Genomic DNA, 121,896 nt, shown 5'->3' with positions numbered 1-121,896 from the left:
AAGGCAGGCCTGGGTAACAGTTACCTCCACTAAGGAGGCACTGTCACGCAGAAGTGGCCAGACACGGCGCAGTCCTCCTAAATCACAACACCATTAGATTTTGTCGGAGGAAGTGACGCTCAGCGGTTGTTATCACAACGCACAGGTTTATATGAAGCAAACAAAAGTGTTTCCATGGATTGGCTCGATAAGATCCTGGTCCGAATGTCAGGAAGTTCTCTCAGGCCTCGTTGCTCTGTATCGCTTTAATTCATCACTTACAGGTCAGAGTTGCTTACTCAGCAAACAGACTTTTGATTAATACGTTACAGTTTAAAAAATATTTATCGTTTAGATTATGTTGTGCCCTGGTGTCATACATACGCTACAGCTGATCTGAGAACATTTTAAACTAACACAGACAGCCGATTTTTAGCAATTCTCTTGAGAAAGTTGCCGATCTGAGGTTTGCTTTAAAAATAAAGCACGTCTTGCATATTCATCTGAATGTGCATATATGTGTGGCCTACACAGTGTGATGAATGACGTTCCTCTCCTCAGAGCGGTCCAGGTGTTAACAAGTCTGGTTTGATTCTGACATGTCAACAATGTTGGCCTGTTTGAAATGGACCACATGTGAAATGAGACTGTGTCTGAAGCTCATTTCTGAGACCAAACATTTCTGCAACTTAGATAAAAGCAAAAGCCCATTTCCCATGAATGGGACATAAAACAAAAACATAATTAAAGGTACATGCTTTGGATCAAGGCTGCCGAAGTGCCACTGGCGTAGATGACTCACGGTCATGAAACTTCAGTACAACTTCAAAAATATCCTTTTATTCGTGTGCTGTTCTTTTTTTTGGGGAGAATCCGAATGACAAGCATTTTATTTAAAGGGTACACAAGATATGACCCTTCACCTCCGTTCCATATGATCCTCCCAGACAGATCCCAGTTGTCTATGCTTCAGCAGACACTGAGCAAGGTCTGGGGCCAAAGCTTAAAGTCCGTCTGGGCCAAAGCCTCAGCCCATCCTGGCTTCATGTTTCCCATCAACAGCTGTCCCTTTCAGTGACAAGACAGCACTCTTTCCACTACAAAGACTCACTCCAGCTGCTTCCACATCTGGGGCCACAAAGTGTAACAGTATTTATGTGTAAGAGTGAGTGAGTGGGTGAGTGCACCAACAAAGTCAACTTTAATCCTCTGGTCCGGGTCCTTGGTTTAACGCTGCAGTTATAATTTGGCATTGTTTATTGATAGGTTCTGTCTGTACCAGGGTATTTCTGCTCATCTTTGTGATGCCGTGCAGGTATAAATCATATCTTCTCATCTCTTTGTCTCACTTTCTTCTCCTTGCAACCATGTGCTTCAGCAGATCCCAGCTATGTCCTGCTGCGGCGTCTGGATGCAATACCCAATATTAACTCACGTGATGGAACTGTTTAGACAGTTTACTTCCAAATCCTTTATTGTTAGTGCGTTTACAGGCAGCAAGATTAATGTAGACTGAAAGGTTGCTCTTAGACTGTTGCATGGGTGATTTGTCATTTTTACTGACGAACATACTGAACAAAAACAACTTCTTATTTGTAGGTGTTTATTATCAATGTAAACTTTTTTCTTAGCAAAAAATAATATATAGGCACACTTTACATATCAAAATAGTGCTCTCAAAAAGAAATATGAACATCTCTACATGAATTATAAACACATTCAGAGGACAAATATTTCATTTAATATGTTCAGGAACTGAATCTGCTCCTGCTGATCTTCGGCCATGTTAAGAGTTTAGAGATGGCCAAATCACTTCAACCAATCACTTTTACTTGCTATGTGGATTTAGTCTAGAGAATAGCAAGTCCATCTTTATATAAGATGGTTAAGATATTATGGAATAAAACTAAAATAATTGCAGATGTGAACCATTGGTTATAAATCATATACCATGATAAGGCAATTCCCTTTCTTGTGTCTTAATTTGCATCTGCATAATTCAGTTGCCCTGTTATTCATTGAATGCATTCTTAAAAGTATTTCTGACTTTTCTTAAGAGTTGGGGCATCAGTACCAATAACATAACATGAGTCTTTTATAATAGAAATGTAAAAAACAAAGTATTAAATCATATAAATTAGGTTTATACTTTATGTAAGTAAACATATCAAGCTTAAATCACTTATTCTCATCACTCTTTTATGTACAATACATTATCTAATAATATATGACAGTAAATCTGTACAAAGTTATGTCAAATATATAATGTGTATTTAGTAGAAAAAACCCTAGCAGCATAAGAGGATTATAAAATGTAAGATCACACTGAAGTTAGTGAGATAGCTTCAAATACACCTGAAAAACTGGTATTTTAGAGTTATTTTTCAGATTTTTGTGGATGCAGGCTATGTGAGGACAGATGTTGGGGATGGGTTCACATTGTTCTTGAGCTATACATTGCTGTAAACAGCACCCGCAATACACTTTTGCAGAAGTACTCTGCATTTAAACTGATTAAAAGTTGTGTCAGACAACTGTTTAAAGAAACAGATTATTCCCTTTAAGCCACTTGATATGGCAGGGCAAGAAACTTTCAGAGGCACGTCAGTAAGACTGGACAGACACATCAGTAGCTTTATCAATGATACAGACACACACATACACATACAGACACACACACACACACACAGACACACAGACACACAGACTTGGTTAGTCCAGGCATGACCTTGCACACACCAAAGCATTTTCTCTTTGTGGAAAGGATCAAGTCAAACTGAGGTTGACTTGTGTATGCTTTAGAAATGGTGCCTGTTCAGTTTTCTCTCATACTTTTTTGTCTGTCGGTCAGTGAAAGATTCAAAAGAAGAAAAAAAAAAACAGAACTCTCTCTGCAGACGCTGAGATAAAAAACCCTCGGTCTGACAATCCAAGAGAAGAAATATAGCTTAATCAAGTCAAATAATGTGGACTTTTTAGACATTTTTGTGATTTTGTGATTTGAAAAGTGTTCAGTGCAGCCCTTTTTATGTCTTGGGCAAGTCTTTGTAATTTAGTAGAGTGGTTTGAATGTTACCATTAAACTCAAATAATGGTTATAGAGGCTGCTGTTATACCAGATCATTGTAAGGCATTCAAACCAAGTGTCCACTCCACTGAAGTGACAAAAATCCTAATCAAGTGGTGTTCTGCTCTCCCTGTTTTCCCCATGAGGAGCCACACAGTTTTTGGTTGGTAGACTTCTAATCATCTCTCCTATATCTCAGGGATGAAGGGTCAGTGTTATCTTCGGCAGGCGTATGCATTAATGTTTTTGATGACATAGAAGCCTATGGTCATGGGAGGCATGGCTATTGTCCGTCCAGCCCTCAGTGTCTTAGGCTTCAGCTCCGGGAACGTCTCATTATCCAACATAAGCAGCTTCTCCCCATTCAGCTGAACGTGTCTACAGAAACAAGAAGGCAAGAAATGCACACAGCAAAATGAAACTGGCGGTTGTTGAAAATCCATAGAATAAATTCATGGCAGTTATTGAGGTTTTCCACCGGGACAGGAAATCTGAATCAATATATATCCATCTTCAGTTTTTAAGGGTTATGTTTCTTGTACACTTGGGGGTGCTGTTGTTATAAAATTGCAGTTTCACACTAAGTGTTGTTTCACGACAGCAGCATAAAATGAAATCAAACTAATTTATATGAACAGTTTGCAGTACTATAATGGTATATTTTAAAGACTTAAGAAAATATTCTACTTCAGCAACAATCAATATGATGACTGTTTGCAGTATAAATTATAGAGCTATGACAATGGTCAAAACCAATCATATTTGACATAAGGCCTTCAAAGACATACTGTTTGAAATATAAATTTAATGTGATTTAATTGTTCTTAAAAAAATTACTTTGCCCAAGATACAGGTTGTTAATAATGCATATTCAACACTTAAATTTCACTGTGTAAAAGTAAAATAAGTTGGGTTATGAAAACAACTAAAACTGCTTTCTTTTCCTTTTAATCAGGGGAGGGAGGATTAATTGCAAACGGTGTGAATGAGAAATGCTGCTACCCTAAATATGTTGTGAAATTGCTCGCGTGAAGCCTTTCCCTGTTAGAAAAAACTGAAAACGTTTCATCCGTCTCTACTGTTGTTGAACGGAGGACAAATGGAGTTGCCTCATTTCTGTTTTTACATGTCTCTTTTTAGGTTCAATGTGTTCACCATAAAAAAATTATAATGTATAAAATATAATTAAAGAGAAACTTAAACACTTGGTTAAATGTTAAGATGCACACTTAAATTGAGGGCGAAATGTAAGGATAATTCCAACGTAAAGATTGTACGTTACCTAATGCTAATTCCATCAGGAATATACCATGAAACTGTCGACATGACAGTCGGTTTATTGAGTTCATAAAAAATGCATCATTTCTATTTTTACAAAAACTATAGTTTCTTTAATAAACTCTTGTTTGCAACTTAATAAATCATTCTCTAAAGAGACACTATCCTTCTTTAAAGCACTGCTGTTATTAATAAATACTTTTTACTGTTACACTGTAAAGTTCACAACAATACAGAGATTAAGGTCGGCAGTCTGGATATTTTTACGTGAACCTCAAATTCAATAAAATATCTAATTAAATTATGCTCAATAGTTAGAAGATATGACTGACTAACACAGAACTGCCCAAAGCTTTCTTTCAACATGCAAGGACTTCAATACTTGGCCAGCGTTAAAAAGTCGCACTACTCAGAAAAGTTTATAGACATCTGGTGTTGCTAAATTCTTCATAAAAGTCTCCCTGCGCTGCCGGTGGTTAAAGAAAGCACTTAAGGTCTGAAAAAGGCCCGTTGTTAGCTTGCTCTCCTATTAATTGCCTTGCAATCCTGTTCTAACACCTAAAACATCCTCTGTCATTACGCTGTTATTGAAGGATCATGCCTGAGCCTCAATTAAGGCCGTATGTAGGTATCGTATAACACAAAGACACACACACAAACACACAGTCTGGGTCATTAGGCTGTTATTCCAGGATTTGAGGCTTTAGTCTGAGTCAGAATAACAGGCCAGGGGCTTAAAGGAGAGTGGAAGAGACTGAGAGCATAAATCTTTAATTTTAAGGGACGTTTTAAGGCAACATGAATTATATTACCTCGTTAGGTAACATGTAATATATTATAGTTAGTAAAACCGAATTTAGAGGTAAAATGGCATGAATATAAAAGGATGTAAAAGCCATTGATAAAACATCCGTTGCAGGCTGTAAAAACAGATTCCAAACAAAAAGGAGTAGAACGGGCTCAGTCAATGTTTCTGTTTAAATAAGGCCCTGCAATATATAATGACAATCTGATTTAATACTTTACCTCATTGTTTCTTCATAGACAAAAGCGGGGTTCAAAAAAGGGTTAATTCTTTATTAGCTTTTATTGATTCTAATATTCTTTAAGAGTTCTGTTGTTTTTAGTTGCTACAATCTACTCTAGATAAACACACGCTTTGTGTATATTCACATATTATATCGACTCAGCATGAATTACATAGCTCGAGTCCAACACCCATTGTTGTCTTTTAAGGGCGAGTATTTAACACCCTATTACGGTTGGAAAAAAAATCAAATAATTAAAGACCCATAAAGTTGATCATGAAATTCCCATTATACTTATGCTTCACCACACCATTTGGACCTTCGCAAAAGTAATAATGTTTTGAATACTGCTTCAACAGAGACTTTTATTGATATAAAAAAAATGTTTAATCTTTATTTTTATCAAGCAATGACGTGACTATAAGATTTGTTGGCTGTTTTGCTAGCCTGGGTCTCTCCCCAGTGCATTTGTCTTGTTTGATCAGCGTGACTGATTGGAACATGATACTCTATACGAGGAGTTGTTTGGATAGAAAACAAATATTCAATACTGCCCTGTGCGTGTATATGCATGTGTATGAGTCAGAAAGAGTGATACTAACTTGGCTCTGAGCCCGTCAGTGCCGTAGGGTTGCAGCAGGTACTGATGGACGGTATTGTTCCGTAACGTCCCCGCCAACTTGATTTTCTTCCGTGACCGATGCAGGTTGATGATGTAGATTGTTATGGACCCTCTCACATAGTTATGACTAATAGCAGAGAGAAAATTATGAGTGACATTTTTTCCATAGATAAGGAAAAAAATGGCTCCTCTCCACATCTGTTAATAGAGATTCTTTATATATTACCTTGCCATACTGAATAAAATTCTCTATAATTAAAGATGACTACAAAGAGAAGAAAGTCTTTGATTCTATTTTTTTTTATCACTTATAGCAATAGGATGCAACCACAACTCCTTGATCTGATCTGGATCAAAAGGCTTCCAGAAAAATAATAAAGTGAGATGAAGCCTGCTCAAAAAGAATGGAATTCCGTTACACAGCAAGTTGTCCTTAATCATGGCCTCCGACCTATCATCTATATTTAGGATGAATCATAATAAACCACATTTTATCTCTGAAGCCTTTATTTTATAAGCCTTTAAAGGCTACCCGATCCAAAAATGTGTTTCTCTTGTACAGTATCCAATAACCCAATATTAAAATCTGTCGCTGTATAGTCCAGGCTCTGAAGAAGGGTGTGAACGCAGCGGGTAACGCTTCTTAAGTTACACAGACAACAGAGTTTGAGTCCCTCTCCAGAGAGCAAAGCACTGGGGACACAACTTGATAGGGATACTGGCCAGAGGTAAATAACTAAGCGAGACAGATAAGACAAACATGATAAAATCTAATAAAGGCCCAGATATTAGGAGAAAGACAACACAGCTGTAGTGAATACCACATGTCAGCCTTGGCGTTCTGGGTCAATACTCTGCTAAGTGGTCTGGTAGACAACTCTCCCAGTTACCACCTTCAAAATCTCAAATCTTTAAAGCAAATTTGAAGTTTATCTTTGTTCTCTTGGACACATTTAATATATTTGCTTAGAGAAATAACATTTAAAGCACTGTTAATGGGAACGCTGTGTGTCTGGCTCTGTGATAAACTTGCGGAGGCTTGTTTCTGAGAAACATGGACCATGGCTGCAAGTGATAGATCAGATGGTTAGATGGAAAGAGAGATAATGACCTCTCAGGCCTTTTTCAAATGATGAGGTTCTCAGAGATTCAAACCAGGAACATAAACATGTGTCGATGCTGTTTGATGTTGGAACATCGCCGGGAAGTGAAAAAAATGCCATGCAAACCACTAAAGGGGTAAAAGGGCAGTGAAAGTCAAAAATGTAATCTGCAAAGACTTTTCAAACCACTGACTGCCTGAGCACATTTCGAAGTCTCTTCACAGTCTTACACAGTACAGTCAAACCACTAGGACTACAATGGTTCATCCACTTAAGGGCTTAAGTGGCAGACAATGACAAGATGGGTTGGATTCAAGAGAGTCTGCTCCAATACTTCACTGTCTGAACCAAGGGTAAACCCATCATGACGTCACCCATTGGTTTGTGGTCTACCGTTATGAAACCTTGAGTTTGGCATTACAACTGTAGCCATCTTGTTTTTCTGGAGCCAGAAGTGATCATATTTAAACAAGAGGGTGGCACTGGTGTAGGTATGAATTCCTACGTTTCTTTCTTGATTAGATCTGATTGACAACCCCGAGGACATGCCGTGGTAGCAACTTGTCAATCATAAGATAATCCCATAAAGGATACCCTGCTGTATTGTCTATTTTACTCTAAATGGGAACATAATTTACAAAATGAACATCTTGCTGTATTGAACAGGACTTATAGCGATAAAGACCACAAAGTCATTTCGAAACTTTTGCTGAGATTAAAAAAAAAAAATCACTTGAGAAGCAGGGTAATTTTCTCATGAATGTATGTACAATCTGACTTTTTTCTTAATCCAGTGGAGTCGCCCCCTGCTGGCCATCAGAAATAATGCAGGTTTAAGACACTGGCGTTGCTTTTCAGACCAGGAAGCTCTTACTATATTTTATACAATCAATGGTCTGAACATACAAATCCAGGGCTGATTTGTATGCTGACTGGAGCTGAGTGGCATTTCACCATACATACCAGGTGTATGTATGTCCACCTGCAGAAAACTACTCCAAATATTTGCATGCATGCCATCAGGATGTTATGCAACTCATTGACTGTCTATTTGTGCAGCTCTCCACTATTTTTCTAAGACATGCTCCACCTGTAAATGAGCCCTGTCTAGAGTAAGGCCGTAAGTCTAGCCTAGTGCTGACAGCCACTGGCCTGGGTTAAATGATAACCTTGAACAGGCCATCGTGGCACTCTTTATCTCCTCCCGGCACAGACCGCCTTATTGTCCCTCCCCCTCCCCCTTGAATACCCCCCTCCAGCCAATCCCAGATGGGATAAAGGCCTCACACACCTTTCAGCGGCTCTTTGACGACAGGGAGACAGAATCCACACACCTGATAAGTGATACCCGTTAAGTTTATGGGCTCTGACCTGTGAATGAAGCAGACACCCCCTCTGCTTATTTATGGGAAGCTGAATGGCCAGTAAGGGATTTTGTTCTTCCTCAAAAGACAATGAGCCTCAGGTGTTTGCAGGAGGACATGGAGTGGAAGACGTTAAAACCAGAGCGGTCTGTTTTTCATTTAAATCTTCAAGGACATTCCAAAAGTATTGTTACACTTCACTGAAAGGCTAAGAGGATGTGAGTTCTGTCATCTGTCAGACTCAAATAATGAAAAATAAAATAAATACAAAATAAATCACAGTATTTATTGATAATAGGACAATCTGAGTTTAAATGAATTTTTCAAATTAATCCAAGTTCAGTCAGCTTTAGCACGTACTTGTAGTAGCTGGTACAGTGGGCGTAGATACGTAGCTTGTCTCGTATGACTCGCCCCGGTTGAGGCTTCCTCTGCAGTCCAGCCACCCGCACAGCTAAAACCCTCGGACCAACAAGACGCTTGAAGACCAAAGAGAACCAGTAATCCTGTGAGGGCAGCACCACAACATACAGAGACACATTTGGCATCAATTTTATGACTGTAGGGGCTAGTTTATCATCATAATATTCAGGACAAGATTCCTTACTTGGTTGCCGTTTAAAGATACAAAGCAAAAGCAGGGAGGTGTAGAAAGGGAGTTTTAAATATCTGATATAACTGTCAGCAGGAAAACAGTTTAAAAGCATTGCCAACTCCCATGCATTGAAAAGGAAGGGTACATCTAACATCAAGATTTCTATTAAAAATAGACCCCTTATTATAGAAATGTTGGATTCCTGTCAAATGAAATATTTCTAAAATCTGCCAGCAAAGCAGCTCAACTGTGACAGGATGAAGAGAGATATATTTCACAAAAAGTCCAAATATGTCAGCATTTTGACACTCAACGTTAAGTTGCACCTTATTGTCAGATGTAATATGTCACATTGTATCTAACTACATCTGACATGTTTAGAATTGACAAGTCTTCAAAGTGACATTTTTATAAAATATTTAGCTCCATCCTGAATTGTTGTTTTCTGTTATCATTGTTGAGGGGTCCACTATACTGTGTCTGTAGTCTCAAGACTACACAGACTCAACACCTCTCTGAGAGACCCAGAACAACATGTGTTCCTCAGGAAGTTCCCATGCAATCCTGCATATGGCAACATTTAAGGGCTTCTTTTTTCCATGCAGGCTTTAACTTAATTTGCTGCCAAGGCATCGAAAAAGCAGAGCACAGTATGGAACTGTATAGTGTTGGCCACAGGCACAGGGATGGGTGGATGAATGTATGGACAGAATTGTGATCTTTTATTAATACAAAGTGTACAAGCAAAGACCAGTTACAGGTCTCGGGGTTTTATATGCGCACTATGGCCGGAATGGTGCTATACACTTGCATTGTGTTCAAATTTCAAAACTAAAATAAAATAAATCATTAATAATTTGATATATTTGCATCTACAGCCCTTTTAAAATCACTGACCACAACAAGAATTGGCGCAAATGTATCTCTTTTTTCATCATGTTACAGTCGAGCTGCTTTGCTGGCAACTTCTTTATTCTCAGCTAAATCTATTTCGATAATCACCAGGACATTTCATGGCTGACTAAACTAAACAGAGATTTTAGAACTATTTCCTTTCAGGGGAATCCAACGTTTCTATAACAAAGAGTACATTTCAATAAAAATCCTTATGTTAGATTGGCCCTTACATTTCAATGCATCAGAGGTGATGATGCTTTAAACTGTTTCCCTGCAGTCAGTTAACACCCTTTCTACACCTCCCTGCTTTTGCTTTGTATCTTCAAACCAATAATTTCATATATATGGAACTACAGACAGTCCTATTAAAATCATAGACAGGAAGAGAAACTGTGGTCCTAACTCCTCCGCTTTCTGCCTGTCTGCCTGTTTTCCGTCTGAGTGCCCTTCTGACTTTCTTTTCCTCAACTCTCCGTCTTTGGATAGACAGACAGAAACCCAGTGAAAATACCGTATTGACCAGGACAAAGAGAGCCAAGTAAGCCAGTAACTTGTTAGGACTTCAAAAGTAAAATTGTATACCAGAAGACTAAAAACTTCAGCTGTATAGCTGAGGGAATAAAAGGACAATAACGAGGGGAATAAAAATTAACCTTTAGTATTTAGCTTAATGAAGCAAATGAGAGTCAGACTGTCTGGTTGAGAGCCTGTTAATCCCTGAGAAATTCAAAGATCAAAGTTTGAGGTTATACTATTACAATTCATTCAAACAAGTTTCCTTGTAGTGTTTTTAATTTAACTAGGCCCAAGAAGAAATTAGCAATCATCAACAAGCTCTAATTGGATTTCCCAGAAAATAATAAAAAGATAACAGCCATTAAAAAGGAACAGGAAGCAGAAGTGTACCAACAATATGCAGCACAGGGAGAAAGAGCTGTTAGAGAGTGCAGCTTACTGCATCACCTCCCTACTTTGTATCTGAGACTGATTATTCCCTCTGTAGGGAGACAACAGGCACGTGGTGAGTGTCAACAAAACTGGAAAAGAAAGGATAATTGGGACAATACAGCCAGTAAGAAAAAGGGAGGTGACACATGTGGAAAAGGTGAAGTGGGTGAGTCTTTCAGTAGACGGGAGGCTTTGACAGGATTCTACAAATGGAGGAGTCCTCCTATATAGGGGAAGAGGCCAGGTCATAAATTTTCCATGCAGAGGACAGGTTGGCCCTGCAATGAATTCTCTCAGCAGGTAGGCTGGTGGAGCCTGTAGACATCCAGCCATGTTAAAAGCATTGTGATCCTAGTGGGAGATCATCATTCCCAGAAAAATAATGGAGACGAGGGGGGACTTCGGGTGAGCCTTCTCAATTGTTTAATATATCATAGTTAGAATGAGGCAGAAGAAAATGCATGCCCGCTAGGGAGAACTAATGAGAGATTTAGTGAAAAATTATTGCCAGATCTTTCAAGAGTGATTAGTTCATGAGTCCAATAACATTAGCGGTTAAAATGGTATTTTGGGATTTCCAATACAAAAGAAACCTGAATAATAGCAAATGTTGAATTTTTGTCTTGATTTCATCATCTTTCTACTTTACTGAAGAATACAAATTATTATATTGCTACATTTATTTATCATTTAACAATGCAAAGTTTGCAAAGCTAAATTAAGTTTGAGTCCTTTTTAGCTACGTCACACAAAAATAAACAAAATACAAGACATACTAATTCAAACGGTGGAGTTTGAGGAGTCTCACGTACTGAGAAATGAAGCTGTAGGTCCATACTGTAAGCGTCTGACTCCTGCTGGGCCTCAACTTAATATAAAACCCCTTTTTATGACCTTAATAAATCTTTTTTATGAACTTGGCTCATGGTAGCATTTTATCACTTCATCAAACTTTGAAATTTTCCCGCTGCAAAATGAGTTTAGTTTAATACTAAGATAGGACTTCAAAGCCCACTTTTAAAAAAGAAATATATAACGGAGGAACATGTCAACTTCGAGTAGAATAAAAGGTCATTACGACCTCTGTCCATTTTAAAATTCCATACTATTCCAAACTTCAACTTTCAGACCAGATTTGGTGTGTTTACCTATTGTGGCCGTTCAGTCCACACTCCTATGCAAAAACTGGACAATGTTCCACTGTCAAACATCTCTGCACAAAGAGGAAGTAAACTAACTGGCAATACCTATAAAAGAATGATTTTTCCTGAACATACTGAATAATTAAATTTTATTTTATTTTATAAATACTTGCAATAAATACTATTTCAAAATCAATATAACTTTTTCATGAGTTGAAAAAGTTAAATAATTTGATTTTCACTGCGCCCCCCTCACAGCTGTATTTAGTCACTGTTTCCGTGAAAATGATGGTAAATGTAGCCTTAAATCCAGGAAACAGGGCTATTTTGGTAGAAAAGATAGTATGTTTACTTTTCTCACAACTACATCACTGCATAACTCATACATTTTCATAAAATCTCAATATTTGGTCATTTGTGATGCTATCAATATGAAATTCAAAGATATCGCATACTGTGTGGAATACTGTCTGGATTTCAGGTGATTAATGCTTTGTTGTGGACCCTGCATGAGTCAGACCAAACCAAGGAGGAATTTGGGATTGGGCAGTTCCATTTCACACAGTGTTGCAGGCTATTTTACCAACATGTCTGTGTATCATCATCTCAGGTTGCAGATCTCTCACCGTCCGACTGTCCCGCACAGAGAAGCACACAGTTGCGATGGGGGTTGAGCGGAGCAGTGACACTGTCCTGAGCTACTGACAAAAGGCTAAAGTTACATGGCATTTCGCCCCCGCGTCTAACCACTCATCACCACTAAACGCCTTTCATCTCACCTAATAGCTCCCACGGGAAAGAGCGAGAGGTGCCATCAGAGCACTGGGTGTGCTATAGAGAAGATCCTGAGCCTAACAAGACTGCACAGGTCAGATCCTTATAATGATGACAATGAACTAATGAGCTAATAGCCATTCCAATCTTTGCTTAAGTCAAATTTAGAGACTTACCGGTAAAGGGTTAAAGTGCTGGTCCACAAGGTGCGTGTATCCATAGTCAAAGAAAGAGTGACGTAAGACAACATCAATCCCCTGCATAGCAGCCATTCCCAGCGTGTTCATCCACCTGAAATACACGTACAGAAAGAAAAGTATTGGTGAGGGAATACATAATACTGACAATGGCGGGGTGAAAGTGTTTGAACGCTTGCCTAAATTGTGTAATATGACCTCTAGAACATCAGTCAGTTACTTGATTTTAACCACCTTGATTTTGCAACATCTTCATCTTACACAAGAATGACTTCCATTTGCAAATATGCTGTTATAAGGACAATTAATTCACTGCTAAGTTTAATTATCTTATATTCTTGTGCCCATATCTATCTGTTCATCCATCCATCCATCCATGCATCCATCGATCAGTCCACGGTATCATTATCTCCAGAACACAAGATGCTATAGTGTGATAACAATACTTACAGAAAGCCAGCAGCGTATGTGTCAGAGAGGTTACTGATGCCTCCCGCCCAAGCCGGCCCTAGTCCACCCAGCCACACCTTCTTACCGGGAGTATGTGTGTTCACAACCTGCCATAAGAGATCGAAAATGCATGTCAATAAAATCCACAATGAAATCACCTTGTGAAAGCTCCATTACAGTTTTATTCTAAATCAGTGCTTCATGCCTTTTTTATTCTAATGTATTTTACTATTATTCTGATTTCTATTTATTCTGCAAGCTGCTGAAAGTGCAGCAATCTAAAACAAAATCTCACAGCCAATACATTTCATTAAATATTTTTAACTTTTGTTCTTGTGTAGGATAGCTTTTTTTTCCCTGAGGAACTTTGGCACTGTTTATCTCTTATAAGTCAGCAAGTCTGCTACAGCAGATACTCTTAATTAACTCAGGTTGGACACATTTTACCCCTGCAGCAAACTTTAAAATATGCAAATATATTTCATTTTTCAATTTAGATGTTTTTTTATATCCTCCCTAAATATTAAAAATGTAAGTAACAGACAATACCTGAGATATGAGCTTCAGATATGATTTATATCTATAGTAGATTTAGAACTGGCTTGCATGTACTATACGCTAAAAATCAGCCACTTTTGTACAGTGTACTGTGCATACAGCATAAGCTGTAGTTTAAATTTCACATCTTTGAGGGAAACTTAATTACCTTGGTGACTTTAGTGATCTGCTCTGTCAGTGTGTCCAATAGACGAGTTTTTAGGAAGTCCTCCACTTTGTTCACTCTGCCATCCATGAAGTAACTGGAATGGAAAAGCAAGAAAAATGGTGTGAGAGAAACACTCTGTACTCGATGTGAGCAACAAACATATGAGTTATATCCCAGCGCAGATGTTAAAAAACAAAATGAAATGTATGAGCTTCACTGTGATTCATCCATCCACCCATCCACCTGCCTAACCTTCTCAGAGTTTGAGCTTGTGTAACTTAAATGTAAAATTAATAAATACATTAAAGCAGCATAATGGCATTTGCGTGTTTTGGCTTCCAACACTGTTTTTGAGTGCAACACCACTGTCATAAATACAAACTCGAGGTCTGTAATAATTTGTCAGACATTGTGTAGGTGCTAACTACAAACAAAGCTAATTACATCATAACAATGCTATGTGGTGTGCACTTGTATATGGAAGTGCACATGTATGTAGCATTGTGATCCTCCCCTCTCACAGAAGTCACATAGTGCAGAAACAAGTAATGGGGGTGGAGTGGCTGAGACAGAGACACCATTCGCCCTATCACAAGACACTGTACCATCAACATGTTTATGAAGCTCTTATTTTAAGGAAAAAGTAATATGTAGTGTTGCCTTAAAATGTTAAAACTATATATTATATAATCATTTTATATTGTCCATGTGCCACAACCACAAAAAAGGCTAATTTAAGTTAAGTCAAGCCAAAACAAACTAAATCTACTACATGGTGTCTTCCTAATAGTAAGAGCCCAGTGCCATTGAACTTTCATCACTTTGGTAAATGATATCCTATAATATACTATAATAACATTTAACAATACAACATAGATCAATGAAATTTTAACTGAAAAACAACATGGAAGCTAAACCTCTGGCATTGGGTTCCCCATTAATCAGTCACTGTAGCTCATTATGGACTCCAATTTAAAAAGAAAAACCACAAAGTGTAATTTTCACTGGTCTCAGATATGTAGTACAAAAGGCATCCTTTCAGTACAACAGTTTTGATTAACAGGGACTGACATATTCACTTTTCACTACACTGTGATTGCGTAAGAAAAGAATTAGAAGCATTTAAGACTGAGACTGAACAATACAGACTTCCATCTGTGGTGATTCTGTGTGTGTTTGTGAGAGAGAGACAGAGAGAGAGAGAGAGCGAGAGAGAGAGAGAGCGAGAGAGAGAGCAAGAGAGAGAGAGAGCGAGAGAGAGAGAGAGCAAGAGAGAGAGAGAGAGCAAGAGAGAGAGAGAGAGAGAGAATAAAGATGATAATGAGAGATGATGTTGAGAGAGCATGATGAGAAAAGAATTTATCGGTAGTCAAAGCCAACGTCCCGAGGAAAATCAGCCTGTGGCCAGTCAAAACCTTTCCAAGATCCTCTGTTAGAGTCCAAGAGAGGAAAAGAAGAGAGCAACAACCACACACAGTTCATGCTTCAAGTACCATAAAACACATTTTATTTACACTGCTGCATAAAACAAAACCATTTGCTGCATGAAATTGAATTTATCTATATAAGAAGAATGCACCTACTTCACTAAACAACAGCTAGATTTAAACTTCACAAATTATGGTTTATCAGTAAATCCTGAGAATTAAAAACGGACGTGCCCTTGTGAATATCCAATTAAACCATGACAAATAGTTTGGTGCACATGAAAAGTAGAAAGCATTCCCTCATGATGGGGCATTTTTTGGCACAAATGAAAGTATCTAAAATTATTGCTCCACCCATTTGCATTCATTGGTACAGTTTTAGTACCATGACACAATAAATGAAATAAACGAAACAGACTTAACACCTGTTAATTAGAGATTTTTAAAATCTGTGCTTCATAGCTCAGCAGATATTTATTTTCAATCTTAGAAAGCAACAAATGTTAGCAATAAACTATCAGCTTAATCCAGTCCTGCTCAGAGCTCCAAGTTTTTGTGCCAAACTCAGCTTTTTGTTCTTTTCCAAAACACTCCAGGAAAATGGCAAGTTACAAGTCTTAGTCAGCAGTACATTTCCCAAGCAAAGGTTAAAAAAATTAAATGGATGACAAAGCCAAGAAAGAATGGAATTGCATGTGAAATTCTGTATTGAACCTGTTTTGGGAAAGTGTGTGGAAATGACAGTGACTGTGTTGTTGAGGCAGTGTTGCAATCTGAGCTTAACCTTGTTAAACTTTTGTCACAGACTTGGAAAAGTCCCAAGCTCCTGGCCTCAAACTGTAAACAAGCACCGATTAAGTCATAGCATTGCACATTTATTTAGTTATCCTGTCATCTTTTTCAAGAGCTAACAATAATTCTTCGGTCTGGATTCCAAGGAAAGAAATTCCAGTTCATATATGGAAACAGAATAAAGGACGGCACAAGTTATACAAGTACAAGTGACATCTTGTACTGCATATCAGTGCTACTGCAGATTTTGGCTGCAGTCTTTAAAAGCATCAGGTAACAAGGCAAAATAAGTTGTCTTCACTAGAAAACCATCTGGCAGTTAATTAAAGCTGAAAAAATATAAAGAAAATTTAAGAAGTAAAAGTATTTGGACCAGGATATAGCTTGGTATTTGGAGAATTGCTCAAGCCTAAACTCCTGAAGCAGAACCAAGAACTTTTCCTTTGTTTACGCAAAATTGGGCAAGATACTTCAGCTGCCATTCAGGCAAGAATTCAATAATATACAACATTAAACAACATTGTGTCCTAATGTTTTCAGACAAATATCAGCTTGGCAAGCTCTGCTCCCACTAAGTGCCAGCATGACATGAAAGACAGCTCCCTAACAAAACTATCTTGCCCTCAATTAACAAAAAAGTAATGGTGCAGACTAAAGCAATAAATATGACTATTACAGAATGGCAGATATAGAAGCAGAGGTGGAACAATACCCAACATGCTTAACTGAAAATACATTTTGAATTTGACTTGAGTATATCATAGTATATAATATCAGTATTAAAAATGCAGAAGAAAAATGTTCCCTTTCGCAGGAATGAATTGATTTGGCAAGTAAAACTAGTGAGTATGTCACACAGTAGAAGAATTTATTTGATTTTTTTGAGTATGTTTTTTATAGGTCTGCTGTGTTTTCATGCATATTTACATTTTGGTGTTTATTAGTGCATGCTTTTATATCTGTATTATCTTAGTGTTATGTTGCTGGTTTTTAAATGTACTTCCTACCTTTGAGATTGATAGAGACAAAAGCTAACTGCAGGGATCCAATAAGTGAGTGGCACGAGGCTCAGGAAGAGCCAAGATACAGGACAAAAAGGGACACCAAAAGCATGAGGGGTGAACAGGAAAAGAGAGAAGAAAAGTGTGGAGATGCCAAAGAATGAACGTGCTGGATTGGAAAAGAACAAAATGTGACAGAATGACAGATCCAGGAGCCACAGTCAACAGTAGGAGTCCAAACAGATGAGATACCATACAGCAGTGAGAGAAAGTGTTATGACGTGACATACAGGCAGCGGCTGCACCCTTGGTGATTAGTAATACTCTAACAACAGTCTGTCTTCAGGTGACCCTGTGGTTGTGAGCTTCTCTCCCGTTGCCAGAGAGAATGGGAGACTGTGTTCCATGATCGGTGTGGCCTCTGCCACAGGACGCTATTTGACTATCCCCTCTTTAGTGTTGGACTTTTAGATTCCCTCTTCATTCTCAATTTTTCCATGTTGAACTTTTATTTGTTTTAGACAACACCATCTTACTCGTCAAATTCTGCAGATGGTCAGTGACCTTAGAACTATGAGGCTTTACCTACCCCTCTAGTGTCAAAATACAGTACTTGATTCGAGTTAGAATTAAAAATTTGGTTAAAACTTTGGGTTCAAATAACTAACGTCACTTAACTCACATCATCATCATGTCACAACATCTTTTCTGTCATTGGACACAAACCTTGTTCTGTTCTGAATGCTTGTTACCCATGAGAAAACTGTAATAAATTACTCTTATATGCTCCCAGTAAAACTTGTGTGAACTCCTTGGTCACTCACAGGTGATTAACCAAGAACCTGTATAAACAATAATAATATCCAATAGCTTTTTCATTCACATCGCAACGCAAGTACAATCTAACAGTTTAATAACCGCACATGAAGTGTGTCAAGGAATGGCCATCTGATGTTTGAAGAGATTTGGGGTTAGTGGAAGGGGAGCGAAGTGAGATGTGTGTCTTGATGTGGACCAGCAGGTTACCATCAAATCAATTATTACATAGAGTAGAAAAATATGTAGCTTCCTTTAGGAATGCCAGCAGTAAATCTAACAGTCCTGGTGTGTATTTTGGACTAGAAAGGAGCTAACAAATCTTGAACATTTCTTTATTCTCCACTGAACTATAAATAACACAAACCTTGCTCTCTGGCATGAATGACCACTGCAAAAGAAAGATGTGGCTGTGTTATGGCCAAGTTAAAATGCTGCAAAGAGTAAACTGATGAACATGTATGTTTCTGTTTCATTTTCAGACAACAATGCTTCACACAAGAAGTGCTCATTTTCCAAAGCGGGGTTCATTGAAGGGCAGCTTTCATCACTTTATCAAAACAGCTTTGGCGGGGGGGTTCAAACTCGGATGCTCACTATACCACTAATATCCCACTGGTGGAACAATTAGGGCTCACATTAAATATGTTGCTCAGAGGCATCTAAACAGCAAATCCTAAATCTGTCTCTGCCATTTTTCTTGCTCAGCGTTTCATAACTAGAACTTGCAACCATCTGGTCACACACTTTTGACTGGCTTAATTCTCTCATCATGGCACAACCCCAGTTAGGTAAGGCAGAGCATGGTCACCTAAGGTTAGAGTGTGCAGCTGTTACAGTTAAGTGTAAGAACAAAGAGTCTGTTCAAGTCAACATATTTTTTCACTAACTTCTTGTATCTAATCATGCAGATGGTTCTCATTTATTTGCCAAGGTCTGAGATACCCATTTCTGAGATTTTTGACAACTGCGCAAAACAACACAGGTGAATGGAATGCTATTTGTGTTGTTTACAACTATTGATTGTGTAAAATATTGATGTTCTTCTTCAAATGTTCACTCTTTCTAATGGCTAGCAGGGGGCGACTCCACTGATTTAGAAAATATGTCAGATTGTATGTAAGCTCATGGGAAAATTACCCTACCACTTACTTGAGTAGTGAGCTTATAAAACAGTTTCCTTATGAGTTTATGGTCTCAATTGCAATTTTTAAGTCTTCTCAAATATAGCTCGATGTTCATTCAGCAAATTATGGTCAGACTTAGATTAAAACAGATGATAAAGCAAGGTAAGTTTTTTCATAGGCATGGCTAATTTGTGATTGACAAGTCGCTACCACAGATCGTCTTTGGGTTCTCAACCAAAACCAATCAGGATAAAGACCTGCCAATGTGTATAGTGCCACACTCTCGTCTAAACATGGTCACTTCTGGCTCTAGAAAAACATAATAGCATCAAAATGGTATTCCATAACATTTACATTTACTCGCAAACCTGACACAAGACAGCAAGTCTACAGCCATGCCTGTACTGAGACTGTACTGTATATCAAAACCTTTGTCTGCATGAATACAGGTTATTTCAGGTAAGTCTGAAATATTTTTCATTATTTGGATGAATTAGGATTAATTTACATTTAAATTTTAAACTTTTAAGTTCAAATGTAATCAAATTGGTCTGACTGACCAGCCTGTGGGTGTAAGCCTGCCATTGGTTGACTACTTAAGTCAGCATTCTCCTCCCCTTTCGCTATCGCCGTCTGTCTCAGCAAACCCTGAGCTAGCAACCTGCCAGCTGAAAACGCGAGTTACTGCAACCCAAACCATATCACTAATGTTATGAATTTAAACAAGCTAATGGTTGCTGATGCCACGGCTCACATCTCCATGTGCAAGTGTTCCACCGAAACAAGTTGCCTCCAATACTGTATTGCTGCTGCATCCTGGGCTTTGAAAAAAATAAAAAATAAATTAGATGAAAACCTAATATTGCAGTAAGATGGATAAAGAAAGACAGAAGAGTGAACTTACTGATCATGTTTTCTTGGCTAATCCAAAAATGGAAAGGCAGTAACTCAGACAAGATGACACAAATATGAAACTGCAATGTTGTGGAAAAATGTCATAACATAATGCAAAAAAAGTTTCATTGTTATGTGAACTGAAAGTTTTACTACATAACCAACATGTTTGATCAATTGAATGCCCCTGACCAAAAGCTGCAGACAGACAAACTCTCTAACAAATCCATATGATTCTATAAACCAGTTTATAATGAATACTATGTTCCAACCAACCATGTTTGATTCAAAACAACTGGAACCAGCCAAGTAAAACCTATGTCGTAGACGTGTTAATGACTGGTCTCCATTTTAATAAGTTTGGCTTGTTTTGTAGAGGTCAGAGTTTCTGTCACGCAGCCTGGTTAGACTGGAATCTGGATCACTAGTGTAAAACGGGCTAATTGACAAAGGGAATGAGCCGGAGCATATGGTTTTATTTTAACAGTGTGGGTGGTGTTTTTCTAAGCTTTACTGACAGACCTGCCTCCTTCCGTTTCTTCTAATTTATCCTAATTAGACCTGACCTTCACCTCAATGACCGCTCTCCCAGTCAACCAGGGTTTGTCTTACAGCTTAGAGTAGGTGTGTCTTTTTGTACACACTTGACACATGTGTGTAAAGAGATAAAGATAAAACATGGGGAAAAAGATCAAACCGTTGATATGTCTGTGTGCATTCCTTCAGGACTCGCAATAGACAAATGGCAGGTGTTACTAATTTAACACACACACTCCTTTCCTGTTGTTCCATTTTACAAGATAAACACATTTCTCCACATCATGTGTCAGTTTCTCTCAGTAACAGTAATAGTAGTGGTTATTAACTGGCTGATGCATATGCATAATGTGATGATAATGGTATAAAAACACAACGTGGCCTGTGCCGGTTGATTAGACTGGTTAAGTGAGTAGTCTACTGTTTTACAAGACTGCAGAATGATTGTGGGGTTTTCTATGGAAAAAATAATAAAATAGAAAAAAAGGGTAAAATACCTACTGTTGCCACGTAACTGCATCTACAACAGAGCCGGCATTCTTCATGAACCTGAAAGTCAGAAAAACAGTCATCAGTCATCTTACCTGAGGGCGATATTTTCTTTAAACTAAGGCAAAATCTCTCCTTCTTTTACAATCTCATTCTCACAGTTGTTGCCAGTAGTACACTTTACTCACCAAATTAACTCGAGATGTGGAAACCTTGCAAAAACCTTAGGGCAGGCAGATATGGTGCAATACAAGCTGTCAACAGGAATGGTCATTACGTCACCAAATCTTGCTGTGGTGCCAGACTGTAGAGATAGTTGAATGGAAGTCTATGGGAGATGCATGGAGAAACACTACTCTCTGAATTGTGTCCTTACATTTTCTGGAGGCATTCCTAGATCAGAAGAGGATATGTTGGGTTCTAGTGTGTCTTTCCATTTAACTCACAGCTAAACTTGGCATAAAAGCAAGATTTGGTGATTTAATGATGTAGGCAGTGCAAAATCTCTCTAGTTTATGTGGAGTAAATAACAAGGGGGGGTTTTCCAAGGGGAAAAAGGTGGCTTCATCTTTGAGGAGGTTGTTATGTATGAGAATAATTTAAGTTACTATTAATCAAAATAGCGCTACATGACCAGAGAAGACAAAAAAGCACTATGGCATTCCCCTTTAGTTATAACCTACAAAACCCCCAAAACAATCAGAATGCACTTGTTTTGGCTCAAACAGACACAAAATGGTGGCTTGGTCAAAAACTTTTTCTATAACAGCGAACACTACACTTGGATATGTTTGTAAAAACATTTAAGGTGAGAATTAGTCTTTGCAGAAACAGAATCTTGATTCGTATTTGATTCATATTAGATCATATTTGATCATATTTGATCTTTCTGAGCCAGCTCTCTCTCGATCTTAGAGAGAGAGAGAAAAGTAATGTCAAAGAAAACTAAGAACATTTTTGATAGTACTGGGATTTAATTATCTTACTTACGTAATTATGGGCTATATATATTCATGCATCCTCATCAGCAAAAATGAATGGGCAAACAGGCGGTTGCATGGGCAACTTTATCCCGCCCTTGAGCACGTCCTTGGCTGCACAGCTGACAACTGGTATTCTTCCTCTGGCTATTGAGGTTGGCAGATGAATATTTTTTGCAGCACTCTGAATCTGGCTTACATAAACTTGTGGTGTCATGGTTGTATGCAAGACATAATAATTCCTTAATTTTGAAAGAGTGTGTTTTAGTTAGCATGGTAAATCTAAAAAATACAAAAGTTCTGAGGTAATTTCTGCAGCCTGCAGAGTGGATTCTCAGTTAGTGAAACACAAACTTAAAACATCTCTCAAGGACACAAGAAATCTTGTAAGCCCAGTGCACTTTTTAATGGACTCATCCTGAACACAAACACAAACTCAACATGTACACAGTCTCTCCTGCTGTCTGCCTTCCTCCTCCTGAGATTTTGGATCTATGTGTGTGTGAACGTGCAATTGTGTGTGTTTCCGAGTCTACCTGACCCAAACGCTCCATATTTGGGGGTAGCTGCTTGTCAGACATCCCTGAATGTGTCTCTAAACTTTCACCGCTCTGGCTTGTTTAGTCTGTCCAGCTCTGATATTTGGACTGTTGAGTAGCTCAGTGTCTAATTCATCTTATTTCCTGAGAGCTGCAGAGTAGTATGGCTGTCAAACACAAGAGCCACCCCCTCGTAACAGTGTCAAACACACAAGAATCACAGCGTCATTAAATGTGTCACCCGTGACCTGCTGATACTCCAGCTCTCTCTCCTCTTCATCCTCTCACTCCTCCTCTTTCTCAAAACTCATCTTTTACATCCTCCCTTTCCTCCGAGTCCACTGCTCATCAGTCTCACACACACACACACACTGGTGCACACAAACACACACACATTTTACTTAGAAGTAAATTCAGACTGTCAGTATTCAGTGAGATAAACCACAGTCCCTAATGTAAGTAGCTCAAGTATATAGTGAAGGGAGGCCCAGATTAAATTACTCTCTCCCCTCTGATTTCCAGCTTCCTGTCAAAATGTGTGTGGGACATTCAGACATTAAGCTGTTCCTGTGCATGTATTAGCTCACACACACATATTTTTTACACACAGCATTTTAACTTTATGGACTCTTCAGTAAAATGGAGTGCTTTTCACTGTTTACTTAACAAGCCAAAGCTATATATTCCATTTCTGTCACTTCTAATTGTCTTGTTACCTGCATAAAAAAAGTAATTCCCTAAATCTGTGGTGACAGACTTGTAAAGAGCATCGATTATAGCTTCCATTCAGCCACCCACAATAGAGAATAAATGTTTAGAGGATAGGATCACCCAGAAATGAAAATTTAGTCATTATCTTCTCACCCCCATGCCAATGGAAAGTCGGGTAAAGTTTCATAATCCACAAAACATTTCTTGAGAGTCACAGCAAAAGAGCATTGCAGCATTCTCTAAACAACTGAAGTTGATGGGGACTTCTTTTAAAATCTAAAAAACAAAAAAAATATAGAAAATATCTGCATCTGCGTGTGCTTGCACATGATATTTGAAACTCGACGTACTTCAATGGTAACTCATTTCATGTTGACAGTACGTGCAGATAACTTTTGTCCCAACGACCGAACCATCTGGCCGTGAAAGTGAATTTGCCGTTCATAAGTCCTTTCTCCATTTCCTTTCGCTTTCGCTTTTCAGTCCACCGTGTTTTTCCCGAACGCCAACCCTGCTTCTTCTTCTTCTGATTCCCTTTCTTATTCTTCTGCCACCGTCTGGATCAAGACTACAGGTGCCATTGATGGCTGTAAATCAAACAATGCACGTTTGATTTATATATATATATATATATATATATATATATATATATATATATATATATATATATATATATATATATATATATATATATATACATACATATATATATATATATACATATATACATATATATAGGTGGAGCCTCTATTTAGATATATATATGGAGCCTCTATTTAGATATATATTACAAACTGAAGGTTTTTAATCTTTAACTTAACTTGTGTAGCAACTACATAGTAGGCCTGCATGATATCAGGAAATGTGCAATAACACTCTTAAACCTTGCTATGAAGATATGACCTGCATCATGCTGGCCTAGCTAACCTTGCATCCTGCTGTTGCTTCATCTGATTGGCCAAGTGGTGTGAATGCACGGTCCATACATCTAGGACTCCATTGTATGAATGCACGGTGAATGTAAACACAATTATATTGTCTTATTTATCGAGTTACAAGCAGTTTTTTATTAAATTTATTGGGCACGTTTGTATCGCAATGACAGTAAATATTTGATTTTTTTCACACAGCACTGTTATGTATCATTTAAAAACATTATATAAACTCTTAGTATATTTTAAACATGTTCACACTGTAATGTAGTTGCACGCAGATGTAAGGATATTTTGTGTTTATTAATGCTCAATATTTGTCAAGGTGTAAAAAAAAAAATATTTTGAAGACATTTTAAGCGACATTTTACAATTTTTTATTCATTTTCTGTTTATACACCAGGCTCCACTTATGGGTGTCCACAGGAGGAGCTCATAGTTATTGAAAAACACATTAATAAACATTTACATCTGCTTAAAACTTCTGTGTTATAAACTGTTTGTAAAACGTTTACATATTGCTTATAAATGCCATTAGTAAGGGGAAAACACATCTATATAAAGTCACGCTTTATTTGGGTCATCCAGCACTGACAGAGTTTTGTATATCCATTGCTGTTTGATTTTCAATCCCTGTTTGTTGTACGGAGCCACTGATGAATCCATTATAGTCAAGTTTGTTTCCATTTCAACAGACAGAAAAGCTCAGAGAGGCTTAACATTTTTGAAAGTGATGAAAATGTTTGAGAGATGCCGTCATCTATTTGTTTCATGGAACTGAAAAAAGCATATTTTATTCTAAAAAGAGTTTAAACAAACTAAGACAGGCATATGACATGACATTCAACCGTATGACATTTTGTAAAATCTGTCACAGTCCAAATTAAACATTTGTAGGTTTAATCCCATATCACAATGTTTTTTCCCTGTGTTTGTGGAATTTGGGGAATTTTTTGGGATATCTTGGCTCCACATTTTGGCAGACCACATATTTGTGTCAGAGTAAATTTTGTGGCACTGAACCAGTCTTAAACTTAAAACTGAGCTTCATGGCAGAGGAGCTTAAGTTGTTAATGGAGAAATTTAGTCATTTTAGGTGAGTTTGAAGGCGAAACCAGTGGTACGAAATCAATACCTACTGCACTGATGCTGACCATTTTTCCAAAGGATTTGATTTAAATCAGACAGCCAATGGTCCCAAATCAAGTTTTGAAAATATACTTTTTTACAGATCAGTAAAGTCCTTCAAATTTTTGTCAAAGTTATATTAAGTTGTTAGAAGCTGTTCCAAGAAATATTTCTTGTCTATGTGTTCATAGCTTTGACATAAAACAAGTGGGAATTCTATATAGCTGCAACCAGGTACATGCAGGCATTCACATTTTCATGCATTCAAATGCACACTACCTCACAAAATGGTTTGTGTGTGTGTGTGCTATGTCTTTCTGTGTGAACCCATTTAGAAATTATCCACCATTTTATCAAAGTCCATTTCCACTGCCTTGACCCCTTTAGTCGATTGGCATGATTTAGCAGTCCTTTGGCTCACAACTAACTTTTCCACAAAATCTTTTGCAAGTCTTGGAATTCATTTTCTAGTTCTTATGCAATAAGCCCCTCCAACTGCCACACCCCCATTTATCCAATTGGCGTAAACATAACCGACAGAGTGAACTAAAGAGCTGCTGGCTGAACTGCCGAACAAAAGTTCTACCAAACTCATTTTACGATTTAATGTTGCAAATGTTTAATTTTCTAAAAAAAAAGTTTTTAGGGAAGGCAATTATTGTTAGCAGGGGGTGCAGATCTCAAATGTTTTAAAGCATAAACATTAAAGCACCATGTGGCAAAAATGTAACTTTGTCAAAGCAAAGTTAAAGTTCATTAAGACAACAAGTGGGTTTAATGTCTCTTCAAGCTGGTTTTCATATTGACCTAAATGGAATCATTAGCTGTTGTAAAAGACAGAAAAAATCAACAAGAAAACTTCACAGTAAGGTCTTGATTCTCACAATACAAAACAACCTTTTTTGCAGTAAGGGTATGAAATTAAAATCTCAAGGGGGACAGACTGCAGTTGAGAGAAGGCTGTTAGATAAGCCATCAGAGTCAAACTGAAGCTGGTGGAGCTTTTGGGTAAAACCAGCAGGTGGGATGTAGAGCCATCACGTTATCAATCAGATGACACTTTATTTAGGCTGACAGGGTATGGCTGGAGCTTAGACCCTAAAACCTACAGAATGGAAATCCATAAACACTGAACACTACTAAAATGTGTGTGTATGTGCATGTGCATTAAACACAGAAAAAATATTAAATGGCTGCAGCATACTTTCCGCTACCTTCCCCTCTTTTTTCCAAGCAGGATAGCGCAACAAGGACAGGAATTTTGCCCAATCAGTGTTTTTCTTGCTGACTCACCCATCCAGCAGCAAGATGGCATTCTTTCGAGGTCGTCCTGCATTGGGGCCGTAGAGGTGAGCTCGGTGGTAGTAGCGCACAGACTGCAGCAGGGTCCGCAGCTTGGTGTAGTCCTGAGCTAACTGGGTGCTGTTGACCGCACGACCCACCATGCTGCGGTAGGCATTAGGCTCTGGGAAGAAGAAATGCAGTACAGTGAGCCAGCGAGATAGAGTTTATACAAGCAACAGTGGGGAGGTGGAAGAGAGTATTGTTGTTGTTGTAGTCTGATCTTGCTCTCCTAGAGAGTATCCAACAGCAGTAGAAAAAGGGATAATTGGGCAATTCGCAGTAATACTGACAGATGGACTCAGTGTCAGGGGAATGGTCCAAGCACACAGGGTGGCCTTGCAGAATCAGTAAAACAAAGAGAGCAACGGAAGCTAAACTTCTGCAGGCTCACTGCTGTTTTACCACTCTGCTAAAGAGTATTGTGACTGTACTGTATTAGTACAAGGCTGTGATTGCACTTTAAAATAAAACATTAAATATGTTTGTTTTGTGTGCGTGTGGTTGTGTCAGTCCTGAAAACTATAATGAAAATATTATTTGCCCTGTCTGCACTGTCTGGGTGATTTACTTAAAATTATTTCTTTTGCTATGGTTCAAGTCATCACTAAACTTTTCACATGGTCCAATTAAGGGATTTCGCATGGTACTTTTAAGCTCAGGATGAATAAAAGATTCTATTGTCAGCATTATTACAGATGAAATGAAATGAAAATATGAAGCGATGTGCAGCAGGGAAACATAGGGCTCTGTGTGCACTGAAGCTCCCCAGGAACACAGATGGTTAGGATGACACGAGGACTAGCTGTTCCTTTCATCCCTGAGTGAAACCCCGCCTTAAGCCTTGAACAGCTTGACTCTCACTTAGAGCTAACTCTCTAACTATATCTATAGTTCTATCAAGGTTGTACCCTGTAAATCTTAATTTGAACCAAATACTGTCTCATAACATCATACTTTATTGGACTAATCTTTAAAAGTTCTTCAGTGGTATTCAATTAATGATGTATTAGAGGTTAGAAGCATAAATTGCTTACGTATTCATGCAGTTTTTCTGGGTTTAAAGGTTCCTAGTAAGCTGCATGGACAGAAATCTACAACCTCATCAGTTTCAGCAAAAGCTTCTGAAGAGAAAACTGGTTAAGTTTGGACAGGGTTTAGGAATTCTACTGAAGTTGTTAGTAATTAAAATGCAGTAAGTTTTGTTGGTTGAGGTTAAAGTAACAATTTATCAGAGGTTTCATCTAAAACTGCTGGTCTAATATAGTGGTTTCTCTGCTTGTAGCCTGATTAATTTTTCTTTGAAAGAACCTTTAAAATCAGCTTAAAAAGTATTTCTTGATGTTTTCTAGGACTAACTCTCTGCAAATATTTATGAACTTATGATACTCATAACATGGGATGCTAAGAAAATGGTGTAACATTTCCACCTGTAGTGTATTAAAGAGGAAATGTCACAAAACAATATTGAAATAATGAAATATTGCTGAAAAAGCACACACTTTACTTTTCTCTACTTATTGTCATGTTACTTGTATGAGGCCACATGTGGTGTCTAGCAATACTGACCATTGCCAAGCTCCCATGAGATGTTGTACTTCTTGCCAGCGCCATACTTGAGGAGGCTCAGGGTGGAGGAAGTGTTCCAGGAGTTGTCCGGGTTTCTGTGCAGCGCATTGAGTCCAAGGATCAGGTGCAGACCAGCGCAGTCGGCAAAGTTGTACAGTTTGTCTAAAGACCTGGCTGGGAGAAACCCACAAAGTAGTTGTAACTTTGATTCTTTTAATGAAGCTGAAATCACACATGAAGGAGACCATGTGGTACTCATTGATCTACTCTTACTATATACTGTATACTGTAGAAATGTCTCCATTTTGTTGTAGAACCATTTCTGGAACTCAATTTCTGATGCTCTCTGTACCACAGCCACATTCTGTATGATTGTAACTATTTCTGTTTCTTGTATTATTGAAGAAAGCAGTTATGAGTACATTAAAAAGTAGAAATAAAAGGGTCAAGTCCATCCACAACATGTCTGGATAAAAAACTAAAGTAGATTATGGAGTATATTGTGTTTAAACCTCTCTACAAGTTCTCAGTGCTGAGAAAAAGTAAAAAGAGAAAACATTGTGTTTTTCTATTTAAACAAACAAGCGTTTTCCCATGTTACTTTTTTAAAAAAACAGTGGCTTCTGCTGAAAGCTAAATTCTTCAACCTCAGTAAATTGTAATATATACATGTTGCAAAAGAAGATTCCAGTTCTCAGCAGTAATGTCTATGGAAGTTTTTCGAGTATACACTGCCTTTTCCTAACATCAATTTTTGTGAGCCAGGTACTGAACTTTGTTTCCAGTATGTCCAATTGTACACATGACAACAGAGTCTCATCTTCACCAGCATTCACTGAGAATCCAGACAGGCTGATTTTCCCATCATGGACTCCTGTTGTGATGTGCTCCTCAAAGCACGGAGAACAGAGCTGGTCTGTTCTTATTTAGCCGACAGCTCACTTGGGTTTATGTCTGCTGTCTCCATTAAAACACGTTATTTTCACTGGGCAGTAAAGGATGAGAGATCTTAGCATATGGTGAAGCGCCAAAAGTGTTTGCTTATATTCTAATGTGCGACTGCAGGCTGATCCTGGATACCTCAGGCTCTTGTTTTGAAATGTAATCTGTTTGGAGTCGTTCCATTAACGTAAATATTACCCTGAGCTCCGACCTTTACTTCCTAGGTTCAACAGGAAACAGATGAAGACTATGAGCCGGTCAGGCTCTGGCTAGTACTTGCCCTCAACAGTGGGTTTGGCACCAGCTGAGCTGAGCCAAGTGAATGCTCCATACAGTGTTTAAATGGATTTATGTTGAATTGTTACAAGTATGTGAAAGGTGAGAAATTTTCTGATATTTTAATATTTAATAACTGACAGTGAGAGATACAAACGTCTGGCCTAAAGTCAGAGTCAGACTACAGTCGAGCAGTGAACAATGCTAATGAAGTCATGCTTCAGCTCCTTTGTGTTTTTTTTTCTTCAGCATTTACTGTAAGCCTTTATTTCCAATGGAGCAGTGACTATGTATAATCCACGAAGCAAACAGAGAGAACAGAAAGATTGCTTGTTGCACCTGGCATTGATTCGCTTTCCAGTAACAGCAGAACAAAGCCTGGAAACAAAGAAATGCTAGCAGTAACAAGGGTTTTATTGCACACAGCCCTATTCAGGAGTGTATTCCTCCTGCGTAAACTGCCTGTTCTCTATCTTGTTATTAACCACCAATAATGTTATTATCATACCTGCTATTATCATAACTCCTTCCCTCTGTGGTTAAAGCAGAGTGGTCTCTGCTTTCAGGAGCAGAGTTAAGGGCAACAGGACAGAGAAAGTAGCGCCAGATGTGGCTGTCAGGATGAGTGATTCCAGGCCTTTCCTCACCTGAGAACTGAACAGCAGGCAACCAGCCTTGCTCAGAGACAGCTAGCAGCCCTGCACACACATCATAAAGGCATCATGAGATGCATAAAGCTGCTAGGAAATATTGATTCTCTGCTGCTGGGTCCAAGAGCACATGTACGAACAAAAATGTCTGCATCAGACCTTTTCAATTGATGGTCCGTGGGCTGAATGCAGCCCTTAAGCAACCTCATTTCAGCCCTTTGATCGTTTTGTTAAAAGGGCTAATTGGCCCATTCATAAATTACAGTATTTCTGTTGCTAAGCACAAAATACACTTCTCTAAACCTTGAAAAATATATATTATGGGTGCACTGAATATTTTGTTCATATTAGATGTAAATGGAAGATATAGTGTTTGTTTCTTATGCTGTTTTTTCCAGTCCTACTTATTTTCTGATAGTTTGACTTTGTATTGTTTTCACACCTCTTTCACACTAAGATGCTGTCTTGGGGGCGGGCACTCACAGATGGATCCTATTATCTCTGATTGTTGGCTCCTCATATATTTAGTGTCATGTGTGCTCTGTATTATCACGCTGATGAGGGCTCGATGCTGAAACACAATTTGTGTCCATGATAAAAGATATGATTTTCTCTCTGAGAGCTTTTTTCTGTGTTAAAGTTCAACCTCTTACCCCTTCACTTTTTTAAAAACTTGGCCCTTCTGAAAAAGCAGTCGAACAGGCCTGATCTACATGTTTATGTGTGGGTTTGGTTCCTGGGGAATTTTACAACTGATTCAACTTGACTGGCTTTCTTGTGCCTTTGCAATTTAAAGGTATGTTCAATAATGAGGTCAAAAACAGATTCTACATTGCTGATAGTTTAATGCTTTGCGCTCATAACTTTTACTTTAACAAACAAACATTTCTAAGGTTTGTAAAAAATATCTCAAATTCTCAGAATACTGTTATAGTTGGTTTTCTTTTCTTTACTTTTCTTTTTTCTTTTTCCTGGGAAATGTTGATGTTCCGGTGCAGTTTTAGAAAAGGATTTATTTGTTAATATGGATTGAATTACTAGCTTTAAATCCATCAATAATCTCTATAATCTCTATATGAGGTAGATACTGACAGGAAATTTATCAGTAAATATCTTGACAATCAATTAATTGTCTGAGTCATTTCTAATGATATAATTTGTAAATAAAAAAAGTAATAATAAAAAATAAAATTTAAAAATAAAATATGGCCAGAATTCAAAGGTAGCTCCAAATACATAGGGGGCAGCACATCATCAGAGTGCTATCATCGGCTGTAGCTAGATACCGTTAGCTAATTAGCTCATAGCTCTATGGTATCAGCAGCAGGTTAGAATGGCGTGTAGAGCTGGAATATTTTCACATATTTCTCTGAATTTTAAGGATTGATTTTGACCAAACCAGAGGTGATTGTGGAAAGACAAAGCAAGACTGTTTTGGTGAGTTTTATTCAGTTGTACAGATACATTTTTAATTTTTAGTAAGGAATATCATATTTCGTGAGTATATTTTGTTCACTTATTACACTAACAGATGGCATATATCTGTCAGCTAAAACTACAAGGGGCTACCAGATCGTTTTTTGCCAGTACAAAGTGGTATTATGAGACAGGATGGGCCAGGGCTAGCTGGATAGCCTGGTTGCGTCAAAATTGTTCATTATGTTTTGGAATGTTGCAAACTAATAATTTGGCCATATCTTACATCAGCAGATAAATCAATGAAAAGAAAATAATCATTATTTCAGTATTGCAGCAGCCCATTTTAGTCATGTATTTACCTGTTATTAAGATGAGCTGGTAAGTGTTTTAGCAAAGCTACCCAGCCATTACTTTGTCTTATTCTCTGGGAACAGCCTATCCATTAAATGGTAGTTAATCCTCAGTTAGCCTGCTAGTGAGCAGTTACTCCAGTTTCTGTTTCAGTTACACACACTACCAACAGCTACTTGCCTGAGGGGGAAGTATTGCATTACTGGCCAGAATAGCTGAGCTCTCTTTTATCGCCTGACGAGAGCAGGGCATCATATGCTTTCTTCCAAACAGAAAAGGATGCTGGGTAGATCCACCCTACTGGTGTCAGGAAATCCACAGATCACCAAGGCCAAACATGAAAGATATCCTATACAGACACTTAAAAGCCCTGAAGCTACAAATCTGCGATCTCAGTCAGACAAAAGTAATGAGATGACGAAGAGAATGTGAATCTGTCTGCACATGCACACGTGTGTTTGTGTATGTGAGCTGTTATGGCTCAAGATCAAATCTGTGTAATCCTGAAGAGGAGAAGCAGGAGTTAAAAAATAAAGAGGTGAAAATGGCAAATTTAGGGTACAATAGCGGCATTCACTGTTTTTTGACTGTAACTCTGTTTCACAAACACAGAAAGGCAAGTCAAGTTACGATGAAAGTGCTATTACTTCTGTTAAAAGTATCAAGCCAATGACAAGTGGTGCTCATCCCTAGGACACTGAATAATGGCTGACTCAACATTATCATTCAGTTTGCGGTGAGTTTCTTGTAATATGGTTTAAAATGGGACAAGAGAAATCTCTATTACACACAACACAATGAAAGGCCTGTGCAAGAGGTCAAACTACACTGTACTCACTCAGCTACAAACATCTCTTTTATCTTACAAACAGTCAAGCCAGGAACCAGCGGAACAAACCCAGAAAGCTGTGTGTGCATGTGTGTGTATGTATGTGCCTGTGTGTATAAATGTCTTGGCGTGCCTTTGTGTGTTTGTGTGTAGCGGAAAGAGTGGGGTCTGGATATTGTCAAGCTGTCTATCTGATAGAAAAGCCAGTTCTGTGAAGCAGAGAGGCCGGCAGCATCAGTCAGTGCTATGCCTCATTTCTGCAGTTCGGCATATTCCCTCACACACTGAGGTACACACAGATCTATGTACAGTGGGCCTGTACAAACTCACACAAACAGTGTTTGTTGGTTTATATACCACCCACATGAACCAGACACCGTCCTTAAATTTCCAAAGAAATAACACTTTCCTCTGTTGCTGCACCTCTACTGTCAGCTAACAAGACAGGTGTATTTCAACATGACAGTCCATCCTAGTCTAGCTTTGAATTGGAATTTGTCTTACTATAAACCTGCCAAAATAATTTTAAAAGTATGATATAATCTCACTAATACACCTGTTTTTGGGCCCACTGCAAAGTCTTCAGAATGATAACTACAGTAAATGATGAAAAGCAGTTCAAAAAGAGGAGACATTTTAAAATAGTTACAGACATAAATCTACTAAAGAGGACCCTGTGCCCTCCATGTGTAATGTTATGTTACGAACATTTCAATAATATAAAAGCAATAAAAAGGCATATGGCTTAAAAAAAAAGAATAAGGATGTTATGTCCCTGCATCAGTCAAGTAAAGCATTGTACATTCACCTGATTTCACAATCAGGTAAAAATAATTTAAATGTCAAATTTGAAGCAATATCTTTTTGATTTTTTTGGATCTCGCTAGTTGTTGGTTCACATTGTGACACACGCAAGTTACATTCATAGTTAACTGGCATCCATTAAAGCTTGCTTTGTGAAAGTAATTGCAGCCTTCAGTTATGCAAAGAGAACAAACATCCTGATCTGAAACTGCCTATGTCAAATTCAGATGATTCGTGAAAACAATTAATGGCTTGGACTTGAAATTCTCAGTTGAGAAATACGGATATATTCCCACATGCCTCATTATTTTCAAAAATTAGGGGCACAGAAAAAACTTTTTTTCACTCACTCTTGCTTCATTCAATAGAAAAATATAATGACTCGCTGCCAGACACAGCTTACCAACTCACCAAATGTCAATTTGGAAGTTTAGTCCCACAATGTCAATATGGAACGTACAAGTACACATGCACACACACAAACACACACACACACAAACACACACACGCACACACACACACACACACACACACACACACACACGATGCAACTTGGCTGAGATCTGGCTTGCTTTAAAAGCCAAATCAAAAGGAATCGTCAGGAGACATGTGCAGACAAGGGAGAATGCTGTTTAGAGAAATCAATTCTGAGCCTTTTTTTTTCTCCTGTTTATAGATAAAATATGTTTTTCCATATCTAAAGATGTAATGATGTTATACTGAAGCTTCCATAGCTCTCCACAGCGTCCAAAATCATTAATGAACATGATCACAAACATCCCTCAAAATACAGATTTTTTTATTGACATTTATCTGACATTTGCAGTGTGGTTAAATGTATTTACCACTACTAAGGTATTTTTTTTCTACATTTTCTCCCAGTTTTATGTTTCTTATGTATCTATTTGTCCTCTGTAGTATTGTAGATGGATCAGACAGCTTGTGTACAATGTTATATCTTTATTTATTATCTTAAGGAAATGGAAAGGTATGTTAATGTTTTCATATAGTGGAATTGTTGTTGCTATTGCCTTTTGTCTCTAACTTTTTAAAACGGGCTCTGTGGAACTTCTGTGTGCTGGAAGCGTATAGTTAATTTTCGTTATCAGACTCTAACCCTAACCCTAATGTTTCCAACTTTTGCTCTCTGTTAGTGTAGTAGAGAGAGGCACTGAGACAAGGAACTCGAGAAAGTGCATAAGATCACATCTGTTGGACTGTCACAGAGCAAACCTGATAAAGCAACATGAGAAGTTAATTTCTTTTTGTTTATCATGTACTTGTTAAAATAGAAATTGTGTATGCATGCGTATTGATTTTTTGGTCCATTGTGGATTACCCTGCACCAGCTGGCACTCAAGAGAGAAGCACTGCTGTGCAAAGGGTACTGTTTTTTAACAGAATTTTTTTCTGTCAATCTTATCTGTCAAAAAAGGACTCTGAAGCAGAAAGACATGTGCAGGAAATGTTGGCATGTGCAGTATAATGAACATCTCTGCTCCCATATGTAAGAGCAGAGATGCTTGTATTTTTCTCTGTCAGCTGTAACAGCACACATTACATCAGCTTGAAGTGTGCAGTGAAACACACATCCACACCCATATTAAAGTGGCATTGTGATGTCTCAATGGGGAAAGCATGGTGGAGATGGCTACTCTCTGTGCATTCATCAAATTGTTTGCAACATGAGGACAATGTTGATGACAGTGTTCAAGGTTTTACCAGATGGATTTTAAAGCGAGTTAACATTTACACTTAACACACACCACGTGGTTACAGGCAATTGCAGACAAACGGCCTCAGCAGTCATGAAAGATGAAGATGGAAATATCCTGGAAAACCCAAGGGCAGCACATTTATCATCAGCCTCCTCATTATGGCTTCAGTATCTTTTCTTCACTGATTCATCTGGCAATTTTCACCCTTCTGTTTCTCATTGGACCATTTTCTCCACTAACCAGATCATCTGCGGCTGTCGGAAAAGACTGTGACTGAGGCAAGGTCATCTCAAGTCTCCAATTCGCAATTTTTTTTACAAGATAGTCAAAAGTTTAAGAACAGCTATCAATGTAGTTTGATCATTCATCCATATCGGTCAAAGCCAGACCAGTATACTATTTCGGTCGCTGTATTGAAGGCTATTAAATGCGGTGGTTTGCTATGTTCGCATGGTGTATCTGCGACTTATCCTGACGTTAACTTGACACTGCATGTTAGGGTTGCGCAGAGGGAGAAATGTGGTTTCAATATAGTGCGAGTCTGTGCTGCTCCAGCAGCATGTTGCACAGAACCCAACGCCTCCATGTTTACACACACACACATATCTCCTCATGGACTATTCTTTCATACAGGGTAACTCCACTCCAGCAAAACCATTCAGGTCAAACCACTTTTGTATTCTGGAAGAATGCAAGATATGTGGTGGGCACCTGTTTTCAATTCTGTTAGTAGTGGGGGACTGATGTGTGTGTGCACGCGCGTTTGTGGAAACAAGAGTGTTAGAGAGAGATTACCTCAATCTGTGAATTTGCTGTGACTAGACTTGCGTGTGGCCCTCTTCTATGTACCTAGTGTATGGAGATGGAGAGCAAGTCCACAGAGCTGGTGAGTAACATGAGTGGTATGTTAACATACACTGTTCCCGATGTAAAGCACATCCACTCTCTGCTACTCTGTGTGTGCTTCAGCCTAAGCTGCAGTAGAACACAAATCAAAGACAGAGAAGTGGACAAAAAACATCAACTGTGTTTCACTGGCTTTGAGCCATGTAACTCAAACCACTTGTTAGGGGAACAGGGTGTGAGGGAAATGTGTAAGGGGTGTGAGCAGTTCTCCCATCTGTTTGGCAATGGCCACTGTCTATCACTCTCTAATGGGAAAAGTACGCTAATGATCTCACTTTGTTTGGCTTGCAAAGAAACGAGGTGTGTGGAAGTATTTGTTTCCCAGGGGAGAAATATCACCATGTCTCCTCTCCTTGTTTGCACTTTGGAGCTACCTACAACCCCACAACACAACCCAAGGAGAAGGAATTCACAGCCATTAAAAGGAGCCAAAACAGTTTTATGAAATATCTCTTTATTATAAACTGACAGGCTGTATCGTAACTGATAAATCTAAGGGTTCATCTCTGTCAAATGAAAACAAATTGGTCAGAGTGATTTTTCAATTTACTTGAAACATCGTCTTATAATGGGAAGGGACAAAATAAAAAGCTTGAGTGGGCGGTCCAGTTCAGCTGTTTGATTGACAGCTGAACTGGCTGGGGTGCAGAGACAAAATGTAAACAAACTTGTGTAACTTTAGCTTACAAGCCAAGGACAGAGAACTTTTTGTTAGCAGTGTTGTTGAAGAATAAGGGCTACACCATTAAACCATTTAAACTGAACAATCTTAAAACTGAATTAATATCTAATATTTTACATAAGCAATGGATTACATGACTATGTGTAATTTAAATGGATCACTCATAGTCCCTCATAAGCACAACTCTGCAGTTCCTCTCATCTCTGCAGAGCTTTACAGCAGCTTTGAACACCAAATGACAGACAGACAAAAAGAATGATGAGCTGATGAACATCAGAATAATTTTGGACCTACAGATTTGCCTATTTTTCCTCGGGGATCCACGAAATGATCCCAAATGACTAAAACTGGCTTCATAGCTGTGTATGTTATGGAACTAGAATGGATGAATAATGAGAACAGGATTTAGCATTGGACATGCACATTCTCAGTGGCAAATAAAGCCAAAGAAGCCACTTCCTGCTGCAAATAAATGACCTTGCCCAGGTTGTGACGCATCTTTCCAAATGTAAGCCTTTGGGGAAAATCATTTAGCAAGTGTATGTCACGTGCTGTTGTAATCACACAGTTTGGCTGGGTGCACTTCCTGGGGGCTAGATAGAAAGAAACAACTGTTTATTGACACCTTAGCCATGAAGTTGAAATCAATGTTGTGTTGTCAACTCGTTCCATCATAAAAAAAGAGAAAAAAACCATAAATCATTAATTAGGTAAATAAGCAGGGAAGATTTTAAGCGATTCAGTGTGCTACATGTGAGTCACTGAATGCTCACTTGCCTGCAAAATGACATTAGCACCACAGTTTTCCATGGTGGATATTTGTTTGATAGTTTTGTTAGTGAGCCAAGGTCCAAAAGTGGACCTAATGTTTGTCCACACTTGCAGAAAAGCAGGAGATGTTAGCTTCGACCCTAATGTAGGTTCTTGTTTCTGTTGCACTTTTTGTGTCAACCACTTCTGTCAGGCTGTTAGTGTTTCATCAACCAGTATCTGAATGATGACAACTGGCAACATGCAAAGATTATCTTCTTCTACCTCAAAAGAGAAACAATGACATTCTGAAAAGTACTGTCATGTCTCGTCCTGCAGATTAGATCACGTTTTCTTATTTCCTGTTTTATTTTGTTACTCACCTCTCCTCTCGATTTAAATCCCCATTTCTTGCCCTTGTATGTTTCCCGCTGTTGTGATTATCTGCCCAGCTCAAATGTGCCGCGTCTGTGTCTATCATCTCCGCGTCTGTGTCTTCCCTGTGCCAGTTTGTCTTTGTTCATGGAGTCAAGCGTTCTAATTGGAGCTGAAAAGATTACTCGAGTAACTCGAATAATTCGATTACAAAAAATGGTCGAAGCAAAATCTCTGCCTCGAGGCTTCGTTTAATTCCTATCACCCGCATTATGTGGCCTGCTTAACTCAGGGATAATTTTTCCACAGGGACTGTTATTGCAGACACACACTGCTACGTTCAGAATTGAGTTGGCGCGATGGCGGAGAGCCAAGAAACTGTCCGTAAAAGACAGAGAATGGCCAAAGTTTGGGATCATTTCACACTTTAAAAAGAAGATAACAAAGTGCGGCGTGTCTACTGCAAAGCAGAACTGGCGTTCCCCAACAGCACGTCAACAATTATTCAACATTTGAACCGAAAGCATGCTCTGTTCACACCAGCTCACCAAGCGTCGCCGAAACAAGCTAATGTAAACATTGATGTTAGCTAATATAACGTAGCCTACCATCGCTAGTTAGAACGTATGGTATTTGTAGAGGCTGTAGCCTGATGTCGGTATGACTAGATATCATGTTGAGATGTGGAAACTAATTCGTGTTAAATTGCAAGAGAGTAATAGCCCACACCAAATAACTACTTTCCACACACACTCATCTCATCTATCTCACTCTCCCTCACGCACGCATGCACACATAAACAAACACACACACCCTTACTCCCATTGTTAGGAATAGTTGGAAAAAATCTCTGTATGTGTTTTTCAGGAATAAAAGCCAATTGCTTTGTATATTTAACAGGTCTGTCATTTTTGTTATGCATTATTTGGTAATGTTGTTTAATAATGCAAAATAGTTTTTTATTAGATTACTTGATTAATTGATAGGATAATCGGTAGAATATACGATTATAAAAATATCCGATAGCTGCAGCCCTAGTTCTGATTTTTTTTTTCCTAGTGTTTGATCATTTGCTCACGCTCTCTTCACTCAGCCTTTTTCTGCGTCTTGAGTCCTGCTTTTGAGTCTTCTACCATGTTTAGAGTTCCTGTCATGTACATTTACTTCGAGGTCAGAGGACATGTATGTACATTTAGTCATAAAGCAGATCTGTATACAACAGATTAAAAACATGGATGTTTACAGCTAAACTGGATGTAATGAGAAGGCTTTTAAGCTTGTGAAAATGAAATATGTTGTTGGCTATGTAAAATATAAATTCTAGCAGATGATGTTTGAATGATACATTTTCAGCATTTCTGTGGATGCATCTCTTTGAACACATAAAATGCAATTACTGTGCCATTATTGTCATTTTTTAAGGTAGAGCAGTTAAAAAAGAGAGCCGCACCTGACATTTTTGCTACCAGAGATTAGTAACACTGTCACCTCAAAAGAGGGTTGTTGTAAAGCTTCCACCTCTTATCCAGTTAGCCATCTCATCACACACCTCTGCTGATGCCGTAATTGAGCTCTGATTGCTCTGTAATTGCAGAGAAACAAGACTCCTGCGGGCAGATAGAGTGAAAGAGGGAGACTTGCCCAAGGCTTTACAGCCCCTGAATCATCAAAGAGTTTGGACAATGTCTGCAGCCCTTCCCACGAAACACCTGCTCAGGCTCTAAATACATTGCAGATCAATGATTTACCATCCACAGCAGGAAAGTTTTTAGGTTCTTAACAAATGCCTGTTTTAACACCTTGAAATTCATCACGGTGAAAAATTGTAAGACTGGCAAACTGAGGGAAGACAAAACATTTGTTTTGGGGTATTTAGCACATCTGCTACATTCCCAACTCGAAAGGGGTATCTTTGATCCCAAGCGCGTGATGGATGAGGGTTATGAAGACCAGATCCCGAGCAGGGCAGCAAAGCAAACACACAGTATCCCAGACTCCCTTTCACTGCTAGAATAATCACCATAATCACAGCAATCATCTTCCACTCTCAAACCATATCCACACACATTACTTATGCTTCAGTTAAACTGGTGGTTCACTCTTCAGCCAGATGAGCAGAGCCAGATTAAACAGTTACAGAATCACCATCTTGCATTACAATAGTTTATAATATTAGATGCTGGAAAAAGTTTCAAAATGTTTGTGAGAATGCTACTATGTACTGTACAGACCACACTGACGACATAAGCTATGTGTTATTTTGTAATTTTGATATAATGACTGATAATTTACCTTATTAAATCTAATTGAATGAGTAATGGAATAACATTATATAAATTTATGTCATAATTTCATTATTATTCTTGGATGATACTTGTACACATTTGCCATGACTTTAAGCCAAGGAAATGCTTTATATGCACGGCCCCTTAACGTGTAAAAAAGTCAGATTTTCTCATTTATAGCAGCTACAAGGAACTTTAATTCTTTTGCTGATTCTGGTGGCTTCGGCGGTCAAAAGCAGTATCTGGCTAGCAGAAAGTAGAAATACTCAAGCAAAGTACCTCAAAGTTGTACTTAACCACACTACTTGAGTATACTGTAGTAAGTACATTTAATCACTAGTTATTGTACATTTTGACAAGAAGACTCATTTTTACTACAGAAACACTATATTGGTCATCAGTAGGGATGGGTACTGAAGCCCAGTATTAAATGGGCCCTGAGGCTAAATGATGACATACCTAAGTATTGGTAAGCTGTGATGTTATTAGAACATTTATTGGTTCTTTTTGACATTATGGTGTAATTTGTTATCACATTGTTGCGGCCTCTTCTCTGCTGACCTCCTCCACATACACACACACTTTGCAAAGCCAGCAAACAGCAGAGCAGATCAACAGTGAAGTGAACCGGGTGATGATTACTTAAGTATACTTGAGCTGGCAGCAACAACATTCATTACTGAAAGTGCAATAAAACCTTTGTGAGTAAAATTCCATAAATGCTGATAAATACTTTATCAATACGCCTGTTCAACAAGCATAAACATGTAAACATGTAGAAAGAGATATTTCAATCTGCTTGTCTACATTCTCTCGTCCAGTTCAACTGTTTTACACACGTAAAGCATGCTAGTTCGACTAATAGCGAAATGTTACAAAACGCGTAGAGGTATGCTCAAATGAAAGCAGTCTGTGTGTAGCAATTGTTTAACTTAGTTTGTCATTAACCAGTATCTTAAAATTTGACAAACTCTTGTAAACTTAGATGCTGAAGACAAACCAGCCCCTCCTGCCTCTACCAGCTGTGCCTACCTGCATGCAATGAATCAGATTAGCAGGGAGGACTGACTGATGTGTGTGTTTTCCATTCTTTTGAACTTAGGTTTAGTTTATAGGGATTTTGCTGCTGTAAATATTACTGTTGCAGCTTTGGAAACAATATAGTGATAGTTAAAACATTCAATTGTATTCCTGCTCTGAATGTATTATGTTCTTCAATAATGTATTTATTAAAAAGCATTTATTAGTAATGAAAATGAACCAGTAAGAAAACAGATGTATATATTCATACAGAATACAGAAAGAACCAAACTTCTTCTTGCTGTTGGTCTTGTTTGCTTTGAAGGTCATGATGAGTCATCTCAGCAAAAACTCCTTTTGTAAACTTTAACTTTCTTTATGTATACATTTTTTGATGCATCTTTGTACAATCGATCATCGTAAAAGCTAACATCAATGCAAAGCCGCAAATTTAGCACGCTTTAGCATGATTTAAGATTTTCAAGGTAATGTAGCTCATGTCAGGGAAAAGAATCATCACAGTTCAGTGTGCAAGGATTACAACAGCGGGCACCTGCCTCAGCCAGGCAGAAGGTTTCTCTTCCCATAACTCTTAACTTTTATGTCCCGTTTGAGTTTCTGCAACAACCTGTCAAGACAAAGCTTGGACTTGTCCCAGCACTCTGATGGATTTTCCTGCCAGATGTTCATGGAGAGGGAGTACGGGACTTTTCCCCCACCATTCACCTTAAAACAGATACATATTTCCCAAAGTCTCAAAATTGTCTTATCATCTGGCTCAGTCTGATCTGTCAAGCATCAGATGCTGGATTATAAGAATCTGAGCTCGTTTCCACATCCTGTGTACTTTCCATCTTCACCAAGGCAATTTGACAGATGTTTGCAGGCATCTGAGATTTTGATTCGATTTTTTTAATAATGTTTTGGTGAATCGGCCTTTTTGGATGTTTGATGTTTGGAAAAACTAGGTCCCGCTTCAGCACTTTAACACTTGCAGTGGTTCTTTCAACGGATGCGGAAAACCATATTGTGCGCTGAAAGCTTTGTTTATCAAGAAACAGATCTTTCTTCCAGTTTTACAAATAAATACAAAATATTTTACGCCCAATGTGGGAAACCTCAAAAATACACACATCTGTCAAATCATTACTGTAAGCTCACACATCTGAATAAACACTTTCAGTATTTATTTGTTTCATTGATTTGATTGACACTATTTAGACAGTGTTGTATCCGTGAGAAACCAATCCAGTGAAACCAAGTAAAGAAAAAAATAAGTATTTCTTCAAATTGTGTTTTCATAGATTCTGTTTACTACATATTACACAATATGTAATTTATACTGAGAATGAGAGTTGTTACAAGGAATACTAGATCTGCAATGGTGCATCTACATATTTCAAACCTTTCCTCTTGATGTTTGTGTAGGTAAAATATAAATCATCCCTTGGATTTACTCAAATAAAAACAAAGTTTGTAAAAAAAATGTTTTAATTTGTAACAAAAAAGAAATTAACTGGTGCAGAAAATGGACATTAAGCAAGTCTGTAAAAGGAATAAACAAAAATATTCCAGTTAACAACAAGAAAAGGTATGTATTAACCAGTTTGGTTAATAATTAGATGGATTTTAAAGGCCCATCACCCACGGCCACAACAGATATACACTTTATGCTAATACAGAAAAGTTGTGTTTGTTGGCATTTTGACTCTTTGTTACTTTTTAACATGTAACTAGTAAAATGTCATATAATGTATACCAACCAGACACAACACCACATCACTTCATCAGGTGAAGTAAACAATGTTTATCATCTCATTACAATGCAATTACAATATTCTGCAGGGAATGTAATGGAAACAACTCCAATCCATGGAGGCCCAACCTGGCAACCCAAAGTACTGACTGAATCTACCGCCAACACCCTGAAGCCAGACACAAGAGGACATCACCAAACATCCTGTGTCCCAGCCTCCATGGACCAGAGTCAGGTCCAATCCTGAGTGGGGCCTGCAATGATATTGTTCCAGCACATTCAATGAATGCTCAATCTGATCAGCACCATTTAAAAACAAGGTTGTCACCTTGAGCTCTTTGTCCCGATCATCTGGCCATTTGTAAGCAGTTTTTTGCAGTGTGCTATCAGGGAGTATCTTTGTCATGAGGGGGTGTACTTGGTCTACAAATGTGTTTGGGTAGGTGGTGCTTGTCAAGTGGTACCACATGAATGCCATGGCTCCAGTTTCTCAACAGAACATAGCGTTGTAATGAGATGATCAATGTTATTCACTTCACCTGCTGATCTGATCGGTGTATGTGACAAAGAGCCATATTAGCATTGCCAGTGGGGCAGACTTGTTGCATCAGACCCTGGGTTTCCTACTCTGCCAGGGGAAGGACCAGGCCAAGCTGAGCCAGCCAAACATCTGCTCATGGTTAGAGGTGTTGGCTGCTGCCATTCACAGCAGAGGTTCAAAACCTCAGAGAAAGGTTTCACTTGGCCTCCTCTTGCCTGGGCCACTGCGAGCAGTCTCGTAAGCTCCCTAAGGGAATAAAGGTCTAAGCAAAATACCATCGAAAATTCAATTCCACTTTTTCTTTCTGTGCTTCACTCCCCCGACCGAGGCAAATTTCATTACACAGTTATGGACTCATAAAATTCCTTCAATAACACAGCGCTGTGAGTTCCCTCAGAATCAAACAGCGTCTGAGTAAAAGGGCTTGGAGAGCAACCAGAGATAAAGTGCCTCAACCAATGAGACCCAGTCCAATCCTGGTCTGTCTTTATTTATTCCATCACTTTTCTTTCATTTTTCTTCTTCCCTTATTTCTTTATAGCACATAAACAGCTGTATATTACCGTGAAGACACAGAAAATATGTCTAAAAGTGTTGCACTGCTTAAGTGATGAAAGCCCATAAAATAGTTTACGTTTTTCCCCTGTCATCTTGCAACCATACATCAGCCGGCATCTAATAAAAAGTCCAAATAAAAACCCAAGGCACCAATTACTGGATACTTAAGCCAATTAACAAAAACAGAAACAAAGAGAGATTTTGGCGAATGAGAATGAAAACAATTTGGTCACACATCTAACATTATGCTTCCATTACCCCTCTAATGAGCAATAAACTTTTCTGAGGTGACTGATCTTATGATGTAGCCAAACTGCTATCTATTGTTGGTTTCAGTAAAAGTAGGTTACCCTTCTAACAGCCAAGCCTAAACTGGCTTCCATATGTTTCCCTCCAAGTTTCTAGCATATTTTTTAAGATCTACAAACAAACAAGCATCCAGACTCTGACAGAGATGTGGGTTCTGACTTAAAGACTTTTTCAAGGCTCTGTCTGACCGAAAAACACATCATGCTTCACTCTCGTCAGTTTACAACTAAAAACAAGTGTAAACAAAAAGCCACACTGTAATCCATTACAACCTAAAGCTGTTCAGTAATCAGTTTCTTTGACAACAAACAGAAATGGAGAAGACATTCTGCTTTCTGCTTTGAAGTCCTGGATCTTTGGATTATGTTGTTAGGATACCATGGTTTGTTATTTGGCTGTTTGTGACAAAGTCTGCACTGAATCAATGTTTTGGAAGGTAGCTGGGCACCTGTAGGGTTGAAGTCTCTCAAAGAAAACAGGATATCAGGCCCTTGCCTAAATTTTTGCACACATTTGTTACAGAAGTTAACAGAAATGATGTTGATGTTGGGGAAAAGCCTCTGAAAAAGCAAGAAAGACAATTCATGATCTCAATATGTGCTGTTAAAGCATTTATTCTCCCTTTGTAGAATTTACTTATGCAACTTTTCTCACAGGTGCTTGCTCAACAGCTGTGCATGATGTTGCATTTGACACACTGAATAATGCTTGTTGATCATTAGCTATTTGATTCCAGATGTACATTTTTATGAACAGCAACATTTACTAAATCTAAAACCTCACTAGATGACACAAGGGATTATGATGTGTTTTTTTTTTACAGCTAATACCAATTACCAAAAAGAAAAAGATAGGCAATATGATCACCAACAATATCACATTTTTAATTTTAATAATAACACCTGAGGGTATCAAAGACATGCCTGCAGCGTATTTCTGCCACGGAAGAAAAAGAAAGACTGATCAGTATCACATTATAGTGTGACAAGTTTATTGTTGCAACAAGATGTCTTCCACGTTATAACAAGCTTTTTCCACATCATTGAGGCTTAATGTCTTGTTATGACATCAACCATTTAATGTTGTGACATGATATTTTTTATTGTTATGACAGGAAACACTACATAAAAATATTAAAAACCAGACTGTTATAATAAGACAGGTTTGTTTTTATAATGTGATAAGTTTTGTATTTTGTAATAAGATGAAACATTTGTTATAACATAAAAACGTCCTGTTATAACAAACTTTTCACGTTATAACATGATACTGATGTATTTTTCTTTTCCTTAACTTTGGAGTGGTCAAGTTGTGTTTAAACTCAAAAAGAAAGCATTATCAAGTCTATTTATTTGCTACAATTTCAGCAACTGTTGATTTCATTTTTAGTTATAGTGGAGGAAATAGTTCTTTAATTCTTTCATTTGAGCTAAAATGCAGCTTTGGCAAAGAACAAAAAAGTTCCTAGGAAATCATTCATGCCACTCTTTCCTATCTGTCACCCATCCTCACCTAACTGATATCATGAATGATTTTCTCTTATAAAGTTATATGTGTCCTGTTAACAAATACCATTAAAAAAAATTGACTTTCATTTGTTTTTAACACATAACAGAGGGATGTTTTCAGAGCTCTTCAGACACCATCCTTCACAGAATATAAAGAATATCCCTCTGGGGCACATACATGTTCTCGTTTCAAGTTAGGGTCAGAGGTCATTCACAGCCAGGAGTGAAGCCTCTGGAGCAGGTAGAGCTTTAGTCTCTTTCTCAAACTTTCAACAAGGAAAAACATGTTTTATCAATTATTGTGCTTTTTTCTTTGACAATTTAACAGAGACCCATGTGAAAACTGTTAAATACAGTTTCATGGTCCAAATCGGACAGTAGATTTAATAAAGATGGAACTGAGAATTTTTTTATCTGTTGAAATATAACTGCACCAGAAACAGTTATAGTGAGAAAATCTAGGAAAATGTATTTACAATTTAGAAATATGCATTTGTTTAGGTCACAGACACAATCTGAAACATACAGTGTTCTGTTTTTATCTACTAGTGTCACAGCAAACCATAGATTTACACAAAGAAGTTATAGAAACTTGTGAAAGGTCTTTGGAAACAACCTCTTTATTAAACATGTTTTCTTAAGAGAGCTGTCAAAATGTAATTTGTGCTCTGAGGTTGTTGGAGAGTCTCACAAATGTAAAGATACTAAGCCCTCACGGGTTTGCTCAACCTTGAAGGCACGGTTTTACACCACAGGTGGCGGCCAGGTCCACAGGCCTAAACTGTCAGAGCTTGCTGGGATGGTAAAAAGATTAATTCGGAGACAAACTGGAAACACCCTTTTTGGTCTCATATGAGGAACAATGTTTCATTTATGTTTGTAGTTAGTTTTTCTCTCTTTTTACCCCATCTCCTCTTTTCCCCATCTGTGTGTTGCTGTTATTTAATTGCTCTCTCTCTTTCCATCCCCCTTTCCCCCCCTCTCTCTTCATCAAACTTTGTTCCCTCTCGCTCTTGTTTTCTCATTCTGAGGGGTGAGAGTTGAGAGCTGCACTGTGAATCTCCAACTCAGCAGGACACCATGGAGTGATAGATGGCTCCTGACAAGATCCTATACAACTCCACCAGCCACATGCTCCAAGTGAAAAAAAGAAGAATTAAATAAAATTCACAAGTGGCCTGAAGAGATACGTGCCAAACCCTTATTTTTCCCTCGTGCTTGAGTATGAACGCTGGCTGGCATTTTGTCCGTTAAGTAAGCAAACTTACACATTCAGGGAAATAATTTGGAAAAGGAGAAAGAAAAGAATAACTCTAACTCAAGGGAGGCTACCATATTGGATATAAACTAAATGAAGAACAGATTATGGTGAAGAAAAGAGGCAGGATACAAGCATATTGTCTCAATCATGTTATACTTAGAAGCTGGTTGGTGCTTTTTTATCAAATGCACATTTACTAAAAGTGTAATTTGTGCAACACCTTATTTCTTGTAAAACAGATTTACTGTTGCTGATGAGTATTGAAAATAACTATTATCTAAGAGACCGGGTTATAAGGTTATATATGAGGATATGAAAGATTTTTGTTATTCTATTTATGCTCAAAATGTACTTAACTCCATTGATCTTTAATAATGAGGCAACTGAACTGTATTTTCACACTACAAGGAAAAGGAGTCTCTTTCCTTGAACACACACACACCCACACGCATGCAGTAATGCCACAAACATTTATGTGACGCTAATGAGTGTGTTAAATTCCAGTGCATGTAGTTGAAAGAGGAAACATTCTTCAACACCAGGTCAAATCACCTCTCTAAACAGTGTTTGCAGCTTTCTAGTCTTTCACTAGCCTCAACATGCAGTAGAAACTTTACACACAATGAATACACACATGCACACTAACACACACAAAGGGCAGTCTCATAAATAACGGATGACAGCCTGAGAGTCAAATTAAGGAAATAAAATGTGTCTCGCTGGTAATGAGGGACGCATGTTTCCCCTCAGGATAACAACTTCATCTCGACACAAACTGAGCTGACAGACACACACACACACACACACACACACACACTCGGGAGGTACCAGCATTCCTCTTACAGGTCCATCCCATTGGTACGAGCTGGCGTAGAGCAGTCAAGAACACAGTGCCATGATTTGAAATTTGACACAAAACGTATGTTTTGTAGTGTTCTGGGGAAATATGCAGGGGTTGGATGTCATGCCAAACAATCATTGGAGGGGAAGGACTCCTTTCAAATATTTTCCATGCATCAGGCAATTAAAATGACATTCGTTTGCAGGTTGCTGGCACTTGTCTCAGAGCATATTGCGAACACATGGAATTACATGTTCATCCATGATTTAAACAGTCTAGGTATTCTTTCGATCAAAGAAAAACAGACACTTAGGGATCTGTGCAGGCCATGTGGAAAAAGTAAGGAAAAAAAGCAGGCAATAGGGCAATCAAGACTTTGTCACGCTGAACTTACATCAATGCTGATACTTTAAACTGGCAGTTAATATTGAGAAAAGATTCAATAAATTCAAACAAAAAAACAAATATGAGGCCATGTCATATTCATGTTTTGATAGAGCGTCTTTGTTTGAAAATACTACTCTTTTACAGTTACGATGGTGTGCTGCAGGGATTCATTCTGGGTCCAAACTTTTTTGCAGTGTACATGAACTTGAGTGGTTTAATAATACAAGTTATTTAAATAATGATCTTGTTAAAGACACACTTAAAAAAGAACATGACATTCAATACAACTGTGCTAAAAAGATGCACATGGTGGCCGAGAGGACAAATGCAACTAACTGAATCCATCTAAAACACAAATGTGGGACACTAAAACTTTGCAGCATGATGGTTTAGTTGCAGATGGTTTAGGAAAAAACAAAAAACAAATGAGCATGTCTAAAATATCACTATGTGAGAATTAAGCCAGTAGGTTGACTTGAGGAAATATGCGCAACTATTCAAATGATTAAATTCTTCATGAATTGATGTTAACATCTCTCAATCATGTTGGTGATGTAAGAATCTTATTCTATTTTATTCAAAAGTGGATTTGTGTAGCAGCTGGTTGGCTCTAGGGGTCGGACTCAGACATTCTTTGGTGTTCCATGCCATTCACCACATGCCAAAATTTTCAATTTGTTCTGCCTGGTTTATGCCAGCAGAATTGTTGGAAATTTTCATGACACACCTTGTCTGGTTTTAATAAATCATCAGTGTGTGGACTGTTGAAATCAAGAAAGCCATGAAAGCCAATTTGCCAAAGGAAGCCTGGCTCATCCTGATTTAAAGTTGTGTTTTCATGGATTCCTTTATACTGTAGTTCAGTTTACTAAGATAATGTTGACATTAGCAATCCCTGTTAACATCTGACCAGAAAACATTATATCTCCTCTAACTGTATGTAATGTTCCCTTTCTCTTTATGTCAATTATCTAACTAAAATGGAAGGAGTCTTGCTGTCTGTATGTATGTCTCTCACTTGCTACAGCATATTCAAGGGCAGATGAAGAAAGACAGACTGGAGATGCTTTCCTTAGTGTATAGGAGAACTCTGGTGCTAAAAATGCATAAAAATATAAAAGGCCCTGTCTACCTATTACATTCCCCCGCCCACCCACAGGCCATTGGCTAGTTGCCAAACAATACAAACACAGCTAAGTGAATAGGCTAACGTCTCATCGTTAGAAAGCTTAGATTCGGCGCGCAGGTGGTCGAGTGGTTAGAGCGCATGCCATAAACGCAGCCGATTCCGGCCGGAGGTCATTTGCTGCATGTCACATCCCCCTCTCTCTCCCATATTTCCTGTCTACTGCTTAATAAAGGTGTCTATGCCAAAAAATATCTTAACCATTTCAAGTTAAAACCACATCAGCCAGGTATGATCAATAAACAACAAGCTAGTGGAGAAACAAGCGTTTATGAAGTTTTGTCACCAATGACGAGTCTGTCTCTTTCAGTAGTGTATCAATATCCAACAAAAGCTTGCTTCTTGTTTTACCCAAACATCCAGTAAATAAAATTCAGTAGAGTATTCCATGCAAAAATAGCAACAAACTGCAATTAAATATGCTTTTTCATACTTTTATACGTCCAAAAACTCCAACATTTCAAGTCAAAACTGCACGTTGCAAGGTACCTAAGATGGCTGCTAAACGCTGATCTTTTGATTGACATCTCCTTTGAACAGTTAGGAGCTTATATGCCTGTCCTGTGGCCTGATACAGCCAACGAGTGACAGGACAGAAAGGAGACCCACTCTCTCCTCTCTTACCGCTTTCCTGAGCCACTTACATGGCAGACATCGGATGATTGATGCATCATCTAGCCAATGAGTTGATTTAGCTTTCTAAGGGTAGACAAAAAATATGAAAATTCTGCAAGTTAATATTTTGCCCTTTGTATGGGCAATTTTCCAGTTGTTTTTGGCTATTCTATATGCATAAAGTTAGTGTAAATTAGAAAGAACTATCATGAGTTTATGTTCCTGTTACTCTAAGGTAGGCTTATTTTGAGGTTACAAAATGGCATTTTCCCCCGGCATCTCGATATTTCCTTGGAAAAGTGTGTTAAGTGTTTATTTTCAGTGATAATTTTATCAAATCTTAACTTGGACCATGCAATAATATATGATGTGGAGCCATTATATTTCTCAGCTATTAGGGGCAGTTATGGGTCATATCCAGGCTTACTTTTCCCTTAAAACTAAATACATTAAGTGTCCAATATATTAATGCCAGAAGCACTTACATAGCTTCAGACAGCTTGGGGAAAAAATTATTACAACAGCTATGAATTCACTTTGGGCAGAATGTGCTAGGATATTTTTTTTACATATACATTTCCAGTAATAGTAAAAGGCTAGAGCCAATGTTTCCCACTCTGGGCTTCTGAAGAAACATGGTGGTGCAACTTTGTATAGGCCCTTCTCTCACTGACATGAATAGCTCATTCTAGGGTAATAACAATGATTTTAAACAATAGCTGCAATGGCAAAAAAAGGGTTAAAAACAATTTCATTACGCATTTGAGGGTTGAAAGATTAATGCAAAACTCTCTCCTCAAAACAAACACTTAATCTATTAATATATGGCAAACATTTCTTCCTTAAAGAAGGATATACTTGTGACTTCACCTAACACTCTGGACATGTTAGAGAGAGAGTAATCTGTGTTGAGTAGCTGATTGTTGGAACTGTGTTGTTCCACAGCTTGATGTATTTGTAAAAAATAGTGCCAGTACAACACAGGTACTCTGCTTACAGCAAATTGATGAGTGTCGACTTCTCAATTGCTGGCAGTACAAGAAAGCAAGGTTCCAGGTCCCTGTGTTTAAATAGTCCAATAAAGGAAACAGCTGGGCAATCATGATGTGTAAAAACATATACACAAACTTCAATGTGCTTTGTTTTACCCCTGCTCTTTCCAAGATCAACAATGACTGCTCAGATAATGATATCATTATGGATATCAAAAAATCAAAGCAGATTATATTCTTTCCCCACCCGTCATGGCAACTGGCTGCACTTTGGTTTGACAGTGTGAAACTTGGCAGGGGAACCCCTTAAATCTGCATTAAGCAGTGAGCTTGAGACAGACCTGGTACTGAGGAAAGAACAAAAACTGAATCCATTACAATTCAAGCCGTGTGTGTGTGTGTGTGTGTGTGTGTGTGTGTGCATGCGCGCGCTTGTGCGTGCGTGCGTGCATGTGTGAGGGAATTTCAAAAAAGATAAGGCAGGCGTTTGAGAAACAGTTCTACTATGTCCTTACAAAAGATGTTTCATGATTAAGGAAAGAGTGGATTACAGACTGGGAGGGGTCATAAAGCAGAACTAATAGGAAGGATGGAGCATGTTTCCCACTGCTGCAAGAAAATATGTTTGGATTTTCAAATGAGTAAAAACAGAAAGTTATAACTGGAGGCCCTCTGACTGTAGACAGCTGTGCCACTTTGTTTTGATGAAAACACTTTCAAGCCATTCACAGATGTTCAGTAAATTCCCCTTTCAGTGCCTGCTCCTAATATTTGTCTTTCCAGATTTTAACCTCCTGCTGTCCTTGCATGTCATGTTTAATGACTCATGCTCTTTTTTTTTCAAGAAATTAAACTTAATTTCAATCTAATCAGTACTACAGTAAGAGTTTTGCACATTGCAATTATGCTGTGAACACTAAGCCAAATCAACTATAAAATATTGAAATGTGTGCTATTAGGTTTCATGTCAAATATAGAAGTGCACATACTGCAGTTTTCAGAAAGCACAGTTGAAAGTTGAATGAAGTGTAACCTTTAAGGAATTTAAACATTCGCAGTATTATTTTTTAAAACTTGGAATCACTACCTTATTTGATATGTCTGCCTGACTAATTAACATATACTAATTTAAATCTGGGTGGGAAAATAGTTTGAAGATGCACAAAATCAAGTTTTCCTCTATCCTTAATTTATGCTGCAACTGAAGAACATCAACTAGAAAGATTTTTCAAAGCCAACATTCAGAGACAATATCCAGTGACATCATTTCTTTAAATTTTTACCTTTACACAACATCTGCATATGGCAACCTGGTTGAGCTGTGAAAAAAGCCTGTGGACACTTACAAACTATTTTAAAGGTGTGGTTCAGGTTAGGCAACAGAAAATCCAGTTTTCTGCATTAAGGTCAGACTGAATGCTACATGCCTATCCACTGTCCAATATGAGCTGCAGATCTGTCCAACATAAAGGTACCACCTTGCCTGTTACTAGACAGAATTGTAAACTCATTACACACCATCTCCATCTTCAGACTTACATTGCCGCCACTCTTTGTGGGAGACAGGGATTCAATGTCCTTGCCAATAATTGGAAACAAACATATGGGCCTGAATCTGACCACATTTTCAGTCAACAATGATGCATAGCCATGCCAACATACTGGTTTTGTCTGGGTTTTAAGAGCGGAGTAAAGTAAAAACAAACTATGACGTTGGCCGATATTGAGAAGACATACTTAATATGTAAAGGCAGATCTGTTACAAATGTTGTTTTTGTTCCTCCATGGTCCCACGCACAGCTTAACAACAGCTTGAAAATAGCGTTAGTCCTGCTTGTGGCACTGATTGACTAATCATTAGTCCCCTGCAGCACTCATCTGACTGTCTGCTTTTCCAAACAAGAAGCCGCTGTTTCATGTCATGATGCCAGACAAATGAGTCAACTCAGCGGGGTGCACTGATTCCAACATCTGAGCCACCTTCTATCAATGATAGAACATGCACTGAGGAGGTCAGCACATTTGGGGTCAAAGTTCAGTTTAGTTCAACTTGGCCTGAAAACGCGGTAGAAAATCAGTAAAGTGTGCCCTGCTGTGCAACATAGCTTGTGCAGCTGCTCAGAGGCGCGGAGGCACTACCTCAGCTGAAAATAATGGCCATGCTCTGTCAGACTTCCAAGTTTGCTGTGAAAGCAGGTTTACATTAGTATTGCTTCACACTTTTCTATATTGTCGCTCTTCTCATGTTTCCTTTCAGTGGAGCCCTGCATCTGTCCATGAGAGGCTTCTGGTACTGACTGCTGCACCCCTGTGTCAGTTCAAAGAAAGGGGGATCAGGTATTAGTGTCTGATGTACTTTCAGTAACTTTACTTAATCCTAACAACGGATTAGACACTGTTAACATTTGTGTCACTTGATCCTCCACGTGTGAGATCAGACTAAGAAAGAGAAAAAGAGAACAGTCCAAACCATGATGTCAGGATACATGCCATCTGCACGGTCATGAAGCCAACTTTTGACTCAGCTTGTGGATAGCTTTGTTTCATTTCGAATAAAATCCCTAAAAACTTAAAGTCAGGGGATTGATCCAGTATTTAAATTATTGGTGCAGTTACCTTCACAAGCATAATTCCTTAAGAGTATAGGACAATAATTAAGATTTTTAAAAGAAAAGTCATAAATGGAAATTTCAATATATTTCACCGTTAACAGTGACCGTTGGACCATCTTAACGTATATTAATTCTACACTAAGTCACAGTAGACCTTAGCAAGCTTTATAATAGCCCCATCGTCAAGAATTATGGGCATGATACCTATAACAACCATCAATTTTAGTCTTCAGATTGTGGCCTGACCCTTTCACTTGTTTTCACTTGTTTATTTACATTTCGTTTTTTTCTCTCCATGAAATGGGCTCTGTCCTATGTTAAAATCCTGCATCTATCCCATCTAGGTTATCAGGAGATGTCCTACGTAGCCTCTCCATCTGGTTTTCACCTTTGTTGCGAGCCCCCAGAGAAATCAGGTTGGTGTTTATGACAAACACCCTTCACCCAGCACTGGCACTGGCAATTTATATCACTGGTACATTCAATGTGATGTAAAAACAATCCTCCATCTAAAATATGATATTCTATTTGTTTTTCCACAAACCATCTTGTGACCCCTGGAACCTAACTCTTAGTCCCCTTTGGGGTCCCTACCCCCAGGTTGAGAACCAATGGTATAACTCTCAAGTGCAGCTTCTCTGTAGTGTGACCATTTACAGCTAGACACTAAACAGACACAGAAACAGAGTATTTTGCTCAAACTGATCAAATCATGTATCATTTTCATGTGTGCACAATGCTCCATATGTCTTAAAAAAATCAAAGAAAACATTGAAAGAAAATTCCTTGATACTGGCAAAAAAAAAATAAAAAAATAGCAAAACAAGGTTCCTATTTGCTGCCTCAAAAGCAGCTGCAGACCTTATAACTGAAAACATCCTAGGTTTGACTCTTGCTTCCCCAGTTCCCCTGTTTTGGGAAGATTTTCTTCTCGTCCGTGTTCGCAAATATTGATCGGCCAGCCTTAGAAGACAAGAATAACATAGTATAGGAATTCGTAAATGGAGTAGTGTTTTATTCTTTGATCCTTAAACACACGGACAAGTCCTTTGAGGTCACAAGTTGAACGGATAGACTGCCTCATTCTCTGAGGTGTCAAATAAACATAGCACTTTCACATGAAGTCACAATATACACAGCTAAACTAACAGTAAACATGAGAGAGAAAGTGAGGGAGAGGTGTTAAGTTGTGGAGAAGAAAGAACAGAGGAGAGAAATGAAGACGTGAGCCCTGATGGGAGGGATACACTCTTGCAGCACATGAGATGACACTGACTGTGACCTTGTCTGAGCTCAGGGTATTTTCTCAACTCAATTCCCTGGCTGGATGTGTGTGTGCATGCATGTGTATGTGTAAGCTCAGAGTGGCCCCATTATTGATAGCTCTAACAAGCTTAGGTCAAAGGTCAGACGGTGGTGAGTGGAAAAGGATGGAGCAGGACTGTTAAAGGTCCTTAAAACACCACCTGCCTTCAGACACACACACACTCTCTCACACACATAAACACACACAATGACCCTTGGCTGATTTCACCAGACCATATTTAAACACATCCATAGTGCCTATGTTCCCCTGTTACTCTCCACCACAGAGAAGAGAGGTCTTCGTCTGCCTGACTCTAGTTTACACAACATGGTTGGAGTTCAGCTGCAGGTAATAATGACAACGTACTGTTAACATGTTCACACTTTCAAGGCTATTTGGGGCATCATCAGTGCTTATTCTGGTGCCCATGAAAACAGTCATGTCAGTCAAGTATGTTATCACACTCTAGACTACAGACTTTTGAACATTTCCCAGGGCAAAAACCTGCAGCTTTTGTCTATACTTGGAAGAATTAGAGTTCCTGAGAGAAGTCATAAAACAACTACAGTATGGCAACTACTCAAAAACAGCACGAACTACTGTCTGTCTCAACTCCACTTCTACCCCTTAATAGGAACCATCACACAATAAATACATATGGATAACATTTAGTGGTGATTCATTACTAACACAGGGTTTCTATGTTAGTAATGAATCACCACTAAATGTTATCCACCTACATCAAAATGTTCAACTTACATTCAACTTTCTTTTCATCAAATACCCAAAGAAACATTAGATTTTCAGGCATTTGACCAGAGATATTACAGTGTGAACAACAAAAGAATAAGCCTAACGGAGCAATTCATATTTTATCATAACTAAATGATTACCATGTTTTTTTTGACAAACAGAGAGGACTCGATGCTTCTGTGAGGCACCGTGCTGCAGCTGAACAAAGTGAGCAGTGGTTACATCCCTCTTGTAACAGGAAGTGGCAGGGTAAATGGGAAATGTGGTCATCATTTTGAGGTACATTAGCACCAAACCACATGTGCAAGGCAGAGGCTAGTTGTTTTGACCATGGGTTGATTTTTTTAAAGTAATTTTTTCCAAAAAAACAACAATAGAGATAATAGAAAGATGGTGACATAGCTGGGCAAAACTGTAATTACTGTTTAATTACCAGAAAATATCAAAATATCTCTAGTCTAATGGTTGATGAAATAATTCACCCTAAAGCTCAATATAATTTGTAATAAAAGTGGAATAAGAGATTCTCAGGAAATACAGCTGATTTTGTAATCTCATTCCCAGGTCTTCAAATATCAGGACTTTGGGTTGGTTATAAATGGCATCCGCTGTCTCCATGAAATGTTTAAAAGCCCAATAAACACAGATAATATCTGACCAGAATTTCTTTTGTTGGTCCAGGATTATTATCTTCCATGTAAAGACACTGGGTGTATGTAGGGCACTAAATCGAGTTCTTATGACATGATATGTGGCTCGGTTTCAACTGGGTGATCAAAAGTATATTTGATTGATCAAAACTGCAAGGACTAAAGTAGCCATTTGAAAATGCTGGGCCTACATAGAACAAACATGGTCTTTGTGGCAACAAATTTAAAAATGGCAAAAGCCATAGTGCCTTTTAGCACAGCTGCACAACTAAAAAAGGGGTGCTGCTGTTTACTACATTGACTCCTGAAATGAACTTGTGAACTGATCCCTCACATGAACAGGTCTTCTCCTGCGTATTTGCCTTCGTTGATAAATGCAACAAGGCCATGTTTTGACTGTTGCACTTGAGACTATCTGAAAATATGCAGCTGATGCATGTTGTTCACATTCGTCACTCATACAACAACACACTGTTCCAGGGATGCAGGACCTTATGAAAACATGGAAAACACATTACAGATGCACTCATGCGAGGCTACTGGTTCTGTGTGTATAATGACCCATATATTAGTGACACATTTAAGTGGGTTCACTAGAGCTCGATTTGGATTCTTTGTTTTATGCAATTTATCAATGTCTTTTCTGAACACATGGCCAATTATTTAAATTTTCTCTGGATTTGCAATGAACATCACTGAATCTAAACTTTTAATGATTTAAAGGCTTTGTGAGCATGACTTTTAATCCCACACAATGTCGGAGGACTGTAATTACATTGCATTCATCTGTAACTCAGTAATGTAACGCATTATTGTTCCTAAATCTAGTAATTGCATTTAAGTTACAAATCAAGCAATTACGAGAGTGTGCCTCTCATCTACAGAGTCTGTGTCCCTCCGCCGCGGCCGTGGGTTCATACCTGACCTCTGGTCCTTTGCTGCATGTCATCCCCCCTCTCTGACCTCCCACTCCCTGTCATCTCTCTCAGCTGTCCTCTCTAAAAAAGGCCAAAAAAATACTTAAAAAAATAATTTCGTCATTATTTGTGTTACAAAAGTTCTAGGTAAAAAAGTGCCTGACAATCGGCTGACCTTTACTGATATCTATTCATTTTTACCACAACGACGCCTTCAAGTGCTCCCAAGGAGAGGCTTGTGCTGAATCCAAGGAGGAACACACGATTTGAGCAACTCCTCCTCGTGAGGTATAACCACTGCTTTAATGATAAACATCAAATAAGCTGGACAAGTCAAGCTTCTTGAGTGAGTTTGGGTGTTTGGCCCATTATATACAGTTTAAAGAGCATACAAGAAAGATAATGTTTATGCTTTTAGAACAGGGCTGACACGTGGGTTTATGTAAGGTTTAATATTATATTCTTAACTGGCAATTACATGGCAAAGCATCTCAGGTGAAATTGTGGAGTAATGCAATATTATTGTAACAAGTGGCAAATTACTAGACGTGATGAAATGTTATTTAAAAAAACAGTGTGTGTCCAGCACACACGAACATATAAACTCACTCACACACACACACACGCTCCCTGAAGAGGAATGAGGATAAAGGACTTGGAGACCCTGGCTGGCTGAATGAATTACTTTTTAGAGTTACGAGTAATGGGTAATACATTACTTTTTGAGTACCCACCACAACACTTCTCCCACAGAGCACAGAATTATTTTTTTCTCTTTGATTGGTTTGCTGGTCAATTTCCAAGTCCACAATAATTTTTCCAGGAGTGCTTTGGCTTTCCAGACTCACTTTCTGGGTGGTTCTCTGGTTTGGGATAAACACCCTACCCACCAGAAAAACACTTCCCTCCCACTGTCTTTTGAAGACGCGGAAGAGGATAGGAAGTACGTCTGCCTCTGTATGATCGCACAACAGCACAGTAAAAGCAATAAAAGTTAAATTTTTTCCCCATTAAATCCCTTCCTTTATTTTCTGTTGTATTGTTTTTCTACTTTTATCTTCAAAGTATTTTCACGTTTATCTTAGCCGGCCAAATAACTTGAATCTGGACTTCCTAGCTCTGTAAAACTACAAAATCAAGTGTTAACTGGTCCTTTCTAACACCTATTCCGTGTTTGTATGCTGCTCACAGCCAAGCCCAGGTTTATGGACCATTCCAAAAACGGCAGTAAATTCGACAGACGAATCCCTCATTTACTCTCTTCCCCTGGAGCTCCTCATTTCCATCCCAGTCAATCACAGTAACTGATAAGAAATGCAGCCCACCCAAAATCATGACTCCAGAGATCCTTCTGCGGTCAGGTCGAGTTAACCAGTGAAAACACCAGTGCTCTGTTTACTAGTCTCTGCTGCTGCACCCCTGTATCCATTTCTACATTCCTGCTTTACAAATTACATTTGTCATTTTGAAAGCTGATGGTTTCCATTGGCATGCTTTAAACCTTTGAGCGCACAACTGTGTGTGCACAAACACACCTACATGAATCTGTGTGTCCTACATGACCAGACTTTGCTACGTGAACAAGGATAACTTGCTTCTCACCAAAAGCGGCTTGTTTTTGGGTGTGTGTGATCTCCTACCTGTTATTGTGATGTTGCTGTAGATGTTGGACAGTTGCTCCTTCAGCAGGACAAGCTGTGTGGTGGCTGCCTTCTCCCGTTGCAGCTCCAGCATGATGTCAGGGTGGTTGGCCAGTTTGCAGCCATTCTGTTTGTCTAATGCAATGTCACTGCGCACTATATCTGCAAGCCGATAAGGATGGAAGAAAAAGAGAAAAAGTACGACAAGTTAAAAACACCTTTGTCTGTTCTAAAATGTGATTTGTAAGTAGAGCCAGGATGACCTGTTGAAACCTTTAAGTTTGGGGCTTTTTAAAAAACAATTTCTGTCTTAATCTGAAACACATTTTTTACCATTTAAAAAAGGGGTTAAAAAAGGGGGAAAAGTAATTGAAACACAATTTTCATAGAAATATACAGATATTTAGTGGCTGTCATTTGAGATGCCATAAAATTCTAGCCTATTGTGTTGTACTAACAGTTTTTCTAATGTTTCAGTGAGGGTAATATAAGGGGTACCTCTCTAAATCAGTTTTAATCTAAAAGAAAAAACGTCACCTTTGTAAGAAGAAATTCAAACTCAGAATTTTAATATTTACAATATTAATAACGTAATAATACAAACTAAGAAATAATTATTTTCTCCACAATTGAATAAAGACGCTTTTCTCAGAGGAAAATAAGGTAGTCAAATACCAAATAGTGCACCCTAAAGCTAGGTGCTGTACTCACTGTTACAGATAAATGGAGGCTGTGTTACGGTACAGCTTCGGACTGAAGAAAGATTCTGCATTAAAAATAATTTAGTGCTTCATGCACAGAGGGAAAACACGGACAGACGAGGAGCAGCGAGTGAAAGTGCGTCAGAAAAACAGATTTTTAGCGAGGCGAGGGAGAGAAGTGTGTGTGGTCACCGTCTTCGTAATTCTTCAGGTAGTAGTCCGGCCCCGGCCCTCTGAACTTGGCCAGGTTCTTCTGGTTGTTGAACTGCAGGAAGTCGGTCCGCTTCCCGCCGAATCGCAGGAAGGCTGGAGACAGGCCGCGCGCCAGGGTCACGAGCCGCTTGGAGCTGCGGACACACAGGGCACGAGGACAGTCACGTCAGAGACATTGAAGCTGACAGCGGCGTGTTATCAAAATGTTGCTGTTTTTTTCCTGCGTGTACAAATAATAACGGCGGCCACATTCAGGGGGAGCAGAAGCCGTTTTTGAAAAGCTAATTAATCGACTAGTCATTCCTTTTTTTCTTTCATTTGTATTATCTTAATTGCGTAAAGTTTAGGCCTGCTTGATTTCACCTGTAGTCTCTCTCTTTCTCTCTCTCTCCCCCTCTGTCTCTTTTTATATATAAATATTTTTTTTAATACACAATTAGTCTTCTGACTTTGTGGTGGCTGTTAAAGCACCGCAGGCCTGACACAAATCATCCGTCCTGCTTTTCCCTTTGACAGCAGCGGGCCCAGCAAACAGCAGCGTCCTCAGCCTCGTCTGTCACCCCGTGGAGAACTCACGAAGGAGCCGCTACAGCAGGTACTGTTACCCGAGGAAGGAAAGTGTTCACACAACAGGTCATTTTTAGAAGCTGAACAGATTCACCCTCCATTTTTTTTTTTTATATAGGCCTATATATATATTTGTTTTTTAATTCTTGATGGTGTTTTTGAATAACGATCTGTAGCTGCTAATTTTATTTTCTGCTGCCACAGGCTGCTCAAAACAAAAGTGCCATGTGCTCTCTTTATTTGTGTGCGAGTGACGACATATAATTAGTTCTACACGTTATTAAAATAATGGGCTACCTAAAGCGGCAATTCGGCCATGGGTGACGTTTAAAAAGTTAACATCTAGTGCACATGAACGTTTTATGTTTCGAAAAACGAATGAAGTACATGTGGGAATTTATTTAGCTGTTTATCACATATTTTTCATTAGAGCCTACGTGGCAGTCGGCCCGAGCTGCACACAACAAAATGAGGAAGGCGCACAAAGTGACGCCCGACAGGCCTGCAGACACTACAGTACAGCTTGTTGTTTAGGTTATTTCAGCCTTGAAACTATTGCTTAAATTGCAGTAGATGGGGGCAAAGGCACATCCTACAGTAGGCCTTTATTAATTATGAAGAGACTGGGCAACACACAACTAACCAAGTTGTGATGGAGGTAACATGATGCAACTCAAAAGTCTCAAAAATGTACAATATTATGATAAATCTGCCCCTCTTCTTTTGTTTCGAGGAGACTGCACAAATCATTTTGTCAGTGAATGGTTTGTGAAATTTACTCCCACAACATGATGTCATGTTTTCACATTAGATCATCTTCTGTGGATGATGTTTACCAAATCTGTTATAAGAACAGGCTACGGTGTGATTTATACGGCCGTGTCCGTGGTGTGAGCTAAAAAGATAGTATACACATTTCATTCTTAACACGTTTTGATTATGAAATGACATGACTCATAAGCCACGCACGAGATGCGTGCCAGTGGCGCAGGTTATTGTCTCATAATGTCCCTCTTTGTGGTGACATTTTGAGGTGAAAAGTCACAAAACTGAATGAATGTCAGTTCGCTCCACTGTGCATTTTAGAAAATATGGATATAACTTGGATGGCGTTGGACCCAAATTAAATCTGATATTTTCTTGTTTAATAATATATTTTTTTTAATAATAAAACCTCAAAAATAGATTGCATAACATGTAAAGTGAGAGGGTTCGAATGTACATATAGTGCGTGCTGCACACGAAAACAGAAAGAGAAAAAAAACGAAATGGAGCGTCTTTGAACCCCTCAACGTCTTCTTATTATGTTATCTCATACATTTGAACTTTGCAATTCTTCAGTGTGGAGCACTGGATCACTCGGAGTGAGGAGGGGACGTGCTGGTTCACTCCATGACACATTGAGACAACGTGGCTGCGTGCGTAATATACAACCCTAAAACATTTATGAGGTGGACGCGGAAACAGATCGATGTCGTTGGTGAGCAGAAAATCTCTTTGGTACCTCAGAAAGTCCAGCCAGCCGTCTTTGATGATCGAGGGGTCCAGCTGCAGAGAAAGGAAGTTGTCGTTGAGTACTCTGATCGGACTGCGGGTGTTGACATCCAGGAGAATCAGCGTCCTCTCCATGAAGCCCGGGCGCTTCCCACTGGTTGCAGGTCTCTGATATGTAGAGGAGGAAGAAGAAGAAGAGGAGTAGGAGGAAGAGAGCACAGACTGCACCACAAAAGTAGCCAAAGATGCCAGCCACAGGGAGGACCATGGGGATACGCAAGGTGAGGATTTGGGCATCTTCTTGGTTTGGAGAGCAGGAGGATCCGTGCGCGTAATGAGGCTTAAAGGTGAGAAGAAGAACAAAAAACAAGCGCGAAAACTGCTGCGGCGAAGTTCGATGGTGGTTCTGTACCTCGGCCTCATCGATCTGGGTCTGTCTTCCTGTCTCGTTGTCTCACCCCCTTTGCCCCCCGCCCCTCTGAGTATTTCTGGGCCAGCCTTCCCGGTTGCGAGAGCCAGAAGCTGGGAGGAGGAGAGGAGGCAGCACCGCCCCTCTAAGCTTGTCTGAGGTATGAGAACAAACTGCTCAAAAGTAGTTTTTCTCAGCTCATATGGCTAACAGGACCCAAGTCTCAGGAAGTGATCTCAGTATTGATGATTTAGTTGTGTTGTTGTTATTAAATAAATAAGCACATTTTTATTTTATTTCTATTGCACGTGTAAATTGTGCAACAATCGAAATATAATTCTGTGGAAAAAGAAATTAAATCCAGCAATAAAGAAAAGCTCAAACAGTTGTTAGTGACAAAAGGCTGCTGCGCATATTTGCATGGAGAAAAGTCTTTCCAGCTTGAAAAAATGCGCCATGCTGGGGACGCACGGATTCATTTTGTAAAGATAAGAATCTGTAATTTATATAAAATAAAATATTCGGGTTTATCAGAAGTAAAGAACACATGTCAAATTTCAAGATACTTTCATATGAAAAAACAAACAAACTCTGAAACATGTTTTTTGGTGCAGTTAAAGGCTGCGTAAAAGCCTATCCGCAGGGTTGAATACACATAAGGTCAGGTTTGCCCACCGCGCATTCATTTGGACGGCCTTTACGCATCGTATCCAGAAGTCTTACACTCCCATTTTCAGTCCACATTGTGAGTGAAATGTTCAGACAGAATTGAAATTGATCGACCTTCAGTACAAGAATCTTCAGGCGACACAGGCCAAGAGATCACAGGGAGGCCCGCTTCAAAGCCCGAGAAGGTCCAGTCTTGTCAACAGCATACTTGATGTTTGTGGGTACTACAGAGCTTTCACGTGTTTTGACAAACCAACTGATTGAGTGCACATTTGTAAGACCAGTGACAAAAACATGATCAACAGGAACACTTTGGCCCGTTTTCAAATTCATTCGAAGCCAATTTGGGAATTTAAGTTCCTACACATGGAACTCACCTATAAACTCTTTATGTGAGTTTTGTCTCCAGATGTTCTCGGAGCCGCTGGTGAGCAAAGACACAGCAAACAACACTCAGGGCGCAGGCTCACCAGGCGGTCAGTGCTGCGTGAGGTGGTCGTTTAAGGTCACTGCTGTCTCACAGATGAGCAGCTAAGTACATTAGATTCAAATGTTCCGAGTACAAACCGCTTTAATCTCTTAAATCCGGCCGACAACACCGAGTCACGCATACCTGAAACCGCTAAATTATCCGAGGTGTTAAAGTTGCAGGTTTTACGCACAAAGTTCCCATTAAACGCATTACAAGAATCCAACAAGGCTGTATTTTGTAATGACGCATCTGTAAAAATAATGTTGTTAATGCCTCCACTGGACGCTTTAGGGCCGTTTTGTGAGCGCCGGATACACTCCAGAAACACTGACACTGACTCAAAGATGATCTTCTCCTCTCCATCGCAGAGATCCATCAAGCACATCAGCAGAAAAAGCAAGAGTGCTCCGTGTTGTCATTTTGTCTCAGCCAGAAATTGAAGTTAACATGTGGTTTTAATCCAACCCAAGTTTTTGTTTTCAATAGAAAAGTCACATATTTGTCTGGGCTTTGAGTCCTTGAATTTGATTTTTATATATCAAACTGCGCTATGGCACATCTGGCCTGTCATTTATAGTTCTGGATTATATTTCTTCTGGGGGAAAGTAAAAGTAACTTAACCCCAACGAAACTTCAGTATAATTGTTTAGTATTCCAGGAAGTACGTGTGTGTGTGTGTGTGTGTGTGTGTGTGTGTGTGTGTGTCTGTGTTATTATGGTGTGTATTTATATCGACTTTGGAACAAAACTCTTCATATTATTCGCTGTGACTTTCGCGTCATCTTTGGAAGGATCAACTGTAAGATATTAGGGTTTTTTTAATTATTATTTTAATATTAAAACTATAAATAAAAACAGCACCATGTCCATTCTGCACACAGCGTAGCTGTCCAGGAAAATATCCCTGTTGTTTTTAACGTGTAGTTGTGCGTTCAGGCAGTGATTTCATCGGGCAGCAGAGGCCAATCTGAATAAATATTCTCCGATTGAGGGAAAATCTTGCCGATAGTCTGAATAATCAACTTCTTCGAAAACGCACAATGATGTCATTCAAAAGTGGACGTTGAGCACTTACATCCAGGTGTTTATACTTGAGCTCGTCTGCTTCTCTTGAGTGTGAGCTCAAGTGAAAGATTTTTGTCATCGGTGTTGATTAACTTTTTGATTTATTCTCGAATTATGTGCCTTCAGCTTCGTTTGGGATAGCCACGATTTTTGTTTTTGTTGGAAATACGATATAACAGAATATTATATGATAGAAACTGGACGCCCTAATGACAACTTAGTTCCATTTCCCCCCACCCACCACAAATATTGCTCCACTGCACAGCAGATTGTAATACACGGTCAGATTAGACCGTATCTTTTTTTTTTCTTCTTCTTTTTTTCCCCCCAAGTTTTTAAAACTTCCGAAAAGAACATTACCGGAGCCTCGGCATCGACAGAAATGTTCTGCGGAGCATCATGAGTGATTTTCGTTGGGAAATTAACTGCACTGACTCTTATGAAGTTTTATCCGACCGACTCCTTTGTGTTTCAGTTATTACCATTATTACCATCGACGCCGTTTATGCATCGACCAAAATAATGTGGAAGCGCCGATTTTATTTTCTGAATAAATCATTTTTTTTAATTTATTTTTTTTTAAGTAAACTTAGATTATCAAACTTTTTTTAATCGGCGAACACATTGTTTAGAACAGACAGCGCGGACCTCCGTCCTAAGTTCCAAAATCAGATGGATTTTTAATTGGTTAATATTTCACCGGTGGTCCTCGGAAACCAGATTGTTCTGTTCTCGTGCGAAACGTCATTCCCCAATCCCCCACCCCACCCCTCAAATGTCAGGCTGGACGTGTGACTGACAGAGAGCAGACAGTGTTTAAGTGTTTAAGACTTTGCAGAACTCTGTTCTCACCTTTTTTCAGCCTCGTAAATCCGTCACACTGTGGTCAGCGAGCTGTGCTGTGCGAGGACTTCACTGCGTGTTCGAGAGCAGCTCACCAGTGTGGGGCACATTATGATAATAATCACATTAACATCAATAATAATAATACGCCTGATAATAACAATTGCAGCAATAAAACTATTTTCCTTTCGGGTCTTCATTGCGTTTATTGTAATTATGCGTCTGCTGACCTTGTTGCACTGAATTCATATTTGAAAATAATCTTAATTTTAAAACCCTCATTCTTAACATTAAGATGCATACTTCGCGAGTATGATTACATCGCTCTTTGTGTATAATATATTCTATAAGATGTACATTTTTTTTATGGGATGATCCGTTTTAAAGCTGTACGATTCGAAACGTGTCCTGCGAGAGTGTGGAGAGAATTGTGGGAAGCTGCACATTTCTCCAAACCAAACAGTTTTCCATGCCAAAGAAATGAGTCCACACATGATCCCGTGCGACAGGCCTGCTTAAAGCTTTTACATCCACTGAGCTGCAGTGAGGCTGCGACACTTCTCAGTACAGGCTGCTATTGAAACAGCTGATAATGCTGCCATCTAGTGGAGACATCGGACCAGCAACACGAAACGAGGCATCTTCACTGGGAAAGGTTTGACAATCCGAATCTAGCGTTGCCTTTGTTCCTTAAAATAGTCCACGAATGACCTAAATTATGTTTATTGTGTTAATCTGTTCCCTTTATTTAAGTCTTTATTCTTAATTAAGTGTAATATCCTTATAATATTTGGCCTATTAATGGTTTTCTATGGTTGTAAATGTTGTTTGCGCCCGTGTGTGTCACATTAATCATGCATGATTGGGCATTTCCTGCCTTCTATTTTTAGAAAGTGGCAGAAAGCAAATAAGACAGGCCAACGTCACGGTATGTCATGTATATTTAAGGACCCTGGTGCCCCCTCCATCCTCTCTCTCCCTGTGTAACACACCCACCCTCTTCTTCATGGATATGGCCACCCAGCTGCTCTATCTCTCCCATCCGCACACCACGTGACCCAGTTCCCGTGTCCTTCAGTAGTTCATTCAGCATGATGGCTGCGGATGCTGTGGATGCTCTCTGCTGCATCCTGCATCCGCGCCGGCTCTCTCTCCTCTTTCTCACCGTCACCGTTTCCTCTCTGCCGGCCCCGACAGCAGCGCTGCTCGGCGTCCGGCCGGAGGACACCCAGAGCGGGGAGCTGTCCGTGCAGGATGGGATACTGAAGGCGACCGAGGGGACCCGCTTCCTGCTGAGGGTTTACTACTCCGCATCACTCGCTGCGGAGCATCACAACATCCTGAGCACCGCCGCTCCAGCCGCTCCGTGGATCGCGTTTATAGAGGAACCAGGCGAGGACAGCCAGGACCCGGAGAGGCGGCCCCTGTCCAGAGGAAATCCATGCGAAGAGGAGAACGCCCGGAGCTCTGACATCGAGCTCCTGGGCTCTTTCAGATCCGCCTCAAGTCATAACTCAGTTTTGGTGGAGCTGCTCGCTAAAGACCTGCGCAGAGGCGAGGCGATCAAATACTACTCCATGTGCGCCTTCGACGGAGTCAAATGGGAGCATTACAGCACCAAAGACTTCTGGTTGGCGGTGGTCGAGAGACCTCCAGAGGCAGATGTATGGCTCCAAGCGGGGGTCTCGGTGCTCCTGTTGGGACTGTCTGCGCTCTGCAGTGGGCTGAACATCAGCATGCTGGCCCTGGACCCCGTGGAGCTGCGGGTCCTGCAGAACAGTGGCACCGAGCGGGAGCAGAAATACGCACGGAAAATAGAGTCGGTGCGCAAACATGGGAACTACATCCTCTGCACTGTGGTGCTGGGCAACGTGCTGACAAATACATGCTTTGTAGTGTGGATGTGCCAGATTTTAGGAATGACCGCCCTCTCCACTGCCTCGTGCACTCTGGGGATATTCTTCATCGGGGAGATTTTACCTCACTCCGTGGCCTCCAGGCACAGCCTCGCCATCGCCTCCAAAACCCTCTGCGCCACCCGCCTGCTGATGCTGGTGTTCTTCCCCATCGCCTACCCAGTCTCCAAGATTCTGGACATCATGCTGCACCAAGAGATCAGCAGCTTCTACACCAGGGAGAAGTTGGTGGCCATGCTGCGCGTCACAGACCCGTACCACGACCTGGTCAAAGAGGAGCTCAACATCATCCAGGGCGCCCTGGAGCTGAGGACCAAGACCGTGGAGGACGTGCTGACCCCGCTGTCAGACTGCTACATGCTGTCCTCGGACGCCGTGCTGGACTTCTGCACCATGTCGGACGTGATGCAGAGCGGCTTCACGCGGATCCCGGTGTACGAGAACGAGAGGTCCAACATTGTGGACATCCTGTTCGTCAAAGACTTAGCCTTCGTGGATCCTGACGACTGCACTCCACTGAAGACAATCACTCAGTTTTACAAGCACCCCATGCACTGCGTGTTCAATGACACCAAGCTGGATGTGATGCTGGAGGAGTTTAAAAGAGGTAACATGTGCACAACTCGAGAGTAACTTGTGAGTTAGGGTTGTTGAGTGTGTGAGGCGCCACAGTGGATGAGCTGGATGAGTCTGGGGGCTTCCTCATGCCACCTACCAGCTCAGTGTTCTTTGAAGTGACTGTGCGCTTAAAGAAAAGTCTCCAGTGCAGAAATCAGTATACACATCAGTCCATTGGCTCTCAGTGGGGCTGCCAGTAAAGCCCTTTGATCCCCAGAGTACTGAGAGCCATATGTGAAATCTGATCCAGTGTCACACAGTGAGGGCGGTTCAGCCAGAGGTTAGAGGCTACCCAGGACCAGAGTGGGGTTATCTTAAGAATTTATGCACTAACAGTTACTTTCCCATGACAATGATACTGTGAACTTTATCTGCCCCAGCCACCCCTGCTTCTCCCCGCTCCACTGTATGATGTGTTATCAGTTATCAGATGTACACTTTAAAGGCGGCACTGTGTAGTTTTGGAGAAGAGATTCTAACTCAGAATTGCAATATTTGCAATAATGCAAACTCAGAAAAATCAGTTGTTTACACGAGTTTATAAACAAGCTGCTCTCAGAGGAAAATAAGGTCATCAGAACACTGTCCGCCACATATAACCAAAGCCGGACAGTATGAAATTGTGTCGTCCTTTAGGTCAGTTTGTTTTATTTGGTTTATTTAGTCATGGGAAAAAAAAAAAACAGTTTGATTTTTGAATTCCAATGTTTTCCTCAAAACTGCATAGCGCACCTTTAAGGTGATCTTCATCTGGTCTAAATGAGCCAAGCTGCACTGGAGGCGTCTCTTATCTCCCGCTGACTCATGCCTCTTATTGTCTGATAAGCATCTTTTCCTGATAAAGTGCATTCACAGTATTACAGCACTCACGCGGCGATAGCATCTCTTCACTGCCGAGCAAAAGTGTGTCGCCTCTCCCCGGGGAGTCTCGATGATAACACTGAATGTGATCGTGAATTGATGTTGTGTGGCGCCTCAGCAGCGCAAACTGCTCCCCTGACAGTGTCACAGGGTAAAACGGAGACCTATGAGAGGCCACTGGAGCGACTGTTATGTAATGATTTCATTGGCATTGGCTCACGTTGCTGGGATTAAGATGTAAATCTGTTTCATTGACAAAGAAAGCGTCATAGATGTCAGTCGGACGCAGCTGTCGTCCAGTCAGAAGTGGGACATCGTGAACTAGATTGCCACTTACAGGTCAGGAGGTTCACCACTTCATTTTGTTCCGGATGATGGAGGATGGCTCTGGTAGGACGCAAGTGATCCATGGGCTCAGGTCTGACCCTGAGTCTGTGTTATTTATAAATAAGGTCAGGTGAAAAGCTGAAGTTCACCTTTCCACTGTTTGTGCACGCTTAACTGTCAGCCCGCCCCGCTGTTACTTTGAAGCTTCTTGCACTCTGTAGGTCGTCGTCATGCAAGCCTGCAGAGCGACCATGAAAAATTCAGCTCCAACCTTTCCCATCCTCTCTCTCTCGCCTCCGTCTTCCTCTGCTCCCATGGATTAAACCTCCTGCTGTTCAGGAAGCCTGGCAGGAGGCTGTCTCCCTGAGAAGGGTGACGAGCCGGGGTGAGGTCTGTGTTAGGGGAGAGGATGGAAATGTCACCAGCAAGGAAGGGAACCTAAGGGAGCCAGTGAGGACTGCAAACAAACAGACCAGTGAAATACATGCATACAAAAGTCATACTGCAAGCTGTGCAGTGACACAAATAAATATAATAATGAATATTTAGGGTCAGATATATTATTCAGGTAATTTTATTAAATACAAGTAAGTAAGTAAAAATCGCAATATTTCCGATAACCGGAATATTAATGAATAAATAATAGATATTAAAGAAAAGTATTTTGAGGGTGATTTATTTTCCAAAGAAAAGAGACAAAACAAACTATAAACAAAGATAAAAATGGACTTGATTGCTCTCATTTTGTGCAATCAGATTTCTATGGAAATAGTTTTTATCGCGAATTCGCCCAATTATGATGTTCAAGTCCTGCATCATAAACTCTAAAGCTGCAAGGAATGTTTAGGTTCATTGTCAGTCAATCTGACAATTATTTTCTCAATTAATTGATGAGTTATTCGGTCTATAAACAACAAAACATGTTCTTGTTTTGTCCAACCAATGAGAAACCAACAGAATATATTAAACATTAAAAAAAAGAAAAAAATGTTTTTTCCCCCTGAAAAAATACAGAATAAAACCTGATAAATCAATGAAATAGATTTTCAAAGTACTTGATGATTAATTTAATAGTTGACTGCTAATAGATGAGTCAATTAATTGACGCAACTCAACAAAATGTAGTAAAATACAGAGGTTTTATCAACAAAACTTACCTCAAGTATCCAATTTATGCAGAATGGCTCCTGTGAGTAATGTAGTTTTATGTTATTATAAACTGATCATGTGTTTTGTATGTAGAATCCTAACCTGAACAGAAACTGGTAACCATAGAAATTAAATGGATGTAGTATAAGTACATTTCTTGCCGAAATGTAAAGTACAAGTACCTCAAAGTAGACTACTTGAGTGAATATATTTAGTTATGTTCCACAACTGCATTCATTTAAGCCAAAGAAACCTTTTATTATACTAATCAATACACTATACAATACAATGATACAAGCTAAATGTGTGCATAAGTTAGCGTTTGTGCATGTGGGTAACACATGAAGAACAAGCAGCTGCAGAGATACAAACAATGCATCATGCTCGTCTTCAGTCCTGCAATGTTTGCAGAAAACACAAACGTACACAAAATGCACAATCATATGCAAACACATTATGCCCACTATAAAACAACACATAGGCTGGAGGAGGCTGGGAAACTGGTGGAGCAGAAACATTTGCAAAAGGGACATCCGTGGTAGACCCAGCTTCGCCTCGGGCATGTGTGTCTGCGTGTGTGAGTCTGGTAAGAGTGTGTGTGTGTGTGTGTGTGTGTGGGTCTGTGTCGTACTGCAAGAGTATTATGTAACATGTGAATGATGTAATGCGGTGTCTGAGCACGTCAGCAGCTGATGGCAAAATCCACCTCTGACTCACCTGAGCTCTCCAGACAAGCTGACCCGAGCTCTGGGTACGAGCTTGCCATCTCAGCCAGTCTCCAGGCAGACCACAGCTTCATGATTGGAGATGGCTTTCTGTCAGTCAATCAAGATTTTTTTTTTCTTTCTTTCTTGTTGCGGTGGATTAAAGCATTTTATCCATTTTATCCCTTGGCGGTGATCCCCTAAATCGGCCCATCTCATATGAGCCACTGATTTTGTTCGAAGGGAGGTCGGAGACTGTTGATACGTTTCTGTTGAAAGCCGTGTGCTAGTGACATCATGAATTTGGTTAGATAACTCATTTGGTCACCAAACTGAACTGTGTGTTGACCTCAGAAGAGCCCAGACAGTAACTCTGAGGCAAAATACATGAAGCTTAATGGATTAAAGTAGAATATTTGTGCTCTATGTGAGTCGAAAAAGAAAATAAACCATGCTGTAACAGTGCTACAGCCTGTATTTTAGTGTGTTCATGGTCATTTTTCCTGTTCTCTCCTCGTGATGTGCGAGTCTGGTGGCGTCTTTTAACTTCTTGTCACATTCGCTTTATTGACTCGCTCCGGAGATGCTGCGGGCGAGTTGCGTCATTGTGTCTGGCGGGGTTGTTCACTCGAACAGAAAAGGGAGCTGCCTGTATGATGTATAAAGTGTGAGTGTGTGTGTGTGTGGTGTGTATGTTTACAGAGGTGGCAGCAGCATGGGCGGTTTCGTCAGCAGATGCAGGCATCCCCAGACTTGATTGCGTAATCTCAGTGTTTACGTAAGGGACAAGTCTTCCAAACTGTCAAAGTGTCTCCAGACTAATCCCTCCAATGTCCACTTGTCTTTTTGTCTGAGACTCACAAACACAAACACAAACACACACACACTCACATGCACACACATTGACACACATACTCACACACCCACGAGGGCAGTCCTGACATTGAAATAATTCCACATTCAAGCCCCAACAGAGCTGTCTCCTGTGTGTTTTTGGTCTCTCAGCCCCAGTCGGTGTTTTAATGCTGATTTTCATCTTGACTGCACAGATCCAGTTGGAGGCTGTTGACTAGTGTTATTTTTATCCTGCTGTGACGTTTCGTCTCTCCTCTTTGCATGAGCAGCTTGTGATTAAATATTTTAACTCGCCCCTTTTCCTCCTCCTCTCTGCTGACCACAGGCAAGTCCCACCTGGCTGTGGTGCAGAGGGTGAACAGCGAAGGCGAGGGAGACCCCTTCTACGAAGTGATGGGCATCGTCACCCTGGAGGACGTCATCGAGGAGATCATCAAGTCTGAGATTGTGGATGAGACGGACCTGTACAGTACGTAGGGCGCATAAACACGCTGAAGATGAAAGTGGTTTTTGGTGCCACTGCTGCATTGGCTGTGAATCAATTTTATTATATTTTCAGGCCTCACGCTGCATAGATTTTCTCTCAGTCTGTTCAGCTCTGCGCTTCACAACATCACAGCAAAATGCTCAGTCCAGCAACATGCAGTATATACTGTTGCAATAACACACAAATAGTCCATTTTAATTATTTTCTTTTTTATTTCCATCCCCTCTCCATATTTTCTCATTAAACTATTGATCCAACCTTCTCTCCTCTGTTGTTCGCAGCTCCTTGCTGATGCATAATTAAATAACGTGAATAAACGGCCCAGTCTGGCATATAATCACCATAATCCGCTCATCTTTAATTGGCTGGAAAGGCTCTCCACAGAAAAGGCATTCAAATGCCAAACTCCCATCATTTCACATCTTATCTTCCCCCTCGATGAATTCTACTATTTGTGTGCAACAATAAGGGAAAAAAATAACTTTCTATTTTGTGGAAGCCTCCTTCTCCCAGAAGAAATGAGCAGAACATTTTGAAGTACGCTACGATTTTAATTACATGCAGTGTGTTCATGGGTGCACTTCCTTGGGTGTTCATAAACTGTGTTTTCTTGTGTGTGTGCGTGTGCATAATTACGTGTGTGTGTGTGTGTATATATAGCACGGGGGAGCTAATCTCTCCAGACCTAGCTCTTCAGGCATTTATAGCACCAGCTGTTCCTTCTGCAGCTTCGATGTATTTAATGGAATTGGTTTAATACTGCTCGCGTCTGCAGAGGATAAGTCAATTTATCAATCAGAGGTGTGTTTGCACGGATAATCTGAAGCTATCTGCGGCTGTTAATAAACATAAGGAGAGAAATCATGTCAGTAAATCCCTCTGTGCAGGATATAAAGCTGCATCAAGCAATGAGGTCAGCGGCACCTGTAAATACTTGCTAATTCCTTGTAGTGCCAACATGAATACTGTATTTATGTAGTATATCTAGTCAGGTGGATTAAGAGTAACATCTTTTCCTTCCCAAGCAATTTTCAGAGCATTAATGAAATATGAAATATGTACTTTATGATTGCAATCTGTGTCCACAGCTGATAATCGTAACAAAAGGAGAGTATCCAACCATGAGAGGAAGCAGCAGGATTTTTCAATCTTCAAACTGGGAGAGAATGAGCTGAAGGTGAAGATTTCACCGCAGCTGCTGCTCGCAACACACCGCTTCTTGGCTACAGGTAGCACCGTATGCTTGTTTCCACATGTGTGCATGTACTGTACGCAATAGTGTTGTCAAGATACTGGAATTTCTTTTTCATTTCGGGTAAACACTTTGCAAAAAAAACAGTTAGTTTCCATTAAATCAATATTAGTTTTTCCTCAAGGCTCACTTCTTGTTGATGACATTTTCAAGGTCCTTCATGGTCAAGTGATTCTGGAAAGAAGGCATACAATGGGATGTGTATATATATATATATATACATAGCAAGCAGTGCAGCACCCAGTCCAGACTGCTAGCTGCACAGCTAACTGAGCTAAAGAACTAACGCTGATGCAGCTGGCAGTTGTTACTCTGTTGATATGATGGCCTCTATTTATTTTGAGTAGGAATTTGAGAGGTGGCCATTTCTTACATATTGCACCTTTAAATAATACTAATATTTGATACCATGTTTGATACAGCAGGGAATTGAGGACATACAATTTTAGAAGTTTTAATTCAACAACTTGTACAAATGACAGTAGAGTGTCACAGATTTTATGTAGATTCTTTTCAAAAGGTAAAATATAATGAGGTTCACGTTAAGAACAGCAGAATCATCAATCAATACTGAAAAATAATTAATAAAATATTCTAATAATATTTTTCAATATCCAGTCAATTTATCAATGTGTTTGACAACACTGGTACGCAGAGTATTTGTGTGTGCACACAGTGGATGGCAGGATGAATGGAGGATGAATACATGTGACAGGGAACACGGCGTTCTCTCGTTGACTCTATTTCTGCTGTGTTTTTGTGATCTGTGTGTGCCTGGGTGTCTGCATGCATCCATCTTGTAGAGGTGGAGCCTTTCAGGCCGTGTCACCTGTCAGAGAAGATCCTGCTGCGTCTCATCAAGCACCCCAGCGTTGTGCAGGAGCTCAAGTTCAACCCCAAGAACAAACATTCTCCTCAACACTACCTCTTTCAAAGAAACAAACCTGTCGACTACTTTGTCCTCGTTCTGCAGGTACATTTTTAAACCAGATACAGAAGGGCTGCTGCAGAGGAATAATAAACACAACCATAACAATCATGTACTGTAATCATAATTACTGTGTTTTCCTGCATATTCTCTGTATGGGTGGCCCCATTAGATGAGTAATCAATTCAGTGTCACACCATGAGCATCGAGCTCATCTCTAATGGCTGTGTTGACATTGCAGGGACGGGTGGAGGTGGAGATAGGCAAGGAGGCTCTCCGCTTTGAAAATGGAGCATTTTCCTATTATGGCATGCCAGCACTCATCCCGCCCCTGCCTATTGGTAAGTAAGTGCACATATGAAGCTATGTAGATCAATGGATTTCGGGGAAGTCACAAAGAGGGTGATGGCTCTGTTGATGGCCAAAAGGGAGAGATCAGCGATAATAATCATAAAATTAGTGCAGAGCCGGTGGCGGACCTGTTTTTGCGGTCTAAATCCCACCCAGTGCCTGTGTAGCATCAGCCTGCAAGAGCAGCAGCAGCCGTGGGAAGTAAGTAATTAAAAGAAGTGATTTCAGAGAATTTCCCAGCGGAAGGACATGACCTGCACAGGATTATATGAAATCCAGCTAAGACTGCAGAGCAAGCAGAAAGCCTCTCCCTCTCTCTCCCTCGCTGTGTGTTTCTTGTGTGCATGTTCTGCATGTATTATGTTCAGCGTTCAGGGTGAGCTTAAAGCAATTTGAAAGACCCCATTAAATATTTTTTAATCCCTTCTTAGGACATTACAGAGTCCAGAATTTTTCTCTTGAGCAGCCACCAGTAGTGTCACATCTAAAAAGTGCTGTGCTTCTTTTTACTTGCAGCCCCTCGCTGAGTCATTGCTCACCGGCAGAGGAATAGTATTCCTTGCCACTCAGCGAGAAAGCGGTCACCTCAAAATTCAAGCAGAATATAGGAGAGGAAATGACCTGCATAACAAAGTACCTCTATGTCCAACACCATCCATCATCTCTTAAAAGCATGTTATATACACAAAGTAGATGTTGAAGTTCATGGTTTTGCCTCCCTTGCGCTTTTTCTCTCCTCTCACCTGGCACCCTTGATGGGCTGATTGGTGGTTTGTCTTGCCGGTATTTAAAGGGTAATGCCACCAATTTCATCCATGAAAGTGTGTTTACAGGGGAGCACTACTGCGTTTGGTAAAAGGTAGTATAAAGCCTATTGCAGTTTCAGAGGAAGCTGCGGAAATCTAATAAATGACTTTCGTTGTAGGTAATGTGGGCAGTCCACTGGTGGTGCATTGCGCTCCTATAATGAGCTTGGATTCATTATGCATAGTTTAAAAACAAATGATCAAAATCGATACAGCAGAATCAGAGATACTGCATTCTTCTTTCTTTTCCAAACCTGGTGCCCACTTTACCCACAATGCAACTCAGCCACCGAGTGACATCACCACAGGAAATGTATACGGTTACATGCGGTTTTCCTGTGGAGCTACAAAACAACTTTCTACTACTTCCCTCACATATCCAGTATGCTTACCAAGACCTGTAAACACACCTGTGTCAAATTAGGGGAGTAACCCTTTGTGACAATGCAGCTCCGACGGTCATAGAGTTTTATGTCTTTTTGTTCCGTCGTTTGTGTACTTGTATTAAGGATGGAGGTCTGGCTATGTTTACTAGTTTAGTTTATGCATTTTTTTTTTAGGATTTAGGGCAAACAGCCTAATCAAAGAAGGAGGGGTCATTCAGTCACTGAGTCTTGCTTTGGTGCCAGACTATGGTGACACCTATATTGAAGTCATTGTCAATGAGAGATGCATGGAAAAACACACACAAAAAATACTTATCTACTTTGTATGACTTCTGATGAAGAAATGCTTCCACAAAATGAAAGAACACATTTCAGAGAGTAAAATCTGTGGTTAACCTACTCACCGAAGTGTAATCTTGATGTACAGTATGCAATAAAATCTAAAAACACGTTTTGTGTCTTGTTCTGTTTAGGTCAGAGGTATAGCTCCCGGGGCAGTGGTCTGAACCAATCAGATTTATTGCTGAGCGGAGGCAGCGTGGGTCAGCTCTCTGCAGGAGGAGGGGTCTACTTACCAGACTACTCTGTCCGACAGCTCACGGACCTGCAGATCATCAAGGTTGCAAACCGAAATTCCAGCACATACAACACAGACACTTGAAAAACATGAACCGCTGTTATTATGAACTCATTAAGTGTACAGTTTCCTGCCCAGTTTAGAGGACAGTAGGGGGAAAAAAATGGGAGCAAAAGCCAAACAACTGCACGTTTAAGCTCCCTCCATTTAATCTTCGAAATACCCCCCAAAAAATGCTAACTCTGCCTCAGCTGCAGCGTTTGCCTTTGATATGTCATAATCCCTGATTCTGACTGAACACAGACATCCTGTCTCTCGTTCTCTCCTCTCCATACAGCCTCTTTCCTTTAATCACGGGGGATAATTGTGCTCCGTTTCAACTATGAATATGTTAATTGTTGGATTTGCCCTTTCACTTCATCTCTCCTGCACTTTCTCTAATACAGTGTGTGTTTCCTCTTTTCCATGTGCACTGGGGTTAAATGGGCATAAAGGCAGTCATGTACACACACACACACACACACAGATGAAGATGATGTCACTGAATACTTGTTTTCGATTTCTAAACAGATCACTAGAAACCACTACCAGAACGCCCTGATGGCCACCAGGATGGACAGCTCCCCTCAGACACCAGACCCAGTGGACCCGGATGCCAAAGGGAGGCTTCCGGTCCCAGAGGCCCGCTCACACAGCATCGCCCTCCCCCTCACACACACACACACTCGACTGGGGCTGGCACGCCTTGCACATCTCCATCCCCACGGTGGCCTTCACAACACCTGCCGGCTCAATGAGAGAAACCGTATCGTTCGTAAGTACAGGAGTGTGAATGCAGAGGTGGAAGAAGTGCGTTAGAAGTTCGAAGTAAAAGTAGCAATAATATTGTATATAAATACTCTGTTACAAGTAAAAGTCATGCATTTGAGTATTTACTTAGTAAAAGTACAAATGAATTAGAATCAAAACATACTTAAGTACCCAAAGAGAAGTACTCATTGTGTAGAATAGCATATTTCCAATTTATGATATAGATGGATTTAGAGCTGTCACACTATCCGATTTTCACGACACAGTTATTGTTGCCACAAATTCACAATAATGATATTATCGCAATTTCTATGGAAATTTATAAAAAATTAAAGAATATGCTGGAAGACAAATCTATCTTTAACTTTGTAAACTTTGTGTTTTGTATCTATAAATATATGTTTTTTTTCACTTATTTATATCACAGTTATGATAATTATCAGGGTATTGGACACCCCTAGTTGGATTATGATTATTGATGCATTCATGTGTTTATCTCTTTAATGTTAAGGTTTATTGTCTCCCATGTGAGAAACTTGTCTTGGATTAAATTATTAAAGGTGGTTTTACTATACTTTCTATAGTTTATCTGCTGGGTAACATTTGAATTTCCCCTCAGGGATCTTACGCTGTGATGTTATATCACAGTCTATTTGTTGGTAATATTTTGTATAATTGAACTAAATCTGGAACACTGCTGGTTTGTAAAATGGCAATATTAATCTAGTCGAGTAGAATATTTGCCTCTGAATTGTAGTGGAGCAGAACTTTAAAGTAGCAGAAAATGGAAATACTCAAGTTAAGTGTAACTACCTCAGAATTGTATATAAGTACATTGCATGAGAATTCTGTTTACATTACTACGGCGGGTTGGTTTAAGTGCTTAAATCATTTGTCAATAAATCAATTAGGCCACTAAAGATTGATGTACTACCATACTGATTATCAAACAACTGCTGAAATGTTTTTTAAAGGAAATATGCAAAACTTTTAATCTTCAAAAATGTGACCATTTAGTGCATTTCTCACCAATTTATTTGTGAGTTATGGACAGAAATTTAGGTAAAGCAGGTTTGACCAGTGTAGATCCCTGAGATTCAACGAGGAGTATTTGAGCTCTAGGGTCTGAACACTGCTCTCAGAGGCTGTTTGACACATTAATACAATTCTGCAGGAAACTGAGAAATTTTCATGAAGATTTTGCTCAAATTCATTCGAACAAGAGGGTTGGAGGTCAGCTATGCATGGCCTCCATACACATACAGAATCAGACGGACTTCACATATCGTCCTTAGAATGGATCAAATCTACCCGACGTCTCCATCTCCTCAATTTACTCTCAAATCTGTTTTTCCCCCTTCCTCAGATTAATTCTTGGTTTCTTTCATGAGCTGTGATGATTTCCCCTTTGTCCAATTTTAGCCACATTTAGCTCTGATGAGTCTGCGTTTGCGCTAGTCTCTTTTAACAAGAGCTCGGCAAATCTTTGAAACGTAATGGATTTTGCCTCATGAGGCACACTGTAAATTTCACGATTCAGTGGACTGGTAGAGACTTCCTTTAAAGAGGAAGAAAGAAAAGGTTCAAAGGTTGTAACATGCGGATTGGAGTGCTTTGAGGCATAAGGGCCAAAAACCTGTCTGGCCGAAGAACGACATGATTAATGTTTGATGCTCTGCTTGGTCATAGGCAACCTGACAATTGATGCTCTGATGACCAACAGGTACATTCTGTAAAGAGCTCACTTCACTTCACTATATTTACTGTTTTTAAAAGTAAAGATAAGTCTGTCTATAAGTCTAACACACATGCAGTAGTGACTTACTCATAAAAACTGGTGCAGACGTGGCATCAACCAATCTGTACTGGTTTCATGGCTTAAAGGATTTCCCACTTACCATCTGTCTTACACTGCTTGTGTGTGTGACACGCCACCCAGTTTGTGTGTGTTTGCGTTAGCGTCATTAATAAATTCACTGGACAGATGGTTCTGTTGGTTGTCAATATAAAAGTCCAGTTACATACTGCCAGGTTTTACTTCATGTTCAATCACAACGCCACAGATTTCCCCATTTAAGTCCCTTCTGCTGTTTGAAGCTTGTCTTTAGATCAAATTTAGATATCTTACTTTTAGCCCTTAATTTGTCCCCACTCTCATATTTAACTACTTACTGGACCCTAAAAAAAGCACTGCCTGACGCAAAAAAAGCAAGTTCTCTACCTCCCTCTATAGGCAGAGCTGCTGACCAGCTGCTGTTGTGTGGCTACTCACAGTTAGCTGATTGGTCTGATTCTTTTTTCACAGGCAGTAAATCTGACGGGCAGAGGAGCCCCAACGATACTGTGTTCCTCCGCATGGATGAGATTCCCTACATCCACGAGGACCGACCGGAGAGTCACGGAGAGGACGGTGAGTGCTGCCCCACAAATTCCTAACCAGGAGATATGTTTGTTGACTCCTTCTTGTGATCCCATTATACTTACTAAGTCTTCATCCATGTACACTTCCCAAGCTTGGTATGTCGGTGCATTTTCAACAGCACCAGCACTACTGAGAGACTGCAGAATTACAGAAACACCACAGGAAATAGGGTGCCTTGCTACTTCTTGTCATTTTGTTATTTAAGTTGGCACTACTCTATACTCTTCTCTTCTTCAATTGTGCAAACATCAGTTTTTCTTCAGTTTTTTACACATTTAAATTCTGAGCTTTACAGGTCAGACAAAGGGATAACTTCTAGAAAACGTAGTTGAATAGACCTGATATGTATAAGTATATGCTATGTACAGTATAGTACACAATTGAGTATTAGGCCCCGACCAAGGTTAGATAACATGAAAGCACCCAGAAGGGCAGGACTGAGAGAAAAAGGCACAATTACAAATCCGCCTGCTGCTTCAGCACCACAGACAGCAGCATGGATTTATCAATACATAGCGCAGTTAGGCTACTGATGTTTCACAGCACAGCATAGATTGTAACTGTACCAAACATCACTCAGATGAAGGATCAATGAATCAGGCAGACTAGACAGACATGTTCAAGTGAACAACCCCTCTGCCCCTGCACTCTCTGTTACTCAGGGATGGAGAGGGGGGTAGCAGGTTAACAAGGGAGATGGATCCCCCCTCACATCAGCTGCTGCCTGTCCTCATAATAATGTCTCCAAAGCAACTGACTGAAGCAAGTCGTAAAGAAAGGAGTAGATGTCAATGTGCCATCAATTCTTAGCTGCCATGTTCATCGTCAAAAGTTATGCTCATTTCAAAGTTGACTTCATCATCCTCCGTTCAACTTCCTCCTTCAGATGTGCCTGAGTCTCAGCCGTCCACCTCCCCCTTCATCAGCTCCCTGTCTCTGTCCAGCTCCGAGGAGAACATCGGCAAGAAGATACTGCGCAAACTGAGTGAGTGAGCCATTTGTCACGAGCGGCGATGCAGCAGCACACCCACACGCGGCGTCAGATGTGCGCAAACTTTTCTGTCAGACCCAGGAACAGGGGCTGCTCGTATCTTAGCAACAGGTTATGTGTCGTGTCCCTCTCAGCAGCCTACTCCTTCCTGCAGAGCAGATCCTCCAGATGCAGCTGTCCCTGTTGGCTCGGATACAATATGACTCATTTATCGTTATTTATTCATCAGAGGCTGTGCAGCTTCATTCGGCTGATGTTAATTCTGTAAGCGGTAAATCTGAGGTAGTTTCGGGAACAGTCTCATGGAAGTAAAGCAGATGTAAAGACTGTATTTAGAGCTAGAGTTTCAGGTATTCTGACCAGTAACGACTCACCTAAAGTTCAGCATGTTCTCCTCTGTCTCCAGGCAACAAGCGGAGGAAAAAGTCCGGTGACAGAGAAAAGAGTTTGGAGGAAGGTTCAGAGCAACTGCCTGTGACGAGCTAGCACAGTGACACCGGGGAAGAGGGGTGAAGCACACACCTTCTTCCTCCTCACCATCCACTGGCTTTCCCTCCCGAACAGCCGACCCTTCCCTCCGTTCTCCGACACAACTCTCACGGGAGACTGAGCCATCTTACATGTTGTAGCCACCAGTATTTCTCAGGTCCCCACCGGCAACTCTGTCCCACCTCTGCCCGACGTCACACCCTTAAGTGGGACTCTTCAAGTGGGACGCATCTGGGAAAAAAACAAAACAAAACTTGATAGGACCAATCTAAACAACGTAGTATTGGATTTATCCAGCCTTACACTGGACTGTGTGGATCTCAGCAGGTTTTCATCACATTTTGTAGTCAACCGGGCAAACCATGTCCATGTCAGCTTTTTATAGCAGCTCCATCCATGTTAACATTGAATCACTGGATGCTACTCAATCTTTCAACAAGGTCCTTAGATAATATCTGAGCCAGCTAAGAACCTTTTACTTGATCTTACACTGGATACAAACGTGTTTATTATTTATTTGTTATCATGAGGCCGTTCCCACGGAATGAAAATGTTTATTTGCACAGGGAACTGCCCTAGTGTTGCCATGGGGGGCGCCGCCTACTGCCAACACAGCCCAACACACTAGAGAAAAAGCCACGAGACAAGAGCACAATTTTTTCGCCAAATTCAACGAAAAAAGCCATAAATGATTTCCAGCTGAAAGAACTGCTTATCTGTACACGAGCTGCATTCCTGTGCGAGAATTAACACAATTTCTTACCGGGTTTTTATATGGAAGCGTCCGAATTACCAAAAGTAATTTGAAGATAGCAATATAAGTCATCTTGCTGTACTGTTAATGGCTTGAATATTAACCCCCCCCCCCCCCCCCCCCCCCGTACAGCAGATGCATCATTCCTGTGCAAATGCATGAGTCCTGCATAGTTGGTTTGGAATGTCTCGTCACACTTAAACATCCCTTCTCTCTGCGTATGTAGCTGTACGGGAACAGTCAGAAACACTGTCTCCTATCCATCTTTTCTCTCTTTTTCAAATAATCATTAGCCTGTTGTTTGATTGCTTTCTGTAGAATACGTCGGCGCGATCAACTTCATACCATTAGCGACCTCATAGGGCACATTTCTATGTACCGCTCATCTCTCACAGGGTCAGGTCACTAAAGCTGCAGACACCAATTATAAATAAGCTAGGGGGTTCTAGGGGGTTCTGGGGGGTTGTGGGATCTTCGGGGGTTTAGAGATCCAAATGGATATTATATGAGTATTCTCGAGGAAGAGTAGTTGCTACTTGCATGTTCCTTTATGCTGCTTTCGCTGTAGAATTACCTCTGTAGAAAGCCCTGTGTTTTCATATGCATGCTTTAACTAAAAGGATGCATGAGTCGGATTATACCAATCTGCAGCCTCGCCACAGAGGTGCAGTGTGTGACTTACAGACATCTTAAGCGACTGTAGATTTTTAAATGATTCAGCGGGCTGAAGTTGTAGTTGGTGAAGTAAAAAATATATAGGTACAATGGACCATAGTCGCATGGTGGCCCTTTTCCTCTGATATGATGCTCAGGGCGAGAAGATCAAGTGTTGTACTGCTGTGGGGCATTTTTCATGTCAGATAAACAAAGGGAATCTGACAAATGGTTAGCATTTCACCGCTTCCTGTTGGTCAGCAAGTCAAAAGACATCTGTATATTTGTCAGATGGCAGCAGGGTGAACAGACTGCTCTGGTGGCTGTTAGCATCCTATGGGCTCTGTGCAGACGCCTCACCTTACCAAATCACCGATGCTCAGTAGATGGGTAACAATGATGCTCTGTTTGAATATCTTCAACTTTTGATCTAGTATTTCTGACTTTGGATTTCAGAATTTGGATTTTTTAAATCTCATAATTTTGATTTTTCTTCTCGTATTTATGACTTTTTATCTAACAATTTATTTTTTGAACTCATAATTTTGACTTTTTGTATCTTGTAATTCTGACTTTGTAATCTAATAAGTTTAACTTTTTATGTCATAGTTTCTTGTTTGACCTCATAGTTTCGACTTTGTATATTATAATTATGACTTTTCATTTTACAATTTCAAATTGTATCTCATATTTGACTTTTTATCATAATTATGACTCCCTATGGGAATCTTTTTTTTCTTCTTTTTTTTTCTTTAACTGGCAGAAATGGGCTTCCATACTGATCAATCAGGAAATGATGAAATTATAATGTTCTGTTTGATTCCCCACATTTACATGACTTCTAACCTGGAACATATCAACAGCAAATGTGAGTTTCCCACCCTGAGCACGATGTCAGAGGGAAATGGCCACCCTGTGAATATTGTCCAGTATACTACAGTAACGTGAGTATAGCAAGGAACAACGAAACGACAAGGCCGTGATTCTCATTGAAGGCAATATTCATGTTTAGCTGACGCGTATCAGCAGAGAGGGTCAAAGGTCACTGTATCCGCTAAGGAAGGCTGAAGGAGGCCATACAATGCTGCTCACTGAGGGAAGATTTTAAGCCATTGTTTCTAGAAATCATCTATTGCTGCAATAATGAGAATGATTTGATCGTTTCTAGTGGCAGCTCAGGTTGGACTACGCTGCATTGTGACAACTTGGCAGGTACACTGCAGCACAGAACAGAGAGAGATATGAAAGAGGATAGCAATATGACGCACACTGACGTCAAGCCACCGCCTCTCTTCAGACACGCGCGCGCACACACACAGGTGGTGTTTGGGGACATTGGTGATATAATTCATTCTGCCTGGTAAGGCTATTGAAGTACAAAGGATACTGCACTGCTAAGCTTTTCACATTGACCCCTCTATGTACACAGTACATGCAACGGGAAGTGTTTTGATCTGACAGCTGCCTCTGAGTGAGAGGATTTGTGTGACTCAAAAACGCTCTCAGCTGATGGCTTTGAGAGATTTTGCAGTTTTGCGTATTTCTAAGGGTTGGTATACTGTTTTGGGTATAGGTATAGGTGCATTTTGTAATGTAAAAATCAGATGATTATATAAGTTACCCAAAGATATCAAGAGACAGAGCATATGATCTACACAAGGGATGATTAAATTATTAATAAATTGACTGAACTATTGATCTCGTCTATTTGTTTTCTTTTCATTGTGTATATTTGTCCAATTTAAACTACCGCAATGTGTGTGCACTGCACTATTTCTTCTCCAGGGTCACTCACTTCAAACCATTTGTAAAAACCATTGAATAAATCCAAAAATGGTCAATTAAAACACACGTGACAAAAACACAGACATACTGTTTAAAGTTCTTTATTACAGCGATTAAGGGGGTCAGCTTAAGCTTGAATGCAGTTGCTAAACAGTACGACTGCTTTACTGGTGAACCCCAGTCATACGATAGCAAACTGGTTGATCATTAGTGTGTTTGTGCCACTGACAAGAGAGACTTACATAACAGTGCACTAGTGCTACAACAGACGATCGCTGTGCAAACTCAACAGTCACTTGGCAGGGACCAGAGACATCCCAACACTGAGAAAACAGAGATTACTCTGGAGTCTCCACACCTGTTCAGGGCAATTCAGCTCCATTAATACAGATTAAAAGTGAGGTAATTGGTATAACCCCTCTGGGCAGAAGACAGTCATTAATAAATTACATAGTTCAAGTTAAAAATATCTTCCTGAGAACCCTCATTTCTTGTTCATATTGCATCCAGCAATAAATGTAATACTGCTACTTTATTCATGTACAGTGCAACGTGCAATACGATTGCTTCCTCAATTCAACGCTACACTGCAGCAGTTTGGTCATGTTAATATAAATCAAGTGTGCTTAACAACTGTTAATCATACATGCTGATTACTGCCGCCAAGATAAGATTAGAAGTGAGTCATTAACACTTGGAATGGATGATCTTGACAATGTGACTCATTTTTAGACATTAAGAGTCAGCACTGCTGAGCAACACAGTCAAAGATGTACAAACCCTCTCAAAGACGGTGCCTGCAATGACACATACACTAATTGTACACTGCATTTAAAAAGCCTTTCACGTCACACTAAGTACAGACTATAAGGACACAAAGAAATTATAAACACAATTACATAAAGGAATGATTCCCACATCTTACAGGAAGTTTTATGAGAAAATATGTATCTAATAGATCTTTGTGCGTTCAGATAGAAAAATAGGTACAGGATGTGTTTAGCCTAGCTTAGCACAAACACTGGAAGGAAAGGAGGAAACCGGGCTGGTCTGTAAATTTGTGCAAATGAGAGTTTGTGCTTGCTCCAGGAGATCTGCAGGATACAAACACTTTCCCTGGAATCAGGAGGCTCAGGGCCGGGCAGGAGGAAATGCTGAGGATTGTGGGTAGTGTATTCATCTACTGGACCTGGGTGACAGCCTCATGGATGGACTCAGCGACGTAGTCTATGTTCTTGGTGGTCAGACCGCACATGTTGATGCGACCACTGGCCATTAGGTAGATATGTTTCTCCTTAATCATGTATTCCACTTGTTTGGCTGAGGAGAGAGAGCAGAGACAGGTGTAACATTTTACTAAATGTTAGTGTAACGCTGTATAAATCCTGTTAAGATATTCAATAACTCCAACAGTGTTTACAGCACCCAGATTTTTCTCAAACAAAGAGACACACTCGATTTGAGCATTTTTGTCTATATTTGCAGCAACTTTCAGTGTTAGTTTGTATCTGCATTTGGTCTTTGCACTCACGGTTGAGGCCTGTGAAGCTGAACATGCCGATCTGCTCTGTGATGTGGTCCCAGGTCCCTGGTGTCCCCAGAGCTTGAAGCTTGGCTTTCAGCTGAGCTCTCATCAACAAGACTCTGTCAGCCATGGTCTTCACATTGCCCTTCCTAGAGTCAAAGGCAGAAAATAAATGTTTACATTATTGTGACCTCATGCAGGGCTTTTGGCGTTCTTTTTGTTGGGATATTTTTTGCTGACCATTCACTAAAGAGCTCAGGTGAGTTCAGAGTGATGGCGACAATGCGAGCTCCCTGAGACGGTGGATTGGACCAAGTTGTCCTTACAATCTTCTCCATCTGGGACATAATTCTCTTCAGGTTGTCTGCATCACGAGCCACAACGGTGAGGTTGCCCACACGCTCATCTGACGGCACAAACACATGACAGATGATACAGTAAAATATAACATATGATAAAATAAAATAACTAATAAGGTTAACAAGTTAGTAATAACTTAAATAGATTGTGGCTGTAGTATGTACTTTGTGACAGTCACTGTGATTCAGGACAAAATTCATTCTTTGTCTTACAAGCAAGTAATGCACAACTGAAAGCATCCGGGATAACTCACTGTAGAGGCCAAAGTTCTTAGAGAACGACTGGGCGCAGAACATTTCAAAGCCCAGAGAGACAAAGTAGCGGATAGCCCAGGCATCTTTCTCCAGATTGCCTGAGGCAAATCCCTGATAAGCTGAGTCAAAGAACACAAACAGCTTCCGCCTCTGGAAAAAGATCAAACAATCAGCACACAGTGAATATGCAAAACCGTGTCCTGTTTAAACTGGCACTTAATCATGATAGTTGAGCCGACAGTACAGACAAGTTTGTGTGTGTGTGTCTATACCATCATAACTTCAGCGATCTGCTTCCACTGCTCCTGCGTGGGGTCTGTGCCAGTTGGATTATGTGCACAGGCATGCAGGACAAAGATGGAGTGCGCTGGACAACTCTGCAGGAAACAGAGAAGAAGAAGAATACATTAAACCCCTACTGAAAATGAATGATGACCTCTACAGTGGCAGGGTCCCTATAACACAGTTTACCTCCAAGTCACCAAGGAAACCAGCCAAGTCGAGGCCCCTCTTCTCTGCGTCCCAGTACTTGTATGGACGGACATCCTCAAAGCCCGCATTGGCGAATACAGCATTGTGATTTTCTGAAATAAACGGTGAGAAAAATCTTCACTTTCTCTTTCAGTGTTTTATTACTCATATTCATAGTAGATAAAATTATGTATACTGTTTTATCAACGCTTCAAACATATTAACTGATAAGAAATCAAGATCACTGATAAGATGAGAGTATTAACAGAAGACTCTACTGGGGTCTAAAGTCTATAGTGAGTCAGTCTATAGAAGCCTCTGTAGCAGATTCAAAGCTCAAAGTCTTTGAGGAGCTTTTTTCTTATAGAAGCATGTTTATTTCCACTGTGTGATACTCTACTGTGGATGTGTGTGTGTGTGTGTGTGTGTGTGTGTGTGTGTTTGCATGTGTGTACCCCAGGTAGGTGCGGACACATAGACAGGTGTTGTGGTATTGTTGTTTCCATTGTAGAAACGCCTGAGAAACTCTGCACCCATCTTTAGTGCGCCTGTACCTCCAAGACACTGGACAGCCCCCACCTGCCAGTGACAGACACAGACGGTGAGTTTCAATTTCAATCAGTTAAAGGCTGAAACATAGTATGGGGTTTTACTCCACTAACCCTGTTCTCCTGGATAGCAGGACTGTCGTCTCCTAGTGCGATCTTGGAGGCTGAGGATCTGAACTCAGGAAGGCCCAGGATGGGCAGGTACTCATGGTTTAAAGTGTCATCATGCACAATGACCTTTTCCACCTTTTTCACCACTGGCAAAACCCACGGCTTGCTGTCATCTGTCCGGTAGGCTGTGGAGAACAATTCAACAACAAATTGTATAAAATTATTATATAATGAGTGAGGCCTTTTTTGAGGTCATCCCCTTGACTAATATTTTACAAGATACTGTCATCTGGTCCAATCAGTTCACCTCATGATTAACAATGGTATTTGTTTCGAGGTGTATGACTAAGTTAACAACTATATAACACATATTTTTCCATAAGAAGCTTTATGCATGATAGCCTGGGTCAAATAACAGGAATGTAGAACTGACCCTGAAAAGATCACTGTGACAGACATGCACTTTCATCTGTGTGTGTGGTTTAGCCAGATGAACTCAATGTCACCACCTGATAAGGACTCAAGTGTGCAATAGCCTTTTTTTTTCTTTTTTTACCTCAAACCTCGCCTTACCATATTCCATTTCCTGTAAAACAGAGACACACCTTGCTTTGCAACTCACAAGTAATTCTCAGTTTAAATAGCTTTTTATGTAAAGTCTCTCATCCACCGGCACAAAACGCACATATATCTGTAAATACGAATGGTTAATCCTGAAATAACTTGATTAATATGTATGTTTCCATTAATGATTACTCTGCTGATTGCTTTCTCATACTTCAAGAACCCAAAGGTATTCCGTTTTCTTATAAAATAAGATAAAGAAAACGGCAACTCCGATAGTTAGTGGTGCCAGCCACTACTAGCTGGCACAAGTAAATTTTGCCCTTTGAAAAAAAATAATAATAATACTTGAGCAATCTGTGGATTGCAGAAATAGTAACTGATTCATTTTCAATAGATCGACTGCCTGATTCGGCTGTAGACATGACTTTTAACATACTACACATTGCGTGGCCTACATTTCCCAGCTGCCCAGTGGCTCATGGCCATCTGCAGCACTGTGGCTTGCAGAGAGAAGGGGATTATGAGGCCTCAGCCTCCTGCACTAATCATGGGACTCAGGTAGCTTCACCCTGCCGCGCAGCGCCACACGAGAGCTCAGCAACATCTCCCACACTGTTCCTTTGCAATGTAAGCAGCAAGGATTAGGACTTTAATAAGATTAACACTGAAAACTGTTGTAATGACTGCTGAAATGTGCCATTTGCTTGCTTTTGGAGAGAAGCAGGACTTACACTTACATACATGTTTCAACTTCTTGTTGTTGAAGTATGACAGAACAGTAATCCAATCCCTCCCTGGTCCCTGGACCTCCATTCTGCTGCACAATAACCTCTTATTGTGCAGCTAAATGGAGGAAGAGAGGAGATGGATCTTTGTGCGACGCTATTACATAATAGGGATTCATCGTCGACAGGGTTGCAGTCAGGAGCTGGTGTGGACTGACAGCAAGTTGCGTGGTTTAATCGATCAGTTGTTTATACTCTCAACAGAGTCCGATGAAATGGAGCGGCCCTCCTCTTCAGAGCGGAATAGCAACGTTGAATAATGTAAATATAACATCCCCCCAAAACTGTGACGTTACACCAAATATGACATTTTGGAGACATTTGCCCATATAACTAGATAACGTTAACGCTTCAGGTGTTACACTGAATTCCAAAGTTTTTTATGCAAGAGCGACCAAAAAGTGTGGCTGCATCTAATTGGTATTTTTTTTTTATTATTATTGTAATACACATTTAAACATATTTCCCTAAAGAAATTAGGGAACATTTATGTCAAAATTTGAATATTACGAGTGCACCGTATTTTGCTAATGACCATCCAGCTAGCTCGGTTAGCTAAGCCACCATTAGCAAGAACTTAAACTCACACACAGGCTAAATGACTTCAATGACTTACCTCCCACTCCGAGGTTCACCTTCTTGGGAAACTGGTCGTTAGTGAAATCCTGCGTTAGCTTGAAGACAGCGACCGGGGCTGCTTGTGGGACCTCAGAAAACACCGACATAGCTGCTGTTTATTTCACTGAGGTCTGTTCTGTGGCAGGACTGTCACAAACGGTTGCCGGGGCAGCTGATGGGATGAAAGAAGACTTTCACCTTCAACTTGCAATCGGAGACTGTGAAGTGGGAGTGAGCGGATCCACCAATAGAAATCTAGATGACACTGCGAAGCCAATCCCAGGTCAGGTTAAAGTTCAAGAAAACATGCACCGAGGGATTGTTGACCAATGAATACCTCTGCAGCGTGAGTGACACATGTCACAACAAATGGAAGTGGGTGGGCCTGAATTTGATTGCAGTATATGATGTGGCCACAAGGTGGTGCCACAGCCTAGTTAAAGACTGTATCAGAGGGACTGTCCAGATCCCCTGATGGCATGAGGCTGGTCATGTCTTTCATTTACAGGTCAAATAATACACAGAGGTCAAATGCCCCACAAACAAAAATGAATACTTAACAGTGCAACCTCATTTCATAAGGCATCATAAATGTGTCAATTTCAACCCCTGCCTGAACACTGCACTGTTTGAGTGAGTGCACGTCAGACTGTGTAAATGAGTATGTACAGGGATTTCCATCTGTTCTGTCCTGAAGGCCTCTGCTGAGCTGTGGTGTAAACATGCCGGCTCCTCTGTGCTGCCTCTGCAGCTGTCTGCAGGAGCTGGAGCGGTTGATGAATGAGGGCCACTCCAGGCTGCTCTACCCTACCAGGAGCACGAGTTCGTTGGAAAGCTTCTTGGCCACTCGAAGGCCTCAGCGCTGGCACTAATGTGTCTGGGAGAAGAAGCTGTTGCATGGTTTGACCTAGTTTCTGTAGTTATGGTGGAATGCATAGAGACAACACTTGAGTAAGCGGGCATTTTAGAAAGGTTTTATAATTAATAGTTTTCAATAGTGTAATCTACATTTACTCAGTGTTGTTCTCAGTCAAAATATTAAGGTACATGTACTTGACTGCTTCACTCTATTGCATTTGTCTGACAACTGTGTATAGCTTTACAGGATTTAATTACTTTATGTATCAAGATTTTACACAAGAAACATATGATCAGACTGTGATAATACACATTATATTCAATACTGAACAGAGTTCAAAATAGTTCAGATTTAATCACTAAAATGCTGCTTTCGTGTTAATGATTCAGTAATAATCATTACTAGTGTAATTTATATTATTGCATTTAACCTCATTTTACCATTTCCTTGCTTTTTTTTGAAAAACATGTTCTGTTTTCATTGTAAAGCATTTTGTAATTGTGTAATGTAACACTCTGGAGGGGTGATCCTGTATAACAAGGACTTTTAATACTGACATTCTGCTGAAGATACTAACAGGTCAGTGCTTCAATCTCAGTTTAACACGTGTACCAACGAGGAGGTTTTGTGACTTAACGGCTTCTTTGGAAGCCAGTCGGAGTCCTGTATACAACAAACTTACGTACAAGTGTTCTCTGGAAACTTGAAACCTCCAACACATTTGAAGTGCGAGACATCTGGCGTCTACCATAAAGTTTTGAAGTGAACCATATTTGCAATCACAGTTAAACATTTTTCAGTGAGGGAAAGTTAGTCGATGTAATTCTGTCATTCTATAAAAACCTCATTGAACGTTTTAGTGTTAGTATTTTCATGTCTTTATTATGTCTGCAGTGTTTTTCATGTTTTTGTTTTGTTTTGTTTTTTAATCAGGTCCATGCTTTCTTTTAATATTGTCAGGTAAAGACAGGCTGCTGCTTAGAACGACCATGTGTGTGTTTGCACTGCACTTAAGAAAATGTATGTATGAGTCACATGTAAAAAAAATATACATACATTTTTTTAATGTTTTATACGTCCCACAACTTCCCTGTCTTGGTTCAGTTGCAGTGCTATCATCAGGCAGCTGTTTTCAGTGAAAAAGCTCCGATAAACCCACTTTAATGCCACCGGCCCAGCACCAGACAGACCACAGACAGTTAGCAACTCGCCAGCGTACGTGGCAGAGCATTAACAGCTAAATGCACTGATGTCTTTTTCTCAGTAATTGGTGGAGAAAACAATCAAAAAGAGAGGAAAAACTTCTTGAATGGTGATGTCGCTCTGTGTCTGCTTGGTGTTGTTAAAAAGTACTATTTATTCTGCTGTAAGGAAATAAAACATAGCCTACCAATGTTGGATTTACATCTTGCTCCATTGCTCTGATTACTTTAAACTCAGTGAATATGAAATACATTAATGGTTAATTAAACACTGAATGATGCTTTGTGGCTCAGTTATGCTCTATTGATAATGAACACTTATAGCTTGTGAAAAACCAATTTGTCTTGTAACTCTGCAGCATTTAATCATTGATTTTGCTCATAACGCTCAGAAGTGGGATAAAAGAAAAACAAGTGGTCCAACAAAGTGTGGTCTTCTGATTTAATGGAGAGAAAACTAAAGACAAAGAAATTGGTCGTGCTTTAAGGGGACACATGTGTCTGCACATTGTGGTAACACAGAAGTTGTACAGTGAAGGCTTATTTCTGATGTATAAACCACAAACTCAGTTCAGTTACTCCTTATAAACCACTGATAATGTAAACTTTAGAAAAGTGGCTCCTAATACCAGTTATTACAGAACATTGTTGCTATGATCTGCTCATGTTTTGTGCCAGATGTTACTCACTTTCCCCATACTTGGTACCACCCCCACTCCTCTCCCCGCTTCACTTTGACAGTAGATGTTTTCATTCTTTCCGACCAGGTGAGGGTGTCTCCGATGTTAGCTATCACTGTCAGCCCTGCAATTATGGGATTTGAGCTCCCAGAACAAGGCTCGGGGGCCCAGCGCAGGGTTTGGTGTGTGCGTACCGGGGAGGCCTGCGCTGTGATGTGAAGTGTGAGTCAGAGCAGAGAGTGACAGGAGTAGCCTCTGGCAAGAGTGTGCCCACAGGGGGAGTGTGTCACATCCAGATCCATGAGCCCAACAGTCACAGGCAGCCTCTGTGCATTTCCCTGACATTGATATGTGGAACATTTATTTTGGCATCTCGCAGCGTAATGCAAAGATGACGAGTTGGGCCAACAAGGTTTCTTTTATCACACTGTTGTCATTCTGCATGCAGGTTGCCATTGTTGCTGCAGGACGCTGACACTAAAACACACAAAGGCACACATTCAGGCGCAAGACAGTCACATTCCAGCTGTGGTATCACTGAAACACAAACAGGAGCGTGTGCACACACACACTGCAGCACATTCCGAGGGGGACGCGGCGGCGTTGCTCACATGTTGCGATGGCCTCTGCGTCTCTGGGTCACGGAGCTGTGGTGAGTGACCACCTTTTTAGCTTCCCGCCCTGTTTGTTTTCCAAAGACGGTGTCATCAATTCTCTAACAAGGGACTAGACACAGCAACAACACAGAGTGCAGGACCTCCCTGCTGCTCCCTGTGTAGTTCAGTGACTGATGGAGCATGCATGCAGTAACAGACATCAGTGCTCTGTGTGTCCGACTACATTCTGACTCTTTGTGTGTGTGTGTGTGTGCGTGTGTGTGTGTGTGTGTGTGTGTGTGCCATATTTGATATCGTGACATGAGTTTTATAACATGCACGAGCTTAGATAACCATCTGAGTGAGAGAAATGGCTTGGCTTAATGAACTTAAAAGAAATGCAAAGTACATTTACCAGATAATACTATAACTACTCTGGAAAAATGCAAATTCTCACACATCCCATCAGTAACACACCTTCGGCTATTTACTCTTTAAAAGTGCAAATAAGCGAGCTTCACAGTTGCAGCCACGGGGTTTCCACAGCTAAAATCAAACACGGAGGGGAAAAGTAAAAGTTCTTCAACTTTGTTTTGACTCGTGGAGACAAAAGGCCATTCAGCACCTGAGAGGGTGTACTGAAGGGAAACTGACAGTGTCACTGCACGTGCTCCTCACACAACAAAGGAATAATTCAACAATTGCTCATAATATTGATACCATTCCCATGTTTTTACAATAAATAAAGAGCAATGCAGCCAGTTAGCTTAGCTTAGCACAAACACTGGAAAAGGCAGGAAACAGCTAGCCTGGCTGAGTCTTGAACCAACAGGTTATAGTTGTATTATGGATTTTTGTTTCCCCCAGTCTTCAGTCTAACTCACTACTTCCTGTACAAGTGGCCTTATATCATTTATTAACAGATTTTAAACAGATTTATGTGTTTTCAGCTGCTGGTGTGTCTCAACCCAAACAAAACTCCACAGTAGTTGGTGGGACTGTAAAGTAACGCAGCATCAGGGAATGTCTTGTCTTTATTGATAATCAACCGCCATTACTCATCAAAATGTATCTGACGAGACTCAGGCGGACGTGTTTTTGGACAAGCGAATGTATTTCAGTTTTATTGAAGGTGTGTTTAGTAATGTTCCTCCTCCCTCACTCCTTCACATTTAATCTGATGTTTCCTCGGACATTACAGCAGCAGGTGACCAAAAGAAACGCCTCCTCAAGTTTCAACATTGAGGGATACACTGAGGATAATAATAATAGTAATAATGATCATAATACTACCCTGCACGATCCAAGTGAAACGTTTTGCACCGCTGTATAAATCTGGTCATTCTCACACCTTTTTTATTACATCTTACATTTTTGAATTATCTTTGGTATTGTTGTTGTTTTTGCACCTACAGACCGCAGCAAACTCCTCCTGTGTGAGAACTTCCTTGGCAATCAAAGCGATTCTGACTCTGATAATGTTAGTGCACAACTTAACGGATTACACAACAGAGGTCTTGTCGTCTTTTAACCTTTAAATGTTACGTGTTATATCCTTGAATTAGCAATCTCCTTATCTCCCTCATCTCTAAAATGTAAAGTAACTTTTCTCAAACAAAGTTAAAAGTGTTATAAAGTTAGACTATGGAGTCATTCAGTTAAACAGTGCAGATTTCTGCTTTGTCTCGTCTATTGCAAATATTTAAGAAGCGGTGTAATTTATGTACTTATAAATGCGTGCTGTTCACATATTTGATCTGGGATTCGACTTTGATCATCACTCTTGACAAGTATGATAATATTTATAAAGCTCTGCTGATGTCCTTATCGCTCACTGCTTCTCACTGATACGGCCTTTACTCCATAACTCTGGGTGGGACCTCAAACACAAGGTCTACAGTGTGCTTTTCCAATTGATTGATGTTGTCTCGTGGCCAACTCGGGCTCCCCAGACCTCAGCTTTATACAAATATGCATGCAAAGAAACAAAGACAGGAAGTGGAAGACTCATGTCTGAATTTTTACCCTGACTGCAAATTTTTTTTGCGTGCATGAAGCTAACTACCACAAAAAAACATCGAAAAGGTGACAAGAAACCTCATTATTTGCTCTTCGGATATTTCATTAATTCACACGAGGAGATCGTATGATTTTGATCTACAATTGGCAGCGAGGTCGGAGGTCAAGTTCAGCTGCAGAACAGGGACTCGATATCTCTATGAGAGCGGATGCCCGATAACACCGGGACTTAGATCAAAGCCGTCAAGTTGAAGGACAGTTTCAGTGTTCTTTATACGCTGACATTCACTGAGCTACAGCACCATCGACAGCAAGCAGGATGCCGAGACTGCGTTTCTCATTAGTTTATACAGTGATTATTTACAAAAACTGAACTTTACTCCGAAAGAGGCAGAGTTTTTGCCAAAACAAGCCGTCACTTTGATAGGGATACCACCATGGTTGCTGGAGAGACAGTAGCATTTTCTCTCAAGGGTGTTTACCTCCTGAAGCCAGGATCCATGCATGCTTCTATTCTGCAGCAACATTGTCTTTCCCAGGAGAGCCATTACTGTCTGAGCGAGTTAGAGAAAGTCCCGTCCAGAAGCAAGCTGAACTCGAGTCAACCTTTATGATATTTTTAATACTCGTTCTCCAGCTCTGGCCAAGTAGGACAGAACGCAGGAGCAGCTAGAGGGAACGCTCAAGGCCTGCACATCCTACTCAGCGAAAGCCCGCCTCCCCTGCAGTGTCTTTATCTACACGGCCCGTGTGGCAGCAGAGAGGATAAGCATATTTAGGTTGCATGTTTCCTCCCAAACTACATTCCCAACACCGTAGATCACAGACATTACAACCCTTACATCCTCCTGTTAGCGCTTATATATACAAACACACACCTGCTCGGGGCAAGGCCGTCTGGGAGAGAATTACAGCCGGCTAATTTATGAGACCCAGGGGAGGGCAAAGGGCAGGAGACCCAGACTGGCCTGACCTCACTTCCTCCTTTCATGGTCCCCACGTTAGGCCGTCGATACACAGAAAAGGGCTTTGGTTCTCAAACACAACAGTCTCTCACGGTCTTTCAAACAAACTAACTAATCAGGGTATCTTTTTCCTAACCTTGTTAACACAATGAGCACTGTGGGACCGTGGCAACACGCAGGTCACCTTCGGCATGCCGTGGTGGAATATTTGGCACTTTTTCGGAGCCGAAGGTAAGAGGGTGAGCACAAGTTTTGCTAAAAATCTGGCCCCCTGGCTCGCCTCTGGCCTCCTCATTTCCTCCAGAGAGAAGGCGCTGTCATCCGTCACTCGGGCCCAGGCAGCGGCACAATAGCACAGTCTGGGCGCTGGCTACTGACACCATCACATGGGCTGCTGATAAGACTCACCTTCCGGGACCCAGAAGAGCTGAGCCGTTGCTGACACACAACAGTTTGGTCCGATGCCATGCGTGCAGATGACCATGAATTAAGAGGAAAGTGCAGTGTGAGGCGAGCACACTCTGCATGTTGTGCCTCCTTCTGTGTTTTCAAGGTGTTTTAGTCTTCACGTCCACATCATTTCCTTACCGCACCACTCTCCCCTCAAGCTAACACACCCAGTGGTGTTACAAGTTTTCAGAGCCTTTAAAAGTTGATTTTTGGAGTGTCATTCCCAGTTTGTAGAATAGTGTCGCTGTGGGTTTCTCAACTTGTCAAACACTGACGCACTGGGATGGCGGCCAACCCGTCCTACAATACAAAAGCGTCAGTATTTGACAAGAGGAGTGTGAGACTCAAGATTTTGGAAAAACAGCCTGTTTTCGGCTTTGTCCTGATGCCGCTTATCCGAGACGCTTTCTAAGCAGTTTTTATAAATATTAAAGGATAAGTTCTCTCAAACAAGAAAATTCAGTTATTATCTCCTCCACTCCAATTTACAGATGAAGAGTCGGTTGAAAGTTTAGTAGTCCACAAGCCATTCCCAGAGCTTCACATCAAAGTATCGTCGCAGCATTCTTCAACTGAACAAGATAGGGACTTGTTTTAAAACTCATCTGGCATAATGAAAGTCTCCAAAAGGCCCTCTTCAATGTAGCTGCTAAGCTAAAAGTGTTAGCATACAGCCCATCTGATGTGGGTGCACGAGCTTGACCGCTTGTAGACGACGTACATAACCTCTTTCCCAATCAATCTGAGATCTCGTGGCTTCCGAAGATTCCTGGATTACACCGGACAAATTGTATGGAGCCATTTTATTTGCCATTTTAAAACATATCCCCATCTTCTTCAGTTGTTGTTATGCGAGTGCTGCAGCCCTGATTTGCTGAGAAGCTTCAGAAGTGTTTTGTGGACTACTTTACAACTTCCCCTGAGTTTTACATGGAATGGCAGTTTATCACGAACAGTCTACATCGCCAAAATTCGGGGATACGGGGTTTTCACTGGACAGCAAAGATGAAAAACTGTAGTATGAGAAGTAACTAACGACAAGAGTTCGGTGTTTTGGAGGAGAAGTTTAAAGTTGCAGAAAATGGACATACTCAGGTAAAGTAGAAGTACCTCAACTACTTGAGTAAATGCACTCTCACCTCTAATCACTCCATATGAGATCTCTAACAGTCTCTTGGACTCACGCACAGCGAGGAAAAGCGATTGTGCAGACACACTTGAGCTAATCTATTTTCCTAATGTTACAGTCTATTGTTGACGCTGGCTTATCGTGAGTGCCGTGAGACAAATGGACAGTCATACTTCAGTTTCCTCATCACACATCTCGGCTGTTATAGTAACACCTGTAAACAGCCAGCGCCTTTGTAGAAAGATGTTAAGTGCTCCTCTGCAAAGCTCTGTCAAGTCATAATAACGAACATCCTTTCTTTCACTACACAAACACACACACACACACACACACACACACACATGCTACTCAGAGCCTGCACAGTGCACCCACACCCACACACACACACACAGGCTGGAGGTGTTGATGCTTTCTTTACACAGAGTTTACCACTGCGGTAAAACCATCAGATACCAATCGCCTCTCGGCTTTACAGGAGCAGGGACCACAGGGCTAAAGATAATTGCTGTCATTACAGAGTCATCAAACTTCTATTCTGTGTTCAGGGATCTGCCGTCTTTAGAGAGCCTTCAAACTCTGATATGCGGCGATGGAATGTAACCACATTTACTCAAGCACTGTATTTCAACACAACTCTGAGGTACATATTTCCTTTATCTGCTGTTTAATAAAGCTGGTCGACTACATTGTTGAAGGCAAATATTGTATACTCTACTCAATATAATTTATAATCTATAATTGTGTACCTTATTGTCATTTATAATACAATGACAATAAGGTACACGAAACACTGTGAGTAGTTACTAAGAAACAAGGGAGGAATGAATCAGGAACAACTTTTTATAGTTGATAATGAGTTAGTAGAGAACAGACTGGGAGATACTACGTTAATGAATCATTAGGTAATGATTAGTTCATAAATATCTGTGAGTCGTCATACTGACCACTTTTTTTTAGCAAGTTGTTCCAAAATTAACCAAGAGCCAGCCTCGAACTAGCGTCAGCGTATTATTTACTAATTGTCCTGCTTATTCATTAGTTACACTTTTAACATAAAACTAGTTTGTGCAGCAGGTTCAAAATTAGATGCAGCGGTGGACATTTAAATTTAAGGCGTCAGCATCACTCGTGCTACAGAACATGACTTATGTGTGTCTATTAATGTGTATGTGGTCCGAATATAATTGAAATGTTTGTCAGAATCCTGCTCTCTCTGGTCTGTTATTTTAAAAAAAAAACAACAGGAAACACAAGTTACTTGTCATAATTATAAAGCAATGAGGAACTACTTAGTATTTACTCAGTATGATGTATCTCTTCATAGAGAGCTACACACAGAGGCACAAAGAAAGAGAAACTAATTATTAAATAATTAGTAATTACTGAGTCTACCTGGTTGCTACTATGTTGCTTCTGGGGGCATAGAGAGACTAACTAATGATTCACTAACTTGTATTTAGTGAGTGTTTCTGGTATTTACTTAAACAGGAGGCACATAAAAGTAGACTGATGATTAAATGATTAGGTAATTAAGGAGAAACCTCTTATTTATGCCAAACAGCAGCTGGATGTAGTTAATGAGGAACAACTCATGAAGAAAGTGATCAGTGTGTCGATTAGCTCATAGATATCTGTGAGGTGACACACTGAATACTTTCATCATGAGTTGTTCCTCATTAACTATGAACCAGCCACAAACTAGTGTTAGTCACTCTTTTTGAGCCCCCTGAGGTAAAGTGAAACGGCATACTAAGTAGTTACCATGTAGACTTCTTAATTACTAATTATCTAATCATTAGTGTTTCGTGCCCCAAAATATATTAGTTACTATAATGTCTGTTCTCCAGTAGCTCATCACTACTAGATAGTTCTCGAATCACAGTTATTCAGAAATAACTTGTTAACAACTCATTAACTATCAAGTAGTTCCTGATTCATCCCTCACTCGTTCCTTAGTAACTACTCACATTACTGTAAAGTTTTACTGAAAAATGTAGTTACTTTGCAGATTGCATGCTGGATCAAAGGCAAAGTAGCGCAACTTTGGATCTATTAATTTAATCAGAAAACTGCTGAATATTGGATCTGATAATCGGCCATGCTGACAATCAGTCGACTCACAGTATATGTAGATATATGCCTAATTTAAACAAACAGAAGCAATCCAGGCATAGACACAGCAACTATAATAAAATTATTATACACAGAAATATTCTGTAATCATATAGCCTATATAATAAAAAACCAGGATGGAATTATAAAAATACAAAAAAATGAATATTTTTTACATTTAATTCGCTTTCAGATACTTTACGACTTTTACTCAAGTGTTATTCGTATGGGCGACTTTCCTTTTTACCAAGGGCACAAGATATCTTCTCAAGTATGACTTTTGGATACTTGACAGCAGCGCTGATATGACTATACACCTGCCACTCTGCAAAGGAGACACTGCTTCAACAGGTTAGCCTGCCTAGTGATATGGAGAGGAGAGGAGAGGAGAGCAGAGGAGAGCAGAGGAGAGAGGGGAACAAGAAGCAACTTGTTCTGCAGTGCATGGCAAGCCACCAACTTTAAAGAACTCAACAGAAAGTGAATTATGTGGAATGGTTCGAATTTGACTTCTGCAAGTAGACAGGTATTTAGTGCGTTATACTTTAAATGATGTTCGTCTTAAGAGTTTGGAAGCCTGTCCCGGCTGACCTCTGCTGTGGGCCTGACCTCCCAAAGCTTATCGCGATGACTCTGCGATGAAGATGATGTATTGGATTCAGCACGGAGCAGCGCCCCGGCTCTCTGTGGGAGTCTGGGTTTTGTTACATGCAGGAAACAGACTCTTCCGCTGCGTAAACACGCTCCTCTGCTCGGCCACTCCCGGACTGCCGGGTGACACGCGAGGACCGCTGGGGGTGACGGTCAGCTGAGGACTGGAGCGGGTAATTCGCGTCTCTGACCCGTGACGCTTTGAATCCTGGGCTGCAGTGGCCTGTCAGGGCCGAACTCTCGGAAAACCACAACGGCGATTCTTCAACCTTGAATTGTTGTGCTGAAAATTCAAAATCTCAAATCAGCGGAGGGGTTTCGCCGTCATTACGCACCGACAGTGATTTCTGTGTTTGGCCTTTCTGTTGTCTCTGAATCATCGCACACGATAAAAGGGACTGGCTAAATATTTAGGAAACCAATTAAAAAGATTTACCGCCTTTTGGAGTATTTTACGACCCAATACATCGCACTTAAGTCTTCGTAAATTCCACCTAACTCGCGCAAAAAATTACCGTCGACGGTGCGGAAATCACCAGTGGCTGTCCTTATATGTACAATCCCGAGAAACACTAAAACGTCGGCTGACCATCTCAAATCTGCGCTTAAACCCGATTCCGTCCCCTGCTTCGCCACGCCACTTAAACAGGCCCGGTTTAAAGACATATAGATCTCCAGGGGAGGGGAGGAAGACGCTGTCCTAATCTAAACAGCGCCTTGTTGATGGCGAGCGGATGAGATTATGTCGGCATGCGCTCCTTTTCTTTCCACACGGTTTGGGAGCAATGGGCCTTCAGACCTGGCGCCTGCACTTGGCCACAGATAGGCGAGCAGGGGAGCAGAGAGGTGTCCCGTTTCAGCCTGTTTGCCCTTTGGCACAAAAGGACAATTAAACAGAGGTTGGACTTATTATCCGTAAGAAATATTTTTAAAAGACAACACACGCTGGGGATGTTTGGGGATTTGTTAATGGATCTGTGACGCAGTTAAGAGGTCCAACCTAAATATTTGTTTTATTTTAAAACAGGTATTATATTATTATTATTATTATTATTATTATTATTAGTATTATTATTATTGTTATTATTATTATTATTATTCAAATGTTAATTTGATTTGCATGATTTGGCAGCGACATCCAAGCTTATTTCGTTTCTCGTATTAATTCCCGCATATGAAACTGATACATTTAACTGAGCAGACTCTCTTCTCATATTTTACTCAGGGCTTTTTTTTTCTTCTTCTTCTTTTTTTCAGAAACACTGACCTAATGTCAAGGGAAATCCTCATCTTGGCCAAATTTTAGTGGACAAATTGAGGAGATATAAATAAAAGACAAATCACATAATATATATATAGCAGAGGCTTTTTTTTCTCTTCATGCCTGCTGTGGTTGCCAATTGTATCTCATTTCCCACAGTTTGCGACGTATTATCTTATCCATGGATGGCCGAGACAGGAAACGAAGATATGCGCAATCTTAAAACCACGCGTAGTGATGATGGGAAGAGCTGTGAAGTCGTGGGACCGCAATTACTAGTTATTGATGTTTGAGTGTTTTAATCACGCAAAATTAAATTAAATGCTCTTTTGTTTCCCGTTTTCTGTTCGGGAAACGCAAAGCGTGTAATAAAAATGTCCTTACCTTTAACACCGTTAACAGTCTGAGGGGAGTCGGTGTTATTTCATAGATTAGGCCTTTATGTCTTCCTGACACACACACACACACACACACACACACACACACACACACACACACAGAGAGAGAGAGAGATAGAGAGAGAGAGAGAGAGGGAGAGTCCCTCCTCCGACGTCACTGAAAGGGAGAGGACAGCATCTCTGCCGACCCGGCTCTTTCTCTATCTGAATTCAGCCGACCAAACAGGATCGACCTCTCTCCTTGCCTCCAGCTGCAGCCCCAGCAGAGGGATGTCACAGCTGACAGCAAGCCAGTCCTGTACGGTCCGCATGAAAAACAAGCAGCCCGTCACCATTCTTCACGCTTACGCACGGGCTGTTGTCCTCTTTTACGCGCCGTCCGGAGACAAATCGGCGCAGCTTCGGGCCCGCTGACTACCTGTTATCTGTCATCTCACTGTAGGTGGTAATAATGCTTCCCAGCCCGCTCGTAACTTCTTCCACCACGCCTTTTTCTGTGAAGGACATCCTGAAGTTAGAGCTGCAGCAGCAGTCTCAGCAGCACCAGCTCCAGTTCATCTCCTGCTTCGGTCTCTCCGGCTCGCTGTCGCAACCCGGAGCTTTCCCAAACAAGCAGCTGGGCTCACGCTCGCCGCCCTCCTGCATGCTGGCCGGGAGGGACAGCCCGAGTCCCATCAGCTCCGTCGTGTCGGAGAGCGAGGAGAGGATGTCGTACCTCAACACGCTGGCGGTGCAGGAGCGGCTGGCGGAGTCCGGTCTGCCGCTGGAGATGTTCGGCAGCCAGAATCTCCCCGCAGAGCTCCGGCTGGAGACCGAGCAGGAGGACCAGGACGGCAGTGAGTACACGGTCCCCCGACGGCTCATCCAAAAGCTAGTGAGGATGATGAGCGCTGTCGCTTTTATTGGCAATCGTATAAGAGAATATCATGAATAGGGACGCATGGGTTCATTAGGCTTCAATAGATAATTCTGAAGACATACTTACTGTTAACTGACTAATGTAATTTGCTGATATAAAACACACACAGAGGGGCTGCGTCCTCTAAGCTCCACTAGAATGATTTTTTTTTACAAGTAACAAAAGTTACATTTCGAATAAAATTATGGGCACATTTAAGCGTTTAACTGCTTATTTTTTTTCTGCGATGACCTTATCATTTTGAACCCTAAATGCTATATTTAGCCAGGGTCACACACTGCACAATAAACGCCCACGAGGAAAAGGAGCATTGTTCTCTCAGGGTGCTGCTGGTGTGCCACTTGGCTGTGCGCGATGCCCGCAGGTATCAACGCGCTGTTAACATGCGCACTGATTTATTCACGACGAACATTCGCATTAATGAATGAACGCACATGTGCAAATGCGCCAAACCTTTCGTGGCTTACGCATGTTGAGATTCAGCCAAATGAATGTGCAATTTAATCGTCAGAAAATCTCAATCTAAAATACATATTTACTTTCAACTTTAATTATCAAGATGTAATCATGAATATCACGGGTAGATTTGGCAATTATTGATTTTTATATTTAATTTTTTTTTCCTAATTTACTTTTCCAATGTGATCCTCTCTGAAACCCAATTTTGATTTATTTCCGAATAAATAAACTTTAAACTCAACAGCCAGTCCAGTACACTTTCAGTTGTTTTTAAGTTTTTAAATAGGTATATTCTGTATAATTACAGTATTTTTACAAGTCAATATTGTGAGAAAAAAAAAAATTAGTGTGAATTATTGGAGTATTTATTAAATCTGCAAAAAGCTACTTTGCGATGGAAAACCTGTTTTGCTTCAAGAAAAACTGGGATTTAAAACAATGAATTTTATACCGATATCATGATTTTATGGCCTGAAAAAATCATGAAGCAAACAATGTAAAACGTGAACGCGTCTTCTTTCAGTTTTGATGTACACTTTGTTCTCCTCGCAGAGAGATGCGGGGCGCTGCGCGCTGACTGTGAGGAGCCAGACTCGGACAAACCCGCCACCAAGCAGCAAAGGACCAGGAGGAAACCCCGCGTCCTCTTCTCCCAGGCTCAGGTGTTCGAGCTGGAGCGGCGCTTCAAGCAGCAGCGCTACCTGTCCGCCCCGGAGAGAGAGCACCTGGCCAGCTCCCTGAAGCTCACCTCCACCCAGGTCAAGATCTGGTTCCAGAACAGGAGGTACAAATGCAAGAGACAGCGGCAGGACAAGACTCTGGAGATGGCGGGGCACCACCATCACCACCACCACCCACCGCCTCCGCCCAGGAGGGTGGCTGTGCCGGTGCTGGTCCGGGACGGGAGGCCTTGTCTGACTGGATCCCAGAACTATAACACTTCTTACACGGTCGCAGCTCCAAACCCGTACAGCTACAACAGCTATCCAGCCTACAGCTACAACAACTCTGTGTACACTAACTCCTACTCCTGTACTTACTCTAGTTTACCTGCTCTGCCGCCCAGCAACACCGCTGCTAACGCTTTTATGAACATGAATTTGGGAAATCTTGGTGCACAGACGCAAAGCCAGGCGCCCCAAGGACCGGTCGTCACACCCTGCCAGGGAACTCTGCAGGGCATCCGGGCATGGTAGCGCGGTTTTTACGCACTGCTGAGGGAGACTCTGGGACGGCTGAACGGACTCAAAAGCATGTCAACCTGATCTACTAAAGCACAAGTTAAAACTCTACGACGTTATAGAAAGTGTAGGCCGGTGAAGGCAGGCCGCACGAGGAAACAGTAACCCGCTGACTGAGATGCAAATCACGTATTATGCGCATTTTCCTCTGAGCCACAGACGTGTTGTTGGATATTTTACTGTTGGATTGAATGTTGCCGATTAAAGACTGTGCGTTATCTGGCTGATTGTGGTTCAAACATTGATGTAAAAATAAAGGGACATTCTATGGAAATTTCCATACAATCACACGTTTCTATGCGTAAGGGAGAGCCCAATAAACGAATTATCATTGGTGTGACTTGGCCCATAATTTGCGAGAAAGTAACAACCTGGACCACAACTGCTGGATGATGCAATCTTAAAATAGTGTTTTTTTTCTCTTCATTTTATTTGAACAGCGTTACTTTTTGTTTTTACTCTTTGCGAGACTGAACGGCCTGTGTGACCAGAATCAAACGGGAGCGTGTGCGTAATGGAGATGTTTTCATTTTACGCTCAAGTTACAGTTATGTCGACGGAGATGATACCCGATGGTGAAATTAAATGATGTTACAAACAGAATGACACAAGTGACTGTATTGTACTGTGCTTCGTGTGTGTGTGTGTGTGTGTGTGTGTGTGTGTGTGTGTGTGTGTGTGTGTGTGTGTGTGTGTGTGTGTGTGCGCGCGTGCATAAGAGAGAGAGAGAGAGATGTGTTTACATCCATTTATTTCAACAACAAAAAAAGGGACGTTTCTGACCTTGTTGCATTCCAACATTCCTATTAATCTGGGCAGGAAACTCGAATGAATAAATGGAGAGTTTACTCCTCATGCAAACACTTGTAGTTTCTCATCATCTCAAATCGTTTCTCAAGCCAAGCGAGCATTTTCTTTTCCTTTTTTTTTTTTCGTTCCTTGTGAGAAAGCTTGCGGTAGACTTTGTCCCGAGACGAGAACCAGAAACAGGGAGAATTTAGAGGCGAGCTAATGTCCGGTCAGGATTCAGAGATGGACACTAACCAGACAGCCAGCATCCTCGGGACCCACCGAGCGAATACACTCACACAGCTTTGGATGATAAATATTTTTGGAAAGGTTTCTATTTTGTATTTTTTTTTTATGCGTGACACTGAAATATACCATCCCCAATTTAAAAAAAATGGCTTTATATGTTCTTCAAATAAATAAATGAATAATAATGGATTTAATGATAAATTCTGTGGGTAATTTTACAATCATTTTAAAACATTGTATTGGTATAATAATGACCCCTATTTTCAGACACACACACACACACACACACACACACACACACACCGTTTATTCCAGATGCACTTAAACAAACACCTCCACCTCGGAGGCATAGAGACACTATTAATGGAGATGAATGGCAACGTAAACAAAGTGTTTGTCTCCTCCGATAGCCTCGCTGGCCACTTCCCCTGGCTACTGCGCTGCCGGTAGTGGGACATACCTGGTGTCAGCTCTAAGTGCTGCACAGTCACTAGTGTAAATAGAGTTGGCGACAGGACGGCGATGCCTGAGGACGCGGCCTGGACACGGCTGCTCTGACAGGCGCTGCGATCGCTATCTTGCGCTTCCAAAGATAGCAGCCCGGCTCATCGCTGAGCAAGGCGTGGAGTTTCCCAAAACAAAGTCTCCAATGGCAACCACTCAAGGAGCTCACAAAAGAAGCGGGGCCCAAATATAGAGAAGGAACAGCGCGAGGAGAGGCTGGAGCAGAAGGCTCTCCCATTAGGGATCCCATTTAGGTGACACCTGAAGTGTCCAGGCCGCCAACGTGGCATCAGGTAGATAAGAGCAGGTTTTCTTTCCAATGATCTTCTTAAAGAAAAGAAAAAACAACTTCACTATAATGATTAGTGTTAAACAAAATGCTGTAGCCTTCTGAAAAAAAAAAAATCTAATTTAACGTGGAGGGGTCTAGAGGGTGTCCATGCTGTGCAGGGTGCAGAACACTTTTAGGCAAACTTTTGGTTTTACGCAATAGAAAATAAAACTGATTGACTTGACTGGAGTTGTAATTCTCTGTGTAACACAAATATAATTCCTTTCTCACATGGATCACCACCAGGACACACACGTTCAGTGATTGCTGTTTAGTGATTATGATGATAATGATGGTGTGTGTGTGTGTATGTGTGTGTGTGTGTGTGTGTGTGTGTGTGTGTGTGTGTGTGTTTGGATCGGTTAGGGTTAGGGTTGAATGAGTGAAGGAGCGGCTTCATTCAGAAATGTTAACCAACCGTAACACTGTCTATGATAGAATGCAGATTAAGTATTGACAATAATTATTCCCTCATGCCGCATTAAAAAAAAAAAAGAGTTACATTTAATTATTGTGGTGATGACATGTCGGGGTCTGAACACATGTATGGACTTCCATGTTTCCAATCCGGACATGTTTTGACGCCCTGGAGCTGATTCGCGCTCCGAGAGATTTCTCTGTTTAGTCAGAGGAAGAAAACACAACACAACAGAGGAGGCAGATCACTGCGTCTGTCATCACGTCTCCTCGATGAAGGCTAGGCCTGCTGATTGTGTAATGCATATGCGTGTGTGTGCGAGAGAGAAGGGGGGGATAGAGAGAGAGAGAGAGAGAGAGAGAGAGAGAGAGAGAGAGAGAGAGAGAGAGAGAGAGAGCGAGAGAGAGAGAGAGAGAGAGAGCGAGCGAGAGAGAGAGAGAGAGAGAGAGAAATGGGTGGGAGCTGGGGCGCAGTTGCCATTTTTACGCACCTCTTAACTTTGGAAGCGAGGCATCACTACCACACGGCGGCGCTACTCACTTGTTTGAGCTTCACACTCAAATGATTTCTCTTTGGTCAAGGCATTATGGCTTCGAAAATTCTGTTAAGATTTTGTAATGGGTTGAAGAAAAATGTAGCCATTTTAGAGCTACTTCAGTCCTGTGAGAGCAGTGGCGAATACAGTGGAAGCTAAAATCGATGTTGTATGTCTTCCTACCATGTTTGGAAAAGTGCGCAAAAGGAATGTGGCATTTAAAACCATGCATCGAACTTAGTTTTACGCACGTTCCGAGAAGTTTTACGCACCGGATTGACCTCTTTCAATTTGCATATAATTAAGATTTGGTAAATACACAGTGACCGACACGGATCTATTTTACAAGAATAGTAAAACAAATCCACCCTGAGTCATTAACATATTTAAAAAAATTCAACAGCGTCTTATTACTCTTCTCGTCTTCACATAAACGCTCTGACATCTGCAGCTATTGACCCTTTTAAGATAATTCATTGTAAATTCCTTGTTAAGTTAATATAGTATACAATATAATATAATCACCTCGCCGAGGTGAAAAAGCTCGTGTGAAAAATCAGCGTCTCTCGTCCTCAATCAGGGCGCAGAGACCAGAGAACAGCACGGAGCTGGGCGGTGCGAAGGAGGGACCAGGCAGAGGAAACAGCCTATCAAAGGTTAACTGGATCCGCCACTGCTGAGAGGATTGTAATAGACCTGACAGTTCCTGATGTGGGCTGCTCATCAGCGGACCGAACTTCGTTCACCACAATTAAATCAGAGCAATTAAGCAGTGATCGAATCAGTGAGGACTTCTGCGTTCGAGCTGCCGACCTCTTGATGCCTCCAAATAAATCGCGTGCGAGAGTGCAGGAAATACCAGCGACCTTATTCTAATCATGACATTAAGTTTTTCGTCATTCTCCATCAAAGACATCCTCACCGGACGTGATGCCAGGGGAAAGGCCGGTGCGAGGAGTGCAGAGGGGCACTGCGCACCGAAGCGCAACATCTGCACTGAGGACGGCGGTGCCAGAGTCCCCGATCTGTCTCATCAGGGCGCGGATGAGGATCGCATCGAGTCGGGAAGACTTCCTGCTGATCCCAGTCTGTCTGATACCTGCAGCGAGGAGTCCACAAGAGAGGAGAGGGGGCACAGAGAACAAGGTGAGAAGGTCTTCTTTGGTTGGCGATAACGAATTTAAAAGACTCTTTACACCGCAACACACCTGAGAATAAATTGACAATTTCGTTTGTTTTCATGCGTCTGATTATATTTTCACAAATCAGGCATCTTGAAATGAGACAACGTGAATCAAGAAAAAAAAGGAGAGAGACAAAAAATGATTTGGAAATGGAGTAAATGTGTCTTAACTCGATGGCATGTTTGTGCCGTTTCTTTTTTTGGTTAAAAATATTTATTTAACTCTCAACAGAAAAAAAAAATATAGGCTAATGGAATATTTTCGGCAAAATCTACAGGGATTAAATGTATTTATTTTTTTCCTCAATAAAAAGCGCAGGTTTCTTTGAATTAATTCAAAGTGATCGGTTTCAATAATTAAGGGCCAGTCACATCATTTGGGTTACTGTCTTACATGAACAGGACAATTAATAGCGGACTTTGTCATGTGAGGAAGGTCAGGCTGAAGGACAGAGATGGGAAAATGTATCAAAGATGAAACCTCAAAGGCAACCTGTGATAATCTAAACAGCAGCTCGTATGCTTCCGACCACCTTATTAGAGAAAACACACGTCGTAACACATTTATTATTTTTTTGTCTTTCCTTGGCGGTGCAGACCAGAAACCACACTGTGAGCAGCGGGACGAGCGACAGAAGACGGAGGATGGATATCACCGCAGCGGGGATTCGGCCAGCTGTTCATCCGATGAGCGGCAGTGCAGGCCGGGCACCAAAAAGCGCTCCAGAGCGGCCTTCTCTCACGCACAGGTCTACGAGCTTGAGCGCCGCTTCAACGCGCAGCGGTACCTCTCAGGGCCCGAACGGGCCGAACTGGCAGAATCTCTGAAGCTCACAGAGACTCAGGTGAAAATCTGGTTCCAGAACCGGAGATATAAAACCAAACGGCGCCATGTGGCGGCCGAGCTTTCGGAACCAAAGAAAGTCGCAGTGAAAGTGCTGGTGAGGGACAATCAAACGCACTATCCCCAGGCGAATGGATTACACCTCCCAGTGACTGTGCCTCCGTACCAGGGCTTCCAGTACCACCCGTACCTGCACTACTGGTGCCAGCCGTGGCGCATGAACAGCATGTCGTGTGGAGGGATGCTCTGAAGCTCCTTCAGAGAGACTCAAAGTGTTGGCAGCTGTGTTGGATGACAGTAACTTTGGAGATTGTACGGTTTTATTTTCTACTGTGGTTATCATTTACCTTAAAACTAGAAGCCTGAGTAGCCTCCTTTTTCTTTTTCTAAAGCAGAACAGTTGCCGAGCTCGGCCTGCTCAATGAGGTCAATGATGTAAAAATGATTATCACTGTGAGGCGCCACATTCAGACACAATCAGAATAGAAAATGTTTATATTTTGAATGTATGCCTGCGGTGAACATTGGTGTGAGCTTTTGAAGCACTGCGAAGCTCTTCTGAGACTGTCAGCTGATTAGATTATTACTGTGTGGAAAAAAAAAATCTTTGGCACTTCAGACCGAGATTAGAGTGTGGTTATCGTTTTGTAATGATTTGCAACAAAAATAATAATTCAAAGGCGAAATACTTTTGACTTGTGCAGACTTTTTTTCTCTGACTTGCTTGGTTGGTCTATCATAATCTTATGTTCTATGTTATGTTATGTTTTTTTTGAAACACAGAACCGTTAAGGGACTGTACACAAGTTATCGGTGGAAATTGGGGGTCAGAAGAAGAGTTCTGTTTGCTGAGGGGAGGCTAGTCTGACATATTTGGTAAGGCAGTGAAAGTCTTTATTTTATTTAGGCCTGACACACCTCTACAACTCAAAATGTGCGTGTTTGCGATATACAGAAGGCAGCAACCCTGTCTGTGTTTTTAGGGAATTATCGCAGTGAATATTATTTCTGCCTCCTTCACTTTCTCATGAGTCACATCAAAAAAGGAGCTTTAATTCGTTCGACATGAATCTGAGATCACTTATTCTGCCTCTTGTCATTTTTATTCCCATGATCTTACATTTTTTTATACACTGCCTTCAATATTGAATGATGCAGGGCGAACACACTTTATTGTGAGATAAAGGGGGAGGTTGGTGCAGTTATTTTTTCATATTTAAGGGTGTGTTTAAAATGAAATAACACCAATAATAAAACCTGAACATTTAGGATTTAATACCCTTACCCGCCCGAGTAATTTTCATACAGTCCCTAAAAACCACTACACTGTGGGCTAAAGGTGGCTTTTGTTAGATAATGATATCCTCTAGTTGAGAACAGAATTAAATTAAATGTGTCGATCTACACAGATATGTGACCTAACTAACTAATAATAATTTCATTTTACAAAATGTTTCACTCTGAATATACAAAATCAGGCAGTGTCTCGTTTGTAGTTCCCACAGCAATGACTCCCGGGGCCCACAGGATGATCTATATGCTGCTCTCCCTCTCCTCCATGACTGCCAGGAACAGCCCATTTTAAGCATCCAGACAGAGCAGAAAGGAATCCTGAATCTATACAAAGCCCAACGAGAGAAGGTAGCTTATCTGGACGTGTGAGCAGCGCGGCCGAGACGCTGACGTTTTTAGTAGGTACTCATTTTATTTATGGGACATCTTTATTGATCATGAAACTCAACACAACACCTGGAAAGAGCACGTTCTTTACATGGGGTTTACGGGCCTTTAGCATGTGTGTGGAGAGTGTGTCAGTGTGTGTATTCAAGAGATTAAGAAGCTGTGGGCTGGGCACAGACGGCGTGACAGCTTGGCGAATAACTCGCAGCAGGTTAAGTGCCTTAAGTGTGTGTTCCAGGCAAAGAAATGCAGCAAAAGTCAGTTGACTTTTTTATTTGGGTATTGCACAAAACTCACTTTTACCGACTCAGCCAGAGGGCTTTAAGGTGAACAGTGAGTGTGTTTGCAGACAGTCATGCGTAGGCCTACTCCGCTCCAACTGTGTGCTGCATGAGTCAGAGAGGGTCAATCGACCGTGGAGATGTTGCACCATCCAGCCGGGGCTGCACAAGACAGCGCACATTAATCATGCCTTACCCAAAAGACTACACCCTCATCCCAAAGGAGTATACACTGCGGCCACACTTGATGTGAAAATAAAAACATAATTCACAAATGAGACGCTTGGGCTGAGTCCTTAACTGATTGGACTTGCCAGCGTTTGACTCCCAGAACTGTGGGGCATGGACAGAGCCTGCAGGCCGCTGGGTAGGGCACACTGATCCACCTTGATTGACGTACAGGTAAACATCACAAAAAGTCACAAACAATGTAAAATAAATGAAACAAAATAGATGTGTTTGTGCTGTTTGGTAATAACGCTTTCGACACTACAGGGTAAACTGTGTGCTTGTGAGCTGCCGGTCAAAGAAAAAAAATGAATGCCAACAATTTTCAAGCAGAAACTGTCAAAGATCTGCTGGTTCCCTGGTTCTTGAATGTGAGCATTTGCTGATGTTCTTTGTCATTTTTATGATGGCAGATGAAAAGTTTTTGGTTTTGGGACTGTTGGCCGGACATAACCAATTTGAGGACTTCATGTCGGGCTCTCGGAATCAGCATTTTTCACAACTTTTGTCATTTACAAGACTAAATGATTAAATGATTCAATTGTCAGATCACTTAAGAATAAAAATACTCATTAGTGGCCTGCTCATGCCTAGGCCTGAGCCTAAGCCTAGCAATTAAAACAATAACAATACGACAATACAATAGACGCCGTGACATGGTTGAACTGGCATGTTAATGGCTACTTCAACTTCCCTTTCCCCACAACAAGCTGCTTTACCACAGATGATCACCTTGTACCACACTCTGGCAGCGGCCCAAACCTCATTTATCTCTAATATCAAAACACCACTTCAGGCTGACACAACAGGTTTCTGTGAGGGAGGAAGAGAAACCTCTCCATCTGACTCTATGTTGTACAGTCCGATCATTTTCATTTACACAGGTTTTATTTGCTACTCAAGACTCAGACGACTAAGACGATGCTGGCAGCGGCGAAAGGTCACAGTGTTGTGTGTGGCTCCGAGGTATGCCCCTTTGTGTGTGCTGTGATTGTTCACATTGTGCTGGTGAATAGTTGCTTTAGTCATTGCTCTCTACCGTGACCAGGTGAGATTTTGTCTGCACTCAGTCTGTGATGTCACCTCTGATGTAAGTTTCCATTGACAACAAGTGAGGTACTGAGAGGATTGAGGGGGATGATCTTGATTTTTGAGGGTCTCTTTGGCTTCATCTGGAGCTTCCGCTGCCACCCATATCATCAATTAAAGGATGATGCTGCTCTGTTACATAGCCTATTAAGTCAGATTTTCCCATGCTGAAACTGTTATTTTAATCAAAAAAGTCTACTGGGGTAACGAACACAAGCAGGCAGACAATCACATCCGCTAAAAAAAATCAAGCAAACGTAAACATTCGAACCACTTTATCTGATGCTGTGACGACGCAAAGGTCCAACATGTACGAATCTGCCTCCTGTTTAATTCACATTCCAAATACATTTTGGTGGCAGCTTAACACCAGAGCAACCACTAAGTGCTGCTGCCTGTAGCTGCCATTAGCAACTTAGCTCAGTTAGCTGAGCAGCTAGGGGACCTGCTACCAGTTAACAGGTGCCCTAGCTGCTCAGCTAACTGAGCTGAGTTGCTAATGGCAGCTACAGGCAGCAGTGTTGGCATTGTTAACACCGCTAGCACAAGAGTGTAAGGGGACACGACTCTGCACCCACCCCCGGAGGCCTGAGCCACTCTGTCGGACTATTCCATAGGACGGGCCAGAGCTAGCTGTTAGCGTGCTAACTTCAATAGATATCGCTGATACAGTTCTTACATATTGCACCTTTAAAGTCTGGTTAGGTTAAGGTGCAAATGACTCGGTGAGAGTAGAGATCATGCTTTGGGTTTAAATACTACAGCTTTCCCAGCACCTCTCTAAATATAGTGGCTGTGACCTCCATCACTGCTGACGAGCGTCCCTATCAGCTTTCTGGACACCACCCAACCACTCTTCCTCCAACGAGAAAGTCAGCCAAAAAGACGTCATCTGAAGTGCACATCGCCTGTATTGCAGAAATGATGATATGATTTTACATTTGCTTTGCAGAAACCTATAATGGCGACTTTTTATTCTGGCAGCTGAGCGTGTGAGTAACGACTGTACCTTTGTTTGACTTTGTTTTCTCTTCCAAATACATGTGGCTAACCTCGGAGCCTGTTTGAAACCCGTATGATGTGTCCGATGCGTGTCTTCGAGGTCCTCGCTACATTCCCAGATATCAGCAACTGTGTGTCGTTCAAGGCACTAGACTACCCGGCCATCGAGCGTGTATAAATATGTGAAGCTCAGGTATGTAAACACTTTGAGTTGTGTTTTATTAGCGCGGCTCCCGATGAATGGGCTCATGGAGCAGAGAGAGCGAATGAAAGGAGCCAGACAGCAGTGCAGGAGAACGTGCCCGTCTGCCTCTTTCACACAATCGGGGGAAGCAGCTCCACAAAGCATTAAAAGACTTAATAAAGCCAGTGGGAGCAGGTAACTTCCAGTTGTCTTTCTGACTTTTCAGCTGACAGGAATGCGCTGAGGGTGGGGCCGAGCAACGGTGAGCAACGCAAGAATGACAGTCCTCACCTAATCCATGCTTGGCTACACTTTTAAGATACGGATCTGTTGACAGAGAGTTCTCACAGGGCTCCTGAGCAGCAATTACACATGCATTTCCGATGCGCCCATTGTGCCAGGAATCATTTTCTCAAGGGCCTTGTTGATTTAAACAATATCATCTTCACAGAAGTGCTGCTGGCACCGGGACTGCAGCATACTACGAGCAGATTTAGAGCTCACACGAAAGCAGGACTGGGAGAGGCCCTGGAAGTGATTCATACCTAGCCAATCTTTAATTGTGCTATCAGAAGCAGTTATAACAGCGGTTAAATGTTTGCTTTGGGAAAAAGAGAGAGCAGCGGCGTGCGTGTGTGTGTGTGTGTGTGTGTGTGTGTGTGTTTTGCCGCTGTTAATGCGTTGGCCCTCGGCAGACACAGGGCAGGACTCAGGAAGGAGAGGGGTCACGGTTAATACCTCTGTTTAAAGACAGATCTGCTTCCCTTTGACCTGGTCTCTCTCTCTCTCTCTCTCACACACACACACACACACACACACACACACACACACACACACACCACAAATAATCCCACCCAGAGGACTCTTCAGGCTTGTTCCAGAAACTATTAGCAGATAGCATCAGTGAATGTAGGAATGTAAACATTTACAGTAAAGCCATAAGACATCAGCTTGCCCCGGGGACGACACATCCATCACGCCAACCGCATCAGCGCTCACAAGTCCCCCTGGTCTCAAAAGGAATCAGACATCACACCTTTGCGCACAATTTGAACCAGTTCTGTATAATCAGCCCACATTGTTCAGTTTGGCATGTTGGTAAGTTCCTCCTTGTGAGATCTAAGTTATCGTTGCTTTTCACATTAGTTTGTGAAAAGTGGTTTACAATTCAGAAATGTTCCGCCCAAATCTTTTGTTTGTTGTGACGTCGAGCAGAGCGTGGCGCAGAGCAGTCACTGTGACCCAGTGGTCGTGTAGAGAAACGCAGTGATCCCAGCTCTGTGTCTGTGAGACGGAGCAGAAGTCATAAAGATGATTAGAGAAGAACAGAGGGACGAGCCCGCCCAGAGCTTATAGAGACCAGGCTCGTTTTGAGGAAGCAGCGACGGTCTGCTCCGCACGGTGTGTCACATGTGGGTTCACGTGTGTGTCCATTAGGAGCAGATACAGGATGTTCAGGATGGAGAGTCTTGCGGGCAGAAGGAAGCAAAGCACAAAGCTCAAGGTCAGGATGGAGTAGAGAGTGGTTGATCATACATGCCTCAAGAATATACTAGAAGATATAATCTTAATATATGATCTTAACGGTGCAGTGTGTATAACCACCGATTCAATTCATATTTAGAATAAACAGGGGGCAGCATATCACTAGAGTAACGGCTACCTGCTGCTAAGTGTAAGTGTCGTTAGCTAGTTAGCTCAGTTAGCCGCGCAGGTAGCGGTCTTGTCTAGGGGCTCGGAGCACTGTGATGTGTAGATGTTAACACTGCTAGCACTGGAGCTTTTGAGTGGGACGGGCTAGCTGGTTAGCATGCTAGCTTCAGCACATATCTCCCCAGCACAATACACAGACGTCACAACGTCCGAGCTGTTGTTCAAACTTAATTTTTGAAAAATTCCCACGTATTGCACCTTCGAAATATATTTTTTAAGCATGAGATAATATACTTTAATAAAATACATACTTTGCTTTACAAAGTATGAAAAACAGCAATAATTGATATATTTGGCAACATGTAGAACATATAACATATTCTATGATACATTCCAAATACATTATTTGACATATTCCTCAGTACATATGTAGATGGCAAGTATTTAAACATAAGCCTTTAAACATAAGCCTTTGTCAGCTCCTCATATCGGTGTAATGTGCAACTACAAGGTGAAAATATTGTCATAAAAAAATGTACATGTATACAACATCTACATATGGGAAATGTATTTCCTTTGGGGTCAGTTGTTGAGGCTGAGCGTGTGTTGAGCTCCTCTGTCCATAGATGGACAGGAAGTCTTCCAAGCTGCTACATTTCCTTCCTCTGACTCCTGTCCGCTCTCATGTCTCCCACACACAGGCTCAGACAGACGCACACACTCCTCCAGAGCCGGTCGGAGGAATCCAAATGTTTTAATTAGGCGTGATAAGCAGAGACAAGGAGAGCATTGAGCGGCTATGACACACAGACGTCTCCTATCAGCCGGCTGATAAAGGAACTACTCAGGCCCACTTACGGCCTCTCAAACTGCCCTCCTCCCTCTCCCCATCCTGGACTCTCTCGGCACCTCCAATGAGAAGGACTCTCATCCCTCAGAGAGTATCTTCAGGCCTTTGTGAGCTTGTTGTCTCTTAAAGCTGCCTTTCTCTTGCAGTTTTAGATTATAGTCGCATGGAGGCGTTTCCTTCTCCGCCTTTGTCTCATGTGTTTATGCTCCATGTTCTGCTTATTAGACCACATTCACCAACTGAACAGTGAGAGGAATATATTTCACAAGGCTACAGGATTAGGACGGAGACGGAGAGCAAAAAGAACGTCCTAACCTTGAACCAATGCTGTCAAGCCTGAAGTCATCCTGATACACACTGACGGACACAATGTAAATCCTCCCTGAGGGTGTGTGCCAGGGAAAAACATTTCGTCGATAACAAATTAGCAATTTTTACCTGTGCTGGCAGCAACCACGCAGAGCGAAATGATTTAGATAAAAAAAAAAATCAAAATGTAAAAAAAGAGATTATACAAGAATACTGCTGACAGCAGTGTGTAATGGAAACTCAGTGGGAGACATGAATGGTTTCAGTGCATAAATCAATGCCTCAAGGTTTTCACCGGACCAGTTTGTGCTGACGAGAGCTCGAAGGCACAACAGTTAAGCTTATTTGACAGGAGAGGAAGACGGCTTTCTTTTCAAGATCAAGTTCAAAGGGCAGGAGGCCTGTTCCTCCCTCGGTGTCCCTGACTGCACCTGTGCCGCTTTGGTACACACACACACACACACACACACACGTCCGCACCACTGACAGACAACTCTCTAGTTTTAGGTCTCACACCATGTGTCTGAACTGCCGGCGCCTTTGCACTTGTGCACTGAGGGTGTGTGTGTGTCGGTGTGTGTGTGTGAGTCTAAAGTGTTTGTAAGAAGGTTTTGTGACCTCGCTTACCTTTTAAAAGGAATTTGTCACAACATTTGAAACAGAGGAGCGAAAGTGTTGGACACCTGCAACCACCCCAGACAATGGCGCAGTTCATCAGACCCTGCCAAGGCCTCACTCCCAAAGGCCCAAGGGATGATGCGTGTGCGTGCGTGGGTGTGTGTGCGAGCGCGAGTGCGTGCTCCATCTGCTTTGATCATGAACACGGCGTGGCAGAGTAAGTTTTCAAGTCCCTCGGCAACTTTACACACACACACACCCTCTAAATTTTGCACAAAGCCTCCCCGGCTGTTTTTTAGCTACTTCTTCTTCGTTTCATTATCAGACGTCAGTGTCGTCCAGACATCGGTCTCCCTGCAGTAGGAGTATTGTTCCCTGTCTCTCCCCTGCTCCATATTCTGCCCCATTAGCAATGGCATTTTACTATAAACACTTGGATTTATCGAGGAGCTCTCCATTCACTGCAAGTCTTGCATGTTATTCTTTTATTGCACGAGAAGTGAGAGGGATCCTGTTTCAAACTCGCAGCCACACGCAATATCTCCATGTTGTCATATCGTGTGCTCGCAATCGAAACAGCTGTTTTCTCTTCTGTTGCAGCTTTGGAATAGCTGTGTGTGTGTGTGTGTGTGTGTGTGTGTGTGTATGTATTTGTGTGTTTGTAATCTTCTTGTATCCTTGGTCATGGTGGGAAGAATTTTCGCCTCCCTAACTTGTTCTGTTAAGTGATGACAGGAGCCGTATCTCCCCCGCATCCCAATTCTTCACAGCACAGCACCATGGGAGAAAAATTCAAGCCACAACTGGTACAGTGAGTTGATGATCTCTCTGTTATTTTTGGTAGACTGACCCTCATCTGGAATTCACATTCTGCTATGCTTCATAATTCAGTCTGACGCCGTCATCTTTGGAGTCACGTCGGAGTTGCCGATTAGCGAGCAGATCACAAAATCCAGCCAAGAATCATCTTGCATTCATCGCCACATCGATTCAGAGACCGTCTATTGAGCGGATAGGAGTAGAGATGATGGCAAGGCTGGATTACTGACACCATTCTCCTTTACTCTTGGTTGGTTCGTCTGTATCTCTTGTTTTACTGTTCCTCCTGTCCTCGTGCGTCCTCTGCCTTCCCACTCTGTTCTCAGTGGCTTCTGCTTTGTCTTCAGTTTGGTATTTTTTAGTTTTCCCCCTAGAGTTTCCTTTGTCTGCCTTTTGTTGTATGCATTTTGCATTTTGTATTTTGTACAATGTGAGCTCATCACCAAAGCTCGCTCTTGTGGTGCAGCCTGCCTGCCTCTGGGTCTGCATTTGGGTCCTTTTGAGATGAACGGGGACAAACACACCTCAAATTACAGACACATTCAGGCAGTCAGGTCACATAATCGAGCAGATAGCATTGCTTGGGTTAGCGGCTCCTGCAAGATGATATTGACTCTTTTTCACGTGCACGAGTTCTTTGAGCTCTAAAACACAAATTAAACAAAGTAACACCTGCATTTACAAAGAGCTGGAAGTTCAGTTAAATATACACATCACTAAAGCCTGTTTGCTCAGTAAAACGGCAATTAGAATTGCATTATAATCTGAAATGCCCCAGGACAACTCCTGCGTTTTAACCTTTATATTGGGAGGGGCTCTGTCATAATTTTGATGAAGTACTTTAAGTAATCCAGTTGATTTTTGTTTGAGTAAATTTGTATTAGGTAAAGTTCTAAAAGTGAATTTTTCACCCTGAGGCCCCCCGGCAGGTTAACCCGGCCTTGAGTGAGGGCGTCACAGTATAATATTCCAGCGTCACTTCAGCTAAAGAAAAGCCCACTCTTCTCAGAAACACAATTAATATCAGATTGCACCAATCCTATTAGCACTTTGCTCGCGGTCGGTATGGAAACATGAAACATGATTAATATCATAGATAACATCTTAATTATGGTTCTCTTGTCCACAGATGGTTACACAGGATCAAGTTTTACGGAATACCAGTAAAGAACAAACTCTAAACTAATTACGCCGGCCGCAAATGTGTATCGCATGTTCTTTTATTTGCTAAATTTATGCACCGAAAAGCTTGTTTGCTCTGCTGCTCTGCGCCACTTCAGACTCTCCTCCCCTTCTTGGCTCCTCTCCTCCCCTCGAACTCGCATCTATCTGCCGGGAGTGGGAGAGACTGCAGCCAAGGGGATTGCAACAACAGCTCCTTTATCCAGCAGCACCCCCGAGGAGCGTGAGATCACAACCTGTATGTGTCTGTGTGTATCCCAGTGAGTTAGACGAAGGGCCTTGTAATCACACCTCGTCCATTAGCCGCTGGCACGGACGGAATAAAGTGGACATTATGGCGTAATCCCGTATCACTCTGTAATTCATGCTGAGTGGTCCAGTCACGATTTGGCTTAATATATGGAGAGAGATGTTACAAGAAGAAGCAACAAAGGGGCCATAAATATGTAGAGCAAGGGAAGGCAGGCGACCGAGGGAGAGTTGCAGTAGAGGACCTGAGTCCTTTAGGCGTACACATTCCTAAGTACCCTTAGAGTGTGTGTTTGTGGGCGTGTGTGTGTGTGTGTGTGTGTGAAATACACTCATCCACAGGTGCTTGCTGTAAGGGGCTTTGACCGGAGGCTTGAGTTTCCAAAACACGGGCTTACACCAATACACAAGGGAGTGTGTGCATGTGTGTTCCGCGGCCCTTCATCAAACTCGTAAGGGTCTTTTCCACCAGAGAAGATGAATGCAGCGCGTGTGTGTGTGTGTGTGCACGTGTTATTGTCCAAATAAAGCCAGAAGAGATGGCTCAGAAATAGCGATAATATTTGGCCTGGAGGAGAAAGTGTTGCAGCCACTGATCCTCACACACTAGTTAGACACATCAGATGTCATAATTATGACTGAGAGCCTGAAGTGTGCCAGTCTGAGAGCAACAAAGCTTCCCTCTTGTTCACGTCTGCGTGTTTAAAACGGCGAATCGTAAAGCAAATGGCATAATTGCTGGGACAGGATCATTACTCACCCTTGTGATTGTCGGCAACATTAAGCTAATGGCAGACCAGACACGAGAGCTGAAGTGGTTATTAATGTTTGATGTTTAAATGAATCATCAAACAAGTCCTTTAAAGTGAGGTCTGTGTATTTACCGCACAAACAGAAGCTCTACCAAAAAGAGATGAGGAAAGACAGGAGTCCACAGAGACAGAAATAAGTTACCTAAATGCAGCTAAGCAACACTTACTGTATCTACGAAACAGTAGCGCATGATATGAAACTGATCTGGTCTTGTTACCTGCCGGCACTGAATTTACTGAAGATAAATTGCAAGAGAAGCCGATTGACTGGATCAGCAAAATGGCTTGTAACATAGACAAAGTACATGAGACATGGAGTGCTTTCATTTTTGATTGTACGTGACCAGGTTTCATCCACTCCTCCACCTTCATTCCCTTTCTCTCATCAACTAAACATTTATTTTTTGTTCTGTTTTTTTTTTTTTTATTATCCCTGTATATTTTGTTTTGTGATTATTCTAGTGTAATGTTGATTTGAATGTATTTGTTTGGGAATAGAACGCCTTTATTGTCATTACACACTGTACAATGGAATTTCAGTGCAAGCAAGTAGGTTAAATGACCAAGTATAAAAAACAAGTGTAAGAACAGCAATAAATACGCATTCACTCGTCTTGATTAAGATTGAAAACTCAGCAGCATATTATTGCACGTACCTAGTAATATTGCGCAGGGTATATGATAAATAAAATACAAAATACACAGCAAGTTTCCCTATGTATTTGCGAGTAATGACTCCCTGTACACTACAAGGCTTGGGAATAAAAACAGTATGAAAGATTAAAATGAAAATCATTGCCCACTCACCCCCATGCTAATTGCTGCAGCATTCTCCTGAACAAGTGAGGTAGATGGGGACTTGTTTTAAAAGGTAAGAAAGAAACTGGAGCTGGAAAAAGAAAAAAAAAAAAAAAAAAGACTCCATTTACATGTTAAACTGTAGCTGGGTGAGCGCCGGTGTTACTGATAATGCCAATAATGGCTCAGTTCCACATAAAGTCAGCCAACTTACATCAAGGCTCTCAACTGGCACGCTTAAATAGAAAGCAGCCATTATTAGTGTCATCAATTATGCCTGTG

At 40.9% G+C, this 121,896-nt stretch overlaps 5 protein-coding genes across 7 annotated transcripts; 3 read left to right on the top strand and 2 right to left on the bottom strand.

The window, feature by feature from the left end:
* Window positions 1-1,568: 1,568 nt before the first annotated feature.
* hpse2 (heparanase 2) lies at window positions 1,569-63,018 on the bottom strand. 2 transcript variants are annotated; one of them, XM_030441033.1, is made up of 12 exons: window positions 62,258-63,018; window positions 60,166-60,320; window positions 59,273-59,434; window positions 28,434-28,607; window positions 26,817-26,988; window positions 21,246-21,293; window positions 14,151-14,244; window positions 13,445-13,551; window positions 12,974-13,088; window positions 8,802-8,920; window positions 5,955-6,101; window positions 1,569-3,424 (listed from the first exon to the last, which is right to left on the bottom strand). In XM_030441033.1, the coding sequence occupies exons 1-12, from the start codon at window positions 62,668-62,670 to the stop codon at window positions 3,262-3,264; spliced, it is 1,869 nt and encodes a 622-aa protein (XP_030296893.1). In that variant the 5' UTR covers window positions 62,671-63,018; the 3' UTR covers window positions 1,569-3,261. The 2 variants fall into 2 exon arrangements, with proteins under 2 accessions (XP_030296893.1, XP_030296892.1); XM_030441032.1 differs by having other exon boundaries at window positions 8,802-8,947; window positions 62,258-63,015.
* Window positions 63,019-66,695: 3,677 nt separating this feature from the next.
* On the top strand, window positions 66,696-82,497 carry cnnm1 (cyclin and CBS domain divalent metal cation transport mediator 1). The gene is made up of 10 exons (XM_030442067.1): window positions 66,696-68,228; window positions 72,461-72,604; window positions 73,711-73,851; window positions 74,678-74,847; window positions 75,044-75,143; window positions 76,819-76,964; window positions 77,493-77,736; window positions 80,038-80,142; window positions 81,041-81,139; window positions 81,552-82,497. Exons 1-10 carry the CDS (start codon window positions 66,797-66,799, stop codon window positions 81,629-81,631), a joined length of 2,661 nt encoding a protein of 886 aa, XP_030297927.1. The 5' UTR covers window positions 66,696-66,796; the 3' UTR covers window positions 81,632-82,497.
* Window positions 82,498-84,912: 2,415 nt separating this feature from the next.
* Window positions 84,913-90,284, bottom strand: got1 (glutamic-oxaloacetic transaminase 1, soluble). 2 transcript variants are annotated; one of them, XR_003986947.1, is made up of 10 exons: window positions 90,065-90,284; window positions 88,100-88,281; window positions 87,893-88,016; window positions 87,438-87,550; window positions 87,239-87,343; window positions 86,966-87,116; window positions 86,593-86,758; window positions 86,359-86,501; window positions 85,950-86,147; window positions 84,913-85,906 (listed from the first exon to the last, which is right to left on the bottom strand). XR_003986947.1 is itself a non-coding variant. In XM_030442068.1 (9 exons), the coding sequence occupies exons 1-9, from the start codon at window positions 90,171-90,173 to the stop codon at window positions 86,008-86,010; spliced, it is 1,233 nt and encodes a 410-aa protein (XP_030297928.1). In that variant the 5' UTR covers window positions 90,174-90,284; the 3' UTR covers window positions 84,913-86,007. The 2 variants fall into 2 exon arrangements, 1 of the variants encoding a protein (XP_030297928.1); XM_030442068.1 differs by having other exon boundaries at window positions 84,913-86,147.
* A 12,304-nt stretch (window positions 90,285-102,588) lies between these two features.
* nkx2.3 (NK2 homeobox 3) lies at window positions 102,589-105,868 on the top strand. The gene is made up of 2 exons (XM_030441129.1): window positions 102,589-103,224; window positions 104,319-105,868. Exons 1-2 carry the CDS (start codon window positions 102,840-102,842, stop codon window positions 104,960-104,962), a joined length of 1,029 nt encoding a protein of 342 aa, XP_030296989.1. The 5' UTR covers window positions 102,589-102,839; the 3' UTR covers window positions 104,963-105,868.
* A 2,681-nt stretch (window positions 105,869-108,549) lies between these two features.
* Window positions 108,550-110,546, top strand: nkx3.3 (NK3 homeobox 3). Its single transcript, XM_030441181.1, has 2 exons — window positions 108,550-108,979; window positions 109,614-110,546. Exons 1-2 carry the CDS (start codon window positions 108,712-108,714, stop codon window positions 110,108-110,110), a joined length of 765 nt encoding a protein of 254 aa, XP_030297041.1. The 5' UTR covers window positions 108,550-108,711; the 3' UTR covers window positions 110,111-110,546.
* The last annotated feature ends 11,350 nt before the right edge of the window (window positions 110,547-121,896 follow it).

The sequence above is a fragment of the Sparus aurata genome, chromosome 15 (genome assembly GCF_900880675.1).
Source record: "Sparus aurata chromosome 15, fSpaAur1.1, whole genome shotgun sequence".
Classification (NCBI taxonomy): Eukaryota; Metazoa; Chordata; class Actinopteri; order Spariformes; family Sparidae; genus Sparus; species Sparus aurata.
The sequence above is the reverse complement of the archived record's forward strand: the minus strand, read 5'-3'. Positions and strand labels throughout refer to the sequence as shown.

Excerpts from the sequence above, each read along its gene's own strand:
- nkx3.3 (XM_030441181.1), top strand. The coding sequence starts at position 108,712 with ATGACATTAAGTTTTTCGTCATTCTCCATCAAAGACATCCTCACCGGA. Across the intron at positions 108,980-109,613 it reads GAGGGGGCACAGAGAACAAG|ACCAGAAACCACACTGTGAG; the intron begins GTGAGAAGGTCT and ends TTGGCGGTGCAG.
- got1 (XM_030442068.1), bottom strand. The coding sequence starts at position 90,173 with ATGTCGGTGTTTTCTGAGGTCCCACAAGCAGCCCCGGTCGCTGTCTTC. Across the intron at positions 88,282-90,064 it reads GGTGAACCTCGGAGTGGGAG|CCTACCGGACAGATGACAGC; the intron begins GTAAGTCATTGA and ends TGTTCTCCACAG. Across the intron at positions 88,017-88,099 it reads CTGCTATCCAGGAGAACAGG|GTGGGGGCTGTCCAGTGTCT; the intron begins GTTAGTGGAGTA and ends TGTCACTGGCAG.
- cnnm1 (XM_030442067.1), top strand. The coding sequence starts at position 66,797 with ATGATGGCTGCGGATGCTGTGGATGCTCTCTGCTGCATCCTGCATCCG. Across the intron at positions 80,143-81,040 it reads GGAGAGTCACGGAGAGGACG|ATGTGCCTGAGTCTCAGCCG; the intron begins GTGAGTGCTGCC and ends TTCCTCCTTCAG. Across the intron at positions 81,140-81,551 it reads GAAGATACTGCGCAAACTGA|GCAACAAGCGGAGGAAAAAG; the intron begins GTGAGTGAGCCA and ends CTCTGTCTCCAG.
- hpse2 (XM_030441032.1), bottom strand. The coding sequence starts at position 62,670 with ATGAGGCCGAGGTACAGAACCACCATCGAACTTCGCCGCAGCAGTTTT. Across the intron at positions 59,435-60,165 it reads CCTGAAGAATTACGAAGACG|ATATAGTGCGCAGTGACATT; the intron begins GTGACCACACAC and ends ATCGGCTTGCAG. Across the intron at positions 13,552-14,150 it reads AGATCACTAAAGTCACCAAG|GTTGTGAACACACATACTCC; the intron begins GTAATTAAGTTT and ends CTCTTATGGCAG.
- nkx2.3 (XM_030441129.1), top strand. The coding sequence starts at position 102,840 with ATGCTTCCCAGCCCGCTCGTAACTTCTTCCACCACGCCTTTTTCTGTG. Across the intron at positions 103,225-104,318 it reads GCAGGAGGACCAGGACGGCA|AGAGATGCGGGGCGCTGCGC; the intron begins GTGAGTACACGG and ends TTCTCCTCGCAG.